Below are 128,140 nucleotides of genomic sequence, written 5' to 3'. Positions count from 1 at the left end.
TGTGTGTGTGTCTGTGTGCATTTGCTAGCAGATGCTATTTTCCACATTATTTCATGTAAGCATCTTTTGAAAGGTAAATGTTACTGTTGGTGTTTATAATGTCGCACAGCGTCCAGCCACTGGAGTTCATGTGCAAGCTCTCCTGGCTGTGGCATGTACTGATTGGCTGTCTCACTCATCCCCCTCATAGACGGCTACACCACAGATGACATTGAGTTCTACTGGAGGGGAGGAGATGGGGCTGTGTCCGGTGTGGAGCGAATCGAGTTGCCTCAGTTCTCCATCGTGGACTACAAGCTCATCTCCAAGAATGTGGTCTTCTCCACAGGTGCGACCGACCGATACCTCCTGCATGCCCTGTGCATGTCTCACAAATGTCTCCCCCATGTCTCACACATGCCCCTATGCCTTATGGGGCCAGAGCCACTAAACAAACGGTGTGTAACTGAAGTGACAACTGCCAAAGCTGGAGGGCCCATGTGAGCGTGGAGCACCAGCACAATGACAGCCAGTCCTGCCCCCAGGCCACGCAGTGTGCGGGCATCGCTCCTGTGTCTGCTTCCTATTATAACCACAGCGCGTCTGCCTTTCAGGAGACCAGAGAGGCAGACAGAGAGGCAGCAGTGTAGAGATTTCTGTCTCTTCACCTTGGGTCAGATGCGAATGTGCACTGGCACCGCTGGCTCACGAGTGCAATAAAATCAACACTTCTAGTTCCTTCCTTGGTCTGGAGTGTTTGGAAGAGAAGGTTCAGTTCTAAGGCCATTTCAGTAACCTCCTTCTCCCTCTGTCTCACCCCCTTTTCTCACTCTGTCTCTCCTCCTTTTCTCCCTTTGTCTCTCCCTCTTTTCTCTGTGTCTCCCCTTTTCTCCCTTTGTCTCTCCCATTTTTTCCTCTCTCTTTCCCCTTTTCTCACTCTGTATCTCCCCTTTTTCTTCTCTGTATCGCTCCCCTTTTCTCCTCTGTCTCTCCCTCAGGTTCATACCCACGTCTCTCTCTCAGTTTCAAGCTGAAAAGGAACATTGGCTATTTCATCCTGCAGACATACATGCCGTCCATCCTGATCACCATCCTGTCCTGGGTCTCCTTCTGGATCAACTACGACGCCTCAGCCGCCCGTGTGGCACTAGGTGGGGCTTCACATTACACCTCTCCTACTGACGGACACTGGGTGGCTGGTTGTGCAGAGAATGAGTGTGTGTGTGTGTGTGTGTGTGTGTGTGTGTGTGTGTGTGTGTGTGCATGTGTGCGCGCACGTGTGTGTGTGTGTTTGTCTGTGCTTGTGTGTGTATCTGTGCATGTGTGTATGTGTTTCTGTGTGTTTACTGCAGGGTTTCCCAGTCCAGTTCTCAGGGGCATCAAGCCAGATCAGTTTGTTTAGTCCTGTTCCAGCTCTGCAGTCCTGCATGAGCATGAGGAACTGGAACAGAACAAAAACCTGGACTGGCCAGGGGTCTCCAAGGACTGGACTAAGAGCTGCTGCCTCATCTAATGCTCAGGTGCTGCTGATTGATTGGTAGAATCTGTGTTAGAGAGGTAGAGAGGATGGCTGATCTGTGCAGTAACGCGAGGTTCCCAAGGCGTGGCGCAGGTACACAAACTCCTTCGCCAGCAGCAGGGGTTTAGGGAGGGAGGATATTAATCATAAAGATGTTATGATCACAACAGGTTAGCAGCCCAGCACACATCTGTCATGGGTTTGTGATGCCACCCCTTGTAGAAACTATAGCCCGCCTCCTTTAGACCAGGCCAGTCTGTGCTCAGGGCTCGCGGCAGGTAGCCTTGCCAGGTGAGAATACACAGTGCTGATGCTCACACAGCTGGAGAACTGCCCCACTCAGAGAGGACGCGCACAGCCTCTGTGTCTCGCAGGTGTTGCTTCCCCTCTGAGCTCCTAACGGACTGCGCTAACAAACGTTCCACTGGGTGGCCGCTGCCAAGCATTGCCTGTCTCCAGCGTGGAGGAGAAGGAGACAGATGAGTCAGGGAGTGCTTCAGCGTTTAGGTGTGCCTGTCACACTCACTCCGTCTGCACCGAGAGGCATGTGGACTCTGAACAGATGCCAGAGCCCCCACGCCTTCTTTAGTGGAATACAACGGCTCTATTAGGAGCAAACAAAGTCTGTCTCTCTCTCCCTCACAATCTCTCTCTCTATCTCTCTCTCCCTCACTCTCTCTCTGTCTCAGTCACTCTCTCACTCCCTAACACTCTCTGTCTGTCTCTCTCTCCCTCACACTCTCTCTGTCTTTCTCACTCTCTCACTCCCTCATTATCTCTGTCTGTCTCTCTCTCCCTCACACTCTCTCTGTCTTTCTCACTCTCTCACTCCCTCATTATCTCTGTCTGTCTCTCTCTCCCTCACACTCTCTCTGTCTTTCTCACTCTCTCACTCCCTCATTATCTCTGTCTGTCTCTCTCTCCCTCACACTCTCTCTGTCTTTCTCACTCTCTCACTCCCTCATTATCTCTGTCTGTCTCTCTCTCCCTCACACTCTCTCTGTCTTTCTCACTCTCTCACTCCCTCATTATCTCTGTCTGTCTCTCTCTCCCTCACACTCTCTCTGTCTTTCTCACTCTCTCACTCCCTCATTATCTCTGTCTGTCTCTCTCTCCCTCACACTCTCTCTGTCTTTCTCACTCTCTCACTCCCTCATTATCTCTGTCTGTCTCTCTCTCCCTCACACTCTCTCTGTCTTTCTCACTCTCGTTTCCATCTTTTTCTTTGTCCTTTTCTCTTGAACATTCTCTCTTTTGTGATTTTGCTCAGTTCAACAGTGCTTTATTTGCATGAATGGTACGAATTCCATTATTGCAAAAGCACATTAACAAACATAAAGTGGAAGTAATAACAATAGACAAAACAGAACGTTGTTTACAAAAGAATGTACTAGTACTCATTAACAAACAGTACTGACCAACTAACAAAAAGACGGCTGGGTTGTCCCTTATGCTGTGAGAGCACTCCACAGATGTTACTGCTTGCGTAATTAGCCCATTCTCCTCTCCCGAGATCCCAGCGCGTTTTTCTTTATTACAGCAGTGCGGATCCTCTGGGGAGATGCTTGGAGAATGGACTTCTGATTGATTCATATTTGGGACACTCAGTTAGGAAGTGCAGCTCTGTCCCAACTGCTGCGCTCAGCTCCTATGTTTCTCTTTGTCCCTGTCTGCTCTCTCTCTCTCTCTCTCTCTCTCTCTCTCTCTCTCTCTCTCTCTCTCTTTTCTCTCTCTCTCTCTCTCTCTCTCTCACACACACACACACACACACACACACACACACACACACACACACACAAACACACACAATCTAGGGACAAATTACTATCAGATATTTTAGATACTGTGTATATTTACATAGCCTGTTTAAAACTGTGAATTATACCAAATGTCCATATCACATGCAGATGCCTAACGTTGAAAAAACAGATCTATTTAAAAAAAGGAGCAGCTGAAATGTCATGTGACTGACACCTGAATGGTCAGAGAGGAGTGAAGTACAGATTGTATGTCTACAGCTGAGAGGGGGTGAAAGGGGAAGACAGATATAGCTGCACATGTGACTCTTACTTCATTTCCTTATTTATATTAGCGAGCTATGTGTAACACGGGGTATATGTGGGTTCTTCTTCCTGCGCTCTGAAGAATAACTCAAGTATGGCGTATGTACCTGTTGTTACAAATCAGTAAATTCACAACGTGGCCTTCTGTAGATCACACAGCAATTAGGTCTGTCCTAGCTGTAGACTCGAACTGGGTAAAGCACAGCAGTGATGTGCAATACTGCTTCCCGTGTTGCTATACCATATTGCTGTCCATGGTGCTGAAATTGTTGCCATGACAGTCCCTGCAGCTGCACTGTACTGCTGACAGCAGAGCTGTCCACTCCCAAGATCCTTAGCGCTGCATGCTGACCGGTAGGAACACCGCTGTCCGTGGTGCTGAATCCCTGTCCCTGTCCTGGAGAACAGGCATACTGCTACTGTCTTTAATGCTCCTGTGTTGTCCCATATCGATGTGTGTACACCGCTGTCCTGCAGGCATTACCACTGTCCTGACCATGACCACCATTAACACGCACTTGCGAGAGACCCTTCCCAAGATCCCCTACGTGAAGGCCATCGACATGTACCTGATGGGCTGCTTCGTCTTCGTCTTCCTCGCCCTGCTGGAGTACGCCTTTGTCAACTACATCTTCTTCGGTCAGGGCCCTCAGAGGCAGAAGAAAGCAGCGGAGAAGGCGGCCACTGCCAACAACGAGAAGCTGAGGCCCGACCCGAACAAGGTAGCGTTGGTGCGGACTGCGGGGCAGCGGAGGTTGGGGGGGTGGTTTTGGCTTGTGTTGAGTGCAGCTGTTCTCCTACACTAGCTGGTTGGATGTTGGGAGGTGATGTGACCTCTCTGGATCGGCGGGCTTTGGGTTTGGATCCGACTGGAAATTCACCTTTCCCCCCGTTAACATAGGTTTGATGATCCATCTCAGTCTAATGGATTTTCGCCCTCTAAAGGACGGCATTTTTCTCCTCTGGCAGCTCAGAGCAGAGGTCGGGTCATGGGAAGTGGTGACCTTGCTGTTATGCAGACCAACGAGCTCAGCTCAACGCTGGCAGAGTGTCTGACTTCCTGCTCCGTCCTTTTGAGCTGAATAAGATAGATGTGCCAAAACCCATCTCTCCCTTTGTATCTTTCTCAATCTTTCTTCCTTCCTCTCTCTCTCTCTCTCTCTCTCTCTCTCTCTCTCTCTCTCTCTCTCTCTCATTTCCCCCTCTCTCTGAGTGTCACGAGCTTCCTTTTCCCTAGTAACAGTACTGATTTTGTGTACTTGCAGTGGATGGTGGGAAATGTAGCTCAGAGAGACGATGCTCTGTATGCCAGAATGAAACAGAGGGAAATTGACGTGTATGACTCCATGTGGGATCCGGTCTTTGCCGAGGATGCTGCGTTAGGACTAGGCGAACAGAGACTTAAGGTACTGCCCTCTCCACCCGGAAGACCAAACCCGGATCTCCATCGATAGAAGCAATCTAAAAGACTAACAGTAGTAGTAGTAGATGTAGTACTAGTAGTTGTAGTGGTAGTAATAATAACCCAGCCATCTGAGCTGTTTCTTTCTTTATATTGCTGTCGGTTGGTTTAGCACAATGATGGCAGTCATCATCATTTGCACCACCTCCACCTCCCTTTTGATTTGGTTTGCTGTTTGCACCTGGCACTTCCTCCCAGCAAGTGTGTCCATTGGCTAACTGCAGACATGTTGCTGTAGAGGACGGACAGCTGTCCTTCTGACCTCCACTCACGTGTTGGGCTCATTGTGAACACAACCGCACCGCACTGCTTGGTGCATCCTGCAAATAGAACGCAGCAGTGGAAAGCATTGTTAAGATGACTGCGACGCCCGCTACACACACAGTGGCAACAGTTTTAGCTGTTAAAATGGATTTAAATCAGCAGGACAAAGTTGCAATGGCAAAGAAATAAAAAGACAATGTGATTTTTAGAGGGTGGGATTAGTGATTTGGGAGGTTAGTCAGCTTCCCACTGCAGCTAACGCCCACGTTCAGGGCAGGACAGTCAGGGCTGGCAGTAGCTGTTAGCAAGACAAGAACAAAGAATCAAATTAAACTGCAGTCTGTTTGGAGTGTGTGCCCTCTACTGCTGCTAATTCTACAAGGACTACTCAGAATAAGATACAATCCACCAAATGTTGTGCATAGAACCAGTAGGCTATAGAACCAGTACACTATAACACTACTAATCTATAATACCAGTACACTATAGTATCAGTAGGCTATAATACCAGTACAGTATAGAACCAGTAGGCTATAGCACAGTACACTATAGTATCAGTAGGCTATAATACCAGTACACTATAGTATCAGTAGGCTATAATACCAGTTCACTATAGTACCAGCACAATATAATACCACGATGCTATAGTACCAGCACACCACAACACCAGCACGGCATAGTACCAGCAAGTTATAGTTCCGGTGTGCTATAGTGCCAGTACACTATAATAACAGTTCACTATAGTACCAGCACAATATAATACCACGATGCTATAGTACCAGCACACCACAACACCAGCACGGCATAGTACCAGCAAGTTATAGTTCCGGTGTGCTATAGTGCCAGTACACTATAATAACAGTTCACTATAGTACCAGCACAATATAATACCACGATGCTATAGTACCAGCACACCACAACACCAGCACGGCATAGTACCAGCAAGTTATAGTTCGTGTGCTATAGTGCCAGTACACTATAATACCAGTACACTATAGTATCAGTAGGCTATAATACCAGTACAGTATAGAACCAGTAGGCTATAGCACAGTACACTATAGTATCAGTAGGCTATAATACCAGTACACTATAGTATCAGTAGGCTATAATACCAGTTCACTATAGTACCAGCACAATATAATACCACGATGCTATAGTACCAGCACACCACAACACCAGCACGGCATAGTACCAGCAAGTTATAGTTCCAGTGTGCTATAGTGCCAGTACACTATAATACCAGTTTGCTATAGTACCAGTAAGCTATAAAACCAGTACGCTATAGTACCAGTAAGCTATAAAACCAGTAGGCTACTTCAGCAGTAGACTATAGTACAGTAGAGTTTCTCTGTGGTAGCAGGGCGATCAGAGCTCGGCACGGCGCAGCTGGGCATACGGCGCTCAGGTGCGAGGGGCGTGGCCTCCCCCCCCGGCTCCAGCCTGCCCCACCTCCATCTCTGCAGCCCGCTCGCCGCCCGCGCCACCCTGGCCTTCATGCGTTTCACCTTTTCCTTTGCGTTCCTTCACCTCACTGTTTCTAATTGCAGACAGAATTTTAACCATAGTACGGTTGAAATTCGGAAATGACAAAGGGCATTTGCTGTCTTGAAATTGCTTTGTAAGTATTAGTATGCTTTGTATTATAAATGTAACTAAGGTTTTCTGTTTTTTTTTTTACAGTAGATTTAAATGTTTCTTCTGAGGTGATATGTTTGCCATACATTTAAGTCAGCTGAGAGTTAATTTTAATAACGCATGACCAAATCCATATAGATACAGTAGAAGATACTCAGCTGTCACATTGGTCTGCTTAATACTCCGGCGTTACAGCTCAGTGCAGTGAGTGCTTTGCTAACATGCTAATCATAACATTGCCATAACACTAGCACCAGAGCTCCTCCCCCTTGAGGCTGGGTATAATCAGGGAGCTTCTACCCCTTGCGGCTGGGTGTGATCATGGAGCTCCTCCCCTTTGAGGCTGGGTGTGGTCATGGAGCTCCTCCCTCTTGAGGCTGGGTGTAATCAGGTGCACGTCGCTGTGTCCTTTCCCAACACCCCCTCCCCACCCCCCCGCAGATGACCCCAGATGACATCCGTCTGACCACGGTGGAGATGAAGAATGAGATGGGCGCGGGGGCGGAGCTGGGGCGGGGCCTGGGCGACCCGCGCGGGGCCATGCTGGCCTACGACAGTTCCACGCTGCAGTACCGGCGCGCGGCTCTGGGCCGACAGGGCTATGGGCACAGCGCCCTGGAGCGCCACGCGGCGCCCAAGAAGAGCCGTCTGCGCAGACGTGCCTCGCAGCTTAAGGTGAACATCCCGGACCTGTCCGACGTCAACTCCATCGACAAGTGGTCGCGCATGATCTTCCCCACTGTCTTCTCCTTCTTCAACGTGGTGTACTGGCTCTACTACGTCCATTAGGAGGCGCTGGGGACAGAGAGAAGGACCCAGACATCTTTAAAGGGGTGGAAACAGAAGAAAAAAACACTGCACCCCCTTTTTGCTGATTTGTTTCTCTATATATACATTTTATGGAGGCAAAGACGTGAGCGCAGAGAGGAAGTGGGGTCAGGACCGACTCTTTTTTGGTTGTTCTGAGATCACCATAGTGACTGACCAATGCAGCAATGCCAGAAGAACACAGATGAGACCTGCTGGAGTTTCAGTATATCGCATAGATTTGTCATTTGTAGCTTACTCTGTGGATCAAATCTTTATGCTCGTGTTTGCATATATTTTAAGAATTTCTTTGTTTTTGTTTTTGTTAGTATATATGTTTACATCAGAGCCAGTGCTAGCTGCATCCGGGAAGATTTCACGGATGATTTTAAGACATCGTTGATGGTCTATTTTCCCTTTTAAACGCATGCTTTGGTTTGTTCTCATTTCTGTATTTTGCAGTGAGATGAATCACTGTGCATTTTAGTTAGACTAGCTAACGGTTCTGTTTGTTATAATGAGTTTGTCTTTATGGGGCCTAACAGGGTAAACACATAATGGCCATCATAATGTCATCTCTGGAGCAGATGCCAATAGGCCAGTAGGGGGAGCTCTTTCTTGTTGACCCACCACACTGTCTTTGGCTCTCCTGTAGTGGGGACTCTGACCTTTCAGGGAAAACACAACAGGACAAGCAAGCATCACGGAGGACACGTGAGCCGTTGTCCTGGTGATCGGACGAGCAGTATGGTCCACTATTCTCACGGTCCGCTACAGGAGGGTCTTAGAGACCATGGACAACATGGCCGACTATAATGTCTCAACTGTTCTTGATGAAATGGTGCCATGGGCAAGAGGTTCCCCTTGACATAAAAGATACAACATAGCAGTAATTCATTATCACTATCAATAAGTTTAAGTTAATAAAAACTCATAGATGATATTAAATCATGTTAAATAGAAAAAATACGCAATTTTATAATTCAGTAGCTATAATATCAGATGTTAATGTTATAAATCATTATTTAAACATGTATTTTTTGGTGTATCAGGTTTGTTATGGTTGAGGAAGAACTTTATTAGTGTAGTGCAGGAGAGTAACCCTGCACAAGCACATGCTGAGAGTACAGACTACTGAAAATGAAAGACTACTGAAAATGAAAGAATTGTTGCTTTGAAGTACCATGACAAAACAGGGCAGTAACCTGATAGAACATTCAAAGCATCTGTAAGGCAATTTTGTATACAATCTTGTAAATTCTATTGATATTTCATAAAAACCTGTAAATATAAATTGTGTAATGACTGTCAACAATACCAAAATGTATCTTAATTAAATTATTAAAGCTGAATTAATATATGACTTTTTGGACTGTCTAATGTAAGATACCTTTGATAGGCATCTGCTAAATGATAACATATAAAAGCAACATTTATGATTTATAATGTGTTTTTTGTTTGCTTTGTTTTCTTTTTTTTTAGTTGTGATTCTGGTGGAATTGCATGATCTTCATTCATTTTAATGTTTGGCCCTGAAATAACTTTCAGTCATCTAAAAAGTTTCTTTGAGCTTTAATCTATTTTTTAAACTATAACAAGCATCTGACATTACTGGGAATTTGAAGGAGATGTAGTGTATGGGACAGGTGTATGGGACTGAGTTTATTAGACGTGTATGGGACAGGTGTATGAGACAGAGTGTGTTGGACATGTGTATTGGACAGAGTGTATGAGACTGAGTGTATGAGAAAGAGTGTATGAGACTGAGTGTATGAGACAAAGTGTGTTCTACCTGTTTGGAATTGGTTTTATGGAAGATCCTGATAAAAGCCAGAGCACATAACAGGAGACACATCTGCTCGCTATAGGGAACCACCGGGAACATTAAGACAGAGGGGCCCAACTGAACAACATATCTGCTCATTATAGGGAGCCACAAGGAATGTTAAGGCAGAGGGGCCCAACTGAACACTGGCCCCGGAGGCCTGGGGCCCAATACATGAGTGCAGGAACAAATAAACATACGTTTCTTTCAGGACAAACATGCATACACACACACACACACACACACATGCATAGAGTCTCTCTTTGCTTCGGTATAGATTTACTTGTGTTAGACACATTGGTAATACATCTTTCTGAAATTGTGTGGTCTCGGTTGTTCTGTTTAGTCAAGCTGTTTTGCTTTCCATGCTGGGGACAGCACCAGAGAGTGTGGGGCACAGGTGAGACCAGGGCGTCTCTGTGAAGGAAACATTTTGTGTTCGGCTTAATTGCTGAGAAAACCCTAGGTGTTAAAATGTTAATTAGATTTTTTTCTTGAGGGCCAGTAGACAATTGCTTTTAAATTAGAGGTAAGAAAAAACACAAATGTGAAAATTGCTTTCAGTATAGTGTCGTTTTTTGCCCTGGTTCTGCATTGAGAAACGTAATTCACCTTGTTCTCAGAGGTCCTGTGACTTGTGCTGCTCTAAAGCTCTGAAATCTGAAAGCCCAGAGATCATAAAGTAGCTTGAAGAGCAGACAAATGAAATACGCGGGAGGTGGGGGGATGGGTGGAGATGAGTGGAGATGGTGTGGTGCCTCACAGAGACAAGACAGCGTGTCAGCAGCTACACCGCTGAGGCAGGGGGCCTACAGAGATGGGAGCTCACTGCTGCCAGGCTCAAAAAAACAGGAGAGCAGTGCTGGAGTCCACTTGATAGGATGCTAAATGCATCTGATATTTAGTTACATTGCCCTCTGTCTCCACAGTAAGTTCTCTCTAAGATTGCCATGTTTCTTTCCTCTCTAGCAGCCTATACTGTTTCATATGGGGGGGGGGGGGGTTTCAGAGTTACTGTTCCTTAGATCTCAACCGAGGGCTGTCACACCGCTCCACCCACCCATGTAGAGACTGTGCCACACATGGGGCCCAAACCCCACTCCCACACACAGCCTGTGTTGGTGCTGAAAGCTAATCGAGTGATTACTGGGAAAATCAGACACTTTCCTGCTCTGAAATAATTGTGTGCTTCAGCTGGGAGTTAAGAGTGTGTGGGGAGTTAAGGGTTAACCCACCTGTGTGCTGCAGGAAGTGTAAAATTGTCAGGAAACGTAGCGGAGAGAAGAGCAAGTAGTTAGTACTAGTTAGTACACCAAAACCAGTCAGTACAAAAAAACAGTCAGTACACAGAACCTTGACAGTGGAGCCCAAAAATGCACAATGGAATCGTTCAGTGTGCTCTGGTAAAGAGGGCCAATACTTCACAAAGACACGCAGGAAACCCAGAGGCTTTATAAGGAGTATTAATGAGGAGGTAGACTCAGTCAGACCCAGTCAGTACAGCGGAGATGATGGCAAGGTCACTGTCTGACTGGGTGGTTGCTGGGGGTGGAGGTCTACATTAATCCCCTGAGGATTCTGAGAAGTGGAGTGTAGATCTGGAATGCTTTAGTTAATAGTTAGGATGGGGCTACAGGGCTGCCTGACTGGGAGAGAAAAAGGAGGGAGAGAGTGAGCAAAGGAGAGGGAGTTTGGGAGAGACTGAGAGAAGGAAAGAGTGAGGGAGTGAGTGAGAGAAGGTGGAGAGAGATATGGAGCTACAGCTGGGAAGTGTAAAGTTTTGAGGATTAAAAATAGAGGCGAGAAGAGTGAGCTAGGGAGAGAAAGAAGAGATTTGCAGAGAATGTAAAAGAGATATAGAGAGGATAGAAGAGGGAGAGAGAGTTAAAGAGGAGAAGGAGAGAAGGAGGACAAAAGGGAAAGAGTTGGGTAGAAGGAGAAACTAGAAATTTAGGGTGAGAGTTAAATAGAGAGGAAGAGAGGAGAGGGAGCAAGGGTTCATGGGTGTGAGTGTTTATGTGTGGGGATCGTGGGATCATGGGTGTGTGTGTTTATGTGTGGGGATCGTGGGATCATGGGTGTGAGTGTTTATGTGTGGGGGATCATGGGTTCATGGGTGTGAGTGTTTATGTGTGAGGGGTTGTGGGTTCATGGGTGTGAGTGTTTATGTGTGGGGGGTCGTGGGTTCATAGGTGTGAGTGTTTATGTGCGAGGGGTTGTGGGATCATGGGTGTGAGTGTTTATGTGTGAGGGGTCATGGGATCATGGGTGTGAGTGTTTATGTGTGAGGGGTCGTGGGTTCATGGGTGTGAGTGTTTATGTGTGAGGGGTTGTGAGATCATGGGTGTGAGTGTTTGTGTGAGGGGTCATGGGTTCATGGGTGTGAGTGTTTATGTGTGAGGGGTCGTGGGATCATGGGTGTGAGTGTTTATGTGTGGGGGGTCAAGGGATCATGGGTGTGAGTGTTTATGTGTGAGGGGTCGTGGGTTCATGGGTGTGAGTGTTTATGGGGGGGTCGTGGGTTCATGGGTGTGAGTGTTTATGTGTGAGGGGTCGTGGGTTCATGGGTGTGAGTGTTTATGTGTGAGGGGTCGTGGGTTCATGGGTGTGAGTGTTTATGTGTGAGGGGTCATGGGTTCATGGGTGTGAGTGTTTAAATGTGGGGGTCGTGGGTTCATGGGCGTGAGTGTTTATGTGTGAGGGGTCGTGGGATCATGGGTGTGAGTGTTTATGTGTGAGGGGTTGTGGGATCATGGGTGTGAGTGTTTATGTGTGGGGGTCATGGGTTCATGGGTGTGAGTGTTTATGTGTGAGGGGTTGTGGGATCATGGGTGTGAGTGTTTGTGTGAGGGCTCGTGGGTTCATGGGTGTGAGTGTTTATGTGTGGGGGGTCATGGGTTCATGGGTGTGAGTGTTTATGTGTGGGGGTCATGGGTTCATGGGTGTGAGTCTTTATGTGTGAGGGGTCATGGGTTCATGGGTGTGAGTGTTTATATGTGGGGGTCGTGGGTTCATGGGTGTGAGTGTTTATGTGTGAGGGGTCGTGGGTTCATGGGTGTGAGTGTTTATGTGTGAGGGGTCATGGGTTCATGGGTGTGAGTGTTTATGTGGGGGTCATGGGTTCATGGGTGTGAGTGTTTATGTGTGAGGGGTTGTGGGTTCATGGGTGTGAGTGTTTATGTGTGAGGGGTCATGGGTTCATGGGTGTGAGTGTTTATGTGCGAGGGGTCGTGGGTTCATGGGTGTGAGTGTTTATGTGTGAGGGGTCGTGGGTTCATGGGTGTGAGTGTTTATGTGTGAGGGGTCGTTGGTTCATGGGTGTGAGTGTTTATGTGTGGGGGTCATGGGTTCATGGGTGTGAGTGTTTATGTGTAGGGGTCGTGGGTTCATGGGTGTGAGTGTTTATGTGTGAGGGGTCATGGGATCATGGGTGTGAGTTTTTATGTGTGAGGGGTCGTGGGATCATGGGTGTGAGTGTTTATGTGTGAGGGGTCATGGGATCATGGGTGTGAGTGTTTATGTGTGAGGGGTCGTGGGATCATGGGTGTGAGTTTTTATGTGTGAGGGGTCGTGGGATCATGGGTGTGAGTGTTTATGTGTGAGGGGTCATGGGTTCATGGGGGTTTGTCTGGGTGTTTATTTGTAAGGGGTCGTGGGATCATGGGTGTGAGTGTTTATGTGTGAGGGGTCGTGGGTTCATGGGTGTGAGTGTTTATGTGCGAGGGGTCGTGGGTTCATAGGTGTGACTGTTTATGTGTGAGAGGTCGTGGGATCATGGGTGTGAGTGTTTATGTGTGAGGGGTCGTGGGATCATGGGTGTGAGTGTTTATGTGTGAGGGGTCGTGGGATCATGGGTGTGAGTGTTTATGTGTGAGGGGTCATGGGTTCATGGGGGTTTGTCTGGGTGTTTATTTGTAAGGGGTCGTGGGTTCATGGGTGTGAGTGTTTATGTGCGAGGGGTCATGGGTTCATGGGTGTGAGTGTTTATGTGTGAAGGGTCATGGGTTCATGGGTGTGAGTGTTTGTGTGAGGGGTTGTGGGATCATGGGTGTGAGTGTTTATGTGAGGGCTCGTGGGTTCATGGGTGTGAGTGTTTATGTGTGGGGGGTCATGGGTTCATGGGTGTGAGTGTTTATGTGTGGGGGTCATGGGTTCATGGGTGTGAGTCTTTATGTGTGAGGGGTCATGGGTTCATGGGTGTGAGTGTTTATATGTGGGGGTCGTGGGTTCATGGGTGTGAGTGTTTATGTGTGAGGGGTCGTGGGTTCATGGGTGTGAGTGTTTATGTGTGAGGGGTCGTGGGATCATGGGTGTGAGTGTTTATGTGTGAGGGGTCGTGGGATCATGGGTGTGAGTGTTTATTTGTGGGGGTCATGGGTTCATGGGTGTGAGTGTTTATGTGTGAGGGGTCGTGGGTTCATGGGTGTGAGTGTTTATGTGTGAGGGGTCATGGGTTCATGGGTGTGAGTGTTTATGTGCGAGGGGTCGTGGGTTCATGGGTGTAAGTGTTTATGTGCGAGGGGTCGTGGGTTCATGGGTGTGAGTGTTTATGTGTGAGGGGTCGTTGGTTCATGGGTGTGAGTGTTTATGTGTGGGGGTCATGGGTTCATGGGTGTGAGTGTTTATGTGTAGGGGTCGTGGGTTCATGGGTGTGAGTGTTTATGTGTGAGGGGTCATGGGTTCATGGGTGTGAGTGTTTATGTGTGAGGGGTTGTGGGTTCATGGGTGTGAGTGTTTATGTGTGGGGGGTCGTGGGTTCATAGGTGTGAGTGTTTATGTGCGAGGGGTTGTGGGATCATGGGTGTGAGTGTTTATGTGTGAGGGGTCATGGGATCATGGGTGTGAGTGTTTATGTGTGAGGGGTCGTGGGTTCATGGGTGTGAGTGTTTATGTGTGAGGGGTTGTGAGATCATGGGTGTGAGTGTTTGTGTGAGGGGTCATGGGTTCATGGGTGTGAGTGTTTATGTGTGAGGGGTCGTGGGATCATGGGTGTGAGTGTTTATGTGTGGGGGGTCAAGGGATCATGGGTGTGAGTGTTTATGTGTGAGGGGTCGTGGGTTCATGGGTGTGAGTGTTTATGGGGGGGTCGTGGGTTCATGGGTGTGAGTGTTTATGTGTGAGGGGTCGTGGGTTCATGGGTGTGAGTGTTTATGTGTGAGGGGTCGTGGGTTCATGGGTGTGAGTGTTTATGTGTGAGGGGTCATGGGTTCATGGGTGTGAGTGTTTAAATGTGGGGGTCGTGGGTTCATGGGCGTGAGTGTTTATGTGTGAGGGGTCGTGGGATCATGGGTGTGAGTGTTTATGTGTGAGGGGTTGTGGGATCATGGGTGTGAGTGTTTATGTGTGGGGGTCATGGGTTCATGGGTGTGAGTGTTTATGTGTGAGGGGTTGTGGGATCATGGGTGTGAGTGTTTGTGTGAGGGCTCGTGGGTTCATGGGTGTGAGTGTTTATGTGTGGGGGGTCATGGGTTCATGGGTGTGAGTGTTTATGTGTGGGGGTCATGGGTTCATGGGTGTGAGTCTTTATGTGTGAGGGGTCATGGGTTCATGGGTGTGAGTGTTTATATGTGGGGGTCGTGGGTTCATGGGTGTGAGTGTTTATGTGTGAGGGGTCGTGGGTTCATGGGTGTGAGTGTTTATGTGTGAGGGGTCATGGGTTCATGGGTGTGAGTGTTTATGTGGGGGTCATGGGTTCATGGGTGTGAGTGTTTATGTGTGAGGGGTTGTGGGTTCATGGGTGTGAGTGTTTATGTGTGAGGGGTCATGGGTTCATGGGTGTGAGTGTTTATGTGCGAGGGGTCGTGGGTTCATGGGTGTAAGTGTTTATGTGTGAGGGGTCGTGGGTTCATGGGTGTGAGTGTTTATGTGTGAGGGGTCGTTGGTTCATGGGTGTGAGTGTTTATGTGTGGGGGTCATGGGTTCATGGGTGTGAGTGTTTATGTGTAGGGGTCGTGGGTTCATGGGTGTGAGTGTTTATGTGTGAGGGGTCATGGGATCATGGGTGTGAGTTTTTATGTGTGAGGGGTCGTGGGATCATGGGTGTGAGTGTTTATGTGTGAGGGGTCATGGGATCATGGGTGTGAGTGTTTATGTGTGAGGGGTCGTGGGATCATGGGTGTGAGTTTTTATGTGTGAGGGGTCGTGGGATCATGGGTGTGAGTGTTTATGTGTGAGGGGTCATGGGTTCATGGGGGTTTGTCTGGGTGTTTATTTGTAAGGGGTCGTGGGATCATGGGTGTGAGTGTTTATGTGTGAGGGGTCGTGGGTTCATGGGTGTGAGTGTTTATGTGCGAGGGGTCGTGGGTTCATAGGTGTGACTGTTTATGTGTGAGAGGTCGTGGGATCATGGGTGTGAGTGTTTATGTGTGAGGGGTCGTGGGATCATGGGTGTGAGTGTTTATGTGTGAGGGGTCGTGGGATCATGGGTGTGAGTGTTTATGTGTGAGGGGTCATGGGTTCATGGGGGTTTGTCTGGGTGTTTATTTGTAAGGGGTCGTGGGTTCATGGGTGTGAGTGTTTATGTGCGAGGGGTCATGGGTTCATGGGTGTGAGTGTTTATGTGTGAAGGGTCATGGGTTCATGGGTGTGAGTGTTTATGTGTGAGGGGTTGTGGGATCATGGGTGTGAGTGTTTATGTGTGAGGGGTTGTGGGATCATGGGTGTGAGTGTTTATGTGAGGGCTCGTGGGTTCATGGGTGTGAGTGTTTATGTGTGGGGGGTCATGGGTTCATGGGTGTGAGTGTTTATGTGTGGGGGTCATGGGTTCATGGGTGTGAGTCTTTATGTGTGAGGGGTCATGGGTTCATGGGTGTGAGTGTTTATATGTGGGGGTCGTGGGTTCATGGGTGTGAGTGTTTATGTGTGAGGGGTCGTGGGTTCATGGGTGTGAGTGTTTATGTGTGAGGGGTCGTGGGATCATGGGTGTGAGTGTTTATGTGTGAGGGGTCGTGGGATCATGGGTGTGAATGTTTATTTGTGGGGGTCATGGGTTCATGGGTGTGAGTGTTTATGTGTGAGGGGTCGTGGGTTCATGGGTGTGAGTGTTTATGTGTGAGGGGTCATGGGTTCATGGGTGTGAGTGTTTATGTGCGAGGGGTCGTGGGTTCATGGGTGTAAGTGTTTATGTGCGAGGGGTCGTGGGTTCATGGGTGTGAGTGTTTATGTGTGAGGGGTCGTTGGTTCATGGGTGTGAGTGTTTATGTGTGGGGGTCATGGGTTCATGGGTGTGAGTGTTTATGTGTAGGGGTCGTGGGTTCATGGGTGTGAGTGTTTATGTGTGAGGGGTCATGGGTTCATGGGTGTGAGTGTTTATGTGTGAGGGGTTGTGGGATCATGGGTGTGAGTGTTTATGTGTGAGGGGTTGTGGGATCATGGGTGTGAGTGTTTATGTGTGAAGGGTCATGGGTTCATGGGTGTGAGTGTTTATGTGTGAGGGGTTGTGGGATCATGGGTGTGAGTGTTTATGTGTGAGGGGTTGTGGGATCATGGGTGTGAGTGTTTATGTGAGGGCTCGTGGGTTCATGGGTGTGAGTGTTTATGTGTGGGGGGTCATGGGTTCATGGGTGTGAGTGTTTATGTGTGGGGGTCATGGGTTCATGGGTGTGAGTCTTTATGTGTGAGGGGTCATGGGTTCATGGGTGTGAGTGTTTATATGTGGGGGTCGTGGGTTCATGGGTGTGAGTGTTTATGTGTGAGGGGTCGTGGGTTCATGGGTGTGAGTGTTTATGTGTGAGGGGTCGTGGGATCATGGGTGTGAGTGTTTATGTGTGAGGGGTCGTGGGATCATGGGTGTGAGTGTTTATTTGTGGGGGTCATGGGTTCATGGGTGTGAGTGTTTATGTGTGAGGGGTCGTGGGTTCATGGGTGTGAGTGTTTATGTGTGAGGGGTCATGGGTTCATGGGTGTGAGTGTTTATGTGCGAGGGGTCGTGGGTTCATGGGTGTAAGTGTTTATGTGCGAGGGGTCGTGGGTTCATGGGTGTGAGTGTTTATGTGTGAGGGGTCGTTGGTTCATGGGTGTGAGTGTTTATGTGTGGGGGTCATGGGTTCATGGGTGTGAGTGTTTATGTGTAGGGGTCGTGGGTTCATGGGTGTGAGTGTTTATGTGTGAGGGGTCATGGGTTCATGGGTGTGAGTGTTTATGTGTGAGGGGTCATGGGTTCATGGGTGTGAGTGTTTATGTGTAGGGGTCGTGGGTTCATGGGTGTGAGTGTTTATGTGTGAGGGGTCATGGGATCATGGGTGTGAGTTTTTATGTGTGAGGGGTCGTGGGATCATGGGTGTGAGTGTTTATGTGTGAGGGGTCGTGGGATCATGGGTGTGAGTTTTTATGTGTGAGGGGTCGTGGGATCATGGGTGTGAGTGTTTATGTGTGAGGGGTCATGGGTTCATGGGGGTTTGTCTGGGTGTTTATTTGTAAGGGGTCGTGGGTTCATGGGTGTGAGTGTTTATGTGCGAGGGGTCATGGGTTCATGGGTGTGAGTGTTTATGTGTAGGGGCCGTGGGTTCATGGGTGTGAGTGTTTATGTGTGAAGGGTCATGGGTTCATGGGTGTGAGTGTTTATGTGTGAGGGGTCGTGGGTTCATGGGTGTGAGTGTTTATGTGCGAGGGGTCGTGGGTTCATAGGTGTGACTGTTTATGTGTGAGAGGTCGTGGGATCATGGGTGTGAGTGTGGATGTTTATGTGTGAGGGGTCGTGGGATTATGGGTGTGAGTATTTATGTGTGAGGGGTCGTGGGTTCATGGGTGTGAGTGTTTATGTGTGGGGATCGTGGGATCATGGCTGTGAGTGTTTATGTGTGGGGGTCATGGGTTCATGGGTGTGAGTGTTTATGTGTGAGGGGTCATGGGATCATGGGTGTGAGTTTTTATGTGTGAGGGGTCGTGGGATCATGGGTGTGAGTGTTTATGTGTGAGGGGTCATGGGTTCATGGGGGTTTGTCTGGGTGTTTATTTGTAAGGGGTCGTGGGATCATGGGTGTGAGTGTTTATGTGTGAGGGGTCGTGGGTTCATGGGTGTGAGTGTTTATGTGCGAGGGGTCGTGGGTTCATAGGTGTGACTGTTTATGTGTGAGAGGTCGTGGGATCATGGGTGTGAGTGTGGATGTTTATGTGTGAGGGGTCGTGGGATTATGGGTGTGAGTATTTATGTGTGAGGGGTCGTGGGTTCATGGGTGTGAGTGTTTGTGGGGATCGTGGGATCATGGGTGTGAGTGTTTATGTGTGGGGGGTCAAGGGATCATGGGTGTGAGTGTTTATGTGTGAGGGGTCGTGGGATCATGGCTGTGAGTGTTTATGTGTGGGGGTCATGGGTTCATGGGTGTGAGTGTTTATGTGTGAGGGGTCGTGGGTTCATGGGTGTGAGTGTTTATGTGTGAGGGGTCATGGGTTCATGGGTGTGAGTGTTTATGTGCGAGGGGTCGTGGGTTCATGGGTGTGAGTGTTTATGTGTGAGGGGTCATGGGTTCATGGGTGTGAGTGTTTATGTGTAGGGGTCGTGGGTTCATGGGTGTGAGTGTTTATGTGTGAGGGGTCATGGGATCATGGGTGTGAGTTTTTATGTGTGAGGGGTCGTGGGATCATGGGTGTGAGTGTTTATGTGTGAGGGGTCGTGGGATCATGGGTGTGAGTGTTTATGTGTGAGGGGTCGTGGGTTCATGGGTGTGAGTGTTTATGTGTGAGGCGTCGTGGGATCATGGGTGTGAGTGTTTATGTGTGAGGGGTCGTGGGTTCATGGGTGTAAGTGTTTATGTGTGAGGGGTCGTGGGTTCATGGGTGTGAGTGTTTATGTGTGAGGGGTCATGGGTTCATGGGTGTGAGTGTTTAAATGTGGGGGTCGTGGGTTCATGGGTGTGAGTGTTTATGTGTGAGGGGTCGTGGGATCATGGGTGTGAGTGTTTTTGTGTGAGGGGTTGTGGGATCATGGGTGTGAGTGTTTATGTGTGAGGGGTCGTGGGATCATGGGTGTGAGTGTTTATGTGTGGGGGTCATGGGTTCATGGGTGTGAGTGTTTATGTGTGGGGGTCATGGGTTCATGGGTGTGAGTCTTTATGTGTGAGGGGTCATGGGTTCATGGGTGTGAGTGTTTATGTGCGAGGGGTCGTGGGTTCATGGGTGTAAGTGTTTATGTGCGAGGGGTCGCGGGTTCATGGGTGTGAGTGTTTATGTGTGAGGGGTCGTTGGTTCATGGGTGTGAGTGTTTATGTGTGGGGGTCATGGGTTCATGGGTGTGAGTGTTTATGTGTAGGGGTCGTGGGTTCATGGGTGTGAGTGTTTATGTGTGAGGGGTCATGGGATCATGGGTGTGAGTTTTTATGTGTGAGGGGTCGTGGGATCATGGGTGTGAGTGTTTATGTGTGAGGGGTCATGGGATCATGGGTGTGAGTGTTTATGTGTGAGGGGTCGTGGGATCATGGGTGTGAGTTTTTATGTGTGAGGGGTCGTGGGATCATGGGTGTGAGTGTTTATGTGTGAGGGGTCATGGGTTCATGGGGGTTTGTCTGGGTGTTTATTTGTAAGGGGTCGTGGGTTCATGGGTGTGAGTGTTTATGTGCGAGGGGTCATGGGTTCATGGGTGTGAGTGTTTATGTGTAGGGGCCGTGGGTTCATGGGTGTGAGTGTTTATGTGTGAAGGGTCATGGGTTCATGGGTGTGAGTGTTTATGTGTGGGGGTCATGGGTTCATGGGTGTGAGTCTTTATATGTGAGGGGTCATGGGTTCATGGGTGTGAGTGTTTATATGTGGGGGTCGTGGGTTCATGGGTGTGAGTGTTTATGTGTGAGGGGTCGTGGGTTCATGGGTGTGAGTGTTTATGTGTGAGGGGTCGTGGGATCATGGGTGTGAGTGTTTATGTGCGAGGGGTCGTGGGTTCATGGGTGTAAGTGTTTATGTGCGAGGGGTCGTGGGTTCATGGGTGTGAGTGTTTATGTGTGAGGGGTCGTTGGTTCATGGGTGTGAGTGTTTATGTGTGGGGGTCATGGGTTCATGGGTGTGAGTGTTTATGTGTAGGGGTCGTGGGTTCATGGGTGTGAGTGTTTATGTGTGAGGGGTCATGGGTTCATGGGTGTGAGTGTTTATGTTTGAGGGGTCATGGGTTCATGGGTGTGAGTGTTTATGTGTAGGGGTCGTGGGTTCATGGGTGTGAGTGTTTATGTGTGAGGGGTCGTGGGATCATGGGTGTGAGTGTTTATGTGTGAGGGGTCGTGGGATCATGGGTGTGAGTTTTTATGTGTGAGGGGTCGTGTGATCATGGGTGTGAGTGTTTATGTGTGAGGGGTCATGGGTTCATGGGGGTTTGTCTGGGTGTTTATTTGTAAGGGGTCGTGGGTTCATGGGTGTGAGTGTTTATGTGCGAGGGGTCATGGGTTCATGGGTGTGAGTGTTTATGTGTAGGGGCCGTGGGTTCATGGGTGTGAGTGTTTATGTGTGAAGGGTCATGGGTTCATGGGTGTGAGGGTTTATGTGTGAGGGGTCGTGGGTTCATGGGTGTGAGTGTTTATGTGCGAGGGGTCGTGGGTTCATAGGTGTGACTGTTTATGTGTGAGAGGTCGTGGGATCATGGGTGTGAGTGTGGATGTTTATGTGTGAGGGGTCGTGGGATTATGGGTGTGAGTATTTATGTGTGAGGGGTCGTGGGTTCATGGGTGTGAGTGTTTATGTGTGAGGGGTGGGATCATGGGTGTGAGTGTTTATGTGTGAGGGGTCATGGGTTCATGGGTGTGTGTGTGGGTGTTTATGGGTGAGGGGTCGTGGGATTATGGGTGTGAGTGTTTATGTGTTGCGGTCATGGGTTCATGGGTGTGAGTGTTTATGTGTGAGGGGTCATGGGTTCATGGGTGTGTGTGGGTGTTTATGGGTGAGGGGTCGTGGGATCATGGTGTGAGTGTTTATGTGTGAGGGGTCATGGGTTCATGGGTGTGTGTGTGGGTGTTTATGGGTGAGCGGTCGTGGGATCATGGGTGTGAGTGTTTATGTGTGGGGGTCGTGGGTTCATGGGTGTGAGTGTTTATGTGTGGGGGTCGTGGGTTCGTGGGTGTGAGTGTTTATGTGTGAGGGGTCGTGGGATCATGGGAGTGAGTGTGGATGTTTATGGGTGAGGGGTCGTGGGTTCATGGGTGTGTGTGTTTATGTGTGAGGGGTCATGGGTTCATGGGTGTGTGTGGGTGTTTATGGGTGAGGAGCTGTGGGTTTATGGGTGTCTGTGTTCTATTTATTGAAATAGAATTTCTGCACCTGTGGTGTTTGTTTTCAGAGGTTAAATTGCCATGACCTGAGCTGGTGTTGTCTATAGTCACATTCTTCCTGTTCTTCCTAACAAAGCCCTTTCATGGCCAAAAGAACAGATGTAAATCCATGTCAACACTCGGGTTTGGGCAAGTGTAATAGTCTATTCACCTGTTCATTTGCTATCCTGCCTTCCTTTCTTCTTTTTTTCACAGATCAGCACAGTTTACTTTGATAAAACCTTTCTGTGTATTTCTGACATCAGTAAATATTTCCAATATCACACACAGGTATTTTGCACATCAGAAGACAAATTTGAATTGTTTGATTTTTTATTAAAATAATATTTTGCCTGACAGATTAAAGTATGAAAACATTTCCTTTTGGTTATCAAGCTTAATATTAGGTTTATGTCCAGGTTTGGGTGTGTGTATGTGTGTTTGTGTGTGTGTGTGTTTGGTACTGTAGTAAATATTCATCCCAGCCCATTTCTGTGTCAGTCTGTGTGTGGTGTGTGATTCCAGGTCAGCTGTGTTAACTCCGTTACAGCGTTACTGTAATGAGGTCCCTGGAGACTCTCGGTGCCTCTAAAGTGCTGCTGCATATTCTAGGATGTTCTGCAGAGATTTGGCCCTCAGCTTTTAACAGGATAAAAACCTTCACTTTGTTTAACAAGCCTGGCCATTCTTCACACCGCATCAACCTCCCACTCTCAGAACAGAAAAATATTTCTGAAATAGAGCTTTTAGTGAATTTGAAGGAATTCCCTACATGCAGAACTCCAGTCTGACTTTTCCGTGACGTGATGCATCGTTGACAGTGAGAGCAGGCATGCACAAAATGTCACATCATGCCGGAGTTGCATAGTTCTGAGTGTAATTAGTGGCTCCTCCCCTTTGCGGTGACTCCTCCCCACTGCGGTGGCTCCTCCCCTATGCTGTGTCACACCCTTCCTGGTATCACTAGTCATACAAGACCAGCATATCTGTCATTCAGAGGAAGGCACATGACCCAAGCACTGGTCTATGCGGCTCAGAACGGGTCTATTCCAGCGGAGTGGGAAGGCAGCATTCCTGCTGTGAGAGCAGGTTGGGCTGCATACTCCAGGATCTCCCCCCCTCCCTCACTAACTACCCCACCCTACTCCACTCCACCACCACAGACACCTCTTCTTGTGCAACCTACGACACATTCTTTTGCACAACTTGTGCCATGACTGTGTAAGAAATCTGGACTGGCTGGGCTGGTCTATGGTCCTTTAATAAAAAGGTGATGGTTCTGATCTGGGCCTGGTCCATGCCACAGCAGCAGGTGTGTGTGTGTGTGTGTGTGTGTGTGCGTGTGTGTGCATGTGTGTGTGTGTGCATGTGTGCTCCTTTGCTTGGAGCTCTTCTGAGTTTGCAAGCTCTGGTATTCACTCTCCCACCTGCGTGTTTGTCTCCTGAGTGCGCGCTAGGCAGTCAGGGGAGTTTGACAGGTGTGCTCAAAGAGGCTCTCTTTCTTCCTCTCTCTCTCTTCCTTGCTCTGTCTGTCTGTCACTATCGTTTTTCCCTTGGTTGGTGTGCAGGTGGAGGGGTGGAGATTGTTGGTGCAGGTGAAATAAAGCCCTGAGTTCCAGGGCCGGCGTCAGATGTACACTGGTCATGACGGCGTGGCAGACGCACACAGGTACGCACGGATCCTTCTGAAACGTCATGTCCTGGATCACCCCCATCCCCACCGCCCGTTGCCATGGCGCTGATGAACCCACGAGGACAGTGGTGTCCAACCTGCCCTACGAGGACCAGAGGCCCAGAAACCAGCCCAACCGCCGCTACGCAGGGAACGCTGTCAAGACCAACAAGTACACCCTGTGGTCTTTCCTTCCCATAAACCTTTGCGAACAGTTCCGCCGTCTGGCCAACATCTACTTTGTGGGCATAGCCGCCCTCAACTTCATCCCGGAGGTGAACGCCTTCCAGCCTCAAGTAGCTCTGATTCCCATTTGCGTCATCCTGACCCTCACCGCCATCAAGGATGCCTGGGAAGATTTCAGACGCTACCAGAGTGACCGGGAGCTCAACGGCACGCCCTGCCTGGTCTACAGCAGGTAAGCAGCACTGCCCCCTGCAGGCCAGCACGGCTGGTTGTGACCACTGGTGGTTTTCATCTCCGTCTGCAGCGATGTTGGTTTACTGTAGGAGAGGTTCCGAGGTGCACGGCACACTCTCTGTTTGCTTTCCGAGGGCAATTTGAATCAGTGGGTCTTCACTGCAAGGGGCACTTCGTTGCCAAATTTACACAGGCTATTAATAACCTGTATGTGTAGTGGTTCTTGAAACCACTTAATATATCTTAATGCCTCTCTGTCTCTCATTCTCCTCCCCTACATTCACCCTGTGTGGGTACGTGTGTGTGTGTGCGTGCGTGTGTGTGTGTGTGTGTGTGTGTGTGTGTGTGTGTATGTGTGTGTGTGTTTGTGTGCGTGTGTGTGTGTGAGTGTGTGTGTGCATGTGTGTGTCAGTCACTTTGTGTGTTTCAAAACCCCATGGGAATTTTTGACCTAGAAATCAAATTTGTGTGGGAGATTTGTCCTCTTTTGAAGAGCTGCACAACAACGTCTTGCAGCTGCTGTGAGCATTTTGGTAAAACCCTGATCAGAGGCTAAGCAGAGAGAACCGCGCTTAGATCTATTTTAGAACGACTGAATAGATGCTGAAAAAATGAACAATTCAACACAGAATAAATAGAGAGAGAGAGAGAAAAGTTTGTCAGGTATATCCTGTGATGTTTTTACTTTGAAATATCCTGGCTGCCTGGCATCCATGTCATGTATCTGGAGTGTGAGTGCGGGGACACCAGCTGGGACACAGGACAGAGCCAGACACTGCTGTCCTGGTCTGACATGATGCCCAGGGAGGACTTTAAAAACGTTCACACATTTGTCAAGAGAAATGTTTATTTATTACCACTCAGTTATACAGATCAATAAATGAACCCCCAGTGATGAGAGAGAAACAAGGCTTGACTGGATTTGAACTGATGGCCTCTATTGGAACATAGAGACTCACGCCATGTTTGAGACTTTAGTACAGGTACAATACACGTACAAATACTTTAGTACAGGTACAATATATGTACAAATAATTTTGTACATGTACAATATACAAATATTATTATTATTATTATTATTAGTTGCATTTATATAGCACCTCTCTCAAACTCAAGGACGCTTTACAAATATCACTTTTCTTTTCTTTTTTTTTGTGATCCCAAATTGTTTCAGGTTCAGTGCAGTTTTCATTTTTGCAAACTAACACCAAACAGGTTTATGAGGACTTTTAAAAAAGTTCACACATTTGTAGAAGAAATGGTTGTTGTTGTTGTTGTTGTTGTTGTTGTTGTTGTTGTTGTTGTTTTGAAGATCACATATGCATGCGCTTCTCCTCTCTGACCGTGGGCCCTGTAACAGCTGCAGTGGCCACTGCATTCATTTCACAGCCATCCGACGAGTTTTCTAGAAAACATTATCAATAATACTTTTTTACTAATTTGATATTGAAGCCAAATGTTTATTTCTGTTTAATGCATCTGTCTCCATAATTCAGTACACTGTTCACGCATTGAATCAGAGGTGAAAGCAAAACAAGCCTCTGCTCTGGCAGCTAAGCTGGATATGTTTCACAAGACACATGGCTCATTACACGCCAGCATCATGCCGCAGGAGATGGAGCCTCGTCCACACACCATTCCAAACACACTCCACACACACTCCACACACCACTCCCCGTCCCTTCTGCTCACTACAGTTCAGCACTGATATCGAACCATACACATTTCACCATGTCCTACTTCCAGCTGAGAGACTCCCACTGCCAGCCTCGGCCTCCTCCCCTCCACTCCCCTCCACTCTCCTCTCCTCACTTCACCCCATCTCACCTCACCTCTCCTCCCCTCTCCTCTCCATTCTGTGCTGTAGGTTCGTCCTGCTATTAGTGTGCCTATTTTGGCTCATGTTACAACAAGCAAAATCCAGAATTAGAGTGCACAGGGTCCCTGGTCCTGGATGCCTCTGAGAGACACAGGGTCCCTGGTCCTGGATGTCTCTGAGAGACACAGGGTCCCTGGTCCTGGATGCCTCTGAGAGACACAGGGTCCCTGGTCCTGGATGCCTCTGAGAGACACAGGGTCCCTGGTCCTGGATGCCTCTGAGAGACACAGGGTCCCTGGTCCTGGATGCCTCTGAGAGACACAGGGTCCCTGGTCCTGGATGCCTCTGAGAGACACAGGGTCCCTGGTCCTGGATGTCTCTGAGAGACACAGGGTCCCTGGTCCTGGATGCCTCTGAGAGACACAGGGTCCCTGGTCCTGGATGTCTCTGAGAAACACAGGGTCCCTGGTCCTGGATGCCTCTGAGAGACACAGGGTCCCTGGTCCTGGATGTCTCTGAGAAACACAGGGTCCCCAGGTCTGGCCCTGTGATAGAATACATGACAGCAAGCTTTCTTGTGGTCGCACCATATTACATCACGGATATTACACACTGTAATTATATAGATTGAAATTTAGTCACACTATCTTCCAGCTTCCTTTCCCTGGCAGTCTCCCTCCCTTCTTCCTCGATGTCCTCTACAGTAGGCTCTCGCAAAGATCAGTGTGATGATGATGATGATGATGATGATGATGATGATGAAGGCTGAGCATTGTGCGCTTGTCACTCTGGCTGCAGCTCCACCCTGTTCTTTTGTTAATAATATATATTTCACTCAAATATTCAGCATAGCTGTTATCTGTTAACCCTGCTGGAATGCAGTGACACACGGCAGGAGCCATGCTCTGTGCATGTGTGCTACGTTACACGACAGGCAGACGTGTGAATTCTCAGTGAATTCTGACACCCTTGATTATGCTGTGCTACACTAGTCTACATTTCAATGCAGTTCAGATAGTTTAACATAATCTAACAGGATTATAACAGGATAGAATTACATATTTTTTTATTCCATTTGCACAAGCAAAAAACTTAATCAGGTCACTGGCTAAGTTTAGTTAAGTGGTGTGTGTGTGCTCACATACACAACCACAACTGCAGTAAGAATTCCTTCTAAAATTAGATGAGTGTTTGCACTTTGTGATAAGATAGTCGTGTATTTCTGGCAGTTGTCTATCTGAGTTTGTGCCTAAGTGTGGCCCGTGAGTCCCTGATCCTGGATGTCTCTAAGAGACACAGGGTCCCTGATCCTGGATGTCTCTAAGAGACACAGGGTCCCTGGTCCTGGATGTCTCTAAGAGACACAGGGTCCCTGGTCCTGGCTCAGTGGTGAGGAGGCGAGAGAGATTTGCGTAGATGTGGAGTGCACAAACGACCAGACATGGACACTGTGTCTCTCATCCAGGACCAGGGACACTGTGTCTCTCAGAGACATCCAGGATCAGGGACTCAGGGGCCACACTTAGGCACAAACTCAGATAGGTGACTGCCAGAAATACATGACTAGCTTATCACAAAGTGCAAACACTCATCTGATTTTGGAAGGAACTATTATCACAGGTGTGGTTGTGTAGCCACACACACACACAGTTAGAACACTGATACTAAAATATAGACTGTCAATTCTTTCCAACAGTTGACTGCTATCTGTGTGCTGAACTGAGGTGTGTAGGCTCTGATAGTGGCACAACATCGTGGTGTTATTAATGCGCGGTGCCAGTGTGGTCCAGGCAGGGGTTGCTTTGTGGTCAGCAGTCATTTTTAATTATTGTTATCGTTATGTTTACTTTTCCACCAACACCAGGCTAAGTGACATTTAATTGAACTAATTAAATTTGGTTAAGGGACCCATGCAAATAAATAACCTTAAGGAAATTAATTATTATGGTAATTAAATTCAACATTTCTCCTAATAGTTGACTTTGATTTTTTTATTGGATGCAGTACACCTGCCACTTTTCCTCTCTTACATGGGGAATGTCCGTGCAGGTTTTAGGAGCCACATTCAAGTGTTCATCACTTCTGATGGCCTGATAGATGATTGAAACCAAAACACATCCAGGTGTTCATTCATGTCAACTCTGAAAATACCACAAATACTGGCTCTGAAAACCAGTCGCTGCTGGTTCTGTCACAAAAGCCTTCAAATCCTGTTAAGAAACACGAAAAAAAACAAAAAAACTACAGATGAACTGTAATGTCAGCGCTCCCAAAACACACCCAGCAGTTCAGTAGGGTCTGGGGTCACAGTGGCCAGCCTTGTCAAATACAGATGTTTTTTTCTAAAAAAAAGCAACTTGGTCTGAAATTCACACAAATCAGCTCATTTGAAAATGAGTATTTTAGTCATTTGTGTTTTGCCAGCCATTTCATCACCTGACATAAACTGTCTACACTGTCTATTCAAAAATTGAAATAGCTGAAAACAGAGAACTGCATGTGCTATGGTTTGAGTGACCAATCAAAAAAATGTCAATCTTTCATACTACAAGACATGATTCTGTTTAGATCTGGCTAAGCTTAAGTAGACTGGAGTAACCTAAAAACAAATTCCTACCATGACGGTAATTGTCCAGTTAAGTTCATGAGTCAGGTTGTGTCGAGAACTGGTCTGTGTTTTTAAATAGTTCCTCTAATAGGTCAGCATGGAGACTTTTTTTTACATAGCCTGCGGGTTGGCTTGTGAGAGGAGTCATAATGTACACTGACAGGTCTGCTAAGTATAACACAGCCATTTTCCTAGCAGGTCTTTGTCTTATAGGAGTGGCTTGCATGATGAGGCACAGCGGTGTCAAGCAGAAGAATGTTCCCCGTCCCGTCCTGCATGTTGGGCCACGTGACCGATGCTTTCCCCGTTTCTCCTCAGCCTCTGCCTGCCACTCACCGTGCGTGGTCCTTGTAGTTGAAGGTCAACTCTCCTGGGCTCTGCGCTCATGTCCTGGCATGTAGCAGCTCAGATCTGGATCACTAATTGTGCTGAGTTTGACACCAGAAAACAGCAGTCCTTTTATACTAGGAGTTCCACGATTGGCTCCAAATGTGTTATGCAATAAAGATTCATCAGCATAAACTGCACGTGTAAACAACTCAAGATAATTAAGTAAATCAAAGATTTTTCTTCTCATTAGTGCAGAAAGCAGAATGAAATCACACAGTATTAGACCAAAGGCGAAATGTGGTTCAGTCAAAGGCTCCTAATGATCATTTGTCCTACGCAGACTTTCCGAGTGCTTCCAAACGGCAGAGCTCCAGGACGCGCCAGGCCAGGTTGGTGCAGTGCGGGACTCCAGTTGGCTCGCTGAGTGCCTGTCTGTCTCACCCCAGGAGCCAGCATGGATTTGTGGAGCGGAGATGGAAGGATATCCAGGTGGGGGATTTTGTGCAAGTGCTGGCCAATGACATCATCCCTGCCGACATCCTGCTCCTGCACGCGTCCGACCCTAACGGAGTGTGCCACATGGAGACAGCCAATCTGGACGGCGAGACCAACCTCAAGCAGAGGAGGGTTGTGTCCAGCTTCTGTGCCGTGGTGAGTGTTAGACCCCCACAGGGACGCCAGCTCCTTTTAGTCTTTTCAGCAGAGGAGGTCCATAGAAGGATTTGGTCCAAACCAGTCACATAGTTAATTTTACTCTAATGTACTTTTATTTCTATAGCTAATGCTGAGTTCACATTTTAGGCTGAAATGGCTTAATGAAATGGAACATGACATATTTCCAACAGAATAGATTTGTAAAATATCTGGTTTAATTACTTTAAAGTAATTGTGTTTTTAATCTTCGGTATTCATACGTATGTTTAGCCTAATTGTAGCATTGAAGTAGGATTAACATTAAAACATGACTCATGTCAGATATTGAGATTTATAACATTGTGCAATGTTTTACTACTGTTAGTGTAACCAGTGGTTGGCATTGCTCACTAAAACAACTTAGAACATTTGGACTATATATTTTTACTTTGGATGTTTAATGTTTGCTTATATCCTGGTTATGTCCCAGTGTCTAGCCGTTAGCAATGAGAATGCCATGTTTATAGGATTCAGGACAGTTTCTTGTCCATGGCATGAGAAGGCAGAGTTGCTCTGTGAGATGCTGGCATATCGCTGCCTGTTAATGCCAACACACACATGGCCCCTGGACAGACCAGGACCTGAGGAGCAGCGTAACTGTGACACACTGCTGCTGGTTTACATACCATGCATACAGCCCATATCAATAACACACCAAACACTGCCTGTGAAGTTACTGGCCTTTGAACATACAAGTGTTACTGGTTAGGTGACATGGCTTTGAGAGAAATCGGTACCGTCATGCTCTCTCTCTCTCTCTCTCTCTCTCTCTCTCTCTCTCTCTCTCTCTCTCTCTCTCTCTCTCTCTCTCTTTCTCTCTCTCTCTCTGCTTGAATCTCTTTCTCTCTCTCTCTCTCTTTCTCTCTCTCTCTCTGCTTGAATCTCTTTCTCTCTCTCTCTCTCTCTCTGCTTGAATCTCTTTCTCTCGTATTGTTTTATGCTGCAAGATATTACAGAGTGATCTGAAAGTCTCCTGGTCTGTAGTCAAATATCTGAATCTTAATATAAAACTATGTATGTGAAACCAAATGTGATGATTGTGTTTTCCAGAAATCTCCATTTGATCCTCTGAGCTTCAATGCCACTGTCATTTGTGAGAAGCCCAACAACAACCTCAACCATTTTAAAGGATTTTTGTGAGTATCCCAGAACCCTCTCTGCTCAATTTCACGCATGATCAACTACATTGACCTTCTACTTCCTCTCTCAATTTGCCTGATCCATACCAATGAACGAGAAATGACCAGTCTGTGTTTTCCCAACTACACCTCTCTGTTCCCTGACAAAGGAACATGTTACCAGTGCTTAAAATCCTGGCGCACAAGCCACTAGAACACGTCCAGGGAGGTTCAGAGATGTCCAGGAACTCCAGGGTGTGAAAGAGGCTAGGACAAAAGATTTAGCTCCACTGTGTGTGAACTATCTGAGATACACTCTGACTCTGAGATACCAGCTGACTCTGACTCTGAGATACCCCCTGACTCTGACTCTGAGATACACCCTCACTCTGACTCTGAGATACACCCTCACTCTGATTCTGAGATACACCCTGACTCTGAGATACACTCTGACTCTGACCTTTGTGCTTTCTTTATGCTGGAGGTGAATAACTGACAATAACAATAACCATGAGGACCAGCACAAAAGGAACCGACAAGAAATTTGATCAATTTAAATCAAAATAAAATAATCACAAAATAATCAACTAACAACTTACATATTTATCACTATGACAGTTTATGTGTTCTCTTGGGAATCCTACCCAAAGTTTTGGTGACACTAACACTATCCTTGCTGTACCAGGTGAGCTTACAAGAGCTCAGAACAGAACAAACCTAACACAAATAACACTGAGACATGTTCAACTGCAAATACTGAACACAATGCTGAGACCTTCAATGACCTTAAAGGATCCATGATGAACAGTGTAAATGGCATGTTAAAATGCAAAATATGAAAATGAATAAAGAGAGAAATCCAGTATTGGGAATGTGAAGGTAGTGAGAGTTACAGTGCAGCGGCTGGGGGACGGATGTCTGTGAGGGAGGTGGGATGAGAAACGTTTCCTTTAGGCAGCTGGTACTGGACCGCACGCTGGTACTGGACCACATGCTCCTGTACTGGACCGCACGCTCCTGTACTGGACTGCACACTGGTACTGGACCACATGCTCCTGTACTGGACTGCATGCTGGTACTGGACCACATGCTCCTGTACTGGACCGCATGCTCCTGTACTGGACCGCACCCTGGTATTGGACCGCACGTTCCTGCACTGGACCGCACGCTCCTGTACTGGACCGCACGCTCCTGTATTGGACCGCACGCTAGTACTGGACCGCACGCTCCTGTACTAGACCGCACACTGGTACTGGACCGCACGCTCCTGTACTGGACTGCACGCTCTGGTTCCGTTTGCCAGATGGCAGCATAGTGAAGAGGGCTTGGCTGGGGTGTGTTGCTTCCATGATGATACCGGGTGCCTTCCTCTCACAGTGCTTCTTACGGATGTCAGAAGTGAAACTGTGACCCGGTGATGCACTAGACCTGTTTCATCACACTCTGGGATCCGAGTCCCTGCAGGGGTGTTCGGTCTCCAAGGAATGCATGGTAGTGGTCTGCCAGGCACCTGGAGTTTTAGCTCTGGTGGCGTTTGTGGTGCTGTCACCTTTCTTAGAGATATTCTGGTCTGCTCGTGGCTTAAATGTTTCTAACTTTAGCTGTTGCTAAGAAGTGGGTTGTGAGCACATATTGGACCCCATCACAGTGTACACAGCAGGACTTCCACAGGTCTGCTCGGTAAAAGGGTCAGCGCTTTAACACGGCATGCCCCAGTCAGCTGCAACACCGGGGTCTATTTATAGGAGTGTACACACCCCCCCCCTCCCCTCCCTCCTGAAACACAAAGAATCCTCCTGGTGCTACAATGGTGTCAGGATGTGAAGTTTATGTTTCCTAAAAAAATGATAGAAGCTGAGTGAAAGAAACCATAAAGAAAGTGCATACAGAGTGAGAGAGACCTGCAAACCTAAGTGCACTGGCATGGTACCAGAAGTGCTCTGATACTGAGCTGTGTGTGTGTGTGTGTGCGTGTCTGTGTGTGTGTGCTATTATAACAGGGAGAAAGACCAAATAAAGATTGGTTTTGGCATTGAGAGCCTGCTGTTGCGTGGCTGCACTGTCAGGAACACGGCGGCGGCCTCAGGAATAGTCGTGTATGCAGGTACGGCTATTTCAGTGCACGGAGCGCCTCACTACCTCACTTCCTCCTCTGCTTCCTGGATACTTTCACTGGTATTAGAAATAGGGAAGGACAGGATATATACTTAGAATAACTACACACACTCCCTTAAGAAGGAAACAGATCACTCACTCTCTCAGTGACAATGCAAAAAGCTTGTCATACTCAACCAATGAAAATCAACTTCTTTATTAAAGTATTGCACATGTATTCATGTATTTTATATACACATGTACACTACTGCAACTAAAAATTATTTCTAATAAGATTTCAGCAACTGTCCCATTATATAACAAACTGTAAGATTAGGTGCATTATAGTGTGTTGTGTGTGTGTGTGTGTGTGTGTGTGTGTGTGTGTGTGGTCTTTGCCAGTTTTCTATTTTTTCTTTCTTTTCAATGACAACTTTTTGATTGCAGGTCATGATACAAAGTCCATGCTGAACAACAACAGGCCGCGATACAAACGCAGCAGAGTGGAGAGCAAGATGAACAAGGAAGTGTTGTGCTGTGTGTTTCTTCTCTTCTGCATGTGCCTCATCGGAGCCGTGGGTGAGTGAGGGGGGGGGGGGTGTCCTGCTGACACACACGCAGAGGGTGTGGCTGACCTTTATATAAAGAAACATGGGATCAAGATGCCAGTGAATGTATTACTGCATGAAAAATGGTCCCACGGCTGAGGAAGTGTTTTTATGACCTTGCAGAAAAGGTTATTAAGTCTTGTACTGTAAGGTCTGACTCAGAGAAGACAAGATATATACTTAGAATAACTACACACACTCCCTTAAGAAGGAAACAGATCACTCACTCACTCACTCTCATTCTCTCTCTCTCTCTCTCTCTCTCTCTCTCTCTCTCTCTCTCTCTCTCTCTCTCTCTTTTTTCAGGTCATGTTATTTGGTTGAAGACTTTCTCCAGTGTCCCAATCTACTTTATCCCAGACAGTGATGGGAATGAAACTCCTTCCGTGGTGGCAGGAGTCTACAGGTTCCTGACCATGATAATACTACTGCAGGTACAGGTCATGTTAGGTGTACCTGTAACACAGCGCTGTCAGTTCAGGTGTTGAGCCTCACTCAGGATCTGTAGGGGTAATTTGACCCACATAACATAAATCACAAAAAAGTCCTTTTTGAAGAGGTCGGTCTTCAGGTTACTTTTGCGGACAGTGAGGAGCTTCACTGTAAAGACCAGCAGTGCAGTTCCATTCCAGCACCTGGGAGCTGGTGCAGAAAGGCGTTCTGAGGCATGAAGGGTAGAAGGGAGTGGCCAAATGGTACTTAAAGCATGAAGGCAGAGACACTGCAGTGTGAAACCAGTGTTTTCAGGCAGGACAGGGGTCGTCCATTTTGGGGTTTTAAATCTGATGCAGGCAACTACAGGAGTGCAGACGTGGAATGATGTGTGAGAACGTGTGGACTGAATGCAAGTTGTGCTAATGCATCATGGGGCCTAGTGACATGTACAAGGAGACCTGCCAAGAATGAGTTGCAGTGGTCCAGTCATGATATGACAAGGGACCGGACAAGCAATTGCGCGTCCTCACCCAGGTTCTGTGTATTCTCGGATGGCAAGATCAGGAAATTCTTAAAAGAGATTACTAGCTCATGGTGTGGGCAGGCACACCCGTAAAAAGAACAGCTCAGTCTTTCCAGGTTCAGCGTTGACGGACTGCCATCTATGACGAGATGTCATCCAGGCATGCTGAGATCCCGCTCCAGATCCCGCTCGAGACGTTAGTATCTGAGGGAGGGAAGGAGAGGACGAGTTGAGTGTCATCAGTGTGCCAGTGGCAGAAGATGCCATGTGAGGATATTACCTCTCTTAGACAGTGGGCAAGAAAATGGACAGAAAAAAGAAAAAATGGAGAAAGAAGCAGAGCCAAGCAGTAAGCCTTGTGGGACACCTGTAAAGAATCTGCCAGGGAAAAATGTGGATCCTGATATGAATACCCCTCTAGGTACGATGCCGACAGTGACAAGACTAGTGAGCATGGACAAAAGAACTGCAGACATGTCCTCATGTTTAAGGCGATCAGCTGTCAGGACTGCGTTTCCGCATTCTCACATGTCCCCTGCATCCTGTCCAGGTGATTATCCCCATTTCGCTCTACTTGTCCATCGAGCTGGTGAAGATGGGCCAGGTGTTTTTCATCACCCAGGACATAGACCTGTACGACAAGGAGAAGGACATGCGCATGCAGTGTCGTGCCCTCAACATCACCGAGGACCTGGGCCAGATCCAGTACGTCTTCTCGGACAAGACAGGAACATTGACCGAGAACAAGATGGTGTTTCGCCGCTGCACGATAATGGGCACGGAGTACCCGCACACGGAGAATGGTGAGTCCGGGAAGTGGGTCGGACAGCTCTGGTCCCATCAGGACACCACAGTGGGGAGAGATAATATTCTCCCGTGCCTCCCACTTCGGTGTGGCATGCATATCACTGTGTACCATGCTCGCTGGCTCCAATAACAGCACTCTCCCCCGGGCTTCACAGCTGTGCGGCTGGCCATCCTAGCTGGAGACGCAGACGTGGAGGAGCATGTACTTTACCAGCAGAACACACGGCCACCACTGTTCTCTCTGGAGGAGGCCCACGACCTGGAAGTGGGGGGCCATGTGCGCTCCAGCGCCCTGCCCATGGACAGACACCGCCACAGGGACTCCACAGCAGGAATCCCCAGTCTCGCCTTCAGCAGCCCCCTGGTGAGATGCTATAGCCCTTGTGCTGGGGTTGCATCACAGCACTGATCTGGCAACAGTCTGTTTCCTTGCTTATCCAATTTATGGCTGCATGAGATGGGCAAGATTGCATATTGCAATTATTTATATATTGTATGCACCATATGGACCAAATGCACTCTATGCACCATATGTACTGTATGCACTAAATGCACCATATGCACCACATGCACCATACGTACCGTATGCACCATAAGCACCATATGCACCATATGCACCGTATGCACCATATTAATGTATGCAGCAAATGCACCATATGCACCATAAGTACCGTATGCACCATATGCACTGTATACACCATATGCAACGTATGCACCATATGCACCGTTACACCATATGCACCATATGCACAGTATGCACCATATGTACTGTATGCAGCAAATGCCCCGTATGCACCATATGCACCAAATGTACCATATGCACCATATGTACTGCATGCACTGTATGCACCATATACACTGTGTGCACTGTATGCACTGTATGCACTATATTCATATGGTGTAGATATCCTGGCAAATGCCCAGAGGAGAGAGGGGCACTGTCATCCATACATCAAGCATGATGAGAGATGGGGTAGTTGTAAAGGGAGCAAGACTGTCCTGACGTAAATTACTTCAACACTTCAACATTCACTAAAAGATTATTTCCGCTGTGTTGTCACTCTTATTGCCTAGGATGATATAGCATGCTCTGTCTAATACTTGCATGCTTATTTCAATACTTCCGGTTTAGCTTTTCTGTTTCTTTTTTGTAAATATTCTTATTTATTTATTTGTTTGTTTGTTAAACATGTCTAGTAGCATTAACAGCTAATCTCTATCATCGTATCGTATTGTATCGTATCTCAAAATGTATCCAGATCACAAGATTAATGCATGTTTGGTATTTTATTTATTGATAAAAAAGTACGTTGTGTTTGTTTTCATTTCAAACAAACACAAAATGTCTCCATGCCCCACTAAATATTTTTAGAATGATGAGTAAAAACAGTAACACTTTGGTGTCTATTTGGTGGTCATATCCTTCCCCAGTGACTCATTTCTGGCTACTAAATCGATAAAGCAATCTTTCTTTCCCCAGATTTAGTGACAGGCCCCAGTAGTGAGGATTTGTAGTAAGTGGCGGTGTTTCCGGACCTCATTGGAAGGTGTGCTGAGATGGGGATTGCGTGGGCTAAGGTAGCATGATGGAGCCTTTTCCCTGCGAGTGCACGGAGGAGACGTGAGCTGGGCCAGAGCACGCTCTCTGGCAGCCGGGCCTGCAGATGGCCAGCCAGCTTGCTGTGAGTGCAGAACGGCGTGGAGCTGGCGTGGAAACCCTCCGTGTCTGCTCGCCGACATACGGGCATGCTGTGGTGCATTAAACATGGCCTACTGCTATCTCACAGCCTGTTTCGCTCCCACAGCTTACCCCATCCCGTCCCTCTGCAACTCTCTGTGTCTCTGTCGTGCAATACCTTCACCCCGGGGGGAGAGAATGACATGGTGTTATCGCGTTTTGGCCATGACTGAACGCCATGACTGAATGCCATGTCTGACCGTTGGCTGTTGTTTGCATGAACAGGAAAGGGAGGTCATCCCAGACCAGAACCTGCTCTGGTCGGTCAAGGAAGTGGAGCGGAGGGGGGTGGCTGGCCACTGGGGTCTCCAGGGTGCCACCCACCTGGAGTTCTTCCTGGCCTTGGCCATCTGCAACACGGTGGTGGTTTCAACGGAAACAGCCCAGAGACAGAGGGTAAGAGCATGAAGTCAAGCTGACCTCACTTCTACAGTGATGGGTGGAGTTATGCTGCCACTCCGAGGGGGCGGGGCTATGTCCTGGCAAGCTGAGTCATGGTGCAAAAAAACCCAAAACAGCACATTATGCCAAAAATAATAACACAAACAGCAGAAGATGCCAGTGGCCCCTCCCGCACATGAGGCACTTGGGTCTAAATCCCAGACGCTCCATGGCATTCTTAATGTTACTGCTGTGTGTTTAATGAACACCTCAGTAGCACAGGCAATCATCAGGTTATTTAACATTAGTGCAAGAGCTCCGGGAGACCACTGGCTCTACAAAATGAGAACTGTCTCTTCTTAACCCAGTAGCCTCGCCTACATCACCTCCTCGCTGACTCTTAAATGGTACATCCCTAAAAGGAGGTCCATATGAAGTTGAGTTGCTCTCGTAGCTGGTCAAAGCTAATTTCCTAAATTGCTCCTGGGGCCCTGAACCAAAGCACTTTGTGCAGACTGCAAATTCCTTTTGGCCTCAGACCTGTAATGTGAGCCATTCCAAGCGTAATTTGGGCCTCCCCTAATGAATTAAATTAGCAGCAGGGCATGACTGCGTAATCCAGGGTCCATCAGAACTGGAGAGTTACTGTGTCTCACTGTGGGGTGGGAAGAGAACAGATTACCACTGTACACACCCTCATATTTCAGCAACACTAACTTAAACATTTAATAGGTTTTAAAAAAAGGTTTTCAGGTAATTATTAATGGATTCTCATCTTAAATGCACTATGAAAATAAAATATGTTACTTTAAGCAATATCAGTGAAGCCAGACTTAAGAATCATCCCATTCTCTATCAATGTCATTATCTAAATGTGACTTTAACGTTTAGGTCAGAGGACCTCATAACTCCTCGCGCTCCAGGGGTCTGCTCCCGGAGTGTATGGAGGGCCTTTTTGCTCAGTTCCCTTGTCTACGGCAACTCAGTTCCTGCTTAAAGAGTGTCAGCTGCAGGAGGCACTCCCTCTCCGAGGATCCAGTCCAGAGCACCCTCTATGACATTCCCACGTCCTCCAGCTCTGTGGTCAGCGAAGATGAGGTCCAGGGTACTCCCTGCAAGGGCCACACTAGAAGGAGGCAGACATGGACAGCAAGTAGTTTGGCAGGGCCGAAGGAAGTGCACTACGAGGCCCAGAGCCCAGACGAGGCGGCTCTGGTGCATGCAGCCAAAGCTTACGGCTTCACCCTGCTGGAACGCACCCCCTCCCACGTGAGTGTCCGCCTGCCCAGCGGCACCACGCTGACCTACGAGGTGCTGGATGTCTTGACCTTTGACTCGGTGCGCAGCAGGATGTCCATAATTGTGCGTCATCCTCACACCAAAGAGATTATCCTGTACACCAAGGGCGCTGACTCAGGCATCATGGAGAGACTGCAGAACTCCTTTGAAGGTAGAAACTGATTCTCGCAGCTGTCTGATACGGCGAGGGCACAAGGAAGCCACACACAAGCACGTTTTTCACAGCTGACTTGTTTTCATTTACCCAGACAGATCACAGATGAAGAGTGAGAGCAGAGTGATTGCTAATAAGACCCAGAAGCACCTCGACATGTACGCTAACGATGGCTTACGGACCTTGTGTTTTACTAGAAAGGTACAGGAGTTCGTTGTCTCCGTTTTTATTCATGTTATGCTGAGACTTTCAGGATGTTTGAGTGAGACGTTCTTTCTCTCTACCTTTGTTTTTTGTGGCTCATTCTTTCTTCCACCCTCTCTCACCCATTTCTCTCTCTCTCTTTCTCCACCTCTGTCACTCTCTCCTTTATTCTTTAAGGTTGTGAGTGAGAAGAACTATTACGACTGGTTAGTGTTGAGACAGGGAGCCATGGCAGCAATAGACAGGAAGGACGAGCTGGTGAGGAAGACGGCAGCAGACATGGAGACTAACCTAACGTTGCTCGGTAAACCAACCAAAACGCCTAACACCTCGTAAAGTATGAAGTTAGACATGACTGTTTCTGAATGATAGACATGTGAAATACATGTACCTATAGGGGCCACTGGTATAGAGGACCGCCTTCAAGAGAATGTTCCAGAAACTATCCAGGCCCTGAGGGAAGCAGGCATCCAAGTGTGTGTGCTGACCGGAGACAAACTAGAGACAGCTGTCAACATTGCCTACTCCTGCAAACTTCTGGACCAGCAAGACCTGGTGTTTACCTTCAACACGGAAAACACGGTGCAAATCCAACTCTCCTTCCCACAACTCCTCCATGCCTTTGACTGACCCTAGGCTCAGGGTCAGGCCGCTCAAAAATAACGCGTTAGTCAGATAGTGAAATCGCGTTAGGCACGTGCTGCCGGTCGGGGTCCGCAGCTCCAGCGGAGAGTCCTTGGCTGAAGTCGCGAGCGCAGAGCAGGGTCATCTTTAGCTGAAACGGAGCAGGCGCATGTCAGCACTGATCATCGGCGTGTGCTCACTCCCTCCCCTTTGCTAGTCCGACACAGAGATTTGACACACGTGCTGCTTCTCTGTCACGTGAGCCTCTGTCTCCAGGCCTGGCAGTGCCGGGCGTGAGTCTGTTCACGGATGTCGGGGAATTCACTGTAATCCAGTTTTCTCCAGCGCTAAGGAGGGCAGGAGGCAGCGGGCAGTTTAGACATGCCCCGCGACCGCCCAGGCCCTGCCTAGACGACTCCTCTGGCCTCGGGTAGCGAGATGCCACCTTTAGAACCAAAAGACAAACGATGGTTGATTAGTGGCCAATAACTATAAACACACAAAAGATTTTAAAAATATTACCTGAGGTTTCTCAAGAATCCTATTCACATATATTTAAATATATACATTATCATAAAATGTTTAATATTTTATCCAAAATATATTAAATACTATGCCTAATACATGCATTGTAAATTATTTAAAATATGTATTATATAGTAATAAAGTATATTATAGCATTTATTATCTGCATTCTTATCATACTAGAGGTTACAGACGACCATTTTTAATACAGATATGATTCCAAACACTTTTCCAAACTAAGTGTCCTGCTGTCATTATGAGACAACAGCTGTAACGTAAACCTGTCAGTAAACTTGTCGGTAAACCTGTCTGTAAACCTGTCTGTGTCTCTCAGGAGGTTTGCAAGAACATGCTGAGTGGAACCCTGGCACAGCTGCCGCTGTATGATACCCAGGAGGCCAAGGTCAGCGTGGGGCTGGTGATTGACGGACGCACCCTGGGCCTGCTCCTGGACAGTGACCTCCAGGAGGGGTTTGTGCAGCTGTGCACGCACTGCAGAGCCATTCTGTGCTGCAGAACAACACCCCTGCAGAAGAGCAGGGTCGTCACACTCCTACGCAGCAAGCTGGGGGTCATGACCCTTGCCATAGGTAACGCACAAGGGGCATCTGACATTCATCCCCTTTTAGGGTCACAGTGAACCGAGTCGTGTGTGCTCACATACTGACAGTTCTGTGTCGGCATGTGTAGGTGTGGGGGTGTGGAACTGTTAACTTCAGTCTAAATACTGAGAGCGCCTATGTTCTCCATGTCCAGGTGACGGTGCCAATGATGTGAACATGATCCAAGCAGCAGATGTCGGAGTGGGCATTTCTGGGCAGGAAGGGATGCAGGTGTGTGTGTGTATGTGTGTGTGTGTGTGTGTGTGTGTGTTTACAACTTTTCGCTGTATGGGATTTCTAATGATGCATTAACCAGATCAAATGACTCACAATGTATAGAACAATTCATTCATCCATTGTGGAATGATATGAAATAATATTGCTGTGTGTGTGTGTGTGTGTGTGTGTGTGTGTGTGTGTGTGTGTGTGTGTGTGTGTGTGTGTGTGACATAAGGCCGTTATGGCCAGCGACTTTGCAATATCTCGATTCAAACACCTAAAGAAGCTCCTCCTGGTTCATGGTCACTGGTGTTACAATCGACTGGCAAACATGATCATCTATTTCTTCTACAAGAATGTGGTAACTATCTCAGTAACAGCAATGTGCTTGCAGGACACTATTCATAGTCCATCATTCATATAATATTCACTATTTATGTTATTTGTTATTTATTCAATTTGAATGGTTGCTGCGTTAATGATATGATAGCGATATTGTCAGAACTTGCAGTATGTCCGTGATGGTCACAGTCAGAGTTGCGTAAGCCTCACCTGGTACCCATTCCACCAGTCTGACTCGTTCTTCTCCCACCAGGCCTATGTCAACCTCCTGTTCTGGTACCAGTTCTTCTGTGGTTTCTCCGGCACGGCCATGATCGACTACTGGTTCATGATCTTCTTCAACCTATTTTTCACCTCCGCACCACCCATAATGTTTGGTATTATGGACCGGGAGGTGTCTGCAGCTGTGCTCCTTCAGCTCCCCGAGCTCTACAGGAGGGGTCAGCATGAAGGGGTGAGTGTCTGCGCGGTCATGCCTCCATTACCGCCCCACTCTGGGCTCTGAGCTGCAGGACGTGGATGAAACCTTCCTGTTACCTTAACATGTAGCTAAGTGTAGTTTCCCTGTTGGAACTTTCCAATGGGACTGCACTACGCTGAATAATGTACGCTGGTGCCATTGTTGTCTGCCAAGTATATGATTTGTGGCATGACTTGTTGAGATTGTGTTAACAGAATAATGACGGTGACGGTTTCTGAGGTGTTTGTGCTATGTGACCATTCCTGAGCTGTTTGTTTTGTTTTCAGGGGTACCGACGTTCAACGTTTTGGATTGCGATTGCAGATGCATTTTATCAGAGTCTGGTTTGCTTCTTTGTCCCTTACTGGGTAAGAACATTAAATAAATTCTTTCCCATTCTTCATATTTACATTCTTGCTTTCCCTGATAGTTTGTTCCCTGGTTCTCTCTTGTACGTTTTCCAGACATACAAAGGTTCTGACATTGACATCTTCACTTTGGGAACTCCCATGAACACAGCATCTCTGTTCACCATAATCTTTCATCTGGCTATCGAGATCAAGAGCTGGGTGAGTAGTTCTTGTTTGAAGAAAGATCGACTTTAGTTATAGTAAGTGTGGAATGAAGACACAAATAAGTCCCTTTTTCCTTCACTGAACCTGCCATATTGATTAAGCTGTGCTTCTCAAACTTTTCAGGCTGCCACTGTTTTGAACTTTCACAACTCTCTGGCTCACTTACATCTAATTCTAGGGTGTGAATCTCTGGTCCTGAAGGCCTGGAGTCCTACACAGTGTGGTGATTTTCTCTACTTAAGAACACCTGCGTCAACCCATCAGCTCACTGCCAGGTTTAGCAGGTGTGATGAGTAGGGAAACCACCAAACTGTGCTAGAGTCGGGACAGGAGAGGCAGACCCTTGATCTAATCTGGCTGATGGGTTTAATTAAATGTGATGGAACAGAGATAGTACTGCAACAGGGGCAGTGGAATAGCCTTAACTGAAATGGCATTGTAGCAGAAGAGGAATGTGACTTGGAACCACCAGTAGGGGGTGCTGACTTGGGCTCAAAGCCACTGCTTTACTAGTATTGTCAGCCATGCCAGACATTTCCTATCTGCTGATTTTTGGTAATGAGGCACCAGTGGTCTTGACGATTTCATGTTTGTTTTTGGCTGGTATCAGACGGTGGTACACTGGGTGATTATGGTGGGCAGTGTTGTAGTTTACTTCGTCGTCACGCTGGCGTTCTGTGCCATGTGCGTCAGCTGCAACCCCCCCTCTGACCCCTACTGGACCATGCAGGAGCAAATGTCAGACCCCATGTTCTACCTTGTCTGTATTTTGACCACTGTTGTGGCCCTATTGCCAAGGTAATTTCATACATTATGTTCACTATATTTACTGTGACAGCTGAATCATACGATAATCATGATGATATAAATTTTATATATATATAAACTGAATTCATCTGGATGTTTGTGAACTGGTTTCCTGGTGAAACTGCTTTCCAGCATGTGCATTCCCTGTTTTTCATGGGATCTCTTTTCTTCTTCCAGGTACACACTTCATGCCCTCAGAGGAACACTCGTCCCTTCTGATCACCTCCGGGCAAGGCAGATAGACAACATGCCCCCCCACCACCGGGACCTGTGGCTGCAAGAATGGAAGAAACTCAAGGACTTGTGTGCCTCCTACCCCAGCCTGTCCTCTTCTACTGCCCAACGCTACAGCACAGCCCAGAGCCCCAGCTTGACCCTAGTACAGGACCCCAGTCCCGCACTGGCCCAGAGCCCCAGCCTGACCCCAGTACAGGACCCCAGTCCCTCACTGGTCCAGAGCCTCAACCCCAAACTGGCCCCAAATCAGGGCCTCAACAGTGCTGCTCTGTAGATGTGTGCCAGTGATGGGGGGGTGGGGGGGGGTGGCTTTCTCTGAATTCCGGCTTGAAGTCTCGAGAGACTGAATGTTTAAAAGAACATTGTTGTGCATTAGTGTCAAACAGACACCAAACTGATTCGTATGTTTCCATGCTAACGGGACACCATGTATGGGAGAAGCTGGAAAGGTGCTTGTGGGCAACATTTAAGCAAAGAACCCTTACTGGTGTGTTGATGGTGCCTACTGCTTCTTGTCCAGGCAGATGGGAAATCCGAGGGGAGTCAAAGCACAATGTTTCCCTCTCCTGAACATGCTTCCCCCCATCTCCTCGGTAACGAGCCTCCCAGAACGTAGAAGGCTGACCCAGGGGTGGAGGTTCACTGAGGATTCAGGCTGCGGTTCCCACTGGCTGATCGATACATCTCCCAGTTTCTTAGCAAACCCTCAGAAATGAGCTGCCTCCCCAGGCTGGGAGAGCTGGTGGCACTGGTGTCTCTGGGAGAAACCTACTTCCAGAACACATTTGTATTCAGACGCTTCAAGCTGCTCACAAAATAATTGAGGTTTGCAGACATTACATAATATCCCGATATTTTCAGTTCATGTATCCATGTTTAGAGCACGTTGGGCTTGATGCTGAGAGACAGAAACACGCGCATTGCAGGAAGACTGGAGGACATGTCTGGCTTTGTTATTATGTTTAATAGGCTGTGTGTGTGTGTGTGTGTGTGTGTGTGTGTGTGTGTGTGTGTGTGTGTGTGTGTGTGTGTGTGTGTGTGTGTGTGTGTGTGTGTGTGTATGTGTGCACTTGAATAACCAGATGATGTAAAATCAGGACACACACACAAACATATACATACACATCTGACTACTTAATTGTATCTCTGATGTCTCTCTGGCGTTTCACTCTGGAAGCAGTCAGCAGTGATACTGTTTTCATAGCCAGACCAAAGGAACATCTCACTCTTCCCTCAGACTCTCACGTAAATGTCCACAGAATCTGAAGCTAGCAGTAAAATGGCTCTAGTGCTGATGTGGTTCTGTGAGCTTGTAGCATTTTTATGTAATGATGTCAGTCATTTTTCATGGGCCACTTCTGCCATCTTGTGTTGAATTCTTGAATTGCAAACACATAGACGTAAGGTGGAATTTGAAGAACAAAATGGTTGATGATTTTAATTTCAGAAGTACAGTATGCATTTTTATGTTTTAGTGTTTTATGTTATTTGGGAGTTAACATTAACATTAATTAAATGATTGTTCTCAAAGTTTTTAGATATTTTATTACTAATACATTCCACATAAAGTGTAAATAACCACGCAGCATGTTGTGTAAATATGGTGTCACATATTAGTATAACTATTAAATATAGAATTATTAATTTTCAATTTATATCCATAAAAGACCTTTATTTATCTTAACCAGAGGTGGACATTCCAGGTTCAGAAGGAAAAACTCCCCAGCAGGATTTTGCTCGAGTTTCCTGGATTGTGTTGATTCCCCTAATTCTACCTGCAGGATTGTGCTAATTACAAAATCCAGGAGTCTTGAGTAAAATCCTGGTGAGATGTTTTTTCCTTCTGAACCTGGAATGTCCACCTCTGTTCTTAACTCTGCTCAGTGGAAATTAGTGTGTGCTGGCTGTCTGGATCAGTAGTCTAGTCTAGTCTAGTCTAGGTTCAGCGTTTGAACAGAAATCAGTGAATGAATGTAGCCTTCTGAAACATCTGACAGTCTCCTAAGATTAATGAAAAGACTCTTCAACCAAGGGACCTTATGAAGGAACCACACAAAACAGCTTTGCCACCAGTGGGTTAATATTACAGAGATGATAATATTCTCAGGACTTCTGCTATTACTGTTGACACTGCATACAGCACCTCAGTGACATGACTGAGAACTATCCATAAAAATACTTCAAACATAATACTTCAGCTCTGTCTTTACATTAAAAAAAATCACAGTGAAAACATTTAACAATTAGCCCAACACTGAAGTGGGTATGAAAAGTACAAAACCCAAAGCGCAGCTGTTCACCGAGCAGAAGGTAAGAGGGTTCTTATGCCCTCCCACTCCAGAGGAGGCTGACCCATCAGGGTTGTGTAAGCAGCGCAGGACAAACAGCAAACTAGAGATTTTAGATCCTCAGTACGTATCCAGCCGTACAGAGAACCGACGCTCCCAGTGAGGGGATTTGGAGGATCACCCACACATGACTCAACAAAGACTCACCCAAACACAGCAGGCTTCCTCTCCACCCACTGGACAGCTGTAGCTTTAGTAATTGTGTTTCTCTGAAACTGAGTTTCATGAAAAAATAAATAATATTTCTCCCTTATGTTATTCTGTAAGAAACATCTCGTGGATGTACTCGGACACATCATCAGTGATGTAACCTGGAGTCATCGGATGTTTCAGGTCTCTCAACATCAGACACCCTCACCCAGGGGACCCAGCTTGGGTTGATCAAGCCCCAACTTGCATCCCAGCAGCTACCCATGGATAAGCCTTTTTGAGCCAAAGCCATCTTGTGGCTTTCTCTGCGGCTTCAGTTGCAGATTGTACGGCCCTCTTCTTAGCCATTCCTGAGATGCCCAGTCAACTAAGAGCTCTGCAGATGGAGCAACCTGCAAAGTCTCTACAGCCCACTTCTGTGGGCTCATAGGTAGGTATCTCGTTCTTTCCTCAAGTATGGAGGTTTGCTGGACTTGGCCGGACATTGTAAACCGCCTGCACTAGGAACCGGACATGATGGAAGACTGCCTACATGATATTTAACTAGGAAATCCTGCACCGCAGTGTGTTCTCCCACCTAGTCCACGCTCCCTGTTGCCAGAGTCCCACCACCCTGCTGACTCGCTCTTCCTCCACACCTGCTCGGATCTCTTCCTGGAGTAGATGGTGTCTCTCCTTGCCCTGGGTTTTGCTGACCTGGGTCTTTGGGAAGTAACCCAAGCCCGCTCTGCCCATCGCCAAACTACCAACCAGTGCCTTTTGTCTGACGCGAGACTCTGCCACCTCCACTTCCTTTTCAGCCTGCCATTTCCTTCCTGTCCTCACCTCAGTGCCGGCTGGTGACACTTTACAGTCTCTGGAGTCCCTGTGCTGTAGGACTTCTCTTGTGTGTGCAACCTTAAACTCTTCAGTGAGGCCACTGAAGGGTAGCTGCAAGATGTTACTTGTCCCATACAGTACTGTGCTGGTGAGACTCCGTGGGAGGCCCAGAAACTTTTGGAGGAAGCTGCTGATCTTTCTTTCCAGGGACTCAACTGTTGTCAGTGGGACCTCGTTGACCAGCAGAGGCCACAAGATGCTCGGTAAGATGGAATGCTGGTAGATCCAGGCTTTAAATCTACCAGGCAGGTGAGACTTGTCAACCTTGGTGAGCCAAACTCCAAGCTCGTCGTTGGACTTCTGGATGGCAGCTGAATCTTTCAGGCTTGTGTCAAATAGCTTCCCTAAGATCTTGACTGGTTGTTCTGAGATGGAAGGAATGACAATTCCAGAGATTAAAAACGGTACTTATCAGTCACTTTCCCTCTCTTCAGCACCATGGATCTTGACTTAGAGGGCTTAAAGCTCATCCTTGCCCAGGTGATAAGTCTGTCAAGTCCTTGAATGATCCACCTGCTCCCTGGGACAGATGTAGTTGCGATGGTAAGGTCGTCCATGAACGATCTAATGGATGGCTGCCGTACACTAGACTTGGTTAAAAGCCCTCTGCATTCCACCTCAGCTGACTTGACCACCATGTTCATGGCAAGGGCGAAGAGAATAACAGATGGTGCAGCCTGTTATTATTCCTTTAACCAAGATGATGCCAATCTGATGTTATTGACCCAGAAGTGACCATCAACCTGAAATTATTGTAGTAATCTCGGATCAGATTCTTGATCTTACAGGGAACATGGTGGCGGTGAAGTGCAAGCTCGACCAGTTTGTATGGTATGGAACCATAAGCATTGGCCAAGTCTAACCATAACACAACTAGGTCACCTCTGTTCTCATGGGCCTCTCTGATGAGCTGTGAAACTACCCCCGTGTGCTCCAAACATCCAGGAACTCCAGGAATCCCACCTCTCTGTACTGAGGTGTCGATAAAGTTGTTCTTCAGGTTGATGTTGATGGTTGATGTTTCTCGAGTTCTCCTCTTTTGGGATCCAAACTCCCTCAGCACACCTCCAATGGTCAGTGACTCTCCCCCTTCGCCATATCACATTCAAAATCCTCCATAAGTGCCGAAGATGTTCAGGACATTTATAGACCAAGTAGGGTACACCGCTGGGGCCTGGAGTGGGTGCTGAGCGACCTCTCTTAATCACTTCCTCCACCTCCTTCAGACTCAGCTCCCTCAGATCGAACTCCATTGTTTGGGGGGGCGGGGCTGATGAGGGCTTTGTTGGGTTCAAGGTCTTACTCCCTCAATGGATCACTCAAGGTGTTCTGGAGGAAACAATTTACTTCCTCTTTTGAACACTCTAGTTGGCCACTGCATTTGTTTCCATGCAGATGTTTTGCAAACCCAACGGGATTGGCGATGAAGGCAGCTCGCTTCCTGGCTCTCTCTCTTCCCCGCCTCCTATGCCACTCTGCTCAGCGTGGGGTCATCAGCTTCTTTCTCAGAAAATTCTGCAGTTCTGCTAATGCCTGCTTCTCCTTATCAGTAGATTTCTTGTACTATTTCTTAAGGGTTTGAAGCTCCTGGCGCAGTTGATGTATTTTTTAGGCCCTACAATTCATGGTGTAGGTGGTGTTACCTTTCTCTACCTGCCCGAATCTTTCAGAGGCATAGCTGATAATGATGGTAGTCATTGTTTGAAGTCGACTATCAGCATCTCCTTTGGCTGTAGCTTAAATGATGTTGGACACGTCCTTGTCAAACTGCAGCCACACACTCCAGTTACTGGCTGGGGGCCACTTTATCCGCTGCTGTGGAACTACTCTACTTGGAATAGGAGACTCAGGAGCATGGAGGGACTTGGCTCTGTGGGGTGATTCCTGGCCGGACTCCTCCTGCATCTCACCAGGTTCAGGACCTCTGTGTTGCACCTTGGTCTTCTGCACCAAACATTTCATTCTGGCCTGATTGATTCTGAGGCCATGCTGGTTCTTGCACAGCTTTCTGCAAATGCATGTTATACGCATAGTCAATCCGTTTGCATGAGTCATTAACCGTTGCTCAGACCGATTGGAGATCTCATATTCTAAACTCAACCTCAGGTAATGAAACAAAGCCACATTTGCAGTGTTGTAACAGCAACCACGTTTCTTTAAAATAGGATCCTGAAGCAAAACTGGGTACTTTCTAAGACCCCTTTTTTGTTATTGTAAAGCAACCTTGAGTTTGTGAAAGGCGCTATATAAATTAAACTTATTATTAGTATTATTTTTCTCAAAAATAGTATTTCTTCTGTCTCAAAAACAATGTATTCCCTGTGTTATCTGAAGATAGCTTATTTTTATGAAACATTATGTGTCCCTCTAAATACTTTGTCCAAATACAAACACACACACACACACGTGCGCCTACATCTACCAGGTGGGCATCATATTAGGGAGCCAGATATGTCCCAGGTGCCTGGACACCTCGCTGGGGATCTGCTGGTCCACTACACACAGGATCCCTGTACAAGCATGAGGGGGACGCCAAAGAGCAGGCCATCACTAGAGGATGTCGTTACAAATCTGCAGCTGTGTCCATACAAGTCTGTGCATCAAAATATGCTCTTTTGTGTCACTGTTTGTGACATCTCACTGTAATGTAGTTTTTATTCAATAAACACTCAGTCTTTTTTTAACAAGTAATTGGTTTCTAAAAAGGGTTCTAAAGATTTTGGATGTATAACACTGTGCAAAAATGTAACGTTTTAATGTTTCACACATTAAAATAGATATTATAGAGTAGTATAGTACTATGGCACTATAGATGTATAGTACATTTTATGCTGAATTCAAGTCTGTGCTCACACTTGGTTTTTACATTACAGGGAAAGTTTTTACATTAATTATATATTCATACATAAGACTGTTATTACACTTAATAAGCACAAATTTACTTTTAAAATGTACAGTGTATGATTTTTTGCCTACATTTATCTTAAGGATCCGTCTTAACCCGTCTTCAGTCTCCAGCAATAATCTTAACCACAGTTGACCAACATGGAGGGAACCACGCTCCCTGGTACTGATTTGCCGCACCATACATAATGACAGGCGACTAAACAACAAACAAACAACAAAAACAACAACAACAAAACCCAAAAACTGTGATAGAGACATTCTAAAAAACACATCATTTTTTTGTCAAAATCATGGTTTACCAGTTTAATCAGCATAAATACAGCTAGACTTGCAAGAAGACTGTGAAGTTTACCTTCCACCCAATAAAAGTCAGATGAATTCTACTCTCACACATCCAGTTGAACCACTTGCACTAAACTCTTCCCTTCTCCATTCCTAACACCTGACTCAACTCCCCTGCTCCTCACCAAGCACCTAGCGAGCTGATTCGGGTGAGTTAGAGAAAGGAAAACTCCAGAGGTGCAGTGCAGTCTTCCCAGGGTTGGGACCCACACGCACTGGCACACAAACTTCAAAGCAGTAGAAGTGAGGAGATGGACCGAGTCAGCACCAGGACCGGGCCGGGCCTCCTCGCTGGAATGTTACGGCAGCGAGGTGAAGATGAGTGCCTTGTGACCCTCACGGGACTGCGCTCCGTACCTGAGACACGCCCATAAAGCTGGGCGTCGCCGTGGAGATGAGGCCCAGGGTTTTGATGCGGCAGTTCACCAGCTAGGAAAGGATGTTACACGCTGCCTCTGCAGATTCTGTGCAGCTGTCCACCTGGAGACGCAGCATGGGTAGACCACTAGCACGGGAACACGCCTCTCACTGCGCCACTTTGCCTCGTCCTCCTCGCTTATTGTTCATCCAGCTATAACGGACTTCTTTAATCTTTAGTTTTTTTTTTTCATGTGCATCAAATTAAGAGGGGATCTAAATTTGGGAATAACAATCTAAATTGCATCATTTTCTGTATGAGTCATAGTAACTGTCTACGTGTGACCGATGTTTTAACTTTTTTCATCTTTTTTTTTTTTTTTTTCTTTAAAGTGCTTACTGCCTCCAGCAGCGATGAAAGTAGGTCAGTGTGTCAGAGAGAAACGTCATTCTACAGAAAACGTGAAAACGTTCACGGTGTAAACGCTGTGTAACACGCATTTGCTACAGTCCGTGTCCATAGCACGTCAGAACTCTTCGTCGTTTCAACCTGTACCACACACACGCAGTAGCTTTAAAACTGACAGCATATCCTGAGCAATAAGTGGAATGTAAGCAATATACAGCGCTTGGTAGCTATATTACACGTTAAGTGCTAATACGTCTAACCTGTGTATGACCAAACCAAAAATGGTGAAAATTGTCACAGAAAGTGCTAGAACACGTGTATCTCTTTCAGTGTAAGGCACACGCCAATCAAGGCAGTTTGTAAGCCTCATACTGTTTAATTAATTAGATTCCTCACCGTTTAAGAGCGTTTAGTAGAAACGGAAAATATTACTGTGGTTTTAGAGACTCATAATTGTGTGGCGTGTGAATTCTCTTATTCTTACTATTTTATCCTCTTTCAAGTCTTTGAATATTTTAATTCATAGACTTCACAAAACACGTTTCATCGATTTAAGCGTTTACAAGTTAAACATGCATTAATAATTCTATATTATAGGCTATAATATTATAATATATTATTATAAGTAAATAACCATACTTTCAATCTACAATAATTAAGATATTAAAATACTGGTTCCTGGCTTTGTTAATTTACTGTGTTTAGCTCCCAAATTAATTACTATTGTGACAAAATATTTGCAAAAGCGCAGTAACTGACGCAGCGGTCATGCGTTTACTTAAAAAGAGTTACAATCGGTCTGATGTTGCGCACTGCTGAGGAGTTTAGAAAAATCTGGAAGGCAGTTGTGTTTGCCAGTATTGTGCGGGAAGCAGTGTGTGCTGGTCTATACCGACACATTAGTTTGCCAGTGTTGCGCGGCTAGCAGTGTGTGATGCTCCACACCGACACACTAGTTGGAGGAGGACTGCCAGTAGAGGTGGTAGGCTGCTGGTGGTTAGTTTAGCTTAGCTAGGTGTCTTCTTCCAAGTCATTCCGCTGAAATTCCCAAATTCCAAAAGGACTGAACAAGACAGCGGAGTGACCGCCACGCGGAAATACGTGCTTTATTTGACTGGTCTAGGTATTTGGTTATGTTTTATTCAATGCGGTTGTTCTTAAGGACTTCAATCACAGGAGAGTTGGGTTAGCTAGGGAGAGCTCTTGAGTAGCATGCCGAGTGTGTGAGGACTGTTGCAGGGCTCCGGCTAGCTAACCTATCTAACAGAAGTGTGGATACTCGGATTTCATCTTCTAAAAAGGTAATTAAAATAGCTGACAAGCTACATGTTTTGTTATTATATATACCTGCTCTGCTGTTATTGTCTTGAGTGATTCCTGTGCCTAGCTAGCTCTGGTCATCTAACTCTAGATAATTTTATACCGGACGACAAGGAACCGGTTTTGCTAACCTAGCTGTACTTTTATTTAGTTAGCTGAAGTAGTTAGCTAGCTGTCATGAGTTTGTACGTAGCTCGCTAGCTAACCTAGCTTTCCTATGTAACCTACTCTCGCACAAACTACTGGCTACTTAATCGGTAATTGACTGTCAGACTTTGTCAGTAAGATGTATACTTGTCAGTAAGTAACTTGTTATAAGTAAGTTAGCTAGCTAGCTAATATGATTTACAATCCTTGATTAATTAGACATAGCTTTAGCTATTATAGTTGGCTAAAAATACTTAGCTATCTTGGCTAACATTACTTGTAACAAACATTACAAATCATTATTGAGGCTTAGACGGCTAAAAAGATCAAGATTGATCAAAATAGCTGAAATAACCTTAGCTAGTTAGCTCACGTTATATATATAGCTAAATATCCATTCTTGTCCTATATAATGCTGTAAAGGTCAGTTAACCTAGCTTTCTAAATATTGATAATATATCTGCACAGGGTTAACCTACAGAACACAACCGTCATGACGGTGTTACTCCGATATTTAAGTCTTTGGGTTAATACCGTCGTCAATGATACAATTATGGATGTTAAACGACTTAGTTTTCCGTTTTACAGTGTACCTTATGTATTCAGAAAATATATGCATTCAGATTATTTAGATTTAGAACATTATGGAGAAGAGTTAACAAGGCTAGATAACTTGGAGTATAAACTGCAGAGGTGGCCTGGATGAGAGGGGTTTACAGAAGGAGAAGTCGTGTATGCTCGTTAGTCAGAAGAGCTCTTTGTAAAGAAACCTTCACTGTCCTTACGTCAAGACTCGTGATGCCGCCTTTGATTTAAGATACTGCATATGACCACTGGACCGGTGGCTAGTTAACGGTTTAGCATTACGCTTGCATATGCTGTTGTTTTCTAAGGATGTTGTTATTAACCAGTCTTAATAAAAGGTATTATTGTTTTATATATTGTTTTACAACCTCCCGAGACAGTAGGAAAAGAGGGGCTTCCAAAATGTTTAATTCAGCTGTTGGCTGTGTTTTTGTTGATCTACAAGGCTGGTGAAAGGAGGGTATGTAAATCATGCATATGTGAACTCTAAAGCCCATATCTGGTATTTGCGTAGCAAAGACACGTCTTGTATCCGTTGCCAATGTGTTACTGGTTGTATTATTATTGTGTTCACCTTCAGTGTTAATGTGCATCCTGTGGTGTGCTTGTCCACCAAAAGGAAGCATGACTTCAAGAGGGGACTTGTGCTCGCTGACTGTACCGGTGGAAGGGATGACATGTGACTCCTGCGTCCAGACCATAGAGAGCCAGATTGGCAGAGAGCCAGGCATTATCCATATAAAGGTAAAAAGGATGCCTTACTTGTAACACAAAACTGTAAATCTGTTATGGCCGGTTTGTAGCAGTAGTTTACAGCGCCAGATCTTGAGAACCTCCCAGGGAAAATGGTGTTCAGTGTTCTCCATTTTACATAAGCCATCTCTTCAAGGACTTGATAATTATGTAAATACTGTAGTTGTTTACTAAGATATTGTCTGAGATCTCCCATTTTATAACATCACAACTACAGGGAAAACACAGTTTAATGCAATTTAGCCTAAATCAGTCTGAACAGATGCTAAAGAGAACATCTCTGCACATTATGGATGTCTTCATATTATTTTGGTTAGTCACTATATTATTATAATTTTATTATTACATTTTAAAATAAATCTTATAAACTGGAAAGGTGACAGAACATTTAACTAGATTGACAGGCAGCTGACATCACTGGCTAAGACAGTGAGCTGTTAGGTGTTTCTAATAGAGGTATCTAGCAAGGCTAGAAATGTCTATATATTGATCTTTTTATTTAGTTTTGTTTATCTGGTGGTAGCCAGTTTACTCAGTGTAAAATTAACTGTTGTTGATTCAGCTTTTCAGATGCTTTTTACAAGTGTGTGTGTGTGTGTGTGTGTTTGTCTGTGTGTGTGTTTGTATTTTAAGAAAGAGTTGACAGTTCTCTGGCAGACACTTGTGTTGTTGTAGCTGGGTTTATGTATGTTTTTGGTTTGTGTTGTAGCTGGGTTTTATGTGTGCTTTTGATTTTTGTTGTTAATCTGCAGTAACAGATTGTTAATCTACAGTAAATATTGTTAATCTACAGTAAATCTGCAGAAATTGGAAGGGCAATTTATTTATTTTTTTTTAATGCTAAAATAAAAGCATTTTTTTTTAGTCTGCCTTTTAATTGAGAAAAAATGCCCCTGTAACATTAATTATTTTGATCTCTTTTCCCTTCTTTTAAACTTCCTTTTATTCACACATTCTGATTTCTGTGCCAATGGGTTTTATTGTTCTGTGTAAAGCTATCTTGTGGCACTTATAATTGTAAAAGGTATAATATAATGTGTCAATATAATACCTATTTCACAATCCCTGTACAACTAACCGTAGTGGGCTGGTAGCTACAGTGTGCCTTTGATTTGTAAAAAGGCTCTGATTAGCCAGTATGAAGGAGCCGTCCAACACGCAGGAGAATAATGTCCCCTACTCTTATTCTACCAGTTAGGACAGAGTTTCACGCTCTGTTCCCATACCCAGGCCTGATAACGTTTTCATATGAATTATGATATGTTTTACAGCAGTAGTCTGTAGGGTCACACCAGGAATCTGTATATATATAGAGAACAAACAGAGTCATATGCTCTAGAGAATGTGTAAAACGTGTGTGTAACACACATGCACAATGAGTGTGTGTATAAACCTATATTAAAGATAACAGTATATAGGTTCTGTTTTCCTGTTTTCCAAGAATCATTTAATGAACGGGACCCTTGATATCAGGGCACTGCATAGCCAGACCAGGAGTTAAAACTCTTAATGACATTTTCTAGTGTATTCCCCCTGGGCACTGTCATGTAATTGGGAACAGGCATTCGTCAGTGTGGCTTAGGGATACGGTCAAATCGTTGTTAACTTGTTCTGCCCTTTGCTTTATTGTTCCACGTCCCTGCAGACCCAGCTCAAACACACAGATAACGTGATTATGTGTGTGAGGAATTACGCAGGCATGCGTAAGAGAGCACTGACCTTTGCAAAGCAGGACCTGATTTTGCCACCGGTGATCAGTAGCGTCACATTAATGTCTTTTTCACATTAGTGTCTTTTTGTGAGCCTGGAGACGGTATGACTGCTTTCCTTAGGAAAACCTTTGAGCTGCACCTCGTAATGTTTTCATGTTACAAAGACCTTAAGTCATCCAGGTGACTGTATTATTTGTATATATTGTCATGCCTAACTGAAGTCCGTTAAAAGTGAAGTCAATTATTTTCTTGTAGGAGAATAAATAACCACAGATTGAGGTTAAGATGGCACTTTTATTCAAATATTCAATATCAGCATATCTTTCAATTATATTGTAGCAGGCTTGGCAACCACCACATTGGATGGATTTAAATTGGTTTATATCATTTGAATACCCAGAACAGCATTCAGTGCAGCTGCACTGGTCACCATGTGGGCTTGGCCTCCAAACCGAAAAGCACATGACACACTTGACCCTTCGTTCCTTTTTTCTAAGCTGGCCCTCCTCAGGCACGTGCTGACTAGCTGCTTTCACAATCACTGTGCTCGTTGTAGATCTGGCAACCGTGTGTGACTCACAAGCTCCATCTTTGCGAGGGAGAGCATAGAGTTCAGTGGGAGGGTAGAACAGACATGTCTGGAGGTACTCAGGTATGCACGTCCCTGCCAGGTTTGCTATTTTACAACTTTTCAGGGCTCTTATAGGGCAGTGAAACATTCTGGAGAGTGTCCAGGACCCAGTGAAAGTCAAGGTCACTGCATTCCTCACCCTGTTGCACATCTTGTTCTGCAGGTGTCCTTGGAACATAAGAATGCCACAGTAATATATGACCAGGGGCTTCACAGCCTGCAATCTTTAGCGGATGCCATCGAGGACATGGGCTTCGAAGCAGATATGGCCAACGCCACCCCGGCTGTGGCCGTTCCGACAGAAACACGAGTGGTCCCCACGGGCGGCAGCGTCCCGGAGGTCCAGCGTCAGGCTCTGGCCCATCTGAAGGGGGTACTGGAGTTCCAGCAGAGCGGCGACAGCAAGGGCCTGGCCGTCACGTTTGTGCCTGCTCTGGTGAGCACAGAGAAGCTTGCAGAGGCGCTGGGCGGGCTTGGCCAGGAATCCGGCCTAGTCGCGAACTCCACAGAGAGGTCAGGGCCTCACAGCTCCGGCAGGGTGGAAGTGGTAAAAATGCGCATTGAGGGGATGGTCTGTCTGTCCTGCACCACCACCATCGAGGGCAAAATTGGCAAATTAAAAGGGGTGGAGAAGATTAAAGGTGATTAAATTTGATTTCAATTAAAGATAGACTGTATTGTCATTTAGCAGATGTTTCTTTTGTCCAAAATTATGCCTTTCCCAAATATAATGACTTACTTGGCATCCTAACTTTGTAAACTATGTTTTTATTTGTGGTTAGTTGGTCTAGAGTCCCAGGAGGCCACGGTGCTGTACTTACCTTACCTAATCTCAGTGGACGAGATTAGAAACCAGATCGGTATGGCAGGCTTCAAGGCGTTTGTGAAATCCAAGCCCCGTCAGGTACAGCTGTCTATGGTGGACCGCCTGCTGAGTACCACGCGTCAGACACCCGACTCTTCTGAGGAGAGCACCTCCACCACCACCACACTGATGGATGTGAAGGGAATGCGCTGCAACTCCTGCGTAGTGAACATCCAGGACAATATCGCCAAGCTGCCGGGGGTCAGTTCTGTGCAGGTGTCGTTGGAGAAAGGACAGGCTGTCATCCAGCATGACCCAGCCCTATCTACTGCAGCGGATCTGCAGAAGGCTGTGGAGGCTCTGCCTCCGGGGAAGTTTGTGGCCCATCTTGGCTCCCCCACGTCCCCCTCACAGAGGGCCCTTGTGTCTTCCCCTAAGCCCGCCTTCCTACAGCCCCTGGCTACCGTACTGCAGGTCCACATTGAGGGCATGACCTGTAATAGCTGTGTGCAGACCATCGAGGACACCATCTCTCAGAGGAAGGGCGTCAGGTCTGCGCAGGTGTCTCTGGCCAATCATCAGGGGACGTTCGAGTACGATCCCTTGGTAACCACGCCAGAGGAGCTCCGCGCGGCCATTGAGGAGATGGGATTTGATGCTTTTCTGCCTGGTGAGCTGTGCTCTTAAATTTGGTTATTTTGACTTACGATCTGGATTTTATTATAACAAATGCTAAAGTGTAGCATCCTTTGATTAAGGCCCATTGTAGAATAAGTTTCACTGTCTAGTGTTTTAATTTATGTCCAGAAATAATACATTGCTCCTTATTGGAAGAGTTCTGATTTCTGATTTCTGACTATATGGATTTATTGTGGCCACTCTGAATTTCTTGGTCAGCCAAGTCATTAAAAAGATTGTGCTGCCAGTTTGCATGAGGTTAATCTGACTGAACACTGAAATATTCCTGCACTTAACTTCAAAAACATATTTCTATTCTTATATTATAGAGTAGTGTAAAATTATTTGAGGTGTTTTTTTTTTTTTTTTTGTTTCGCGTTTACCTAAAATGGCCTTCCAAATGGTATAACTGCAGGACATAAGTTTTGCATCATCTTTAAAAGTGTTTTTAAAATCAAGCTTTTTCCAAGAAAAAAAAAACACCCTAAAACCATGTAAACTACTCTAAATGCTAAATAACATGTTTGTATGGTTCTCTTTAGATTCCAGTATAAATAATACTGCCCACTCATTTCTTACAGTTAAACTAAGCACACCCTCTTCTTGAATTTCTTGTCTGTGTGGTAAACAGAGACGAATTCACTGGTGGCCGCAGTGTCCCAGAGTTCTCCGTCTGAGCGTGTCTCCCCTGCATCCCCCGTAAAGGGGAAGGAAGTGGAGAGTGATGTCGAGTCACCAGCAAACAAACATTCTAAGTGTTTCATCCAGATCGGGGGCATGACCTGTGCCTCATGTGTGGCCAACATCGAGAGGAACCTGAAAAACGAACAGGGTGAGCTCAGCAGAGTTTATGACCACGGCGGGCGGGCGAGCTTTCCCAAAAGTCCTGCTACAGCCGCTAGTCTTGTGAGTGTTGTGGACAGTGAGTGGATGGACACCTGCAGCGTTTTTGTGAGCTTTGTTGTTAGCAGCAGTATGTGCTGCCTTAAATTTCACTGAACTTTTGTACTAGATCTTGAAACTTGACTCCTGTGAGAACCGGTCACCCTTTTGCAAGTATAATTGCTCTAAGCAGACATCATGAGCTTTACAATAGACTGGAGTTATTTTAAAGTCAAACAGGAAGAGATAAACCTCATGCTAGATGCATCGCTTTTGCTTCATAAATGAACCATTTTTCGAATAAAAATAGTGTTTTTCTAGTGGTCCATTCTGTCAGTGTTGTATTTAGCAGTGATGTTGAAATTCTGAGTCATGCTGGTTTTCATTGATGTGTGTGAGTGCGTTTGTGGTCGGTGGCCTTGCTGTGTGTTGTAATCTGAACTAAATTGTGATTGGTTTGAAGGGGTTCACTCTGTGTTGGTGGCGCTAATGGCCAGCAAAGCTGAGGTCCGCTACAACCCGGCCACCATCGACCCACTGAGGATAGCCGAGTGCATCAGGGAGCTGGGCTTCACCGCCTCCGTCATGGAGAACTACGACGGCTCCGATGGCAACCTAGAGCTCGTGGTTGGTTCCTGCCTCATAACACGGTGGTGGGGTAGAGTGTAAGGCTCAGGGTCTCCAGGGTAAAACGTGAGCGCTTTTTGTGTGTGACCAACAGGTCAGAGGGATGACGTGTGCCTCCTGTGTTCACAAAATCGAGTCCAACCTCATGAAACAGAAAGGCATCGTCTATGCTTCTGTTGCCTTGGCAACCAACAAAGCCCACGTCAAGTATGACCCGGAGGTGACGGGCCCACGGGATGTCATTAGGCTGTTGGAGGTGAGATTGACATATTGTACCACATTTTATTAGTTACATGGCTAGTAAAATACACTGTACACAGGACACAGTCCCTGCAGAGTTAGTCAAATACAAGACAGGCTAGACTACACAGTAGTCCACAGCCTACACAGTTAGTCAAATACAAGGCAGGCTACACTACACGGTAGTCCACAGCCTACACAGTTAATCAAATACAGCTTTTTTCAGACGGACTGTTAGGACTTCTCATTTTTAATAAAGTTTTAATTTCTCATATTTCATTTCCTGTTCCTCTGGATTTGTTCACATTACAAATGCAAGAAATGCTTGTTTACAGACAATGACTAAATTTATAGAGTAATGTAGTACAAAATAATTTTAGAAAATGAAATTGTGTTTATAAATTTTATTACAGTAAAACATTCAGCAACATATTTATGAATATATGTTGTAAATGGTCCTTAGTGATTCTTGGATGTTCAGTAGAAATTTCAACCAACAGGCAGTGGGTGATTGTTCGAATACACGTACTAAGAATGGCAAATTCAGAAATTTATAACTAAAAAGTATTTAGAGCAGACATGTAGGATTTTGAAAGGTGTCATGAATTTAATAGAAGTTTTTACCTGATTTTTGTTTTCTCAAGAAAGTTTGTGGCAGGAACTGGGAGGCCTGGGTGAACTGACGTGCAGTGACCCCAAAACGCTTTTTGTTTGACAGAATTTAGGCTTTGAAGCGTATCTGGTGAAAAAGGATCGCTCAGGAAGTCATCTGGACCACAGCAGAGAGATACAGCAGTAAGTGATAGCCCACATGGTTCATTTACTGTCTGATAGTAATCTGTGGTAACACACACCCTGCTGCATTTTTTCCTGAGTAAAAAAAAAAAAAAAGTTTGTAAAATTTTGTGGTATAATTTTCAGAATATTCTGAACATTAAACATAATTTAAGCCTTTGGTAGTAATGCCTTGTATCGTATGAGAAAGTACAGAGTCTGTTATATGACCTGACTAACTGGCAGCAGGGAGTGACTAAAAAGGGAATGAGTTTAATAACAAACAGAAAACACAAAACAAGAGAATAACGGTTCCCAGAATAACCATACGAAACAAGAAAGCACTAAACGTTTCATACACGCGACTATAAATTGAAGTAAAACAAAGGAGCAAGGAGACTAATGGATTATTGTTGAACACAGACGAAACACAGATAGAGCTAAATAACCTAAATAAACGAGGAACACAGAAACAGAAACCAGGCTAAGACAAAGGGAATCCATAATTGCATAAGCAAACGGAGAAAAGCGAAACACCAGAGGGGTTCAAATAGGAAAGATAACAGGAGAGAAGTAGAAACAGCTGGACATAATTAAGGGTGGAGAACAAACCAAATGAGAATGAGAAAACACGGAAGTAAACCAGTTACCATGGAGACAGGGGAAGCACAGGGATGGGAGCGTGACACTGTGTTAATGATGAAATTGCCCTTCGCTGATGTTTCGTTTAGAATCTTAACCTAGCACAATCGGGTAATTTCTGTCAATTAAATGAATTACAAAAGCATTTTTGTGTGTGAGAGCGAGAGAGTCAGAGAAAGAGAAACGTGTGTGTGTGTGTGTGTATTGTTTAATATATACCATATTTATGGTTTCTTTTGTCCCCAGATGGAGGAAGTCCTTCCTCATCAGCCTGGTGTTCTGCGTCCCTGTCATGGGGATGATGATCTATATGATGGTGGTGGATCACATGATTGAGGTGTCTCACCACCACAATGCCACAGCTGAGGACAGACAGATGTATCACTCCCACATGTTCCTAGAGAGACAGCTCCTCCCAGGCCTGTCCATCATGAACCTGCTGTCCTTCCTCTTCTGCGTGCCTGTACAGGTTTGTCCCGAGTTCAGCCCGTACCGAATGGTCTTCTGGACACTGTCCAGGCAGTTAATGTACGGTCTCCGTCTTTCTGCAGTTCATAGGGGGACGTTACTTCTACACCCAAGCATACAGAGCTGTGACGCACGGGACAGCCAACATGGATGTGCTGATAGTCCTGGCCACCACCATAGCCTTCACCTACTCCGTAGTCATCCTGATGGTCGCCATGATCGAGAGGGCGAAAGTCAACCCCATCACCTTCTTTGATACCCCACCCATGCTCTTTGTCTTCATCTCCCTGGGCAGGTGGCTGGAGCAGATAGCCAAGGTACTGCGCTGGTCAGTGTTTTTGGGGACAGTATTAGCTCAATAATTAAGGTACTGGACTTGGAATCAGAAGGTTGCCAGTTAAAGTCCCATCAGTGACAGGTTGCCACTGTTGAGTCCCACTCATCTCCATCATATATGTGCATGTTTTTCAATTTCACCTTACGATGACCTATGATCCTAAGGCAACTTTATCTAGAATTATTCAATATTAACTAGTGTTTAAGTAGACAAATTATTCCCTGCTTATTGTAGGGTTTTGTATTTTGCACTGATGTTGACTAACTCTAGTACTTGTTTATTGCACTGGTTGTTGTCTGTTATTATATTATAGAGATTATATAGAGATTATATGTGTTTCACACTTCTAGGCATCAGTACTGATCCCTGTATTTCTACAGTATTCTAGTTCATTGGTATCTTGGACTCTAACCTACTGTACTGTACTAGGATGTATTCTATGAGGAAATGACAAAGCACTTTTGTAAGTCGCTCTGGATAAGTGTGTCTGCTAAACGCTGTAAATGTAAGTATTCAGAGCGTGACTGTTGGTTCATGAACACCGTCTCTTCTCTACTGATGGGGGTGTGTTTACGTCTTTTCCAGGTTTATAGTAACGTGAGTAGGAGGCAGTGGGCTTTGTTGCTCTGAAATCACAGTATTTGTTTCAAAGTTTAAATTGTTGCTCCTTATAGTAAATTCAATCCGGATCAGGTTAAAGAGTCCGATGGAAGCTCACTTGAGTTTGGAAGTGTGTTGGGCTGCATATGGACATAGAAAACATTTTCCCTCTTCCAGATGTTGATAAAATGCAGGGCTGACGTTCCTGTGATAACACTGGTTACTGTTTGAACCAGTTGCTCTCACTTGCAAAGTCGTGCCGATGTGCTTCTGCAAGTTGGCCGTTGTTTTTAATAGGCATTTTTGTCCTTTGGGGTTGATGCTACAGAGTAAGACGTCGGAGGCTCTGTCCAAGCTGATGTCCTTACAGGCGACCGAGGCCACTGTCGTCACCCTGCATAGAGACACCATGATGGTTCTGAGGTGCGTCTTGTTTTTCCCTCCTGTGGACACAAAACAAACATGCCCCCACTCAGTCTTCTCCTGCACTCTGGGCTTATCTGTGATGTCCTCTTTGTGACTTCAGGTGTAAAGTCACCCCTAGGTTGTAGGACTCGGCCAAAGCCACAATGGGACTCTGGTTCTTTCACCCGCTCTCCTTTCCTGCCTCGTCCTGAGTTCTCTAGTTCCTCTGTTCTCTAGACACACCCACCACCCCCGTCTGGGATCCAGTCAGTGTTCCATCTTTGATTTTTGTGGTCAAAAGTGTTTCTAAGGCATTTCTGACATTTATCATCACCAGTTGCTGTACTATTATTTTAAGTAAAGTAAGCACTGTTATTTGTATTGGAAACCAGAGACCAGAGAAAAACTGTGTTGAGTGGTTTTCAGGCACATTAAATTCTCGTTCTTGAACTTGAGTAGAACTCCAGTAGGATCCTCCAATTTATCTCCTCCGCTGGTTCATTTTCTAGTTCAGAGTGTCTCAGATACTTGTGCTGCTTAGCCATGGTTCTTTCTTATCAGTGTCCTGATCAGGCAAAAGATAAATTCCCTCATTCAGTGTGTCATTTTGTCACGCTGCTGCTGGCTGAAATATGATCACTGCCAAAGAAGCTTTACGGCTCAGGTGTGTGGGAGGTGAACACTCTGCTGTGAGTGTGTGTGTGTGTGTGTGTAAGTGTGTGAGTGATGGACGGAGGGACTGAACGTGCTTGCGTCTGTTCAGAACATAAGAGGAGAAACAAAAGATCAAATCTTTCTTTTTCTCCTTTTGTCCTTCATTATTCCTTCCTCTGTTTCATACTCCCTGTCTGTCTCTCTCTCTCTCTCTTTCTTCCTCCCTATCTCTCTCTTTCTCTCCCTCTCTCTCTCTCTCTCTCTCTTCCTCCCTATCTCTCTTTCTCTCTCTCGCGCTCTCTCTCTTTCTCCCTATCTCTCTTTTTCTCTCTCTCTCTCTCTCTCCCCCCTCTCACTCTCTCTCTCTCTGCCCCTTGCTCCCTCCCCCTGTCTGTGTCAGTGAGGAGCAGGTGGATGTGGACCTGGTTCAGAGGGGTGATGTGGTGAAGGTGGTCCCCGGGGGAAAGTTTCCGGTCGATGGGACGGTGATTGAGGGACATTCGATGGCAGACGAGTCCCTCATCACAGGTTAGCCTTGGACGTCATGTCCTACGTGTAACGCACAGAGGTTACAAAAGAGGTTAAAAAAAGTCCTAAAAGTCTGTTTAACTGTCCAGCTCATTTTCCAGCAATTGCGAGGTAGTCCCTAATTAATTGGTAATTAATCAATAATTAACTTTGTTTTTTGACTTGGTTAACAAAGTTAAACTGTAATATGAATTGACTTTATCCCAGTGCTGTCTGGGTGTTGAAACATGAGGAGACATTTACGGCATTTAGCTGATGCGTTTTATCCAAAGTTACAATTATGACTGAGTATAACTTTAGTCATTTGAGGGTTAAGGGTCTTGCTCAGGAGCCCAACAGTGGAAACATAGTGGTGGGACTTGAACCTGCAACCTTCTGATTACAAGTCAAGTACCTTAACCACTGAGCTACTACTGCCCAGTGGGAGATGATAGTTAAAGCACTCTGTGGTTCTCTAGGTGAAGCCATGCCCGTCACTAAGAAACCTGGCAGCACAGTCATCGCTGGCTCCATCAACCAGAATGGCTCCCTCCTGATCCGAGCCACGCACGTGGGCATGGACACCACCCTCTCCCAGATCGTCAAGCTGGTGGAGGATGCACAGACCTCAAAGGTGTGGCCATCAGAGGAGCTCCTATACCATCCCATGATTAGGAGACGAAATGTTTCTACAACACGGCTTTGTGTTACCTTAAGTAGATATGTGCTGGGTTTAACGTGCCAAATATGTAGGCGTCTGCTAAAGAATAAAGTGACTTGCAGTAGTTTCAGTTCGTTTTTTATGTTGTGAGATATCTATCTATTTATTTATTTATTTGCATATTTATTTTTGTCATTTTCACATTGTCTCTTCAGATTCCAGTGGCAACACTGCTGACAGATTTGTGATAGCTTCCTCTCTTTTTCCTGTTCTCTGAGCTTCTCTGTCTTATTTGAGTGCAACAGCAGCTGTATTTGCTGTCAAACGCTTGTGCTTGCTTTATCGAGCGTGTTTACTGGCATGTGCATACCAAAACCACGTCCCTCCCGAGTCTGTGTTCTGACCTGCCTGTCCTCTGTGCACTCCACGCCTCACTCCAGGCTCCTATCCAGCAGTTTGCCGATAAGATCAGCGGCTATTTCGTGCCCTTCATCGTGGCTGTCTCTGTGCTGACCCTTGTCTCCTGGATCGCCATCGGCTTTGTTAACTTCTCTCTGGTGAAGAAATACTTCCCTGTGAGTGTTGCAGGGAAAACAATGCAAACAGCCCCCCCAATCTGGGCCCATCCATTCCAGACACACCTCTTTGCCTGTTAAATGGTCTTCTCCTGAATGAATGTGTATGGTCTTGATACACGGTGGAAGATTAGCCTGGATTATAACCTGTAGGGTGCAGTTTGTGGATTTTATGATAAGTCTGTTGTATTACATAACAGCAGTACATGAATCTGTACTCTGACCTCAATGTATAGTAAAGATTGTTGTACTGTGGAAAGGTTAGCTCTTTTATGTTTACATGGTGGACCTGTAAGGTGCCATGACCCTGAGCTTTGAACTCAATTGTGGATGTCTCTGCAGGGATACGATAAGAGCGTGTCTGAGACGGAGGCCATCGTACGCTTTGCCTTCCAGGCCTCCATTACTGTGCTGTGCATTGCCTGCCCCTGCTCTCTGGGCCTGGCAACCCCAACAGCAGTGATGGTGGGCACAGGGGTTGGCGCTCAGAACGGGATCCTCATCAAAGGAGGAGAACCCCTGGAAATGGCGCATAAGGTGAGGGTGGGACGGACCGCACGGGTCCGAGAGGACTGCATCCAGACAGATTTGTCACATCACGGAGATCTAAAGGCTTTACTTCACAGGAGGCTTATGTCTTAACAGTAGGCCTGTTGTATCTGTCTTTTTTTTTTTTTATTATTATCCATTTGTTTATTTTAATATATCCTGTGTGGAGTGTTTGAGTGGCTGTGTTCAGTCACACAAGAAAGTGTTTTTGTTTTTGGTTTGTTTTTACTGTTTTCAATGTACAGATGTACACAGAATGTGTGGAGTGGGAGAAGGGAATGAAGTGCGCTCTTTCTCACAGATTCAGTCCGTGGTGTTTGACAAAACGGGCACCATCACATACGGCGCGCCCAGGGTGGTGCAGGTGAAGGTGTTGGTGGAGGGGAACCGGATGCCCCGCTCAGGACTCCTGGCCATTGTGGGCACGGCGGAGAACAACAGCGAGCATCCACTAGGGGCTGCCATTACCCGCTTCTGCAAACAGGTTTGCCCGTGTGTTTACCATCCTCACTGCCACTTAGATTCACGCGCCTGTCTATCCTGCCCGCTGTTGGGTGGGCGGAGTCAGGTGGAGCTTGGTTACTAGGTAACTTCCGTATTCAGGAGCTGGGCACGGAATCTTTGGGCATCTGCACGGACTTCCAGGCGGTGCCAGGCTGCGGTGTCAGGTGTCGGGTGAGTAACACCAAGCACCTTCTGAGGATGGAAGACAGAGACAGTGAGGAGAAGCAGCTTGGCCCCACACTGGTACAGATCAACAACCCCAGAACCAGTGTCAATGCACACCCGCTCATCGAGGACCCCAGAACCAGCACCATCGCACACCCGCTCATCGACCCAGAGCCGCTCAGTGAGTCTGTCACGCCCCACTTATGGCCGGCCACTCCAACATTTACTCACCTATGGATCTCCTGTAACTGAGTGTTATATTCATTTAAAAATGATGTCTAATCAACTCTAGTATCCTTTATAATGGTGAGAATGCTGAGAACACACAGTGTTGGGCCTCCTTGTAGCTAATCTTTGTTTACTTATAATTCCCCTTTTCAAAACTCTTCAACTTCACTGTAAATGTGCTCAGAAACATGTCGAATTCAAACCATAACTAATGTGGGAACAGGCTAGGGAAATATCATGACAGGTTTATCTCGGGGAGAAAAGACATTTATGGAAACCTTCCTTAAGATCGCATAACATAATCCCTATCTTTGAAAAAGATGGATTACACGCAGAAGTAGCTTCTTGATCGGGGGATACATGTTTAATCTGTTAAATTGTTTTGGGTTTTGTGGAATACTGGGTTTATCCAATGGGTCCAGTTATCATAAAAGAACCCCACTGCTCATCTTCTCACCAGTGGCAAGTGGTCAGACCTGTTTAATGCTGGCAGAGGCACCAACCTATCACCGTCATCGTTACTGGACCATTAGCTAAAGCCAGTTAGGTTAGGACCTGATGTTCACAGTGTCTCCATCAACCTCATGCTGATATAATATAATTCCTCAAAAACATCAGTCTCCTTAGTCTAACTGGTTGAACTATAGAGCCTTTTCAGCACATAAGAGTTTTCTGAATCTTTATCACCTGCTCAAACAGTAGTTCACTAAAGGTGGAGAATGTCTGTGGTCTGACCTCACATGCCCCCAGCCCCATGCCTTTCACCTGCCTGTTATCTCTGGACAGGAAACTTTGCATTAGAGAAACTGAAAAGGCTGAACCTATCTGGATTAACTATCAAACAAACCAAGGTTCACACACCAAAGCTACTACTGGGAATCTGCTACCGTGTTGAAATGGAGAACTTAACAGCAGGCGGGACGGTCTCGTTGCACCTTGGTGGTGCCTTATGTATTAATGCTGATCACAGCTATTACTACATGTACATTTACAGTGTTTTATCTGTCGCTTTTATCCAAAGAGACTTACAATTATGATTGAACAGAACTTGTGTAATTGAGGGTTAAGGGTCTTGCTCAAGGACCCAACAATGGCAACCTGGCAGTGGTGGGGCTTGAAACTGCAACCTTCTGATTACTAGTCCAATACCTTCACCATGTTGTATTGTACTGAAGACTATACTGTTGTACTTTATGATTGCCTACTGGACTGAAGGGGGAAAATGGGGGGGATGATATTCAAATTTCCCAAAAACTTAACATTGTATTGCAAATTTGCAAATGTGATTACTTAAATACCTTTTTATCATTAATGTGCCATCTCTCTTTTCACATTGAGAGGCCTCAAGTTGTTTCTATTGTAATGTGTAAGTTCTTCATCATATCACAATTTACTGTCCTCAGTAGTAAAGCTAGGGGTGTGTGTGTGTCAGCTTTGCTGCAGACAGCCTCGTATACGGTTCTGATTGGGAACAGGGAGTGGATGAGACGTAACGCGCTGCACATCCGTCCTGAGGTGGACGAGGCCATGACGGAGCATGAGCGGAGAGGACGCACGTCTGTGCTGGTGGCTGTGGACGGTGAGTAGAGTCTACTTTATCTTCACCGTCCCTACACCGGGGTTTATGTGTCCCGCATTCAGGACTAGATCCCGGCTTCAGGGTTGGGTTTTGGTTTTGTTAGGTGACAACACATTTATCCCGCACGTGTGACAGCATGTTCTGTGTGCAACTCCCACGTGCCTCTGTGTCATGTTCCCCTGTGTGTTTCCCATCCTGCTCAGGCGTGCTGTGTGCCATGGTTGCCATAGCAGACATGGTGAAGCCGGAGGCGGAGTTGGCGGTCCACACCCTCACCTCCATGGGCCTGGAGGTGGTGCTGATGACCGGCGACAACAGCAAGACGGCGCGAGCTATCGCCGCCCAGGTGCACAACCCCCTATACAACCCCAACCTCAAACCCTGTACACAACCCAACCCTACACCCCCACCCTCAAACCCCGTACACAACCCCACCTACACCCCCACCCACCGCTCAGCCGTGCCCATGTTGTGTTCAGTTTAACGTTCACACCTCTCCTCTGCGAGCCCGCTCTGAAAAGCAACACTGTGAACTCCCAGACGGCTCAACCCTCTGTTCTCCTAAACTTGGCACTTCTCTGAGAAATGAAGCTGCAGTTTTATGCAAAAAACACTTAACTTTGTTCAGCAGGTGGTGATGTGTGACTCCAAACCCTTTTAAAAATATCATTAAATACAGTGACGGTGAAAACAGCTTTGACATCACAACATATGCACCTGTTACATAATCATATGCAGCCCTCATAAATCTACTTTAAAACGTCCCTGTACCTCGTCCAGACTGTGGAGATTTAGTGCCCAGCTCCATAGACATAGACAGGCCCTGGCTGGCGCTGAAGTGATGCCCCTGGTGTCTGGCAGGTGGGCATCAGGAAGGTGTTTGCAGAGGTGTTGCCCTCCCACAAGGTGGCAAAGGTGGAGCAGCTGCAGCAGGCAGGGAAACGTGTGGCCATGGTGGGTGACGGGGTGAACGACTCGCCCGCGCTCGCCATGGCCGACGTGGGCATTGCCATTGGCACGGGCACTGATGTGGCCATCGAGGCAGCGGACGTGGTGCTCATCAGGGTGAGTGTATACATCCACCACGCTGGAACATACACGCACCACACCACCACTTTGTGTTCATCAGGGTGAGTGTATACATCTGCCATGCTGGAACGCACAGAACTTTCCATTAATGTTAGTTAATCTTGTGCCGTATATTGCTGTGTTGTGCTGATACTCTGTGAACCTCTTTCTTCACAGAATGATCTGCTTGATGTGGTTGGCAGCATTGACCTGTCAAAGAAGACAGTGAAGAGAATCCGGATTAACTTTGTGTTTGCACTGATCTACAATCTGGTGGGAATTCCTATAGCGGCTGGTGAGCACATGCATAAGTGCACATGACTTTAAAAGTTCAACGTTTCTGCTTTGAAAGTAAATGTAACATTTTTTAATGTATTTGCCAACTAGATGTCAGACCACATCAGCCCCCAAACCCTGACAACTGAAGAAATCATTTTAACAATGATGTTGTGCATTAACTATGTTCACCTTAGTTTTACAATGAATTCATGAATCCTCGTTTATCAGGAAAGTATTTGGATACCCAGACATTTGGCTGCACAGCACTATGGGACACGCTCCAGCCACCGGGACCAAGACCAACTCTGGCTTCCACTGACTTTTGTTTAATTAGAGAGTAGCCAGTCAGTGATGACCAGCGAGTGGGCAAAGGGCGCCACCTTGTGGGTGCAGCTGGCGCTGGTTATATCATAAAGCTTCAGGATGTTATCAGGATGTTGAGAGATGATCGATAAGTCCTCACCAGTGTGAAGCGTTTTATTTTATAAAATGGACAGTTATGGTCCTAAAATCTGAATGGTCGAGCAGTGTTTCATTTTTTGCTTTTAAGTTTAGTTTGGTTGTTATAGTCCTACCCCCTTGTTAGAAGACAGGAGTGACTGTTGATGCTGTCATCTCGGGGTGTACTGTGGCTCTGCAGAAAGTTCATCTGAATAATTTAAAAGTGTTTTTTACAAAAAAAAAAAAAAAAATTAAGTTATTCTTATTAGGAAAAGACCCACAACCATAAAAATTAGCAGCAGGCTAAAGACGCTGTTTTGTAAGACATTTGCCTAAACCTCCATTTATTTTGGCTGCAAGATCACATGTTAATCACGTGAATGGCTCTGAGGCCACGCTGACTCTGCTGTACTGATCTTGGTACTGTTACACAGGTGTGTGTGTGTGTGTGTGTGTGTGTGTGTGTGTGTGTGTCTGCGTGCGTGTGCAGGTCTGTTTCTGCCTGTAGGCCTGGTCCTGCAGCCCTGGATGGGTTCTGCTGCCATGGCTGCTTCCTCTGTCTCTGTGGTCCTCTCCTCACTTATGCTTAAATGGTGAGAGATACATCACAGGTTATAGCATAGCCCTGTTACTAAAGCTTGGCTCAGTTTCTGCAAATAAATGCTCTAAATGACATTTCATTAGTTCTAAATAGGTGAATAATGTCTGTACTTTATAGAATAAAACAAAAATGTCCATTTTACTCTTGCATATAAACAGTAGCATCAGAGAAATGTGTAATTTTGCAGCGGTCTTTTTAATGTTTTTCCAGAGCTGTATAGCTCATGTTAGCTGACCTTTCAGGAAGCTCTGATAAACCCCGGTGTGTTTCCTAACATGGGTAACGTCTGCTCTCCCCTTGTCCCTATTTCCGTAGTTACACTAAACCAACTGCTGAGAAGCTGGAACAGCGGTTGGCTGGCCAGTGCCTGCAGGGCAGCCTATCGGACGTGAGCGTTCATGTGGGCATGGGCGAGCTACGGCGACCCTCGCCCAAGCTGAGCCTGCTGGACCGCATTGTCAACTACAGCCGAGCCTCCATCAGCTCCCTGCGCTCTGACAGGCACTCCCTCAACGGCATGGCCCTGAACGAGGCTGACAAGCACTCGCTGCTCATGTCCGGAACACACTGCGACGAGGAGGTCGTGTGAGGGGTGGGACTTTGCCGGAGGGGGCGGGGCTAGTGCAGGGAGCAGAGCGGCTCTTTGTTGCCAACATGTCTCGGTGGTTAATTTCCCTGGAGTGGTCATCCTCCAGTCCCTGTGGAACCCTGTTTGTACGCGCAGGGAGCTTTGGGCCACGTCCCGGGGAAAGACGGGAAAGGCGGGGAACCCATCCAAACGAGGGATGGTCACCCTCTAGAGACAATCTACGTCAACCCAAAGAATTTCGGGCACGACATATTTTAACCAATCTATTGAAGCCTTTTATTTCTGTGAATATTATTGAGCTTTAGGATTTTAATTAAAAGAATATTTATAATATCCTTTATTTATACTTTATCATGTAAGTAATGGATCAATTTTAGCTAGCGATATAAGTTAAAATTTGATTTATTTATCCAAATATTTTTAGTGTCAGTCTTGTCTCCTGCTGAATGGGATGCATTACAGTAGTCCAGGCCTGATAAACACAGCTTGGTGCTTAATTAAACATCAGAGTCACACTGATTACAACATGCTGTAGTTCATGGCATCTGCTCAGGGGCCATGAACTCCATGTTGGCCCTTTCAGGGCCCTGGTGAAGTGACTGAACTTTGTGCACTAAGCCTAGTCCAGATAAGACAACTATCTAGACATGAAACATTCCAAAGAAAAGATTTTGCGATTTATTTAAAAGGAAGAAAAAGAAGCAACAAGTTGAGCAAATGACAAGAGCTACTTGTTAAAAACGGTGCATAATTATCCTTAAAAAACAAACCCCGAACTGAATCCTTTTGGCCCGGTGACTGGAACATTGTGCATGTCGGAATCAGTAGAGATCCAGGAGTTCATTTGTAAGAGCAGCACACTGAGTATCCTCTAAGGAAAAGACTTTAAAGTACAAAGCTTTTTTTTCCAGTTAGTTTTTTATTTTATTTTTATTTTATTTTATTTTAAACTATAACTAGCAACATAACGGTATCAGTGTCAGTCTTGGGGGTTTCTGCTACTGTTTGTCAGGACACAACTAACATCTCTTATCAGCTCTTATCAGGGACGACTCGGACTGGTCACAAATTAGAAACCGAAACAGTATTGTTGGAATAAACGCTGAATTATGTTTTAGAAATGGGGTAACAAAAAATGGCTGACATGACAGGCGATAAGTGACACTGTCCTCATGTGGACAATTCTGACCGTAGGTGTGACATCACAGGAAACTGAATTTGGGTCCCACCAATACAACACAATCCACGTAGAGTCTCGCATGACAAAAGGGCAGACCAACGTAGATTTAGACAATAATAGCATAACGGGCTGAGCTGGTCCTTTAACTTCAGACAGTTAATGATGCATCCGGTGTTAATGTTACATATTACATGGGCACGGTGTAAAACTGGAGAGGCACAGATTTGCCTACGGTGTCCTTCATTATCCCAACTCTACTGAAAGGTCAGATTCTCACAGTGGAAACACTACAGCTCACCCTGCTCCATGTGGATGAAATACAGTGGTTAAGGTACTGGACTAGTACTCAGATGGTTGCCAGTTCAAGCCCTACTGTTGGGCCCCTGAGCAAGACCCATAACCCTCAATTATTCAAGTTGTACTCAGTCATAATTGTAAGTAACTTTGGATAAAAGCATCAGATAAATGCTGTAAAATGTAAAAATAGTTCATGAAAGCCAGAAGAAGAAGGGCATTTGAAAATCATGTATACTTGAAAACCTTCTGAGGGGAAGATGCTTGTGTTTTTTCAGGCATGCGCTTGGGTTTCTTGTTTGTGTCACATTGAGCCCAGAGCCTAGTCCCTGTATTGGAAGGACATATCCTGGAAACTGACTATAATGAGACCAGGTTAAAAATAATTTGCAGAGTCCCTGACAGTTTTACGATGTATTCTAACCAGCCACTAGGGAGACGTGTACATGCTTCTACAGTATCCTCTGGGATGTGTACCTTTATCAGAATAATAAACTCGTGATATGGTCCCGCCCTGCGCGTTCTCACATTATCCTGTTAAAGATGCCAAGGGGGGCAGGGGGAGTTCTGAACAGGGGAGGTTGGTACTGTGCCTTTTTTATAGATTTACTCTGAAGGATTAGAAAGGCCAGAGTAGAGCTGAAGTGGAGGCCCTGTGCAACATCAGTGTGTTTACTCGTTAGTGTGCACGTGGCTGGTTTTGTAGTTATTGCGCCTCTTACCACGAGGTTTCGGCTGAATTCTGGAGTGAACAAGACGTTGGTGTGGGTTTGACATGTTCTGTAGTTACATAACATTCAGTCAATAAACTTCAGTGTATCACCTATGTATTATTGTCAGTGTTTTTGGAGAACTGATTAATTTGCTTCCTTTTATTACTGGAGTCTGTCCTCATCCACTTTGTTAAAACATCTTCTTTATTTTTTTTAATTATTGTTGTCTTTAACTAACAAAGGAAGCATTTTTATAAAAGATTCATTTTATTCGTAATATGCTAATAGTTTGGCTGTATCAAATTATATGTTTTTGCATACCTGTGCAAAAAAGGACTAACTGCAGTTAATTTCCAAGTGATGGATACATGCAAAATAAGGAATATGAGAAGGTGGAAAAATACAAGGGACTGAGAATTAGAGTGGAAGGTTAAAACCAAGGTTGTTGAGTGGAGATCAGGACCTTGGGGCTGAGACACTTAACGTGGCTCCAACAGCTCCTAAGATCACCCAAAATACGACAACACACCCTCTGGTAGAAGGTCTGTGAAGAAAATGGAAGGGTGTGTGTGAGTGTGTGTTTTGAACAAACATTAAACATGAGTTAAATAACCTCTCTATAGGTTACAGTGGACACCAGGGCATAAAATTAAGATTTCTTATTAATATATAATAATTATTTATGCTTAAAAGTGGGGTGGGGCATATTTGAATACAAAGGCTAATTGATCCAGTTAAGTAAACAAGTTACGGAACAGTCGACCGACCTTTTCTGGACAACGGTTCGTCGTTCACGCGTATCCCCAGTGTGGTTCAGTGCGCGTTCACGCTGGCGGTAGGGTGGAGGGCGAACTTGGTCAGGAAACTGGATTTCGGGGATAACCGGAAGAAGCAGGTTGCAGAAAACATCCCCTGATAACGGTCGACTGGGATAATACATTGCCACATTTGGGAACCATAAATGGCACTGACACAGGGAAGAGTATTAGCATTTCTGTTGGACCACGGCGGAAAAGTGAAGAATTCAGAACTTCTGAATAACTTTAAAGAATTCATCAACTGCAGCGATCCGTTGGAAAAGGCAGGAAACAGGGATCTATTCAAGGGTTTTGTAAACACTGTCGCTGTAGTTAAACAAATAGATGACGAAAAATACGTCGTTGTGAAGAAGAAATACAAAGAACTTCTCAAAGGCGAAAGAAACTCCCTCGAAGCCGAAATCAAGCATAGTTCAGCACGCATACATTCCTCCCCGGAGTCATCAGGCGTCTCAGAACTGAGCGGGTTTTCGACAAGTGAGTCTGACACTATACACAATGCAGATCTTTTAAATAATAATTCCAATTTTTGCACAAGCCGAAATTCTGTCTGCTGTATTAGCAATTCCGCAAAACCCGAATTTCAAGTCAACAGTTCTGCTGACTGTAATCCTGTGATTCCACCCCTGGTTACAAAACCTAGATCCAGACAGGAAGACTTCTTGACCATACATAATCTATCTAATAATACTAAAGTAGCTAAAAAGGGGGATGTTTTTGCAGTTGTGGCAATAAAATCCCCGTTCTCACCACATTCACAGCATAAGTATCCAAGCAGAAATAGGGTGAAAACCCACCATAAAGCCCACACCGAGAAGTCGACCCCTCAGCAGCTATTGGTGTCCTCCGAGCCTCTGAACCAGCAGGTATCTGCTGAAAGAACTGTGGCAGCATGTCTGAGTGATGTGACTGACGGACATGACCTGTACGCATCACCCGGGACCAAGCGGAGGCACTCTGTGGCACCTGCTTCTCCAGCCCAGAAAAGTCTCAACAAGGACACCAAACCAGGTTTGGATGCAAAGCAGTCAGCCATCTTCCCTCTGGAGACAAGAGAACACGACTGGCTTGTGAAGTGTGCAGCAGGACAGCGGGATCAAATCTGCCAGCTTCTGCTCCAGGACATCAAGCTGGCAGAGAGGAGAAACTTCATGTCTGGCTTCACTGCACTTCACTGGGCTGCTAAACAAGGAAACAGTGAAACGGTGCACAAGATCCTTCTTTTTTCACAGCAAGGTGGGCCAGGGGTTGACGTTAACGTCAAGAGCTACGACGGCTACACCCCACTACACATCGCTGCAATTCACAGCCATGAATCAGTCGTGAGTGTTCTGGTGCACGATTATGGTGCCAACTGCAACATACGTGACAACAGTGGCAAAAAGCCCCATCACTACCTACACCAGGATGCCTCACGCAAGGTGAGAGAGATGCTCGGAGACCCTCGTGCTGGGGATTACAAGCCCTCAGACAATGAGCAGCACTTTTTCGATCTGCCCAAAGGGTTCAGCACTTTGAGTAAACTATTTCAGTCCAAGCACAGAAACACACTCAGATGCAGACCAAGATTCCACTCAGCCTTGAAGCAGCTTGACCAGCCTTGACCAAGATGAGGACAGGACAGACTATACATTCATTTCCAGAATGTTCCCCTACAATTAACTTCCCAAATTAAATAGCATATCCTCAAATAGATGTTTTCTCTAGCTTGTCTTTCACTCCTGATTTTGATCTGTGATCAGGACCTTAAGCTGTGAAATAAATAATTTGCACATAGATGTTTAAAATATTGAGTAGTCATATCTGGCTTTAACCATTGTCTGTTTACCTTGAATATTCTCTAATGTTTTGTCTTTGAGTAATGAAATGTTTTTTAATCTGTTTTAATTTGATAGTAAAAATATTAGATTTGCTATTAGATAACAGCTAATTCTTCTAAGTTGTTTAGTGAACAACTGAAACTCAGTCTATGTTTGTAAATTCTGTTGCTTATTTAACAGAATTTATTTTAGACAGCTGTAGTTCATGTAACATTTAATAAAGCACTTACACTGACTTGCTAAAGCAGAGTTGTCTGTTCCATTTGTTTAGCACAAACACTTTTTCAAATTTTCCAGGAATAACACATCTACGTCCACACTGCGTGTAGTCAGGAGCATGAGTGTGTATGTCTGTATGTACAAGTCACCCTGTCACTCTGTTTCAGGTGTTTTTGGCATAGCACACATATTAGCCAAAGCCAGCCTGGTAAGTGTTGAAATTGTTTCTTTTGTCCTGTCAGTGATATGGTTCTAATTTCACAGACATGTGTCCCTGCCTCCTGGGACGTCGTCCCCTCTTCACTGTCTAGCTGGTACAGACGGCTCACTCAGACAGGCATGGTGTTCACTCTTGAGCTGCAGATATACAATGACAGACCTCCTAACCCTCCTTGTAACTGGCCACAGCTGAATCCGCCTGTAGTTTATGTAAATCTAAATGCAAAATAAGGCTCTCTCTCTCTCTCTCTCTCTCTCTCTCTCTAATCTAGAATTGGGGGGGTTTCTTCCCACAGGACATTTATTGATATATTAAAATATAGTATTTTAGAGATAACATCTCCAACGTCTAAGACATTTTAACTTAAATGTAAATGTTAATACTTGTGCGTAATGCTACAGGGTTAGTAGCACGAGCCAGAGACCCGCTCGCGGTTATTATAGGCTATGGCAGAAATCGCGGGGACGTCCCTGTCCGCGTGGGGATCCGCGGGTTCCGTGACGTCTGATGGCGCTTCAGCTCCTGGTCGACGCATACAGATCAAATGTTCCCATCTGGATATCCAAGCTTTCCGGAATAGCCACATGGCGAGCATCTCGACACTGTACGTAATGCTGGAGATTAAAAAAACAAACAAACAACGCCCCCCCCCATTTATTTATTGCCAGACCCGCCACTCCAGCATTGGGGCTGCATTGGCAGACGTCATAGCCAGAGATTCCGCTCACCAAAGTTTGCAATGATTACAAACACCTGTAGCGCGACGGAAGTGATGTTTGGCTGGAGACTCCAAAGTTTTGGTGAAGGAGGTGTTCAAGTTTGATGGATTTACTGACGATGGCTCAGTCGAGCTGCCCACTATGTTACCTGAACGGGATCCTAATACTCCTCGTGATCGGTGTAATAACACTCAGGTCAGGCCAAACTTTTGAAAGCGAATCTGTGGAACCGCTCAGCTTGGCTCATCGCGGTAACATTTTGACCGCTTTGCTGAAAGCATTGTCGAAACAAGAGCCATGGGGAGTGTACACTCCACGGACCAGACCTGACTCTAGATATGTACGTTTTATGAAAAGACTGTACAAGGTATCCTCCAAACATGAGCGAAGCCACGAAGCGTCACATCTGTACAACACCGTTCGTCTGATTACGCCACGACAGGAGTGTCTCGAGCAAAGCGGAGGTGAGCCTCGAGCGAGGGGGCGTTCTGCTACTGTATGTGGCTCACATCATATCTGCTGAAAAGATGTACGTTGTCAGACAGGATAAAGTCCATGTCTGCTTTGTTACAAAAAAAGTAAAACATGAATGTAAAACATATATAGAGAATTGAATTAGATGCTACTATTTTTGATTTCTAGATATTTATTTAGTGGTTACATATTCAGAAAATATTGATCTAAGATCAGTGTCATAGCGGCAGTGAGGAAACCCAGTTCATAGTCACTCAGAGTCCTGGAGGATCTCTGGCTTGTCCAGTTTGGTGTTTTCTTTTGATCTGTCCTCAATCTCTATGATCTTTGTCCTCTGCGTAGCTATGTTACCTGGACTTATGGTGGCAGAGTTAGACGTCTCACGTAGGACAGGATAAGGATTCCTCAGCTGGGTGTTCTGTTATATGGATCTTTAAAAGCTACGCGTATGTTTGCATTACGCTGTCAATATCAACTGACGGCAGAAGGAGAAAATCATGTCATCCAGCAGCTTGCTTGGATATTTGGCATTTTGTCATTAAAGAGTGAAAGCTACACCGACAAGAGATGCTAACATCAATGCAGTATCTTAAAGCATATCTGTGTGAGTGTACTTTCTATGATGAGATGAAATGAAAAAGTATATTAAACACTGGCTCCTAAGAAGTGTTCTTTTTAATTTGGATTTGGGCTTAATCTTAGTCTTGGAAACTGACCAAATCAAAGATAATCTACTTGCATCAACTGTCAGTGATTTTTGCTCAATTTAAAATGCTTAAAGAAACTTTGTCATAAGCAATCTGTTGGTTTTTTTTTGTTTGTTTGTTTGTTTTTTTACAAACAACAGTTTAAAATGATAGAATCTTGCATGTCGAACTCTTTCACATAACTCTATATTCCTTCTTTAGGTTTACAGGAGAGTCTCCATTTTGCTGTGCACATTTAGTTGAGTATCGAACCTGCTTGTGTGGTTGGGATGGAGAATCCCAAAGTCATAAACTAGGGTCACAGTAACCCCATTTACGCAGTTACAGATTGGAGCTTTTTCAAATGTTTTTGTCAGCAGATTGACTTAGAAAAACCAAACACACACACACACACACACACACACACGTGTATGCTCTTTATGGTCCATATTCCCATAAGTTGTTTGTTGAACGATTGAGGATGGTGAAAGATCTTTCTTTCACAGCTGTCTCATTTCTCTCAGACCTGTGTTGTTTCTCAGACGTTTTCATGCAGGACATTTCCTACAGTCTACACCGTGTGCGATCTCAGGAGCAACTGCTCAAATCCGTCCTGCTGTACTCCGTCAACCACAGCCACGCCCCCTCGCTGGCCTCCATCTGCTACCTGCACGTGACGGAGCAGACCCTGCCGGCTCACAGTGTGTGCGTCTGCTTGCCCCGCCCTCTCAGCCCAGCCCGGCCTGTAAGCTTCCACGTGCACTCGAAGAGCGCCGGCCGACGGCGCTGGATGGAGGTGGACGTGACGTCCTTCCTCCACCCCGTCATCCAGAGCCATAAAAAGGACATCCATCTGCTCATCAACCTGACCTGCCTGGAGGCCAGCCACCCTGTAGGGAGCAGCCATGCTCCCAGGGGCCCCGTTAAGCTCCACATGGCCCCATCTCTTCTTCTCTACCTGAACGACACCAGCGAGGTGGCATACCAGAGGGGGTCCACACCGGACAGGGCAGCAAGCATCAGGGTGAACCGCTGGAATGAGATGTCCATGCAGCATGGCTGGCGGTATGGACCGGCGCAGCAGGCGTGGAGGGACCGGCGGAGCCCTCCAAACAGCACCCAGGCACCTGAGCGGAACGTGGATGGCGGCCTGTACGATCTGTCCCCCACAGACGACTGTGACCTGCATGACTTCCGGGTAAGCTTCAGCCAGCTGAAACTGGACCACTGGATCATAGCGCCCCACAAGTACAACCCCAGGTATTGCAAGGGCACTTGTCCGAGGGTGGTGGGTTACATCTATGGGTCGCCGGTGCACACGATGGTGCAGAACATCATTTATGAGAAACTTGATTCCTCTGTGCCCAGACCCTCGTGCGTTCCTTCTGAGTATGACCCTTTAAGTGTTTTGACCATTGAAAATGATGGCTCTATTGCCTATAAGGAGTATGAGGAGATGATCGCTACCAAGTGTACCTGCCGCTAACTTCGTCCTCCATGTGCCACTTTGTAAATGCGGAAGTTTTCGACACTTACCTGCTTACTGTCATGATCTGGGCCGATTCCTGCCCAACGTCGTGTGTCAAACATTTTCTTCACTGTAGCCATTTCATCCAAACAGTATTAAGAACATTTGAGTGTATTCTTTATATTTTGTCATTTTGTGTAATGGTATTTTCTCATTTCTGTCCAGAAGTAATATTTGTTTGCGTAGTAGTAATATATCAACGCATTGGATAAAAAGAATTTTTGTTTGAGTTATTACTATCATTTAAGTTTAGTTAATTTATTTTGTGGTGGTTGTGACTCAGTTCTTTCTCTTCTTTAATGCAAATGGGAAAAGTTTTAAAAGAATCTAGTTCTGGACAGGTTGTGAAAAGTGTGGTCCTCTTTTCTAAATGAAACACTTTTACACTCGTTTTTATACCTGCGGATTGCAAACGGTTGTCACATGGGCAACCCGGCTCTTCATGATGTCCAGAAAGTAAGTTGCCCTAATTTATGGACAACTTGATGAGCATGTGAAAAGCTCTAGAGCCTTTAATCACTGTGTGCCGACTGGTTTATAGCAGAATATCTTGTCTATTTATGTCCTTTCTGTGTGCCATGTCTCTAGCTGTGTACCATGATCTTGCTGACTTTGATTTCACATAAGAAGATTCAATAGGTTCATAAAAAAAATGTTAAATAATAAAAAAAAATGGAAGCACCCTTGATTTTTCATTACTGTTGGGTTTTTGTCAGGCTTGTGTTTTGTATCACAGTCTGAGTCCAGCGCAGTTCTGTAAGCTTTCATATCCATGGTCAGTTCCCGATCCTCAAAGAAACAGAATTCCGCTTCTTCTAGTTAAAAACACTGCCTTTAAGTGGACTCTCTCATTCTACCTTTGCCAATGTTCACTAATCCATTTCCATTCCTCCATGTTTCTGCCACTTAATATCTCATAATAAAGTTTGTTAGAAATATGAGATGCCCATAAGTTCCAACTACAAAATATAATGATCCAAAAATTAGTTAATGAGAGAAAATTATTCCCTTTGTTCTCTGGTGGACCCACAGGGGTCCAAATAAGCCAAGCTGGACAGAAGTGATCATTTCAACAGGGTGAGAACATGCCATGCATGCAAGGAACCACCAGGTGGCAGAAGGAAGTTAAGGACTACATGCTCTCAACTTTTCTTCAGTTGTAGGTACCAAATGTGGTCACTGACCTGCACAAGTTGAACTTCAGTCCACTTTTTTCTGCTAATGCAGAATAAAGACAAATCTGAATATTTCAGGCTACTGCAAACACAAACTGCACATGTAATATATATTTTTTATTTTCAATAAATGAACAGTCAAAAATCTGTCAAATTTGACCAAAATTTAACTATGTATAGAAACTGGAAAGCTTTGCTATTCAAAGCATCAACCATATTGAATATATTAAGTTTACAACTCGTTTTAATAGACATCAATGTTTATAAGGCATCATGTGAATTACTGCTTGCCGTTTCCATTGATTGGCAGTTTCTTGTAGGCGTCTGATTGGAGAAATGTCTTGATTTTGGGGCGGGCAGACATCATCTCCACAAACTTCTTCAGGGAAGGGAAGGAGTCCAGACATGTTGGGCTCAGCACCTGATGGTTCAGCAAGACCTCAAACAGACTGTAGTCTGCGTAGGAGATCTGAGAGCAGACAAACAGGACACACACTCACTCACTGTTTCGCTCCAGAACAATAACGGGAAAGCTCTAGAAATGGTGGGAATTCTCAGTTCCAATTCCCAGTCCCAGAATATGCACCATCCCACACGTTCGTGTTATCCTTGCTCCATCCTGCCTGATGTTCAACAGGGACTTCAGTCAGATGAGAGCAGGGATAATTCTGGACCATGCAGGACCCAGAAGCACAGATCCATAGGGATGCTTTACCGAATTTCCAACGAGGAAGCCACTTTGATTTTTGACCAGGATAGCCTCAAACTTGCAGAAGTGGTTCGGCAAGTCTTTGATGTGGGCATCTTTTCCAGTCTCCTGTGGAAGAAAAGGCAACAAAAAAAAATAATCTAAAAAGCTGTATTTGAGACCCCCAAGGCTCCTGCCATTTGTACAGCCCTCCACAGACATTCACTTATCTCCTTTTTCTGACTAATACTGATACAAAAGGGTGAAGATAATAGATTTCTGTTGAAACCTCATCAAGACACCCTACAAGTTCCATTTTCTACAACAGCAGCAGTCCTGCATGAAATATGTGCACTTAGTGTGGAAACTGTAAATGGTAAACTTGGAGCTTGTCTGATTACCGTGGTGCCATTTTGATAATTTAAAGTCTTGTGTTAACCTTAAAGATTTTGGCAAATAATCTGTCAAACCATTTTTTGAACATCAACAGAGACAGCGACGCATGTCAAAATAAAAGTATGAACTGCCGCTCTAATCCCTAGCTATGGTTAATCCACGCATGTGGGAACCTGAGGTGACCTCCTGCTCCAGGACATGTTGCATTTTTAGTGTCAATATTATCAGATGTAAACTGACTAGTGAAAATATGATGCTACAACAGATATGGGAGATATGCTGCATTTGCTGTGGAAATATAGCTTTAAAAATCAAAACAGGGCTTACATATTCCTGGTAAATCATTTTCAGATATTTAGTACGAATCTCTTCGACTCCCTCGGCCACCATGTCGACGAGGGAGGCTTCACGTTCAGTCTCCCCATTCGCGCCTGTACATGCAAGTGAAAGGAAACTACTGTTAAGACGTGTTGGCAGTGAAACGTGTTCTCGGTCTGTTTTCTGTTGCATGTTGGAGAACTGGTCAGTTGAGGAGGTTGGTAGTGTAGTGGGCAAGACTAACTACACTTGCTTAGGGCATCTACCAAATGCGTAAAATAAAAACAACAACAATAGGTTAGATTTATATGTCGTCTTTCACAAAAACCCGAGGTCGCTAACCTAAGGTAGAAAGCACAAAAAAAGCAGCAACAATGTAGGTAAGCCAGAGGAGAGTGAAACTGGTGCAGACAACTGAAACGGTCGACTGAACTACAATCAGCATGTTGCATTTGGGATGGACTGCATGTTCGTGAGCCTTCGTAGGCTACTGTTAAACAACGAAGTAAAGTTTCGTTCGGTCTAGTACAGAGTCATAACCTTACTGATGATTACATGCTGAGCCACCTAAGAACAAGAATTCCACCCAAACCAGGAACGCTCATCGGACACGCAAGTGCCGCACCAACATAAGGAACATCCAGCTCTCGTTCAGTTAGGCTGCTTGACATTATACCTAAGCGAAAACGCTGTTCCGGGGATTGTGCTTGGGATGTTGAATTGTTTTTGGAATTCAACGGCGGTCTTTGGGAAAACCACTGCATGTCCTCGAATATAGTGGGGCAAAGGACGGCATGTGTCAAATTCCACATTCCTGTGTGTCACCTTTTTAGAGCAGAGGGAATGAAAGGAAAGGAAGTGAGCCACTTGAATTTTGTTCAGAGGTTTGGACAATATTCCATTAAAGCACAAAGGAGTGTTTCATTTAGGAGAAGGAATTTTCTCCACCATTGTTCATCAATGCATGCAAAACAATTACGTCTGATCTTTGGTTTTGGTGGCTACATTTCTGGCACTAGATATAAATGCCCTGAATTGCATGTTTACATGCACATGTTGTTAATGAAAGTTAATGTGTAACAGATGTAAATGAGGTCAATACCAAGTTTGCGTCCAAGGTGCCTCAAAATAGCATTTGACTGATACAAAATCAGGCCATTGTCTTCAAACTTGGGCAACTGCCCAAAAACCTACAAAAATAAAAGACAATCAAGTCATTAAAAAGTTTTATGGCGACAAACTGTACCACAGAAAAATGTACTAAACAAAACACTATTTCCTTTCAAACTACATGTTTTTTGTTGCAATTTCATTCATGACCTACAATATTCTAATTTGGGGAGGTGGATGTCTGGAGGAATATCAGTGAGGAAGTTTTGTATTGTTTTAAAATCACTCAAATCAGGAATGTTGGCCTAGAACACTTCTGGAATATATTAACATATAAATGCTGGAATGCATCAAGTCTCTATGGCTTTTGTGAGACACTCACACAGGTTTTCTTCAGGTCTCCCTTCATCCACTCATCGAAGGTCACCACCACCTCCTTCCACTCCTGGCCCTGGTCAGACAGCATGATCCGCATCGCACCGCATCTTCCTAGCACAGGGTCAAGAGGTCATTGTTATGGAAACCCCATCTCATCATCCTTCATTCATCACACCTTTCAGCAACTCTGACAGCCATGCGTTTGAACAAATTCCTGACGAAAGATACGGTCCGTTAACAGCTACGTGGCAATATAATGCATCGTGACAATGTCATATAATTAAAGTAATAATATTCTTACTATCACAGAACTGGATTTCTTCTTTAAAAATTGTTTTACCTCTTTTGTAGTGGCCGATTAAAATCAGGACAGATATTTCAAAAGGATATGGTGATGTCCGATTTGCTTTGGTACAGAGTCAGATCTACTATAGTATGGCCAACAGATTCACCTGTGCTTTAACACACAATGGTCATTATAATGAAATGTTTCTTCAAAACTGTTTCACTACATTTTACTGTAATTCTTCATGATATTTAGAAGCCGTGTACCGTCATTCCGCAACATTTTGTGTCATCACACTAAGTGCACGGGCAGCCTGAACGCCAAGGTGTAGTTATGTGACTGATGAGCTGCAAAGCAGGTGGTCACTTACCTCTCACGGCGAAGTAGGTGATCGTGAACCCTGTCACTACACACACACACGCACGCACGCACGCACACACACACAGATCTTAAAAACTCCACCTGTGGTAAATGTAATTTACCACCTGGTGTAAATGCATACTGTAAGAGAAGCTAAAATAAACACAGAAATCTAAAATAACTGTATGGAATTTCGACTTCTCAATTAACTCGAATTTGTCAAAATTCCTGTTCCGACTAAACGCCCTTTCACACCGAGTTATGTAACGTCAGTGGCTTAAAGCCAAATGAGTTTTTTCCTTTCAGGCGCCATTGAGCTTCAGAATTCAGCTAGAACTGTTCACTTTTACAACACAAAACACTTTTATTTTAAAATTTCAGGAACTCTATTACTTTTGCTTTTCTGCTCAGACAAGTATATAGCATATATAGTATATAACCTACTGAACGTGCGGGTTCATTGCAAGTTTACGAATAAAGGAACACTTACACCCACGCATAGCATACCGTCCGTAACAGACTAAATGTTATGCAAAAGTTCGGAGTACTTATTTTATTATGCAAAACAAACTAAATGTTATGAAAAGGTTTCTATCAAAGACCAATCATAGAAAAACGCGTTGTTACTCACTCTTGAAAAGTCGCGCTGGTGGAAGTGCGTGTCGCGCTATCTGAGGGGTGCCTACGCCGAAACCAAGCTAGCCTGACTCTCGTCGCTTCCTTTTATAACGTAATGTCCGCTTAGAATTTTTGTTGAGTCATGCTGACCGGTTTAGGTGCTTAGATATCACGGACCAACGGCTTATTGTTTGAACATCACAAGTAAACTCTGCCCTGCACAACAAACACGGATGACAGCCGATATGATGCGGTCTAATATACAGCCACTCAAATATACAGCACGAATGGATCCGTTGTTGTTACACAGTCCTCCGCACGCATTGCTCTATGAGCTGGGTATTGCACCGCTTGCACTGTATCTCTGTGTAGTCTTTGCGTCTCTTTGCATTGTATGCACTTCGCCGCATAGCGGAGAAACCAAGAGCAGAAAGCTTACTGAGAGCTTCGCAGAACAACTTCGAACCAGTGGAAATTGTATCTGCACAGCTGATGCAGACCGTGCACACACACACACACGAGCATAGAGTGTAACAGCATGTTTCTGCATTATGTAGAGACGACGGAACAGTCTGCATCCTTGTGAAGAAGGCTACAGGTTAGTTAATACAGCCGGACCCTGATGAAACGGTTAGTTGCTGATTACAATATAGCGACCCTTCCTGAAAAGGGCCGTCTCCATAAGCCTGTGAACGGACGGGAAAGACTCGGGCACGCACACAGTGCTGTTTATTTTCAAACCACAGATTAAAGGAAACACTATCCCTCGGGGAAATACACTATGCCCCTGCTCCCGCCCTGCCCTATCTGTTATGGGGTGATAATCACATGATTTTCACCATGTAATAGAGTAATTGTTGACAAATGGGGTGATCCTTAAGGAAGAGTCATTAACTAGGTAAAAGGGTAGATATGATGTGAACTGTTCATATTGCTAATTACAAACTATGCGGCGCTGTAATTGTAATCCCAAATAGATCTGGAGTCCTAGTGGTGTGGTATTACACAGACAAATGAGAAACAGCAGAATGAGAGGGCGCACCAAGAGCTGTAGTACTATACAAAAATATTACACATATTCTACACTACAATTATGGAAGTAGTGGGAACATAATGTTAAACTCATCTACAAGTGCAGTGAGGTTACTGAAATCCTGTTTTTACACTCCTTTATGGAATGCTGTTTTCTAGTGAAATCACAGCTTTTAGGGACAGTTCCGTTCACACCAGCATTAGTATTTAGTTACATGCAGTGCTGACAAGATGTTGTTTGAGAAGTCCTGTATGTACATAATCCTGTCTGTGTGTAGCAGGTAAAAGAGGGAAACCCAGCCTACCTTATTGGTTTCTTTGGCTTTCCTAAAGTATTTGTTCAGTTTGGGTTATTAAGCGGCCTTTGTGTAGCTTTGATGTTTATGTAGTATTTATTTGTATTTAAGTTGCTGCTGTTTGAGCGTTTTTGAGAAGATTATGTGGTTGCTTTCTGCAATTCTGATTTCATCACTGTGACCTTAAATTTGCAATCACGATCCCTCTTTCCTTTGTTTTTAAACTAACCTAAAATGTAGGGAACACTGGTTTCATATTTAGGGTGATGTAATGACTTTTAACACCTGTTGACCCACACTACAGCTCTTCTGTGATCTACAGTTCAGTTCATTACTCAGTTCATTAACGTATATTAGAAATATGTTTGTTAACTTGTAATACAGTTGATTTAACTAAAATGTTCATAATTTAAAAAAGTTATGTTAAAATACTGGTCAAAATATTTGACAAATGGTCAGGAGTGCCAGGGTTATCACTGGACATCCAGTACTGCAGTATTCCAGTTCACATCACTTGTACTGGGAGTGAATTATGCCCAGATTTAATGCATTAAATCCCAAACACTACAATAAAGATAATGCATTAAACACCAAATGCTATAGTAAAGTTAATGCATGAAATATCAAACGCTATAGTAAGTCTAATGCAATAAACACTAAACGCTAAAGTAATGCTAATGAATTAAACACCAAACACTATTGCAATGCTAATGAAGTAAACACCAAATGCTATAGTAAAGCTAATGTATGAAACACCAAACGTTATAGTAATGCTAATGCATGAAACACCAAACACTATAGTAAAGCTAATACATGAAACACCAAACACTATAGTAAAGCTAATGCAGATTAGGTGTGGTTACCACACTGATGGTTTCATACCATAATGCAAAATGCCTCAGTCACACTTATCTTTTTTGTCTCTCTATACTAGGGGCATGTTCACTTGCTGTAAAAATATGAAGCACAATATGTATGATGAATATCTAAGCATGTTCAAGCATGCACTGATGCAAACACACACGCGCACACACACACACACACACACACACACACACACACACACACTTACACACCTGTTATGTTTATGTCTGCCATGTCTAAAAAGCACTGTACTTAATATCTCGTGGAGAGTGTTATGCACGCCATACAACACCAACATCTTACATCATGTTCTTCACATATCGCTGCGCTCCCTCTCTCCATGGACTTTGTTATAGGGCCCCTTTTTCCAGCTGGGTTTCCTCTTGGGCAAGTATCTGAGGATCACCTCTGAGACCAGACACTGCTGCCACCCATAAGCGTGCACATAAACAGCATTAAAATATGACTGAGTGTAGTACTGTGTCACCAGCCATAAGCAGGAGATCCTGCCCTCATCTAAGATTTCATGTGTAATACAAGGTTAATGTCTTAAATACAGGGTTTTAGACAGGAAGTATGTTCGTCTCGAGCTGTGCCACAGTTTTGTATGTTCTGTTGTTTTATTTCTCCAGACATGAACTTCTGTGCGCTTTAAAGTACATACATACTACCACTGCTATCAACAAAATGTAACAACTAGTAGGGGCCATTGTTAGCTCACCAGTTAAGGTGCTTGACTAATAATCAGCACGTAAGACCCTTGACCCTCAAGTTATGTTCAGTCATAATTATAAGTTGTTGGATAAAAAAGTGTCAGATAAATTATGGAGTTCTGTTTTTTGCACCACTGTTTCTGAGCTGCTGTTTGACCATTATCTTTTGTTGGTGAAATACTCAGTGTTCACTGTACTGTTTATTTACACTGGCGATGTAAAGGAGGTGGTGTTCTAGTCATCTTCTTAGCAGCCTGGTACTCATGTACTGTTGTGTAACAGCTGTCATAGCAACGTAACAATGGCATGGTAGATGAGGTCACAGTGGAGTAGAATGGCCATCAATCAGCCTATGACTGGAGCTCTGCCAAGAACACAGTACACTGTTCAGATACAGGGGGGGAATTCTTTAGTGTTATTCACAAATACAAGCAGCTAAGGGGGGAATGTGGTCTCTAATAGTTGAAGGAAAATGATGCAAAACGATGCCTTGCTCCATAACAGCACACTAGAGATTGCGGTGCTCTGGTGCAGAGTTAGCAGTGCCTGTGGAATACAGACAGGAACTTGGGAATTCACACATGCTCTTATTCTCGTGCTTGGTCTGACTGAGCGGGAGCCCCTCCCTCCAGAAAAAAAACAAAACACAAAGTACACAAATGCAAACATTGCTGCTTGTCTTAGCCCACCAGTCTGTGTTGGAGGAAGGTTGAGGTCAAGTGTTCAGAGAAGGAGTTAAGCTGATGTTTTCAGGTTCCACCCATTTCTGTTCCTCCTCTGGAGTCGACCCCCCCGCCCCCCCCCACTCACACACGCGCACACACACACACACACACACACACACACACACACACACACACACACACACACACACGTGTGCACACACACACACACAAACACACACATAGACGTGCACACACACACACACGTGCACACTCACACATGCACACTCACACGTGCACACGCACACTCACACACATGCACTTGCATGCATACACACACACACATACACAAACACGCACACACTCACACACACGTACTGGGCATGCTTGTTGTTACTTGCTTGTTATTAACTTTATCCAACCTAATATAATTAACGTTGTGATTTCTAAAACCAATTGATGTTTACATTGGCACTGACCAAAAATTTCAAGAAAAAGATCACTTATATAGAACAGATGAGTGCTATACTCCCATAACAGCTTCAAGTATGACTGAACATTTTTGGCCCATTTTCAAAGCTGATAAAAGGGTAGTAATGTGTGACCAGTTCACCATTATTATAAGCCATCTGCTCTGTGTACCTCTGAATGCTGGTCGGTATCTTTGTATGTTTGAGAAATTGGGAGACTTTTTTTTTCCCCTTAAAGTTGTTTTATGTAGAAAACATGTTACAAATTGAATTATGCATATTTCAATTTGGTCTTAATATTTTCATAATACAACCATATTTGTATAATTCTTCATATTTCTGTAATGTTTTATAATATTTCTTATGGATCAAATTGAACTAAAGACATCACAAGAAAATGCATATCTTAAACATCTAGCAATGATGGAGACGAGAATGGAAAAAGAAAGGAGAAAATAATCCAGACTGTTTTCAGTTAAATACACTTTCAATATTCTTGAATATTCCTCAGTTGTTGAGCGAATCTGTGATCCACCAAATCAACGCAGACGTACAGTCTTAGTTACTGTACAGGCTATAACTGTACACACCAGGTGTTTATTTTCACCTTTTACAACAATAATAAACTTAAGTGGAATTTAAAAAATATTGTATGTCAATATATTAAAGGAACTACAACAGTTAATTTGTTGATCTAAATTTAGTCAGTTCAGAATGTGATCTGTGCAGTCGTCACCTGAGAAATATTCCGCTAGCAGCGTGTAATATCTACGATCATCTCTGAAATTAGGATTTATAATTCCTATCAATACCACATCATTAATGCATTGACAAGATATTATGCGTCAATCCTGTGACTCCTTAATCCTAATCCTTTGGATTAAATGCTTTCAGGTGCTCATTGACCCTCGACTGGTGTGTTCCCCACTCCTGTATCCCAAACCGCTTCTGTTTTTTAATTATTTGCAGATTAAAAGCAAAATGATCTATGAACGACACGTTTACTATGATGGGCACATACATGTATTCATTAAATATGTCAAATTATATCCCTGCCAGTTCTAATTTGTTTGAAAATACTAGTATATTGGTTTTAGGCTATTCTACAGGGATAATATACTCGGGCTACCATACAGAGTCACAGCTGTATGCAACAACACAATGCATGAAAAAAAAAAATTGCACAAAGCCACAGAAATAAATAAATTAGACAAATAAATAGGGAAACGAAAAACAAGTTCACTGAACTTGTGTACCAACTAATCATTATTCTCGGTGTATGAGGTACCTCCAGGTCTGACCACTGATGTGATGATGTTGTCTTTCTCTCAGAAGACCCTCCCTGACTTTTACAAGTGAGACCTCAGAGCAAGACAAGCCACCAAGACTCGTGGGGTGTCACCTGTGTGTTGCTTTTCCACACGAGGAACTGCAGGTTCACAAGATGTACAATAGCTACTGATTGAATCCCTTGCACTACTCACATCTGTTGTGTAATTTTTTCAGAGAAATCAAAGAAGCTCCATCCATTATCTGTCATATTTAAAACAGGTCTAAGCATGACTGGATCGCTGGGCGGTTGGTCAGTCTCACTCTCAGAGCTCTGTAAATGAAACGAAATGGAGGAGAATTGAGGAACTAAAGATAGAACAGACTTCAGCCATTCTTACAAATGTTGCTGTGTCTCAGGTTTTGTTAGATCTCCTGCACTGTCCTGTAAATATGGAATTGCATCTCAGTTCATATGATTCAAATAAAGAACTTCGCTATGAAAATGTAGAGATAAGCATGCAGATGGAAAAGACAACAGGGAAAAGTGGAATGTAAAAAAAATGTAAAAACGTGTACCAAAGAGTTTTCAGTGGGTCACAAATTATATCTGGTCAGAAGAGATAACTGGCTGTGTTTTCTGAAATTCTCTAAACCTATTTTAGTCAATATTCTTTGAGGGCTATGTGTTACAAACAATCAAATAAATATGTAAATATGATTTCCTGTTGTTAGCCTGTACTGACTCTAAACAAAAATACAGTGTGAGTGCATGAGATTAGAAATTCAGCAGTGTCACTCTGAACATACAGGCTGACACACTTGCCATGTTACAGCAGACATGAATGTGTCATGTAATTATGTTTGCATTGTATTTGCAACTAGTGGGTAGGTCCTGGACAGAGTTATTGCGTTTGCATGTGTCTGAGCTGTCGTCAGAGAGACAAAGGCAGAACTTAGATCTGTCAAGCAGTCTAAGTTGATGGACCGGTCAAGACACTGTTGAGGGGTTTGGCCAGAGTGCAGCTGAGGGTCAGAGTTCAGAGTAGAATTCTTCAGGGTCCAGGCTTATGTTGAAGGTCTGCTCACTGTGGAATGAGGGAGGGGCTTTCCACGCCCGGGTCAAGGTGCATGGACAGCACCCAGGTTGAGTTTTTCGCTGAGTTTCTGGATGAGCAGAGAAAGGTCCTCGGTGGCCTGGGACTTGTCCTCCAGTAACTCATAACGAAGACTGGATATGTCCTGTTTAATCTCCTTCAGCTCACCTGTTTATTTTTAACAACACACAAACACACCAAGACCATAAAGAGAGTGCATGTTTCTGTATTTCTGAGTATATTTTTTTAACTCAAGGTGCCTCGTTTATAAAGTTTTGCATGTATTCCAGAGTAAAAGTGTGTTTATTCACAAATAACAGGAAATGGCATGCACCCCCAAAATTCAGATTTATGAATCCTCCAGTACGCAAATCTATAGACCGTTTTCCACATTGTAAGTCACACGGTGCATCCCAACTGTGTACTACATACTTACAATGCTCTCTGATGCTGCACCTTAATAATACACTTATAATAATACACACTAATACTACACACATACTGCACACCAATACTGCACACTTATACTGCTCTCTAATACTGCACCTTAACACTACACACTAATACTGCACACTTATACTGCTCTCTAATACTGCACCTTAATAATACACACCAATACTGCACACTTATACTGTACACCAATACAGCACACTTATACTGTACACCAATACTGAACCTTAATACTACACACTAATACTACACACTTACACTGTACACCAATACTGCACACTTATACTGCTCTCTAATACTGCACTTATACTGCTCTCTAATACTGCACCTTAACACTACACACTAATACTGCACACTTATACTGTACACCAATACTGCACACTTATACTGCTCTCTAATACTGCACCTTAATAATACACACCAATACTGCACTTATACTGTACACCAATACAGCACACTTATACTGTACACCAATACTGAACCTTAATATTACACACTAATACTACACACTTATACTGTACACCAATACTGCACACTTATACTGCTCTCTAATACTGCATCTTAATAATACACACTAATACTACACACGTATACTGTACACCAATACTGCACACTTATACTGTACACCAATACTGCACACTTATACTGCTCTCTAATACTGCACCTTAATAATACACACTAATACTACAATATATGTGCGAATACTGCACACTAAAAATACACACTAATACTGCACACTATTAATACACACTTATACTGTACACCAATACTGCACACTTATACTGCTCTCTAATACTGCACCTTAATACTACACACTTATACTGTACACCAATACTGCACACTTATACTGCTCTCTAATACTGCACCTTAATAATACACACTAATGCTACACACTTATACTGTACACCAATACTGCACACTTATACTGCTCTCTAATACTGCACCTTAATACTACACACTAATACTGCGCACTTATACTGTACACCAATACTGCACACTTATACTGCTCTCTAATACTGCACCTTAATACTACACACTATTACTACACACTTATACTGTACACCAATACTGCACACTTATACTGTACACCAATACTGCACACTTATACTGCTCTCTAATACTGCACCTTAATACTACATACTAATACTACACACTTATACTGTACACCAATACTGCACACTTATACTGTACACCAATACTACACACTTATACTGTACACCAATACTGCACACTTATACTGTACACAAATACTGCACACTTATACTGCTCTCTAATACTGCACCTTAATAATACACACTAATACTACAATATACGTGCGAATACTGCACTAACTATAAATACACACTAATACTGCACACTAATAATACATGCCAATACTGCACACTAATAATACATACCAATACTGCACACTAAAAATACACACTAACACTGAACACTAATACATGCCAATACTGCACACTAATAATACATAGCAATACTGCACACTAGAAATACACACTAATACCACACATAAAAATACAAACTAATACCACACACTAATACCGCATACTAATAATACACACTAATACTGAACACTAATAATACATGCCAATACGGCACACTAAAAATGCACACTAATACCGCACATAAAAAATACAAACTAATACCGCACACTAATACTACACACTAATAATATATGCCAATACTGCACACTAATACTACACACCAATAATACACACTAATACCGCACACTAAAAATACACACTAATACCGCACACTAATACTGCACCCTAATAACACACACTAATACTGTTCACCAATACTGCACAACAATAATACACAGCAATGCTGCACAATAATACACACTAACACTGCACACTAATAATACATGCCAATAATACACACTAATACTGCACACTAAAAATACATGCCAATACTGCACACCAATACCACACACCATTACTGCACACTAAAAATACATACTAATGCTGCTCACTAATACTGCACACTAATAATATACACAAATACTGCACACCAATACTACACACTAAAAGTACACACTAATACCGCACACTAATAATACATACTAATACTGCACACTAATAATACAAGTCAATACTTCACACTTAAAATACATGCCACTACATGCCACACTAATAATGCAAGGTACATTCTTTGTATTGGTCTTAGTAGTATGCGTTTGGCAGGCTAGTGCACATTTATGAACTGCATCGCTTTGTACTAACAAAAACAAACAATAACAAAAACTGATTAATTGTTGCTATGTCCACATGTGTCATACTACGCCGCAACTCTGAAGGCTACTTTGAGAGATTGATTTACTTTAAAACAAATAAAATGGTCAGTAACTATCTTTTAACATTCTCCCACAGGAGAGTACGACTCTACTATTTACAGTGAATATTGCACTTTATATATCATACTGATATGGTTATTAGCATAGCCACATTATGCCTATGTGGCTATGGTGGCTAGCTTATACTAACTAACAGTTTTACACAAATTCCATACTGAATGTGTCACAATGTTTTAAACTGACTAATTAATGTGCTTATTTTTACAGAATTTTCCGTTGCATGCACATTTACACACCAGTTATGATGCTGCCATTGTTGCCACACTGGTGCACCATTTATTCAAAACATTTCTAGTCATGAAAAGCTCCTCTCTTCCCATTTCGCAGTGCATTATGGGACAATAGTGTATATTGACACAATACTCAAAAATCAACTGATTCTAAGCATGGATTGTGGTTTAACTGACTTGTTATTTTACTGTGATGATTAAGTGTTCCCTTACATCTTTTTGAGCAGTGCAGCTAGTATTCATGTTAAGTATGCAAATGGAGGGCACCCACAGTCTTCTTGAAAATGTCTATTCAAATTTATTTCTATAGCTCTGTTTACAACAGTTGTTGTCACAAAGCTGCTTTACAAATGCCTGAGTCCAACCCCCCAGTGAGCAAGCCAGTGTGTTCAGGTAAGACTCATATCCCGCCCTGTTACTGGTCACTAATATCCATAAAGGGTTAATGTTGTGTCCAGACACTGCCACAAATTGCACTTTGATGTTGACCTGTTCACCCGTTGGGTAAAGAAATTGGATGCACCGACATGTCAATGTAATGCCAGCCAGTATGGCTGACATTATGATGATTTAGGATGGCTCAGGTCTCCCTGACCTCTCAGCTAACTCCCTCTGGAAGCAATCGATTGCCATGAATCCAAAGGGCGTTAAAACCTGTAAGTGTTATCTGGTTTTCTTAAGCTTGGTCTCTGTAAAAATGGGCCCAACTCAGTATGTAATTGAGACTGGCTCCTGGACATTTAAACCCACTCATTAACCAGCCATTATAAGGCAGGGAACTCTCTGTGGTCTCTAAAATGTTCTGGGCTTGTTCGGTGTGGTCTAATAATAATGCCCCAAAGGCCACTGTGCCATAGGCAGTGTGCCATCTGTTCTAGGCTCCTTTTGAATGTGTAAATGTGTGCAATGGTTTTACAGCTGTTTGGAGCTCGTAACTGGACAAAACCCAGAATGAGTTACAGTTTCATCTAAAGGGGGGGATTAACACATTAAAGGCTGCAAATATTTATTGGGAGCAATAAACACAAATACAGGTTAGGTTAACAGGTTAATTAACTGGTCTGCTCAAGTATGTCAATAAAGACATCAGACAAAACACTGTTTAAGCTGGACTGGTTGTCATGTGTATGTTGCATATGCAGTAATTATGTATCTGCATAATTAAATATGGACTGCTATGTGAATTGTGCAATTTCCTGTAATTCCCTACTTTCCCCGAGGTTGTCATCAGTTCCTGCCTTCCATAAATAATATGTACACCTCTATGCATGGATCAAGGCTTCCATAAATACAGGTCTAAGTCCTGAGAGAGACGGAATGTGGTTCTGAATTCCTCTTTACCTTCGTTGACTTCATCGTTCTCCTTGTCCACCTGAGCCTTCAGGACGTAGCGCTTAATCAGACGCTTCATGATTTGCTGTGGGAAGATGAGGAGATTGATCAGGGCGCCACGGTCGCAGACGCTTAAGGCCACTGGCTCTTTCTTTTCTGGGGTTTTATTGGGGTTTATTAACCAGTAAGTGAGAAGAGTAAGCTGAGAGAAGAGGAGGGGAGATGGGGCGGAGAATGGGAAAACGTGAGGAGAGGAGAATAAGCACACCGAAAGGATGGAGGAGAAGGTCAGAGGTCAGGAGGAGAGGGCAGAGGAGCGTGGGCGTGAGGAGATCAGCTGCCTTGCCTGATAGCGTGTGGGCTGGTTTAGGATACTGCTGAAGCTGTGAGACTCGGTCATGCGCATGTTGGACTGCGTGAAGAGGTTCAGCTGTGAAACATACAGGCTGTCAGAAGCAGACGAGTCCTGGCAGGCAGCTAGTCAGGACACGGGTTGCATTACCTCAAACTCATGCACGTTTACATGAACATGCATACACACAGCTATTTATATTACCAGTGTTTGTGGACAAACACACACGCACACACACACATGTGCATACAAAAACAGTCAGTATAGGACCGGTCAAATGGTATTCATCATTAAACATATCAGTCTAAATTTATTTACATTTAGAGGAAATTATGAATAAGCCCCAGTTTATTCATTAAGTTTCCAAATAAATCCAAATAAGCAACGCCTACCAGTAATGAAAATGTTAGCCACTAGGTGGCACCCTACACTGCTACCCAGTATGGGACAGGCCCAATGGGATACATACATAGATGCAGATACATATCAATATCAGTCTCAGTGTGTCCACATTCTGTTGAAATTCACAAAATAGGCACCCTTTGTGCATTAGGTTTCCAATATAAATGCTAAACCAAGGCCTACCAGTTGTTAGAAAATGTTGGACCACTAGGTCGAGTCCTACACTGCTAAAAAGTTGAGTGGTGCAAAAATCTTAGCAAAGATTACTACAACTACAACTACTACTACTACAACAACTACAACACCTACAACTACTACCAACACTACTACTATAACTACAACTTCTACTCATCATAAATTGTACACCGTAAATCGTACATGATTCATATTATCCCCAGGGCTGAAAAACTTCATGAAAGATGCTGATTCATGCGGGTGTTTTAAGGATGACGTCTTAAAAAATGTTGCTAATTCTAAGCAATTATAAACATTTTCTTAAAAATGCACAGGTATCAAGAAACCATTTCATCAGTTCTCTTCAAAACTGGCCTTAGCATTTCAATTAAATTAGCCCAGAGAAAGATATCCATCCAATCCAGATTAAAGAAGATACATACAGTACAGCAAACATGCAGGATCTGTTCACTCATACATTACAGTGATACAGTTTCTCACGACACCTTCGATCTCTATGACCGTATAAACGCTAACTGTCCCAGTACTTAACAGGAACTGTCCCTGTTTGCCACATACAGAACTGTGACAGCACCGAATCCCTCTGGGACAGAACGATAACAGGGCTTTATGCCTACTTTGGAATAACATTTTGCCTTTATGCAAACGCTAATAGGGTGGTGATATAGGTAAGAGAACCAGACTGGCCTGACTGGGGAGATTGGGTGTGCTGTACCACTGACATGCACAACCCTGCACATTTAGTAGATTTTCAAATTGGCCGGATACACTTAAATAGAAACACCACAGAGCTGGAAGGATGAGGGACAGCAAGCTAGATGAAAAAGAAAAGAGAGCGAGAGAGAGACCCACACACTCTGTCATTGTCCCCCCCCCTCTCTCTCTCTCTCTCTCTCTCTCTCTCTCTCTCTCTCTCTCTCCCTCTCTCTCCCTCTCCCTCTCTCTCTCTCTCTCTCTCTCTCTCTCTCTCTCTCTCTCTCTCTCTCTCTCTCTCTCTCCCTCTCTCTCTCTCTCTCTCTCTCTCTCTCTCTCTCTCTCTCCCTCTCTCTCTCTCTCTCTCTCTCTCTCTCTCTCTCTCTCTCTCTCTCCCTCTCTCTCTCTCTCTCTCTCTCTCTCTCTCTCTCACACACACACGCACGCACGCACACGCGCACGTACTCTGGACTTGGAGTTCTCCATGCCGAGCTCCACACCCTTGTTGAGTCGTCGTCTGCGACAGCGCAGTAGGTTTGCCATCTTAGTGGCACAGTGGACAAAGGACTTTGGGCTTGGCACGATGCTGAAGGGGGGGGGCAGCGTCTTGCCGTTGTCGAAGTAGGACAGCCACAGCTTGGACCTGGCAAACTTCCACTCCACGTCAGAGTCATCCTGGGAGACAGAGGCGCTTGTGAGAGCAGCACACAGATTCATGGGTCTGCCTCTAACTACACTGAAATCAGAGGATGATTGCTTCCTGTTCTGAGCTCCTGTCCTGGCATGCCACCTCACGTTTTCTTTTGTTTCCCTGGTCACCCTTGTCTTGTTCGCTTGTGGCCAGCATGCGGATCAGGAAAGGTGCGTTATCACATCTGTTGTAAAACATCTATTTTCTATCGTGACAAATAAAAGTGATCTGGACAAAGTCTTCCAGATAAGACACTAGAAACCACAATGAACTCATTCAGCAGTCCTGCAGGAGGCATGTCAGGAACCTGGGAGGGACGCGGAGATTCAGCAGTCCCGCAGGAGACATGTCAGGAGCCTGGGAGGGACGCGGAGATTCAGCGGTCCCGCAGGAGACATGTCAGGAGCCTGGGAGGGACGCAGAGATTCAGCGGTCCCGCAGGAGACATGTCAGGAGCCTGGGAGGGACGTGGAGATTCAGCGGTCCCGCAGGAGACATGTCATGAGCTTTGGACGGACGCTGAGACCCAGCTCTTATTCCAGTCATCCACCTAAACATTATTACATGCTTTCTGATGTTCTAATCAGACTGTGGGGGAATTATAAGAATGTGCAGTTTTCTGCTCCTGTTTTCTCTACAGGCTGAACAAAAAAGTTTCTGTCAACAAATAACTGAAGGACCAATAACCTCTAACAGATTACAGCAGTGTAGAAATCCAATGTTATCAGCAGTCTCCAAGGTGGCCCATTCTGTCCCCATACTCTCATCTGTCCTCTACCCTTCCCTTTAACACCTCTTTTCACACTCTCTCTCTCTCTCTAATTCTACTGTTAGGATTAGTATGTTCATAATAATCTGCAGAATTATATTTCAGTGTTATTGTGACTCGTAGCCAACCTCAACTTTTTTCAGAGCATTTTCAGGTGGTACGCAAACTCACGTCTAATCAGTATCATGCTTCTCATGATTTCCAGTCAGATCCTTCCCTCCAGCTGCCTAACACGTGCTGTGACGTTCTGACTAAACCTTTAAAACACTTTGCTCTCTTAAAGTTTCGGCTGATTTCAGACCTGTGTGATAACAACAAAGCTTGCCTTCCCTCCCCCATCTTTGGGAGTAGCATCTGACCTCTGCATGGCCAGATCTCTCCATGTGGACCTATTACGTTTACAGCATTTAGCTTACACTTTTATCCAGAGCGACTTACAATTACGACTGTTTACAGCTTGAGGGTTAAGGGTCTTGCTCAGGGGACCAACAGTAGAAATTTGGCAGTGGTGGGACTTGAACCAAGAACCTTCCAATTACAAGTGAAATACCTTAACCCCTGAGCTACACACTGCCCTGTGTTACTTTCTGTCTGTAGACTAAACATATTAAAAATGCTGTGGGTTGAGGTTAAACTTTTTTTTTTGGACATTTTTGTATTGTGAACTGTGTAATGAATATAAGTAGTGTCAAACATGTGCTACACGTGCTTCTGCATTGCACCAATGTCTTCACGACCTTTGTCTGTGTTTGTGGGTAATGTACATGTACGAACATCTCAAAAGTATCTTTTGACAAAGATGCTGTCGTGGCCCTGCCACACTGCAGACAGGGATGAGAGAAAGGACACACAGGTGTGCAGAGAGTGGGTCAGCTCACCTCGATTTCCTGGTAGGAGCTGTTGATCATAGCAATCAGCATGTTGAGTAGAACCACTACCATGGTAACGTTGTATATCCCATAAAGCACATAGCCAATGTTCTCAATGAACTTATGATCATACTTCAGTACCACCGAGGAGACTTCAGACAGGCCAAATATGGACCAAAACAGGGTCTTAAAACTCTCCTCAACTCTGCAGAAAGAGCAAGACAGACACAGAGAGAAAGTGTGAGAGTGTGAACATATAGATTTCATATATATTTAATTTAATTCAACCATGTAGTCACTTTTATTTAATTACTGCAGTGCTTATCTCAAAATAGCCTTGTTCATTTCATAACGGGAATGTTCCAATTATAACAGTTCCAAACGGATATTTACCAAGTTTCCTTTTCTGTTTATTGCCATTTCATATTTTCTTTCATATTTCTTTTAAATTTCTCCAGTAACTGCCACATTATATCTAGCTGAGACTTTGTGCTTAAACAGTTCGCCAATGGGTCCATATCTGTGTACAGCAGGTGGCTGACTGACTTACATATTCACCAGTCTGACTCTACTAGCCTGCTAAATGTAAGCTAAACAAGTGTCCACAAAGTTTGAATCATATATACTGTAATAACTGTGCAGAAATGTGTGGCTTCAACATAAAAACCCCAACATGTATCAGGTTACTCTGAAGCATTTCCGCTGCCAGACGTACTACCACATCTCCTACACTACACAAATAAAGCTCTCCTTAGTCTCCAAGTCACTTTGTATTCCTCAGCAAGCTTCTGCTACTCAGGCAAAAGCAATCAACAGTAGATCATTAGCCAATGGGATAAAGAAATTAGACTTGATTGAAAAGGTAGAGAAACTGTTGTGATAAGAGGCATTATGAAAGTAAACATGAACTAAGAGCCATTCAGAATGTTCCCATTACAATATAAAAGTTTTATGAAAAGATGTTTTGAAACAAGAACTTTACTTATTAAATTAAAAGTGACTACATTATTTTAAATCTTGCACTTAAAATAATTAGATAAGTTTTATTTAGATATTTCACAATTTATTGATTTATACATATCATACTACTCATTTATATGTTTATGTATTTCACTTATTATCTAAATTTAAATAAATTCTCTTATTATTTAAAATTGGCACACATGGCATCCCATAGTCAGCCACTGAAGTACTTAGCATTCTGGGAACCGAATGTGCAAGTCACCTGGATTCAGAACCGGGGGGACGAGTGCCTTCCAGAGGGGACTCTTAAAGAAAATCTGTGCACTGTTGCTGAGAGTGCAGCAATATTTCTTTGTGTATATGTGTATCGGCAGGTCTGCATGATAACCAACACTGTGATAGCACTGTCTCAGGTATGTTGGTGAAACTCTATGTTGGTGAACGCTCTCTCTCTCTCTCTCTCAGTCTCTCACACTCACACTCTCACACACACACACAGACAGACAGACAGACAGACACAGTCCTGCCCTCTTTAACGGTGCTGTGTCCTTGCTGAAGATGAGCGACGGTGTGAAATTGGATCCTCTGCTTGGCACTCTCATGCCTCTCTGCTAGGTTCCATTTGAAGGAGTAAGGATGGAGGGACCCAGGGACTGTGGCCCACACAACGCGGCATGGGGGTAATGGCCCATCCCAACCTTTCCCTCTCCTAATATTACTTAATTGCCTTTGCAAATCATGCTTCCCAATTTCCTGGCCTCGCCCTGTAACAAACACCTTATTTCTCCACACTAGGTTATTGCAGGTTTTCATGTAGAAAAGAAATATGGTGAGAAAAGATTCATAGACATGCTGACGTCCCTGTCACTCACGTGGTAAAAGCAGGGTTAACCTTGGCTCCCAGGTAGTACGAGTAGAGGATAAACATGCCGATCATGAAGGCGAGGAAGACCATGATGAAGAGCACCATAAATTTGAAGATGTCTTTGACGGTGCGGCCCAGGGAGATCTGCAGTGGGCCAAAGCTCTCGTTGGCAGGCAGGATGTAGGCTATGCGGGAGAAGCTCAGCACCACGGCGATGGCGTACAGCCCCTCCGAGATCAGCTGCGGGTCGGAGGGGAGCCACTTATCCCGGGCTGGAAGGACATACACATGCTGGGCTCACTACTCGCTGTAGGGATAAACATCCACTCTGGCAACCCTGTGCATGATAAGATAGTGATTCTGATCTCAGTTTTACTAATTCCAACTGCTGACCCCAATTTCAGTTGCTTGACTTCCTAATTAGGTCAGAGACAGTTTAAAATGTAAAAAGTTTGCTTAGATAAAAATACTTACTAAGTTTATCAAAGTTTTTTTTAGTTTGAAACTTTTTTTTATACATTATTGAACTGATATTTAGAATGAACTGTTAATTATTTAGGTGAGTAATGTCACAGCTGGTCCCGCCTAGCATCCTTGTCTCCATGGTTACCCTGTCTCATGTCTTTGTTTTGCTTAACTTCCTTGTTGTGGTTCTGTTTATTAGTGTCGTTTTCTCCACCCCTTATGAGTTTCACCTGTATCTTGTTTAGTTCTCATTAACCCATGTATTTAATCCCTGTGTTGGCCTCAGTGTGTTGCTGGTCATTGTGTTAAATCCTAGGTGCTGTCTGTTAATCCATGCCTTGTCTGTGTTATTGTTATTCCAGGCCTCTGTCATGACCTCTCCACTTGTGTTATTATTCTAGCCTGCTTCCCCTTTATTGTCATTGTGTGCTCTCATTTCTTTTTGTTCACATGTGTTCTTGTACGCTGTGTTGGCTCACTGACCTTGGACCGTTCTAATGACTCTGATTATGGATTTTCCCTTAATAAATCTCACTCTTCACAGCGTGTGTGTCTGCCTCCTGATCGTTGCACGTTACAAGTAATCTGTCCACCCAGCCTAATTAGTTAAGTGTCGAGGTACATGAAATTAATCGGTAATAAACTGCAGACAAAAAAAAGAAAAACCTCTATAAATGCAAACTGTCCAGCAGAAGACCCAGAACACCCAGAGCATCTAGCCCCCCCTCACCGTACGTGAAGTACTTGATGTCAGGTGGCAGTGTGACCACGGACAGGTCGGGGGCGTGGATCTTCTCGTCCACATACTCCTGTGCCTTCATGGCTTGCAGGAAGGCGAAGAACCGTGCGGTGAACGCTGCGATGAAGATGGACAACATGCCAAAGTCCAGAACATTCCACAGCTGCAAGACATATTCCCGCGGCCCCTCTGTCCACAGCTCCTTGCACTCCGACCACATCATGCCTGCATGGGGTTGGGGACAGGGTTAGCGATAGGGTGGAGAGGGAAAAGGACTTGGATGTGGTCCACTGCAGAATGCTGTGCACTTACTCCTCACCAGTTAAAAAGTGGTTGAGCAACCAAAAGAGAGTTCTGTCTCACTGACTGAGTCCATCTGTCTCACTGACTGAGTCCATCTCTCTCTCTCTCTCTCTCTCTCTCTCTCTCTCTCTCTCTCTCTCTCTCTCTCTCTCTCTCTCTCTCTCTCTCTCTCTCTGTGCGTGTGTGTGGAGTCAATGGATAATAAAAAAAAAATAAATCAATAAGGGTGTTCTTGCATGGTATTTACTAGGTCGTGTCCTTCCCTTTTGAGTGAGTATTTATGTCACTGCTGAGAGTAATATGCTTTATTACAATTCATCTCTGCTTAAGAACTGACAAGATGATATTTAATCAGATCCATGATGACTTAAAGCACAGAGAGAAACTGCTCATGAAAGACACTACACATTTACATAGTAGTAAATGTAGGTTTAGCTGATGTATTCCTGGGCTGTTGCTTGAGTTTGTATTTCAAAATCACTTCACTACTTAACGTACGTAATGGAATCAACGCCTTCACTACTGAACACACGTAATGGAATCAATCCATTCACTACTGAATACATGTAATGGAATCAACACCTTCACTACTGAACACACATAATGGAATCAACAACTTCAGTACTGAACGCATGTAATGGAATCAACCACTTCACTACTGAATGCACGTAATGGAATAAACCCCTTCACTACTGAACACATGTAATGGAATCAACCCCTTCACTACGGAACACATGTAATGGAATCAACCCCTTCACTACTGAACACATGTAATGGAATCAACCCCTTCACTACTGAACACATGTAATGGAATCAACCCCTTCACTACTGAACACATGTAATGGAATCAACCCCTTCATTACTGAACACATGTAATGGAATCAACCCCTTCACTACTGAACACATGTAATGGAATCAACCCCTTCACTACTGAACACATGTAATGGAATCAACCCCTTCACTACTGAACACATGTAATGAAATCAACCCCTGCACTACAGAACACATGTAATGGAATCAACCCCTTCACTACGGAACACATGTAATGGAATCAACCCCTGCACTACGGAACACATGTAATGGAATCAACCCCTGCACTACGGAACACTGGTCCTTCAGCAACAGATTAAATGCCCGTGCTTGGGTATACACACACTTCCTGTTTCCTCTGAACACAAAGGCATATAATAATAATAAAAATAATTTTATTTCTATTGTACTTTACAAGGGCTTTACACAGAAGAGATTTAACAGAGTTCACAGGTCTCCAGTGTCTCATCCATACTGAGACAACGTCTGCACCATAAAAGGTTTGGAAAGATGCAGGACACCTTATCAAACCTCAAAATGATGATCTTTTCCATTGAGCTATACTGCCCTCTTTTAAATCATTACTTTAAAACAGTGTTTTGAAAATGTTTTAGAGAGCTTCTATTAGTACTGTGTATCTATGCAATAAAATGAGTCCCCTGCACTACAGGACCAATCTTTTCTCCATACACACTAAACACCTTCTCTGAAAAGGTCTTGGAGTGTCCCGAACTAAGTTTATATTTTTTGAACATGCAGCACTACAGGGGAAACTTTAACATCCAATCTCGCCAGTCGAATTTGTCTCGCAGCAGTGCAGTAACCACCATGGCCTGTTTTCATCCTTGATGGTCGAACATGTCACCAGTTTTCTGAGTGATGTCTTTCCACACCCAGCCACTCAGCACCCAGGCACCAGGCTTTTGATGTGGGTACCCATTAGTGGGAAGAGCGCAAACCTCAGCAAAACAGCAGGACTCATTAGATCCTCAACCTACTTGGAAACTCTGTAAACTACCAGAACACAAAGATCATCTCAAAACAGGCAAAGTGCACACTCTAATATTCAGAATAACTTTAATGTTTCAATGCTTTGGGGGCCCATCCAGAAGCTTCACAGTTTCCTCGTGTTCCACATCTTGGAACTTCAGAAGATCTTCAGTGTGACCTTTGTGACTATCAAATGCTTCATGCAAATGTTCTCTGATAAAAATGTTATTTCACAAAATGCAAAACATAATAAATTTCACCTAACAGTTAAACCTGGTGTGAAGATTCTCACTGAATGCTAAGATCAATGGCTGGCTTTGGAAAACATTATTTGGATAAAGCAACTTTGGAAGTTAAAAGTTGTTTGAATATAATACTAAAACTGACTGATATGAATCGTGAAGTGTGATTGCGTGCGGGGAGGCTGCTGCCCACCTGCCACCCAGATCATAATGAGTATCTCTGTCCAGGTGAAGCGAGTGGTCTTCACCCTGAAGATCTGGAGCGGGTGATCCGTCACCGTGATGTTGGGCAAGGTGGTGATGCCCTCGAAACGGTCCGACGCGTTGAAGACGAGCAGACACAGGAAGATGATGAAGGAGGCCGCATGCGCCACAAACTTCATGAAGGGGCTGCGGAGGACTTTACCCAGCTTGAGGAAACACACACACACACACACACACACACACACACACACACACACACACACACACACACACACACACACACACACACAGATATACACACACACACACACACACACACACACAGATATACACACACACACACACACACACAGATATACACACACACACACACACAGATATACACACACACACACACACACACACACACACACACACACACACACAGATATACACACACACACACACACACACACAGATATACACACACACACACACACACACAGATATACACACACACACACACACACACAGATATACACACACACACACACACAGATATACACACACACACACACACACACACACACACACACACACACACAAACACACAATATTGCATCAGGTAGTGCAGGTAAAAATGCAAGCACTTTTCACCCTCTACATCAATTCCTTATACTGCCTGATTTAAAGCAGTACTGATACCAGACAGGACCACAGACACCTCTTTGGAAGTGCCATTATCTCAGCTCATTAGCTCAGGCCTTCAGCAATGAACAAACACATCATAAACTCTGCTTCTGCTGGGAACACAGAAACCAAAACCTTTCATCTGGAATTATTTAATTTACTTATAATGTCAACAAAACTAACCTTTGACTCAGGACTTGTGTATTGTCTTGAGCTATTGAAATTAATTTAATTTGAGACATGACTATCTTACAATTTCAATCAGTCTCATTTTGGCGACTACAGTCCATGCACCATTGAGTTTTCGGCAGCATACAATGTCTTATTCCTCTGATTTTTGGATATTTGTCTTTCAGTGGCAAATCTGTCCACAGTCCTGCTGACCCACAGAACACATGCAGTCAGTCTCCTGGCTCCTGTTCTCGGGTCCGTTTTCAAAAGCCCCCTTTATCTGTACACGTTTCCAAGAGACAAATATCAGAGATTGCAGACAATAACAGAGGCAGCTGCACACAAACTAAAGAACTCATGCTTACTGAGGCAACAGTTAGCAGTTACGTTAAATATGAAGTCTACATATTCAATAGGTCTTCTACAATCCACATGGTTCACACAAACACACACATCCCAGCTTCTTGGAAATTTTGTTGGAATGGCATGGTGGAGTTTATTTTAATCCACTATTCCATCATAACATTTGCTCACAGTGACATCTATGGTCAGCAGGAAGAAGAGTCGAATGACATCATAACAACCCATGACATCGAGGTGAAAACAAACGGTGACATTTTCCTCTTAGGCTGGGTTTCCACTTCCTATTTGACATGCATCATAAATGAGATCATTGTACAGTCTGAGCAGACGTAGAAGGTCATCATTTTGTCCTACGAGTGCTGCAGTTCCACTGATGTGGCATGTTAGTGCTAAAAAAAGATGTAAATTACCATCAATGAAGAAACAAATAATGATCTCAGTGGAGAAGGAACACCAATATATGATCAGTAATATATGTGGTGCTGCTCAATAACTGTATCAAAGATCCAATAATCTAACATAACCTTCATTTCTCCATCTACTGGTGCAGAGGACACTGCCACATACATGATATACTCTGAACTGCACAAAGAAAGAAAAATAGCAGTTTACAAGATGAGAGTCAGGTGTATTCCCAGTGATTAGTAACAGGTAGAGTCAGGTGTATTCCCAGGGATTAGTAACAGGTAGAGTCAGGTGTATTCCCAGGGATTAGTAACAGGTAGAGTCAGGAGTATTCCCAGGGATTAGTAACAGGTAGAGTCAGGTGTATTCCCAGGGATTAGTAACAGGTAGAGTCAGGTCTATTCCCAGGGATTAGTAACAGGTAGAGTCATGTGTATTCCCAGGGATTAGTAACAGGTAGTGTCAGGTGTAATCCCAGGCTTCAGTAACAAGTAGAGTCACGTGTATTCCCAGGGATTAGTAACAGGTAGAGTCACATATATTCCCAGGGATTAGTAACAGGTAGAGTCATGTGTATTCCCAGGGTTCAGTAACAGGTAGAGTCACATGTATTCCCAGGGATTAGTAACATATATTTTACGCATCTTTTCTCAGAGTCCCCACAAAATAACATAGCTTTAGGCTAACAGGTCTAGTCCTTAACTGGGTCTTACCTTACTGCATGGAGCAAACCAGTAGCCCACAGCCAGGAGCGGGAGGCCCAGGGCCACTACCAGCACCACCAGACACTTCACAGCAATGGCCTGCTCCCGCAGACCAGACAGGTTCTCGTACCAGATAGTCAACAGCTGTTGCTGACAGTTAGGATGAGCCACAAACTGCAGAGAGGAGAGACATGTGTGTGGGCATGTGTGTGTGAGAGAGAGTGAGAGAGAGAGAGAGGTGGGGGGGTTCAAACAGAGGTAATTTCTGTAGTGAACTATATAACTGTACAGTCATGACCCAGAATTGAGGTGTATCTCAGGATACACCATCTCTCCAACATTATTCTGCAATTTCATCAGGACTGAAGAACCTCTTCCATTCTAGTTTTGAACTTTTTTGCTTGCAGTCTTTACAGAATTCAGAACATGAGTAAATGAACAAATAAATGGTGGAAGCAATATAGTCAAACCAATTAAAACAACTTAATCAAACTAATCAAAATCAATCAGGTTTTTCATTAATAAATGAAATAAATAAATAAATAAATAAATAACTCAAATCTTTATCTGCAATAAATCTGTGACCATTCCAAAAAAATAAAAAATAATAGAATCACTTACAGTGTGTATGGAGTGTAGATGTACAAAACATTTTAGTGTTTCCACTGTTTCTCTTGAATTCTGAGGGAAAGAGGGTGTGGAAGTGAGGTGGTGGTGAGGGGGAGGATCGGAATGACGGCGCCTGGAGCGTAGGGGACACGCTTACAGGCTTGTCACCTTGTCTTTCAGGGAAGGCCAAGACCCTGCGTGTGCTTTTTCCACACGTGATGCGCCCATTAGCCTACAGTGCAGCAAATATGAAATCAATCCCTTCAAAAGAATAAACATATTCATTAAAACTATATCATACTGCCATTAAATTAGACAAAATTAATTATTTAAAATATTCTCTAGCAAATTAATGTGACTCTGCATCTTAATGCATAGGCAATGAAGGGAAAAGACAATAGAGAGACAAAGACGTAAAACACATAACTGAATGATTCAAGGAACACTGCAGACAGGAAGTAGCCACAGCCTGGTGGTACAGTGCTCTAGATCTCCTGAACAGGAAGTCACTCACTGCACACAACCCCGAAGTCTCCAGTCATCAGACCAATCTGTTTACTGATGACAAATTTGCTTCAGGAAAGTTAGAAATGTTCAACATTTAGCATCATATTTGATCATATTGCTAACATTAGCTAGAGGTGGAATTAGAAGCTAATCAGTGCTCATGTTTACAAAGTCTGAGCAAAGTCTTTTTAATTTACAGTATGTACACTTAAAAAATTAAGAAATATAGTTGTTCAAATATATACTTTAGTCACACTATTTTCTTTCTGAAAATTAATTGTGATCTTGCTCCAGCCACAAAAATAAGACTTTGTTTCAGACTTGTAATCTGGATCAGTATGATTCTGTTCAGATCACAGAAAGACCAACACTCACAATTCTTTCCTTAATTTATACATTTTATGTATCATTACACTGCCAAACTCTTTGTGAACCCTGTGGATGGTTACTATCAGTGCTCAGGTCAGTGCACGCGTTGGGTCGGGTTCCAGGTTCAGCAGGAGTTTCTCAGGGTGATGACATCATCTTGCTGATTTTGCACTGTCTCGGTACCATGGCAACAGAAGAGGCGAAAGTTCATAAACACGGACCACATGGACGCGCATGGTTTGCTCAGACAGACGTCTAGTCGCTTGCATGTTAAGTAGGAAATCTAGAGAAACAGACAACGGTCGAAAGAAATCCCATTAACAGCCCTGATTTGATTCCGGGGAGATGGATCACAGCTCTGGGGAATGGAGGAGACAGGGAGAGGACGCTTGTCAGCGTTTGGGCCTGCACGCTGGGAGTGCCCCAGGTCAAGTGCTGAGAGTCCTGAAGTGCTGAGAAATGGCTCTCGACTCAGAGAATCAATGGAGCGGACAGGGCTGAGGACAGAGTGAGTAAGAGAGGGGCTGGACCTCATCTCTTCCAGAGGAGAGAACGCGACGTAGCGATGACCATGCTATAAATGAAAACCGCCGTGCTGTTACCAACAGTGGCAGCAAAGGAAAGCGGGAGGGGTCCTCCTGAACATTAGTCTTCACCATCGCCATCGGCGTCGTCATAAGGAGGTGAGCTCGGTGTCCGAAAAAACGTCAGAGCACAAGTGAGGTTGTAAAACATTGAGGAAAATGGGCACAGTGAATTAGCCATAGAACTAATCTAGCTATCATTACATATCCCCTTCATTATTATCTTATCATTAATTAAATGAAAAATATTACAAATGACAGATATCTATAACATGCGAGCGCTATATAAAAGATATAGATCCTTGCATTATCATAATTTGGAGGAACAGTACTGAACATTTATTATAAAGCAGAAGTGTTACTCGCTTAAGTAATTATTTCAAAGAACTGGCTTCAGCTAAAGGTGCTTTCTTCATTAAAATGCTCTTTCTTAAGACTTCTCCATGGTTATGGATTTAGCACTGGTCATTCCGAGACTGACATTGAAAATGTAAATAACTGGTTCCTGGCAGGTTGTAGAGCTGATGGGAAGACCGCGAGAGCAGCGCAGTGCAGAGGAATGCTGGGATATGGGGACAACATGCAGGAGTGCTTGGATGGAAGGAAAGGCAGAATTAAATATACAGCTCTGGGAAAGAGGACGAGCACTCATTCCAAAATGTACAGCAGCCATACAGTTCCCAAGTGTGATTAATGAGGTCCTGATTAGATGATCACCTGATCCAAACCTTATTTAAAACACAATGTGGAAGACGTACCAGAGAGCATGCCAAGACGCACGAAAACTGTGATTGAATATGTGGTTTATAACACCAAATATTGATTTCTGAACTCTTCCCAAATTAAAACAATATTATGCTGGTGTTTTAAAAAAAGAATAAGAACTATTTGAAGAATATGAATTATTTGAAAAATCTGCATCTTTGTGTTTATTTTGACACCAGTTGTCATTTTCTGAAAATAAATGACTAAATGTCTAAATATTTTTATTTGGAATTTTGGAGAAATTTTTATGGAATACATTTTTTATTGTTGTTTTACTCAAATGTGTACATATAAACAGTTAAAGCAGAGAAACTGACAATTTTACTTTGGTCTATTAATTTTTTTCCAGAGATGTACATGTATATATGTGTGTATGTATGTATGCATGCTTGTGTGTGTGTGAGTGTGTGTGTGTGTGTGTGCACGTGTGTATGTAGGCATGTGTGTATGTATGTACGCATTTAAATGAAATTGCAATCAGTTAAAAATGAAAACATGCAGAGTAAAAACATTTAAAAGTAAATACTCAGTATTTAGTACCTTCCACTATTAAACATCAACTGCCATCTGCAAATCAACAATTTAGCTCTAATCAGATGACTGGTGTCTGCTCCAGTGTAATCTCCACCTCCCCACAGGTGTCCTAACTGGGCCAAGTCAGACAGAGCCAGGCCACTCAGCGTGGAAGCCCCCCACGCCCCCTTGGCTATCTCAGAATGGAACAGAGGCTGGAAAGGTGAATCGGGGGTTGTGCCCTGTACCTCAGTGTGCCCTCTGTTCAGGGGTCGTGCTCTGTACCTCAGTGTGCCTTCTGTTCAGGGGTCGTGCTCTGTACATCAGTGTGCCCTCCGTTCATGGGTCGTGCTCTGTACCACAGTGTGCCGTCGGTTCAGGGGTTGCGCTCTGTACCACAGTGTGCCCTCCGTTCAAGGGTCGTGATCTGTACCACAGTGTGCCCTCTGTTCAGGGCAAAGATGCAGCTCAGTCTCTGGTGCACATAGCTCTGATTAGAGGTAGTAGGTTAATTGTGTGCATCTGATGGGAATAACAGGACTTAAATTCACATCTGTCCTACATACGCTCTGCTGCTTGATATATCAGTGATTTCAAACTATGTCTGGCTAATTACCCTAAAAATGTGAATTCAGGTGAGAGTTCACCAGCTATGAATAACTATTGTAAAGAAGGTGAGATTGTGTAAGTGTTTTTTTTTTTTAATGTTGTCCGGATGTAGTCTGGATAGTCGGACGTGTGGCCCTTTCTGGAATGTTCATCATTTAAAACAAATCCTGAAAAATAATGTTCATCATCCGGAGTGAAGTAGTGAGGAGTGAAGGAGTGAGGAGAAGTGTATGTGTGAAGGAGTGAAGTGTAAGTGTGAAGGAGTGAAGTGTAAGTGTGAAGGAGTGAAGTGTATGTGTGAAGTGTAAGTGTGAAGGAGTGAAGTGTAAGTGTGAAGGAGTGAAGTGTAAGTGTGAAGGAGTGAGGAATGAAGACTATATAAGGTCTTAAAAGTGGTAAGAACAAGTGTCTACTGAATCCAGCAAGAGTCTCACAGCCAATCTAGCTGATAAAATATTTTGCAAATCTTGGTGCAAGCACTTTGTATTTATTTTTGTTTGTTTGTTTTGCTCCGCCACTGAACAGAGGACTGAAGGGAAACTGCCAGGCTGCATGACTGTAACGTGGAGCGGTCAAGAGGCAGATGCATATGAGAAGAGTGAGACTTATTAGGGAAAAATCCAGAATTTTAATTGTTAGTACGGTCCAGGGTCACTGAGCCAACACGGAGAGTCTGGGAATACGTAGTAAAAAAAGAGACAAAATCACAGAATAAGAGAATAGGGGAAGCAAGAAGGAACACAACTTACACAAGCAGAAGAAAAGACTTCCAGAGGTTTAAAAACATGACCAGCGAATACTACAGCGACATGGAGTCACATTAACCAGCCACAAGACTGCACGAACACAGGGATTAAATACCTGGGCTAAGGAGGGCTAACCAGGAACAGGGGTTACAAACAAAAGCGGGGAAACTCAGGAAGCAAAGCAAAACAAACACATGAGACAGGGTAACCATGACAACGGAGATGCTAGGGAGAGTGCTCTCATGTCTCTGCTGCCTCCTCACACCCAGAGGACAGGAGCCATTAGAAACACCTGACAGCAAATCACAGTGATGGCTGAATATCACTGTGGCAGGTTTGAGGTAGAAGGGAACCTGCACTGCACATTTTCTGTCACTTTGATTGATACTGTCCACCTATCAAGAAAGAAAGACCTGTTTATATTAGGTAAGCCTAAAATCAGTGAAGTGTTATCTGCATTAATAAATGTACTATTCTTTATTAATAAACGTACTTCATGATCAGTACTGAACAACATAAGATCATCTCCTTAGAAAGCTGCTAAAGTTCTGATTTTGTACAAAACTTCAGAAAATGTTCAATAAAATGGCCTTACAAACCCGGTACTGCGTCGTAGGTTAAAAAAATCTTTTTCAAAATGTAACAAAATTGTCCTTTATGTCCATTACATTTGATCAGTCTGGGTGTTCTCCTCACCAGCGTCTGCTGTGGTACATAACTGTGAGTGTAATCACAATCACTTTTCACAGCATTGCCTCATTACAGGAACACACATTTATATGTCAGTACTGCAACCTGCTCCTTGGAGGGTGGCGTCTCTGGTGAAGAGGAACCCTTCATCAGAGCACTCTACCCCGATCATGCTTTGTGTCGCGTTCATTTCACTTAGCTGCTGATTAAACCCCGGTGTCATCCCCGCAATCCCTGCATGTGTGAGTGTTTGAGTGTGGGCGTGTGTGTGTGCACGCGTGTGTGTGGATGTATGTGAGTTACTACATCTGTCCTGTAATTAAATGAAGGATACGAGCATAGCAGACCATCACCACCTAAATTCGATGTGGCTATACTGTACACTGTGCTGGGCAGTACCCTGTACTATTCTGCCTGAATGTTGTCCTGCTATTGCTCTGAAATTACCCTGAAGGACGCTTGGGCGGGACGTTCACAGGCAGCAGACAGGAATGTAGTTTTCCCACTTTCCTGATCACAAACATCTACCTTGTACCTACACTCACTTGTCACATGATTACATAGACCAGTTGCCATGCAGTTTGACAGTCTGTTTCCATTCATCACTGGCGTGTTTTTGACTGCAAGGCCACTGGTGACCAGATGTTATGACACTGACATGGTAGTGACACAGTAGAAGCTCTGGTGTGAGTATCTCAGCAGAAGGGTCATCTGTTCTGTGCTCAGAGACGCACTGCTGATAAAGAACTGGATACTGGATTGTGCAACAGAGGTTTTATAGGCACTAACTATACACCTGCAAATTGTGTCTAATAAACACATATAATGTATACATTAGTAAGCATGTCTGACTGTACAGTCACTGCAAAAGGAGAGACTGAGCACAGACTGATCATATGGTGTGGAAAGGAGCAGTACTAATCACACAAATATAACACACAGCAGAAGGGGATTGATAACGGGGTCCAGAGGCTGGGGGCTGGGATTGATTCATAAAGGGGTTCAGTGTCAGGGAGCTGGGATTGATTCATAACGGGGGTTCAGTGTCAGGGAGCTGGGATTGATTCATAAAGGGGTTCAGTGTCAGGGAGCTGGGATTGATTCATAATGGGGGTTCAGTGTCAGGGAGCTGGGATTGATTCATAATGGGGCTCAGAGTCAGGGAGCTGGGATTGATTCATAATGGGGGTTCAGTGTCAGGGAGCTGGGATTGATTCATAATGGGGCTCAGAGTCAGGGAGCTGGGTTTGATTTATTAAGGGGTTCAGTGTCAGGGAGCTGGGATTGATTCATAACGGGGGTTCAGTGTCAGGGAGCTGGAATTGATTCATAATGGGGTTCAGAGTCAGGGAGCTGGGATTGATTCATAATGGGGTTCAGAGTCAGGGAGCTGGGTTTGATTTATTAAGGGGTTCAGTGTCAGGGAGCTGGGATTGATTCATAACGGGGGTTCAGTGTCAGGGAGCTGGAATTGATTCATAATGGGGTTCAGAGTCAGGGAGCTGGGGGTGATTGATAAATAGGCTACAGTTGCTTGCCTTCTTGACTTCATATTTGATGGCCAGTTTGACTCTGCTGAGGAGGGTGCGGTGATGCTGTCCCTCCTCCAGCTCAGCTGAGATGTCTCCGTTCAGGATAGCCTCCACCTCCTCCGTGTCCCTACACAGGTCCAACACACCCACCACAAAGTCTTTGCACTGCATAGACAATTTCCTGTAGTCATTCTGGAGAGAGAGAGAGAGAGAGAGAGAGAGAGAGAGAGAGAGAGAGAGAGCAGGATAAGTTAGTAGCAGGAGACGTACATCTTTTCCTTCCCCAGTACATGGTTTTCCACATCCATAAAGAAAACAGTGAGGCCATACACAGACACTCCGGTCTTAAGTCTTGCCCTTAGCACTGATAAAAATTGCTCTATTCCTTTTCTCCAATGCACTCTAAAATATACGTTCCTTCAATAAGTGAGACAACTTTGTTGCAAAATTCAATTAAGGACCGCAAGAAAGAAAAATGTCCTTGAGAACATATTTTGTTTAAAAGCCTTTGAAATCAATGGGAGAATGGAGAGTTCCTACCTCATCAAAACCTCCCTTGGTTATTCCAGGGAAATGATTACTAGCAATTCTACAATGAGAAAATGAGATAACACTATCTGCAGAGGGGAGTAGGGGCATTCGTTACATGCCTTAGCCCTCCTAATGAAATACCCCTGAAAGCTAAAAACCATTGCCACAAATTATATGCTTCATAGATTATTTTATAACAACATTACACACCAGAACTCTGCTCCATTTTATCAATGACTGAAATTAAAAATACATTATGCTGTCATGCATTTTTAAACATTTTACATAAAAATATACATGCAGTTCCATTCGTAGTGTCAAAAGACAGATAAGATTGCCAAAATATGTACGCAGAAGCAAGAGTCCTCACGGGCCTCGATTCACTATTTACAAGAGTCAGTTTCCCAAAACCTCATCAGACAAAGTGCAGAACACATTTGCTTCTTTTCCTCTCCTATAATTATGCACAAAATGCTTCTTCTGTAATTGTTTGGCAATTACCATTACTACTACAATAATTACTATTACTACAATGATATGACTGCTGTTATATTGGTAGCTCAGTGGTTAAAATACTGGTCTATTTATTAAAATGTTGCTGGTTCAAGTCCTGTTGCTACTGTTGGGCCCCTGACCAAGACCCTTAACCCTCAATTACTAAAGTGGTGTTCGGACATAATTGCAAGTCAGGTAAATATATTTCTGAACCACCTAGTTTACTGGATCCCATGATTTAATCAATGTAAAATGTTAAAGGATCCCAAATATTTCAGAGTGGAATGACCGAACACCCACCAGGAGCTCTTGTAGAAAAAGTTAGCATGCAGCCCGAAGCTTCTCAGCAAGTCACCTCACAGCTACGTGTGTCAGTGTGAGAAGAGAGCATTTAGTCATGCATGCCCAGAGCACCATCCTCTCTCTCAGAGGGTGAGCCTGAACCTTACAGTTCGGATACACTTACAGGACACAGAAGGTCCGAGCTTCGTGCATTTCACAGTTACAGCTGTAAATCTGCCACTACTGGCTCCAATATTTTACCCTAAAGTTCTTTGACTATACTGGAGTCCTGTACCCCTTCAACATTAGATCAGCCTTTATAAGCTCTGGTTTTGACTGGTCAGAGGTCATGTTTATTACCTGCCCTCATGCAGGTATTTGCCAAGTTCTTTAAGTACACAATTATACTGGAAATACAATTGTAAGTGCTATATATATAAACTATATATGTATATATGTGTGTGTGTGTGTGTGTGTGTGTGTGTGTGTGTGTGTGTGTGCGTGTGTGTGTGTGTGTGTATGTGTGCGTGTGTGTATGTGTGTGTGCGTGTGTGTGCGTGTGTGTGTATGTGTGCGTGTGTGTGTATGTGTGTGTGTGTGTGTGTGTGTGTGTGTGTGTGTGTGTGTGTGTGTGTGCGTACGCACGCATGCGCACACGCATTACATGTACACCATATGTCCAAATGTCCAGACATGACCTTTTTAAAAAAAAAATCAGGTCATCTTTGCTTTCATAATATTTCTAATTCAACAAATGTGCATGTGATATGTCTGCCGGTTCTAGTACAGACGTGATCAGACACCAGACTCATCTCAGCATGCACTACCCTCAAACTCCTGTGACCAGCACGTGGTGATCTTATTTTTATTGCCAAACATTATTGCTCCCGGCAAGGATTGTGTCACCTCTTCAGATCAACAGGCACCCTACCCAGCATTACAGCCAAACCAATATCTCTCTCCGCATGACAGACATCAGAACCCAATCAATGAGGGGCAGTTTTGGTGTTAGTGCAGGGCACAGTAATACACTGGATCTTTCAGCAGTAATAGTTTCTGTCCAAAACAACATTCTCAGAGCTGAGCTGTGACGTAGAGACTGTAATGCCTGCTGAATGTTCTACTGTCCAAGGCTCTGTTTACCTTCACAATCATTCCAGCAACCAGCACACAGGCAGCAGTGATGCTGGTGCACACTGGGAATCACCTCCATTCACGTTAACTGTGTTATGGAGTTGAACGCATTTTCCAGTTAGACACTGAAACACCTAGTCACAGAAACACCAGCAACACACAAAGAAACACTATAGCACGATGCCAACACACACAGAATCACAATACCAACACACCATGAAACAATACCAACACACACAGAAACACAATACCAACACACCAAGAAGCACAATACCACAATACCAACACACAATGAAACACTACACCAACATACCAAGAAACACACAGAAACAATACTAGCACACAAAGAAACACATAAACAATACCAACACACAAAGAAACACAATACCAACATTCAAAAGGTTGCATACATTTTGCATGAATGACTGATTTTCATGTTCAAATATTAACACCACAAAGCTGTTACTTTTGGGAAAAAACTAAAGCATATGCTAAACTCTGAATTACTGCTGGAATATAACCTCATGTATAACGTAACCAAGACAGCTGCACTACCTTAAACTCCTTCTCGATGTTGGCCAACTTGGCAAGTTCATTGCTGAGCTCCAGGGCAGTGAGGACAGGGTCTTCACTGGAGAGCGACAGGTACGCAGGGCTGGCCAGCCCTCGGTATGCGTTGATCCGGGAGCGCGAATGGCTAAAAGAATCCTTCTTCTGCTTCTCCGTGCAGTCAGAGCACTTGCAGAAGTAGTCGTGCGGGCGCTCGATGCGGGCGCCCCTCATCAGCAGCATGTGCACCACCTCGTACTTCTGGCAGTGCGCCGCCAGGATAACGGGTGTGATGTCGGGTGAGAAGCGCGTGCCGTCTTCGTCATATGAGTAGAAGTCGTCTTCCTGCAGCTCGCAGGGACTTCGCGTGAGCCGCTCGCCGCCTGCGAACGACGGGTGGCCCAGCAGGGCCTCCACGATACGCACATAGCCCTTGGAGATGGCCAGCAGCAGGGCGTCGCCAACGCGTGCCAGGTTCTCACGGCGCAGAAGCAGTTCTGTCACCTCCAGGTGCTCGTTGCCCACGGCGAGCTGCAGCCCGTTCTGCCCCATGTAGTCCACGCAGTTGACGTTAAGCGTGCACGACTCCTCCAGCATCTTGCGCACCACAGGTATGTTTCCGTACTCGGCAGCGTCCAGGAAGCGCTCCTCCTCCAGCGTCAGGCTGCTCCCCCGCGAGGTGAACATGAACGCCGGCCCGCGCACCGCCTGGCGCCGACCCTTCTCACGTGGCAGGGTCATCCTCCGGGCGGAGAAGGAGTCAAAGGTCTTCCTGAAAGACAAAGAGACTTGATCAAATTTGCATACGATGCCCGTTCTGCCTTAGCAACAAAACACAACGTGCAGAAAGTGTAAAAGGAAAGTGCAACTAACAATAAGCTCGTCAGACAGTTACGGACCCACTGAGCTCATGCACGGAGAAACAGCTCCCTTGGCTGCTAATGTCAGGATGAAGTGATGTGATATAACACTTTGACACCGGTCAAACAAGTTGCTGCATCTGACCAGGAGCAGATGACGGATATTTGGTTCAGGATATTAGCACACAGAAGGGGGCGGTGGGGGTGGGGCTGAGAATGGCATTCTGGGTACAGAACCCTGTAGACAGTGTGAACTCCTCCTGACTTTAATAGCATTTTAATGAAACACAACAGATGCCACAATCAGACCACAGGTTGCCACCTTGGTCACGTCTGAGACAGTTCGATGAGTCACTGTAAAAGTGTCTGTCTTGGGGTACGCTGCAGATAAAACAGCCCACTATCAGAGAGTCTGCTGTTTTACAGATAAAAATCTATTGCACTGTGTGGTGGAGATTCTGCTAACTATTAGGAACAGTGATAAGGCTTTATTTTGAGTTTGTGTGCAGGTGCGGGTTGTAGAAGACCAATGCCCACCCCTGCACACTAGAACTAATGGAAGCAACCAGATTTTTAAAATTTCTTAGTTCTTCAAATTCTTTATCTTTCTGTGTGTCCAAAGTAGCCTCCATCAAACTATCAATGGTGACATTATTTGCATATACTATATCATGTGTTGGTGTAATTGCTTAAACCACTTAAAGACAAAATCAGTATACAAAGGGCTTTTCTACGTTTGAAATTGAACCAGAAACCCCACAGCTGACAAACACTACAGTCAGTCATTGTTAAACCCCATAAAACTCCAGCAAGTCCATTAGTGCACTATAAACACTCCACTCTTAAATGCTGCAACACACAGCAATACGCAAACACACGCAAAATCCATGCAAACGTCTAAGTGACCACATCCTGAGTGGCATGCATCCTTTAGGTTTGGACATTAACCCTTTCCTTCCCCTACTCAGTACCTTCATATTAACTCTTATATTCTCCCTTTATCTCTACATTCGTTTCCCATTTTATTGACATCCAGCAGTCATGCAGAACCTCTTCCATAGAACCTCACCTGAAATATCAAACGTCCTCAGTGCACACCTGCTCATTCTCCAAACACCCCAGAGCTCAAACACAGTTCCAGAGTAAACGAATGCAAAATGCAATACATACAAATCACACTGCAGGTCTCTGGACTGCATGAGCTAGCCTCCACAAGGGCTTCGCTGGAGGGAGGAAGTGAGCTGCCTGGAGGTTCGGGAGTCGAGAGCCATTTCACTTGGAGCCTGATGTGAACGCCTTCAGTGCTGTCCACGGCTAATTTGGATCAACATTACACCACATTCCGAATTATTATGCAAATGACATTTTTCTCTGATTTTCCTAAATGGTCAATGCAAATGACAGTCAGTATAATTTTCAAGTCATCAACCATTAAGAGTATAAATCGAATTTTATTGAACAAACCTCACAATGGTAACAGAATTTTTTCAAAAATAAAGAAACTCAAAATGCACTGTTCCAAATTATTATGCACAACAGTTTCAAAACATTTTATAGGCTGTAAAGAACTGAAAATGGTCATTTGTTGAATTTGCAGCATTAAGAAGTCACATTTAATGAAATCAAGTTATTTCAATTAAAATAAAAAAAATCTTAAAGTTACATGTTAACATAGGACTCCTTCTTTGATATCACCTTCACATTTTTTGCATCCATTGAACTTGTCAGTTTTTCTAGAGTTTTTGCTTGAATTTCTTTGCAGGATGTCAGAATAGCCTCCCAGAGCTGCTGTTTTGATGTGAACTGCCTCCCACTCTCATAGATCTTTTGCTTGAGGATACTCCAAAGGTTCTCAATAGGATTGAGGTCAGGGGAGGATGGTGGCCATACCAGGAGTTTCTCTCCTTTTATGCCCATAGCAGCCAATGACAGATATTCTTACAGCATAAGATGGTGTATTGTCATGCATGAAGATGATTTTGCTACAGAAGGCACGGTTCTTCTTTTTGTACCATGGAAGAAAGTAGTCAGTCATAACCTCTATATACTTTGCTGAGGTCATTTTCACATCTTCAGGGACCCTAAAGGGGCCTACCAGCTCTTCCCCTATGATTCTAGCCCAAAACATGACTCTACCACTGCCTTGCTGACGTCGCAGCCTTGTTGGAATATGGTGACCATCCACCAACTATCCACTACTCCATCCATCTGGACCATCCAGGGTTGCACGGAACGCATCAGTAAACAAGACTGTTTGAAAATTAGTCTTCATGTATGTCTGCGCCCACTACAACCGTTTCTGCTTGTGAGCACTGGTTAGGGGTGGCCAAATAGTAGGTTTATGCACAACTGCACGCCTCGGGAGGATCCTACACTTTGAGGTTCGTGGGACTCCAGAGGCACCAGAAGCTTCAAATGCCTGTTTGCTGCTTTGTAATGGCATTTTAACAGCTGCTGTCTCAATCCGATGAATTTGTCTGGCAGAAACCTTCCTCATTATGCCTTTATCTGCACAAACCCGTCTGTGATCTGAATCAGCCACAAATCTCTTCACAGTATGATGAGCACACCTAAGTTTTCATACCTTAGCCAAGGTACTGCACTATTTGACATTTTTCGCAGCAGAGAGATCCTTTTTCTTTCCTATATTAGTTGAAACCTGTGACCTGCTTAATAATGTGGAACGTCCTTCTTAAGTAGCTTTCCTTTAATTGGGTTCACTTGGCAAACTAATTATTACAGGTGTCTGAGATTGATTTCAGTGATCCAAAGAACCCTGGGACACAATACCATCCATGAGTTCAATTGGAAAACAAAAAATTAAATCTTTATGACACTCAAATCCAATGTGCATAATAATGTAGAACGCGGCTGTCACGATTAGTCCCTCCAAGCTTCCGTGATCCGTGTTTTCCCTGTCTTGTGCATTTTTGTTCCTTGCCATAGTTTCGTTTTCTCCGTCCCTCGTTTAGTTCATGTATTTAAACCCTGTCTTGTTCCCTACGGCTTGCCTGTTCATTCTGTAACGGTGAGTGGTGAGGAGGCGGACGCATGTGCGGAGAAGAGCGCCCTTTATTATAGGCAAATCCAAAGTTTTTATAACGGCACACACACACACACACACACACAGACACAGACACTATGGTCTTGCCTGCAGAATCCATCACGATCCAGACCTCATGCCCATTCATTCAGGAGAGAAGGCAACGTCCGTGAAAAAATCCATTTCAATTTCAGTCAAGACAGCATGCACAAATTACTGGCATTAAGTGAGCTGATATGAATGTTGGCTTTTGATGGGTAACAGTGCACATTTGTTATTACAGCCTAAACTGGACATCCTGTTTCAGGACTGACACCTAAAGCTACATGGATGACTAAGAATATCCCACACCACATTTATAAGTATGCCTGCAAGTCTTCCATCATGGGAGGTGCATTGTGATACAAATTTGACCAGATTACCAGCATAGGCTGACGTAAAGTCAGTGCCTGGGGTCACGCCTGAGAGGGCAGGGGGGCTGATCGAACTGGACCCCACGGTGCAGTGACTGAGTGGTCAGACATGATATATTCATTACACACACACACACACACACACACACACACACACACACTATTATTTATAACTCTAAAATCCTAAAACATGAAAATAATTCCATTACAATATATCAAAACACATATTTTATCCAAAAATGCACATCATGCAGCAATGTTTCTAGTGAAGTCAGACATATATTTGTTGAAATGCAAAAAGGTAGTGTAGCATAAACACTAGGTTAAGGTTAGAGGAGGATCTGTATTGTTCTGTGGTGTACTGTTGTAGCTGTGAAGATACTCAGGAAATTTAAGCACCAAAGCAGAGCTCAAAAGCTAAGAAATACGCAAGCAGTTGGATGAATTAAACAAACTTCATAAACTGGATGACACATTTTTTACAGCCTATACTGACACTAAAAATGAAATATTGTGGGACATGAGACGTGGGACCAATTTGACCAGTCTGACACACTTCAATGACTCTAGCTGTCAAATGTAACTCTCCAGTTTAACCCCACAGCTGAACTGCTTGACCTAAAACAACTCAGCTGACGTCATTAACTTTTGATTTGAGGCTTTCTTTTGATTATTAATATTCTTTCTCTCAGATGGATGCTAAAACACTATATGAACTTCTATTGAAGACAGGAATTCAAATAAATTGTAAGATTAAGGAAAAAATCTGACTCATGTAGTGTAGGGTAAACCAGGGCACCTGGTCACTCCCCTTTTTACAAACTGCTCAGGCAAATATTTTGTATTCTTACATTTTCAATTCTTCTCTCTGTACTGACTTTTAAACCTTTAAATAAGGAATGTGCACTTGTGACAAGTTGCAGCAGCAATTTTGTCATCAAACCATTTTGCAAGCAACCAATTTTGCAACAAATAAAAACATTTCATTTTTCAGTTATTATTATAATTTATTATTAATATTACTTTTTACTTGAAATTGAATGAAATGAAATGCCTCTCCAGAAAAAGGCTAGATTAATCAGAAAGCTTCATTATCATTACTAGATCAGGTGTGATACGGCTAGTTAACACAGTGCCAACTACAACTGGACAAACAATATTTCAAATAAATCATTGCAAGTATTCAAACAAAACTGCAATGCTATCTGGATTTCTTTTATTCCAGTAGGCTCTAGGTTATCTGACCTCAGATTTCTCTAATCAGACTCATCAGACTCACACAAATAAATCGCCCAGCCTGGCTGTGCTTTACATGGGCTTACTGTTCGCATGTGACCCACTGGAACCAGTTCTCATTTCAGCTGCTCGAGAACGGCGCAGGTACTCATCATCATCATCATCATCTGATGAAGGGTCATCTAGAGCCTTTCTTTTCGTACCCACCTTCTTTTCTTCTTTGGCATTTTTGATTTGTCCTCGCCTTCCATTTATTTTGGCAAAGATTCGGTTTGGGTTGTGTCTGCCTTTCAGCGTTAACTGCCCTCTTCACAGGTGTATCTGTAAGAACAGCACTGTTTCTTGGCCTGCTAAGCTTTTAACAGCTTTTGAGTTTGGCCAAATATCCGTGCTTGGTGCTTGGAGCTGGCGTTGCTGGGAAATGATGAGGTTAATGGGTGGGGCTTGGTAATGGGCCTGGAGGGGCTGGGGTTGTTCCTATTGGTTAGGGCTGGGATTGCTGCAGGCCTGGGGTTGCTGCTATTGGTTGGGGCTGGGATTGCTGCAGGCCTGGGGTTGCTGCTATTGGTTGGGGCTGGGGTTGCTGCCATTGGGTGGGGTTGGGGTAGCTGCCGTTGGGTGGGGTTGGGGTAGCTGCCGTTGGGTGGGGTTGGGGTAGTTGCCGTTGGGTGGAGCTGGGATGGTGGTGAGGCCTGTGGGTTATTGCTGTGACAACTTGCTCCAAACTTGCCATGTTTGCTGTTATTGTAAATTTTAGTGCAGGACATTAGCAAACGTATAACAACTTATTTCCTTTTCTACCAAGTATAAATGCATAATTGTGGAGAATTTTGACTAAAAGAAAATTACAAAAACTGTAATGTTCCATTATTTATTTATTTTTTAAAACCATTTAACAAAAGCAAATCTGGGCTCACCTCCACTCCCTCTGTGTTTTGCATTTCCCAGACAGGATAAAATAGCAAATTCATAAAACAGATTCATAAAACCTTTAAGTTGTACACCCTGATGTTGGAAATGTTAACAGTGTGACAGTTTGTGACAAGATGCCCTGGTCTCCAAATCTTTGATGAAACAATTACCTAAAGTAGATTTGCATATAATTGTCATTCAGTGTAAAGTCCCATGGGGATTCATACCAAACATTAATTAGCCCTCCTGACGCTGGAACAGTATAATCCACCTGACGGTTATTCAGCAGGGGCGAGCTGAGGCAGAGGGCGAGTTTTGCGTGCTGAACAAGGCCTGCATGACTGACACCTCCGGGACCAGGCACGTGTCCCCGCTCCGCCTCTACACTCCCATCCTGACACGCGGCTTTAGAGATTTACCCTGGAGCAGAGCACGAGCCGTTAGACACGAGCAAACATAATGAACGCACGCGCTAGTTTGTAGTGGTGGGTAACAGCGAACTTCATGTGCTACATACAGGCTATGAAAGATAGCTGTACTGTACTCATCTGTTTCCGTCTAATGTATATTGTCTACGACTTACTCTTTAATGTCAGCTAAGGTCATTTATCGCAATCTTTGCAACTCACCGAGGTCAACATATCACCACTAGCAGCAGCGGCAGTACCCCTGACTTTCATTAGCACGATATTACTGTTCGATTTCTGAAATGTTAAACTGACAAGTGCGAATATTTACAAATATCCACTGGATGGCGCTGCAAGGTCTATACGTCAGGGCTGAGCGATAATCGCTTTGTTCTGAATAATTATCCAGACAGCTTACAGTTACTTCATGAATGCCTTTTCGATGCTGTCAACTGATTCAACAATAATGCAGAATAAAAACCGCAAACTGCATATTCAAACAGAATTCACACGAATTACTGCTAAACAGCCGCACTGGAGATCTCAAATATTATAAAATTGAGATTTATATTTCGGAGAATGCATTAAAAGTCGTATTATTTCAAGAATTTTGATTAAGAAAGCCAGTAGAGCATTCGTGTTCACAGTTTTGTAACAATTTTATGTGTGGTGCAAATATCACCTAATCGATAAGGGGCTGCTTATTCAAATTATCACGGTTCTCAGACGTACTCACACGTTGTATCGATAGCACCCCGACGACTCTCTAAAAGTCTTCACAGACTTCACGTGATGTGCATCCACGCCGCCGTTTTCCTCTTTCCAGCACTGTTCATCTTCTCCCTCGGAAAACGATACCCTTTTCTGATACTTGGATTCCCTACCTTTCGCTGACATACAGACCCCTGCGCTGTCCCCTCTTCTTGTTTCAGTCGCTCGGGCGTGCCGAGTCTCACCTTGCTTGGGTAGCAGAGCCGCCGCCGCAAGCAGTAGTTTGAACAAGTTACATGCAGAGGAGAGAATCCGCTCGAGCCTACTAAGCTAAAGCAGCTATAATCGGTCACCACATTCCCCCTCCTCCTCATTAATCATAGTCGTAAATGAATAGTCATAAAAATGACGGTAATTCTAAGAATTCATGCACGGAAATACTAGAAAAGCACGCGTGCGAGAGACAAAATATGACACAAAATATTAATTAAACTAAGTTTCACAAACCATCTTAAATAATGCAAGGGGGGTTGACACACACACACACACACACACACACACACACACACACACACACACACACACACACCAAAAAAAAAAAAAAACCCACTGCCATTCAACAACAAAATCTAAAAAAACAAGCTGCTACAACACTTTCACACATTTTCCGACATGAAGGCTGTCTTTCTGACATGTAACTGCAAAACAAACCCTGGGTCTATCAAACGCCACCTTGTATGAATATTTGTATGTATATTTATATATTATATTTATATGATTTGGCATTGGCCACTGGATTTAAAGAGTAGCTCAATTAGGAGAGTGGAGAGCCCATCAGAGGACTTTATTTAGTTTAAATGTGCTATTGTAAACTGTTGATATTTGGTTTCGCTGAGGGTTGTAGTTGGTGTGTTAGGGATGTCATCTTTCAGTGACACCCCCCCCCCCCCCTCCCTTTGCCAGTTCCACAGGCCTTTCTCTGCCTGTTTGCTGTCTTTCTACAGCCGTTAAGGTTGAAATAAAGCACTTTTCCTCAAGCAGTAATGTTTTTTTCCTAATCTTTAAATGCTGCAGTATGTTTGTAAAATGCAACCTTTGCTTTAGCTGGAAGTATCACTCACCTGAGCAGACCTTCAGAAAAGGTCCCTGACTTCGTCTTGCCCTTTTCGCAGCGAGTTTGTCTCACTGAACTAATCTCTCCCTAAGGCTTCCTGAAGAAACACACCCTATCCCAACAGAGGCAGGATGATAACCTTGAGGTTTGAGTGAAACAAGCAAATGTCTGTGCATCTGTCATCAGAGGAAGGCTAGTGGGCGTGGCTGTGTAAATCTGTGGGATATGGAGAGAACGCTCACGGTGTAAAACTCTGTGCTTCACCAAACACATTAGACATGTTAAAACAGATTAATTCAAAATTGACGAATAAGTATACAAAAGGTCCTGCTACTGTCATAGACAACCGAGGAGTTTTTGGATAACCAAAGTAAAAGAGACAAGCAGCAAGCAGGCCAGGTGGGCCAGGAACCAGAGTGGTGATCTGTAGTAGCCTCAGGAAAAATCTTGGTGTTACACCTACAACTTTCGCAGCAGGAATAACACAAACATGTAAAACCCATTAAAGATACTTCAGGATTATGGATTATTATGTTTTATTGTTATTAGATTCATTTTAATATTTAAAAATGGACAAACAAGTAACTGTGAGCACTAATTGGTTGAATAATAATATGAATGATAACATGATATGGTTGATAACTCTTACTCTGAATTTCCTCATGTATTTTAAACTTTAGTGAACTAGGACTTGTGTCAGTAAAGCTTCTGGTAGAAGGCTTTTCTGCACATACTGTTTTCGTTCTAAATAAAAACTGCACATGAAGCAATACATAGATTCTTTTAACCTAAGAATGATATTTTTAAGTTAGTTGTGTTGTATGTCTCTCATACACTGTAAGAGAAAAAAAATGTAAATACTATTGCGTGTCTTTCAGAGGTTTTTTTTTTTTTTCACCCGTGGTCTTCTAATCCTAGCGTGAATTCTCTTCCGCCATGGGTGGTTTCCATGGTGCGGGCAGGTGTGCTGGACCAGGAAGTGGACAGGCTGGTTGCCAATATGTTTAATTATTGTACTGTCAGGGGAGAGATGGAGGGAGGGAAGGATTTGTTAAGGGGAAAAAATGAACTCCTTTTTAGTGAAGTAATTGAACACACACATACAGACACATGCATGCACACATGCACTCACACACGTACACCCACAAAGAAGTTGACAATGACAGATCTTTCAAGCATGTTAATTGGTAATTGATTTGAGATATTTTATCCCACTAATGTGGACATGAATTGGGGAACTGCCTGATATATTCTTTTTTTTAGTTTTAACTTGTAAATTGTGGTAAATTGCAATTTTAAATTTAAAAACTATAACATGATTTATTTGGGCCATGTTTCCTAAAAATGTCTTAGAGTTAATATCTTAAGAGAGGGAAATATTCAGTGTGATACTTGCTCTGCCATTTAGTGATGGCCTTAGGGCGATGCATTTGGGAGACCTACGCAGTAGCTGCATTCATACCCGTTAATGTTGGAGTGTCCTAGAGCTCTAGGGTGTCGTTCTTTGACTAAATTCATTTGTTTCTGTTCCTGTATCCCACTGAGATTCAGCCCAAATTTAGTGACTCTTGTTCTAAGATCTGATTACTTTTTCTTTATTTGGGGTCTCACTGGAAGCTGTCCGGCACGGCACCTTTCCAAGGAGATGAGGAGAGTTAAGCAGGAGTTCTCACGTCTGGTTTTACACTCTTTCATTATGCACACATCTTTCTTTCCTGTTCCTTCACACCTGGTTCAGGTGATGAAGGACATGCTGATAATTATCCAGTAGTTCACATGTCTTCACAGGGACAAAATACTGGGGGATAAGCTTGTTTTCTGTGAAGGATGAAACTTATTTCCTTAAAAATAAAGTTAGTCATATGCACTTATGATGTAATGGAGAGAACATGAGTTGCCGTTTTGTAGCTGTCATACATTGCAGACAAATTTGAAATGAACTGAATCAGAGGCCATTGAATAAAATAACAATCAAATGCCACAACCCTTCCCTGGTTAAATTCTCGTCACTTTCATTTTCTGACTTGCCTCAATTTCAAGGCGGTTTAGTGACTGAGACTCTCCACACTTCAGAAAAGTCCTTTAGTAACACAGACTCTCTGCACTCCAGATAACTCCGTTTACTTTTTTGGTAAATGTCTTTAGAGTGCACTAGGAAATCTTCAATTGATATTTTTTCCCCCAGACCGGCTTGGGTAGAACTGGAGTTTTGGGAGAGGGGTTATAGGAAGCCTGTGGAACTACAGCAGGATGCAAATGAACAATTTCAGGGTGACAGCAAAACATGCAAACAGCTGTGCTACTTGGAGATGCTGGGAAAGTGAAGCTCGGTGCAGGAATGTATAAGAAAAAAAAGAAATTATATATATATATATAGCAAGTCAATTTTGCATTTGCAAATTATTTATAAATATTGATGTAATTTGG

The 128,140-nt window shown here is 44.4% G+C and overlaps 6 protein-coding genes and 1 pseudogene across 11 annotated transcripts in view; 4 read left to right on the top strand and 3 right to left on the bottom strand.

Annotated features, from left to right (window-relative positions):
- Positions 1 to 9,092, top strand: part of gabrb2a (gamma-aminobutyric acid type A receptor subunit beta2a) — a 25,576-nt gene extending 16,484 nt beyond the window's left edge. The window contains exons 6-10 of one of the 2 annotated variants that reach the window (XM_027027848.2): positions 191 to 328; positions 978 to 1,130; positions 4,039 to 4,283; positions 4,827 to 4,967; positions 7,364 to 9,092. In XM_027027848.2, the coding sequence (XP_026883649.2) occupies positions 191 to 328; positions 978 to 1,130; positions 4,039 to 4,283; positions 4,827 to 4,967; positions 7,364 to 7,711 (1,025 nt within the window). In that variant the 3' untranslated portion in view covers positions 7,712 to 9,092. The remainder of the gene's footprint in view (positions 1 to 190; positions 329 to 977; positions 1,131 to 4,038; positions 4,284 to 4,826; positions 4,968 to 7,363) is intronic. The other variant, XM_027027849.2, reaches the window with a different exon arrangement.
- A 14,378-nt stretch (positions 9,093 to 23,470) lies between these two features.
- atp10b (ATPase phospholipid transporting 10B) lies at positions 23,471 to 43,389 on the top strand. The gene is made up of 21 exons (XM_027027841.2): positions 23,471 to 23,865; positions 29,071 to 29,275; positions 30,368 to 30,453; positions 32,436 to 32,539; positions 32,977 to 33,108; positions 33,444 to 33,571; positions 34,646 to 34,898; positions 35,058 to 35,266; positions 36,866 to 37,036; positions 37,913 to 38,471; positions 38,569 to 38,675; positions 38,856 to 38,982; positions 39,076 to 39,260; positions 40,162 to 40,417; positions 40,584 to 40,660; positions 40,884 to 41,009; positions 41,244 to 41,444; positions 41,738 to 41,818; positions 41,915 to 42,019; positions 42,636 to 42,823; positions 43,010 to 43,389. Exons 1-21 carry the CDS (start codon positions 23,471 to 23,473, stop codon positions 43,341 to 43,343), a joined length of 4,029 nt encoding a protein of 1,342 aa, XP_026883642.2. The 3' UTR covers positions 43,344 to 43,389.
- A 2,628-nt stretch (positions 43,390 to 46,017) lies between these two features.
- On the bottom strand, positions 46,018 to 48,477 carry LOC113588594 (annotated as a pseudogene).
- Positions 48,478 to 51,338: 2,861 nt separating this feature from the next.
- On the top strand, positions 51,339 to 71,529 carry atp7a (ATPase copper transporting alpha). The gene is made up of 23 exons (XM_027027842.2): positions 51,339 to 51,762; positions 53,133 to 53,257; positions 55,773 to 56,250; positions 56,392 to 57,084; positions 57,724 to 57,924; positions 58,438 to 58,601; positions 58,696 to 58,857; positions 59,560 to 59,636; positions 60,504 to 60,726; positions 60,809 to 61,042; positions 61,991 to 62,085; positions 63,122 to 63,249; positions 63,708 to 63,862; positions 64,330 to 64,464; positions 64,807 to 65,001; positions 65,315 to 65,497; positions 65,617 to 65,863; positions 67,343 to 67,489; positions 67,693 to 67,835; positions 68,351 to 68,554; positions 68,735 to 68,852; positions 69,768 to 69,870; positions 70,194 to 71,529. Exons 2-23 carry the CDS (start codon positions 53,138 to 53,140, stop codon positions 70,465 to 70,467), a joined length of 4,479 nt encoding a protein of 1,492 aa, XP_026883643.2. The 5' UTR covers positions 51,339 to 51,762; positions 53,133 to 53,137; the 3' UTR covers positions 70,468 to 71,529.
- Positions 71,530 to 76,547: 5,018 nt separating this feature from the next.
- gdf9 (growth differentiation factor 9) lies at positions 76,548 to 80,347 on the top strand. The gene is made up of 2 exons (XM_035523616.1): positions 76,548 to 76,914; positions 78,153 to 80,347. Exons 1-2 carry the CDS (start codon positions 76,554 to 76,556, stop codon positions 79,094 to 79,096), a joined length of 1,305 nt encoding a protein of 434 aa, XP_035379509.1. The 5' UTR covers positions 76,548 to 76,553; the 3' UTR covers positions 79,097 to 80,347.
- A 62-nt stretch (positions 80,348 to 80,409) lies between these two features.
- LOC113588610 (glutathione S-transferase P) lies at positions 80,410 to 84,648 on the bottom strand. Its single transcript, XM_027027877.2, has 7 exons — positions 84,481 to 84,648; positions 83,860 to 83,895; positions 83,208 to 83,314; positions 82,818 to 82,905; positions 81,725 to 81,828; positions 81,029 to 81,130; positions 80,410 to 80,782 (listed from the first exon to the last, which is right to left on the bottom strand). Coding segments are annotated over exons 1-7 (627 nt in total). The 5' UTR covers positions 84,482 to 84,648; the 3' UTR covers positions 80,410 to 80,593.
- A 4,142-nt stretch (positions 84,649 to 88,790) lies between these two features.
- trpc3 (transient receptor potential cation channel, subfamily C, member 3) lies at positions 88,791 to 124,861 on the bottom strand. Of its 5 annotated transcripts, XM_035523701.1 has the most exons (13): positions 124,625 to 124,861; positions 117,024 to 117,789; positions 114,033 to 114,218; positions 107,112 to 107,276; positions 104,780 to 104,996; positions 102,233 to 102,466; positions 101,045 to 101,309; positions 99,219 to 99,414; positions 97,346 to 97,555; positions 95,585 to 95,668; positions 95,248 to 95,323; positions 90,863 to 91,038; positions 88,791 to 90,107 (listed from the first exon to the last, which is right to left on the bottom strand). In XM_035523701.1, the coding sequence occupies exons 1-12, from the start codon at positions 124,783 to 124,785 to the stop codon at positions 90,896 to 90,898; spliced, it is 2,703 nt and encodes a 900-aa protein (XP_035379594.1). In that variant the 5' UTR covers positions 124,786 to 124,861; the 3' UTR covers positions 88,791 to 90,107; positions 90,863 to 90,895. The 5 variants fall into 5 exon arrangements, with proteins under 5 accessions (XP_035379594.1, XP_035379593.1, XP_035379597.1 ...); XM_035523700.1 differs by having other exon boundaries at positions 88,791 to 91,038; XM_035523704.1 differs by lacking the exon at positions 124,625 to 124,861 and adding an exon at positions 122,777 to 122,913 and having other exon boundaries at positions 88,791 to 91,038.
- Positions 124,862 to 128,140: the final 3,279 nt, after the last annotated feature.

This window comes from Electrophorus electricus, chromosome 2, assembly GCF_013358815.1.
Source record: "Electrophorus electricus isolate fEleEle1 chromosome 2, fEleEle1.pri, whole genome shotgun sequence".
Classification (NCBI taxonomy): domain Eukaryota; kingdom Metazoa; phylum Chordata; class Actinopteri; order Gymnotiformes; family Gymnotidae; genus Electrophorus; species Electrophorus electricus.
Note: the sequence above shows the minus strand (reverse complement) of the source record. Positions and strands in the feature narration are given on the sequence as shown.

Excerpts from the sequence above, each read along its gene's own strand:
- atp10b (XM_027027841.2), top strand. The coding sequence starts at position 23,471 with ATGTCCTGGATCACCCCCATCCCCACCGCCCGTTGCCATGGCGCTGAT. Across the intron at positions 37,037-37,912 it reads AAACAGCCCAGAGACAGAGG|GTCAGAGGACCTCATAACTC; the intron begins GTAAGAGCATGA and ends TTTAACGTTTAG. Across the intron at positions 39,261-40,161 it reads CCTTCAACACGGAAAACACG|GAGGTTTGCAAGAACATGCT; the intron begins GTGCAAATCCAA and ends TGTGTCTCTCAG.
- atp7a (XM_027027842.2), top strand. The coding sequence starts at position 53,138 with ATGACTTCAAGAGGGGACTTGTGCTCGCTGACTGTACCGGTGGAAGGG. Across the intron at positions 68,555-68,734 it reads CGGACGTGGTGCTCATCAGG|AATGATCTGCTTGATGTGGT; the intron begins GTGAGTGTATAC and ends CTTTCTTCACAG. Across the intron at positions 69,871-70,193 it reads TCCTCACTTATGCTTAAATG|TTACACTAAACCAACTGCTG; the intron begins GTGAGAGATACA and ends CTATTTCCGTAG.
- gdf9 (XM_035523616.1), top strand. The coding sequence starts at position 76,554 with ATGGATTTACTGACGATGGCTCAGTCGAGCTGCCCACTATGTTACCTG. Across the intron at positions 76,915-78,152 it reads GTGTCTCGAGCAAAGCGGAG|ACGTTTTCATGCAGGACATT; the intron begins GTGAGCCTCGAG and ends GTTGTTTCTCAG.
- LOC113588610 (XM_027027877.2), bottom strand. Across the intron at positions 81,829-82,817 it reads GCACCTTGGACGCAAACTTG|GCGCGAATGGGGAGACTGAA; the intron begins GTATTGACCTCA and ends TTGCATGTACAG. Across the intron at positions 81,131-81,724 it reads AAATGATTTACCAGGAATAT|GAGACTGGAAAAGATGCCCA; the intron begins GTAAGCCCTGTT and ends TTTCTTCCACAG.
- trpc3 (XM_035523700.1), bottom strand. The coding sequence starts at position 124,785 with ATGTCAGCGAAAGGTAGGGAATCCAAGTATCAGAAAAGGGTATCGTTT. Across the intron at positions 101,310-102,232 it reads CATCAAGTACTTCACGTACG|CCCGGGATAAGTGGCTCCCC; the intron begins GTGAGGGGGGGC and ends ATGTCCTTCCAG. Across the intron at positions 97,556-99,218 it reads GCTCCTACCAGGAAATCGAG|GATGACTCTGACGTGGAGTG; the intron begins GTGAGCTGACCC and ends TCTGTCTCCCAG.